General features: G+C 39.4%; 3 protein-coding genes and 1 pseudogene across 4 annotated transcripts; all 4 read left to right on the plus strand.

Moving 5' to 3' along the window:
• The first annotated feature begins 27,255 nt into the window (after window positions 1–27,255).
• LOC134372447 (uncharacterized) lies at window positions 27,256–93,757 on the plus strand. Its single transcript, XM_063089946.1, has 9 exons — window positions 27,256–27,456; window positions 28,784–28,910; window positions 34,297–35,764; window positions 50,828–50,909; window positions 83,115–83,195; window positions 83,401–84,022; window positions 90,913–91,322; window positions 92,637–92,802; window positions 92,891–93,757. Exons 1-9 carry the CDS (start codon window positions 27,424–27,426, stop codon window positions 93,643–93,645), a joined length of 3,744 nt encoding a protein of 1,247 aa, XP_062946016.1. The 5' UTR covers window positions 27,256–27,423; the 3' UTR covers window positions 93,646–93,757.
• LOC134373197 (large ribosomal subunit protein uL11m-like) lies at window positions 83,392–83,969 on the plus strand. The gene is given in 2 exon segments (XM_063090743.1): window positions 83,392–83,884; window positions 83,887–83,969. Coding segments are annotated over 2 exon segments (576 nt in total).
• A 29,524-nt stretch (window positions 93,758–123,281) lies between the features above and the next one.
• On the plus strand, window positions 123,282–124,287 carry LOC134372449 (vomeronasal type-1 receptor 1-like; annotated as a pseudogene).
• A 12,237-nt stretch (window positions 124,288–136,524) lies between these two features.
• Window positions 136,525–143,144, plus strand: LOC134371985 (zinc finger protein 551-like). 2 transcript variants are annotated; one of them, XM_063088976.1, is made up of 4 exons: window positions 136,525–136,750; window positions 137,382–137,420; window positions 140,009–140,132; window positions 141,273–143,144. In XM_063088976.1, the coding sequence occupies exons 1-4, from the start codon at window positions 136,718–136,720 to the stop codon at window positions 143,093–143,095; spliced, it is 2,019 nt and encodes a 672-aa protein (XP_062945046.1). In that variant the 5' UTR covers window positions 136,525–136,717; the 3' UTR covers window positions 143,096–143,144. The 2 variants fall into 2 exon arrangements, with proteins under 2 accessions (XP_062945046.1, XP_062945048.1); XM_063088978.1 differs by lacking the exon at window positions 137,382–137,420 and having other exon boundaries at window positions 136,654–136,750.
• The last annotated feature ends 1,035 nt before the right edge of the window (window positions 143,145–144,179 follow it).

A 144,179-nucleotide genomic window follows, 5' to 3' on the forward strand; every position in this document is an offset into this window, starting at 1 on the left:
ATTTATGTTAAAATTTTAACTTTTTTGTTAATATTATAATAATTTACCAAAATGAATAAAACACTTTTCAATATGGATCTTTTATTTAAAGGATAATCCAAGTTAAAAGTAATGTACACAATTGAAATAATTCAAAATTGAAAAAGGAGACAGAGAGCTACAGAAATTTATGATAAAGGAAAAACAAAAGAAAAAAGTTGAAAATTTATCCAAGCCTGACAATAATCATAATAAACTTAATGGTTTTATTTTCTTTTAAAATCATTAACATTTACTTTACTTGGATATATTTTAGTTTTCAGTGTACCAGTCTTTCACCTCCTTGATTAAAGTTATTCCTAAATATGTTTTAATGAAATTGTAGGTTGAGTTGTGTTCTTATAGACTCTTCTGAATTGTTGTTTGGTAGTGTATACTACTGATTTTCGAGTGTTGCTCTTGTATTTTGCACTCTGTTGAATTTGTTTATTAGCTCTAAGAGGTTCTTTTGCGTGTATATTCATATGATTTTCTACATATGAGATCATGTCATCTGTGAATAGACATATTTTTACTTCTTCATTTCCAATTTGAATCCCTTTTATTGCCTAATTGCTCTGACTAGAACTTTCAGTACAATACTGAATAAAAATGGCAGAGCAAGCATTCTTGTCATGCTCCTGATTTTAGGGGGAAAGCTTTCAGTATTTCACCACTGAACATAATATTACCTCTTGGATTGTCATAGACGCCCCTTCATTATGTTGTATAAGTCTCCTTTTGATTTTTTGAATGTTTTTATCATTCAGAAAGGGTGTTGGATTTTGTCAAATGCTTTTCCTGACTCAACTGAGATTACCACATGTGTTTTTTTTTTTTTCTTTTATTCTATTAATGTGGCATTTTACATTGATTTTCATATACTGAACTACCCTTACATTCCTGGGATAGAACACGCTTGTTCATAGTGTATATTTTTTCTAAGAAGTATTAGGCCTCACAATCAGCTTAACATGCTTAACATAAACACAGCCATGTTGCCTCCTCCCTCACCCTGTCCTCCTACCCCCTCCCTTTCCCTCAAGGCCAATGCGTTCTGATAAGCACATCAGGTACAAAACAGGATCTTGTAAAAACAAACAAACAAACAAACAAAAAGAGCCACCAAGCCATTAGTGCTCAGAATAGCTGCCCAACCCCTTCTCAGAGCTTAGGCTCATCCCCCTAATTCCCTCCTTCCCAAATTCAAACTCTATAAAGCCTCTGGTAGTCTGTACAGGGGCAGAACACTTCTTTCAGTTTCCACTCTGGGTTAACTGGAGTAAACTCCCTTGCTTAATAACATTTGGCTTGGAGTCCTTTATTCTGTTTGTCTCACTGACCTAACGAGAAGATGCTACATTTGATTTGATTGTATTTTATTGAATATTTCTGCATCTTTATTCATACGGGGCATTGGTTCATAGTGGTTTTTTTGTAATGTCTTTGTAAGGTTTTGGTATTGGGTTCGAAAGGAAAAATCCCCAGCCTGAGTACAAAAGAAACACACCACAAGACAGGGACGCAACCAAAGTGTATTAGGCAGGTAAAATAAACAAGCAAGCGGGCTGTCCTCTCGGAAATGGGAGCAGCAGCAGGGAGAGTCGGGGTGGGCCTTTTATACCCAGTGAGGCTGAGCTGGACTGTTCCTATTGGCTGAGAAGGAAGCAGAGGGAAGTGAGCAGGGCTCAAGCTGAGCTGGGATTTTTCTATAGGTGGAGAAATTCGCACACGGGGGAAGGGGACGTGGTGGTGAAGAAGGGGGAGGGGGTTTCTTGTGATTCTCGGAAAACGTGCTGTTCTAGGGACCTGAAACTCTCCACAGCCGTTTTGGGTGTTCCTCCTGTCTACCCACTGCCATCTTAGACATCGGATAAAACATAATTGCCTGATGGGGTTGATGCTGGCCTCATAGAAGTAGTTAGGAATTAGTACCTCCTGTTCAATTTTTTGGAAGATTTTAAGAAGGGCTGGCATTAATCCTTCTCTAAGAATTTGGTAGAATTCACAGAATTCACTAGTGAAAGCATCTGATCCAGGTTCTTTTTTTGGAGGCTTGACTTACTGGTTCAATCTCTTTTCTTGTTATAGATACATTCAGATTTACTACTTCTTCTTGAGTCAATTTTCAGTTTGTAAGTTTCTAAAAATTTGACCTAGTTATCTAATTTCCTCTAGGTTATCTAGTTTGTTTGCATATGATTTTTTATAGTATTCTCTTAGGATTTTTCTTTTTAATTTCTATAAGGCCAATAGTAACCTCCCACTTTGATTTTTGATTTTTGATTTTAGTAATTTCAGTCTTCTCTTTTTTTTCCTTGTCAATCTAGCTAAAGTTTTGTCAATTTTCTTGATCTTTTCAAACAATCAACTTTTTGTTTCATTGATATTTTTCTATTGTTTTTATTCTGTAGTTAATTTATATTTTCTCTAATATTTATTTCCTTCCTTGTGCTAACTTTGTGTTTAGCTTGTTTATTTTCTGGTTCTTTAAGGTGTAATGATAGGTGATTAATTTGAGATCTATCTTCTTTTAATGTAGGAATCTATAAGTATAAATTTCTTTTTCAGCGCTGCTTTTACAATGTCCCATAAGTTTTGGTATGTTGTGTTTCTCTTTTCATTTGCCTCAAAAAACAATGTTGTTTTATGCAGATGCCATTTCTCACTTCCTCATTTGAAATATATATTTTTAGAAATATCAGACTATCTGGAAAGGAGAACCAGTGACCAAATTCCACTTACTGCCATAAGAGTGACTGTCATGGTCATGGGTGGCAGGTGTGCAACGGGGCATCAGAAGCCTGATGTAAATATTTGTGGCTCCAGGCTCTCATGTCCTTTCCAGAGAAATGCTAATTATTTAATCTGTAACTGCAGAGTCAGTGCCTATACAAGGAATTGAGTTTGTCATGGAAAAACACTTATAAATTGTTTAAAGTGATAAAAGTTGTTAAGAATTAGGTATATATTGTATATCAGAAATTAATGTGGGGAAACATATTTATATAAAAAGTAAAACTTGAAGATCTCAGGGAAGTTTGAGCAGGAAACACTGAAGTTTGAATGTGAGAATGCAGCCGAGAACATGCCTATGCTGAAAACTTGTTCACACTGAGTGTTTTGTCTTCAAAATCTTATTATTTTTTATTCTCAAAAACACCAAGCTCTACCCACTTAAAGAAAAAGAATATTTATATAGAGTTGCCAGAATGGTAAAAATCAACAAGGAACCTGTAGTGTCATGTTTATTCACTGCTGTAATAAATGCTCAGTGAGCACTTAGTGAGTTTCAGACACTTTCATAGTTGGATGAGACACATCCAGAAACAGACCCCTGCCTTCACAAAGCTTACATCCTATTCAAGGAAGACACAGTAGGAAGCACAAGAGAAGAAATATTAAATTGTATAGTACACTAGAAGGTGGTAAGGACAATAGAAAGAAGGTGAGGTGGTTGCAAAGAAGGAGATGGGACAAAAAATGGCTCAAGAAATTTAACTTATGAGAAGTAGTTTTTCAAGTAAAAAAAAAAAACATGCATTTTTTATTATGCTGTTTTTTTAAAAAGTGGTTATGAAGAAACATGGTTCAACTAGTCAAAAAATGGTGGGATCCGGCTTGGGTAGCAGTAGAGGAATTTATCCAAATTAGAGGAGAGACATTAATTCCCATTTTTACATATGGATGCTCCTTGGGGTTAAGTTAAACAGTCTTAGGAGAGCACATGTATTAAAGTTAAGATTTCTATATTCTCTGTGTCATGAGAGGTCAGAATGGCTAGGAGTGAGCATAGGAAAAGCTATGAGGATAATAGAAACCATTTTTACAAAACTGTTTTGAAGCATGTCTGAGAGCCTTGACTATTTAAACACAGATCACCTGTAGAACACTGTTCACATCCTGGTTACAAAATTGCACTTTTCTACAGTGGCCCCAACTAAAACAAAAAATAAATAATATCAATAAGGAATAGCATTTACCTGCTTTGTAACAAAGGCCAGCCATGAATTTAGCAGTTCTGGGTGCATGTGGAACAACCATATGGTTTAATTCCATGGGAAAGAGTTTCCATAAGCAATAAAGAGTCTACCCAGTCACAAACAAACACACAATTATATAAATTTAGTACAAAATGTCACCTTTTATTGATTGTCATTGAATGAGAAGAAACAAAAGGCAGATGACATAGTAGAATCATGCCAGCTCCCTGCACTCACACGTAAGTCCTGACTGATCAGGAAGCCATCTGAGCAATGTGTGGCAGCACTCTCCAGAAGTGGTTGTGGACCTAGCAGTGTTCCAGGGTCTGGACCAGGTCTACCACTTTCAGTGAATGTCTGAACAGCTGGAGATCACATCTAGTGCTCCTGAAGGCTTTGATGTGGGTAATTCTCAGGCCCACCTGATTGCAATGAGGAAATTTTTTTCAAAGTCCAATTAATTTCTTCAGTCCCTCTTTTCCCTTTTTCTTGAGACCAAAGGACTGTGCTGGACCTCACTGGACTACCTTTTTAGCTCCAGACTATCAAGACCAGCACCTGTCATAAGAGATCTCCACCACGAATGCCAATCATGTGCCTATGCCATTTTGAGGATGGTTCTGTAGGTCTCATTGTCTGAAGTGCCCTCCTCTGGAAGATTTCTGATAAGCAGCTCATGGCAGAGCACCCTAGTGCTCCATAGATCAAATCTTCTCATTATATGTTCTCTTCCAAGTCATTACCAGGGTCTCCAGTAGTCCAGAGTCTCACACATTGTCTTTTTTCTACAGGAAACTAGAGGGGATTCTGGGCATTGTCCCAGAGAGGGAAAATTTCCATCCACAGATACAAGTGAACTGATACCCGGGAGACCCAAGAAAGTCCTGGACAGTTGGTTTCTGGAAACTGGGGTGAGACATGGACTGACATTGACTTAGGGAGTGCAATGTTAATATTAATCAAGTTTTCAGAGAAGGAAAATACATGAATCAGCAATTCCATATATTATTAATCATTCAGTCATTTGGCTCATTATTAAAGATGTATGCAGAAGAATTTTTAAGTGAAAAACTTAGAACAAATTAGAGGTACATCAAGGAAGGGGTCATTAAACACATTAGGCTTATTTGTACAATAAAACACATTATGGAGGTTATTATGATTCGTTTTTATGTATATTTGTAATAGAAACTTATTGGTAGGTTATACATTAAAAATAGATTACAGAATAGAATGAATAATTAAATTACATTTTTCGAAGCTGTGGTTGTAAATATAACGTAAATATAAACAAAAGTCTCTATTCTAATATACATCAATTTAGGCTTATCTCTGTGTATTACATGTTGGCGCTTAGAGTCTCCCTCTTTCACCTGCCATATCTCGGGGGAGAGTATGTACAGAACAGCCAAAGTCTGTAATGCTCACCTCACCTGTGAATTGCTGGAGTGGGTTCTATAGCTTACTATCCTTGTGAATCAATTTCTTCCCATGGGAGTAGATCGGAGAATCTACCATCTCTTCCATTATATGTGCAAGAAAATAAGAAGCAATCAGAGCACTCATCATCACCACAAGAAGTGGCAGAATACCCCAGCCCACTGGCAACTTATGGACCACGAATGCCCATACCACCACATGACCATGACTGTCCGCTGTTCATCAAATATGCAGGTCTTCAGCAGCTCCTTACGAAGTCACCCCTTACAGCATATTCCAGAATCAGGTATGCCTGCCGCTTGTCACGGAAGAACGTGTACAAGTACAGGATACTGGGGTGTTTGCAGAGGGGTAGGAAAAGTGTCAGGCTCATCTCTGAGGAACAGCACATGATGCTGTTATACATCGTGGGTCACAAATCAGACAAGTTGTGTTGGGATCAGAACAGACGTTGCCCAATCTGGCAGTAAGTTACAAATGAGGAACATTCACCAGGATTAGGGTGTGTAGTCCAGGGCAGGAGATTTACCTGGTTTAGTGGCCTTCCAAGGTGGAAGGGAAGCAATAGTTTGGAAGTGGTATTTTGGGGCAGGGGAGAGACGCTGGGTTGAGATGTTATCAATTAAGAAAGAATCAGGAAAAAAAGAATAAGGAACCTCTGCCTGAGACTCACCCAGACACTGTCTTTACTGCAGACGGGCCTTGACTTCAGTTTCACTCTGCAGCTGCTGCTCAAGTCCTTCCTTCTCTACCTGAGATCTAAAGAGAAACTTCAGAAAAACAAGGAAGTATTTTTTCTGGGGTCAAGCCACAAGTATATCCCCAAATTTCACTTACTCAAGTGGATGCCTAATTTCAAGCCACCAATTCTGAAGTCCTCCCTGGCAGGAGATGGAGAGCCTCAGTTCTGTAAGTCAGCATAGAGAGATTCAGCGATCCTGAGATCCTGAGTATTCGCCTTCCTTTTCCTCTGCATCCTTGGCTATACCTTCCCTTCTGAAGGGTCCAGCATGGGCATTCACACGAGACAATAGCTTTCAAACCCATGAAGCACACTACATTTCCCCCATCTGTCCCTTCTTCATTCCTTCCTAATTCACTCACAGTCCCACTGCCCTTCCTTTTTCAAATACAAAACTAGAGACACTCACACATACATGTTGCTGGCTTATTGGCAAGGAGGGGCTGTTTATAAATGTGACATCATCACAATCTATTCTCTTCAGCCCCACCTGTCACAATGACTCCAGTCCTTTCATGTCAACCTTCATTTTACTGATGTTTCATCTGTCCCAGTCACCTGTGGGCTGAACATTGACCAGATATATCACAGCCTTAGTTTAGGATGGCTCATAAGGATGAGAGATGATGGTAATTTGATTATTTTCTGGGTCCTCCTGGGACTCAGTGTTTAGGCCAAGCTGATCCTGCAGATGAGAAGGGTAAGGAAAAGCTCTTAGGGTCAGACTCTCACAACTCTTTCCTGCTTAGACACATGATGGGACAAGTCTTTCCCTGTTTCTTTAGTCACCCTTAGTTCCCTGAATCCACTAAGTGGTGGCTGTGGGGAAATATCAAGCAGTGCTTGGACAGTGCCTTTTATACTCCACGTCCTGATATCTCAGGGCTCCTTTGGCTGAGGGTCAGTTCCTGTCCATGTCCCATTGATTGAAATTCCTGAGCCTGTCACCACTCAGTGTTAAATAGAAGAGTTGGAAATGGGAGCCTTGTCAAGTAGAAGAAGGGGATTGGCCAGTGACATGGAAGAGGGTAAAAGCAGGGCTGGATCCTGTGGGTGTGCCCTGCAGGGCATGGCAGGTACAAAGAAACCAGAGCAAGGGGTAAGGCCAGAGAGGAATGGGGAAGAGACAAAAAAGGTCTGGGCAACCAGGAATTAAATAGGCCTTTGTCCTTTCTCTGGCAATTGGCCCTTTAAAAATCTGCTCTTGTTTGTCGGGAACAGTAACCCTGAGAGGAAAACCTTCCTTGATTCACTTACGCTATAGAAGATGTTAACTGAGGATCACAGTAATGCAGCAAATAGCAGAGAGTCTCACAATTGAGGTGTAAGCCAGGCAGGGGAGCACCCAGTCTTTACACCCCCAGTGTGACTCAGGGCAGTCCATGTTCCTGCCCTGGAGACTGTCTGGGGCCATCCCTCCATGAGCATCTCCCTCTAAGGCAGTATCCTGTCTATGGGTCCTTTTCTCCTGCCACATCCAGCAACCCCCAAACACTTCTCAGTAGTGATGAGTCCTGGTTTTTTGTCTTTGCAAGCAGGGCCACTGGAAGGAGGTATCTTGCAGTTGGATGGGTGTCATTATTGTTACAACTTTGATAAGCTCTTCCTACAACTGTCTGAGAACTAGTGCAGGATCTGCTCAAAATGTGACAATAAAAGTGATGGAATAGAGGATGGGATATTTAGGTAAGACTGATGGTTGAATTGAGGAAGAAACAAGATGAATATTTATAATCAGTTTTGTTACATCATAAGGCAGACACATTGCTAAAATGTGTGATGAACTATCAAATTATTCTCCAGCAACTTTTTCCCCATTTTTTTTAAATATGGGGAAACTTAGCAGTATCTAGTGCTGAGAACACATACAAATGAAAACTTCCAAAAGAAGTTGAAAGAAGAAAGACACTGAATTTATATGCTTTCTGTTAAAAGGGGAATAGTTTAGATTATCTTCTCACCTTCACTAGCATCACCTGCTCGGTGTACCATACACCTGTGATCCACATACAATGTGCAGACTCAAGGGCACCTCTTAGCTTTCTTGCTCTTTTAACTCTACAAACTTGTAGTTTCATTCCATGATGAATAATTGTTATACATTATCTAGTTAAACCTTTTCACTGATGGAATTAAATCTAAGAAAGCTTTTTTGTTTACTAATGCTCATGTAAGTTTGTTGGACCATCCTATCTGGAGCAGATTGCACACTTCCTCTAGTTTTTCCAATAAGAATGATATATCCAATGCAATGGTATCAAGACAATTCTGATATGATCTCAGCATTCTCTGGGTCTCAGACTAGCCACTGGTGGCAAATAGTAGGGGGATTCAGGTAATTCTGCAGTATATTCCAAACATAAAAGTGTATTCTAAATTAAGCCACTTTTAAGCGCAGGGGTCCTGATCCTCTGGGTGCAGCAGAATTCTTAAAAGGGGGCATTAAAAATGTCTGCCACAATATAGAAAATGCCTTCAGTCTGAGCAATGAATTCTGACTGTGATAAAGTCCAACATGGCTGGTGCAAGTTTTGGGGGAAAGGTGCTGCTGTATTTAGCTTGCCATAATCTACTGTGATGTGCCACCTGTCATTGACCCTTTTTACTGGCCACACAAGGTACTTGTAAGGCAATATCATTTCCATGTGCACCCCTGCATCCACTAGTTCCTTGAACAAGACAGTACTTTCTGTACTGCTTCATGGTAACCACTCAGCTAATTTGGAGGCGCTGGGTGGGTTCTAGATTGTGTGCTCATCCCACTGCAATGGTCCTCATCGGATTATTTACCCATGAGAGACATCCCTGAGAAATGACAAAACTATGACATATTTTTAAAACATACATTAGGCCACCCATATTCTCTGAGGATGAAGGGACCTCGACTTCCTTGCCTTCTTTGTGCTTGAAGATGGTAAGGTCTAGACATGGAGGTGGTACTGTACAAATTGGGCCAATGCCAGTTCAAATGGTACAAACCTCAGCCAGGAGCTTAAGGCCCTCTTGGTTTAACCTCCTGTCTGCCTACAGTAAATGAAGGGGATCTTGGCCAGGTATCTTCTCAGGCTATAGCCCAATTGTTAAGTCCTGTTGCATTCCTATTGCCCAATAATGAAACATAATTTCCCCATGGGTAGAAATCCATTTCCTATCTAGGGACTTCCTGGCATAATAACTACGTCCACATGATCTTATGGCTTGTACTGAAAATGTTAGGTGTTTTTTTTTTTCCTTCCCCTTCGTCTTTAGGGCATTTATTTTTTGGCTTTTTGCCAGTGTGCTCATCCTGGGGAGTTTAATGCCCAGTATCTGAATAGTTTTTCAGGGACTATCTCTGGAGTTAAAGAGGAGGTTTGGTTGTCTTTGATATCTCGGTGGTATCAACCAAATGATCCTGTAGTATGACTTGGGTGGCTATTTTATCATGTAGATAGATGCTCATGATCTTCATTATAAATCCTGGACAGTATGATCATGGGCCTGAGGGAAGTGATAACTTCCACTACCACCACCAAAAAATGCTGATAAAATGATAGGAATTCATTTCAAGTAGTCCACTGTTTCTTTATAGCTTTAAAATACCACTGCAACAAGTCCTAATTGGTCTTTTCATTCTGTTCCCTCACGTCCATGTCATTGGCCATAATTGTCATGTCCAAGGTGACATAAGTCATGTGGTTAAGCAACCAAGTAACTTTGGTTCTTTCTCATCTAGCAAGACTTTCTTGCTTTCTCATGTGCTCCTCAGATAAGCCATGCTTCTGAGCGTGTGTCTACTTTTTGCCCAGATCTATCTCTAATTTTCCTCTTTCATCTCTCTTCATGAGCAGATCTCAATAAATTTCTCAATGCTTGGCTGTTCTTCATCAACAGAGAGTTTTCTCTCTATAGTCATGACCGCTGCCTAGAGGGAAGTAATTTCACATTCTTAGTGCCATAGGGGAGTCAGCAGAAGCCATGGTATGTACACCTTCACTAGCTCTGTGGGACTGTCCCTTTTCTATTTCTAATTCTGTTCAGCAAAAGAGCTTTTCAAGGGTCTCAGGATCAATAGCCAAAAGCCATTGTACCTATTGTCACCTAACACTTCACTAACCAAGTCTGCTATCACCTGACAAATCTGTCTTTATGATGTTGCACTAAATGTGTCAGTATGTCAAGTGCTTCCTGAACAGAAGAGCAGTGACTAATACGATTATTACTGCAGGTCATAGGTCATCTTGCCACACTTGTATGGATTTGACAGGTAAGAAGACTGTGAGCCTCAGGATGAAGGCAGATTATTATTTACGCAGATAGCAAAACCAAGATAATTGTGGTGTTAGATGCCAGCATGCCTGGTCACACAGGATGGCACTGAACCAGAGAGTCAAATCACACTGGTGGTGTGTGCTGATCTGCCCCTGTGGAGCCAACTCTAAACTAGAAAATCTAAAAAAAAAGAAGAAAGAAAGAAAAGAAAGAAAAAGAAAAATGATTCTACGGCCTGGGAGTTGTGGCAAAAAGAGAAAAAAAAAACTAAAAGGAAATACCTGGCAGAGTAGCCTTCGGTAGAAGAGAAGTTGGAGGCTGTCTGAAAATAACTGCCTTCTCCAAGGTTATCAGAAGTAAGAATATGTAAGTGTTCCCGAGGAGCAGGTAGGTGTCAAGCTCCAGAGAGGTCTGGTGTGCATTTGACTTGGATCCTTTCTAAGATGGATACCTTGAGAGACAAGAGGACAAGAGGAGACACTGGAGATGGAAAATCTGCATATCTTTGTTGACAAGAGTAAGCAAAGAGGTGTTATGGAGAAAGTCCTGCAGGAGTATTTTGGTGGTTGCACAGTTATGTGTTAGTGATCTTTTAATTGGGATCTCTGTATGACAGGAGCTAACAGGAAGGATCTAAGGATAGTGTGTGAATATGGATAATGGTGGGACATAGTGACTACATCTTCCAGGTCTATATATTCTCTCTTAATAGTGATCAGTGTGAGGATTTACTTCTGGTTCCTTTTCCCATTTCCCCATCACAAAGATCACAGTCCATTACAAAAAGAAAGTGTAATTTTAACCTATCCAGAATCATACTAAGGGGTATTGCCCTGAAGTGTAATATTTTTAGGGCACTAAAAAAAAGGATAATTGCAAATATTAATACCATTAGGACTGGATGGTTAGCTCAGTTTGTTAGAGTGCAGCCTTGAACACCAAGATTGAAGGTTCAGATCCCCATACTGGCCAGCCACCAAAATATATATATATATATATATATAAATAAATTATATATATTTATATATAAAGAGAGAGAGAGAGATCATTAAAGCACACTTTCAAATAGGCACCCAATCCTTCCATCCATCCCACATGAACTTTCATGTAAAATGTAGTTTTTTTTTCCTTTGGAGACTGGCTGGTACTGGGATTGAACCCTGGACCTTGCTGTTATCAGCACCACGCTCTATCAACTGAGCTAATTGGCCAGCCCTGTAATTTTAGTTTTCAAGTTCCCTAATTAGTATATTTTAATCTTTGTAACACACTTGTTATTAATATTTTTTCTTTTTTCACTTTCATAATTTTTATTGAATATGTTAATAATCGTAATGATAAATCTAAAATATTTTTACACCAACAGGTTTATTATCACAAGAAAATTTTTTTTTTAAATTACATATTTAGTTGAAAGGAAGTATCATAGGGTGATTGGTTAAAGACTTTCAATGAAAATAACCTAACACATTTAAAGAAATGCGAGTGGGGAAAGAAAAAGAGAGATTCATTTTAAGGAATTAGCGCATGTGTTTGTAGAAGCTGGCAAGTCCAAAATCTGCAGAGCAGGCTGGCAGACTGAAAACCCAGGAAGAGTTGATATTGTAGTTTGAGTCTGAAAGCAGTCTGTTGGCAGAATTTCCTCTTCTTCAGGGCGGGGAAGCCTTTTTCTTAAGGCCTTCAGCTGATTGGATGAGGCCCACATTTTGGAGAGTAACTGACTTTTCTCTGAGTCTACTGATGAAAATGTTAATCTCATCTAAAAAATACCTTCCCAGCAACACACAATTGACCAAATATCTGGGTACTGTGGCCTAGACAAATTGACATATAAAATTAACCATTACAGTAGGTAAGCCTGCTTATTTACTCTTCAATCATTTATTTTTCCTTCTCCAGATTTTTTTTTGGGGGGGGGAGCGGCAAGTACATGGATCTGAACTCTTGACCTTGGTATTATAACATTGCACTCTAACCAACCGAGCTAACTGGCCAGCCTCCTTCAAATTTTTAATCAACAGTGCAAAAACCCTAATTTATTAGTCACTTTAAAGTTTGTATTGTATTTTTATATTCTGTCTATTTCTTTATTTTTATCCCATTAGTTTCCATTTATTTACATTTTTACCTTTTTCTGATTTTAGGTCTATATTTGTTTGTTTTCCAACTTTTTATGCTAAAGATTTGGCTCACAGATTTTCAAATTTTGTTCTACTTTAGTATGTCCATTCATGGCCAATTTTTTCTACATCTTATTGTGTTAGATGTAATATATGAGTTTAATAATATTATTTTAAATATATTTCAGTATCAATAATGTTATTTAACATCATAACATTATCTATAAATAATGATATTTTAAATGCTTACATTTTATATCAGTATGTAAAATTTTTCTAATTGCCTGGTTCCCTATGCAATGATCAATTCTATTGTATTAATGGAGACTTGTTTTGTGGCCTAATACATGGTTAATTTTCTTAAATATTCCTAACATCGTGGAGAAGATTTGTATTATATATTTAGGAGGGCAAGGTCAATAAACACATGCATCAGACCCAACATGCTAATTGTCTTTCTCACATTTATTTATATTATCAACTGACTCTAAATAGTTTACTCTAACAATATTAGCATCTCTTCTAATCTATGGGGCATGAAATATAACTAATGTAAATATAAATAATATAAACATTTACATATAAAGAGTATATGTTATATGTAGATAATATAATACTTTGCTGACAGGACAGAAAAATTTTGACACATATGTAAGATGCCCAAACTCTTGAAAAAGTTCCAAAAAGGGATCTGGAAGACATGGACATTTGTATTTGGAGGAAATTGAAAGAGCAGAGATGTGAGTATTGAGTCCCGGGTAACATCAGGCTAAATTCACTGAAGTCAGAGAAACCTCCATAGGTTTGAAATTCAAAATTTGAAATGACAGGCTGCCAATTCCTCTTTGTTTTATAGTCCCAGTCATGAAATAAACTTTTCCTTAATTACTCCTGCTCTCTTTGTAAAAAAGGAAAAATAGCCTCTAACCATGCCACTGGACACAGATTCTTTCAGCAGAGGAAAACAATCATCATCTCCACTAAGCTCTTCTGGAACCCAGAGTTAGGGATGTAAATATGCATAATAAAGTAAGTGCCCCTCGAATATATAGGAACTGCCCACAGTCTGGAATCTCAATATATATCTCATAACTCATTGAATTATGGGAAAAATTTTGCTTTCCCAATTTCCCAAATAGAGTCTGGGGTTCCCAAAGGGAAAATAGAGAGCAGATGAATTCTGGAGTCACAGTCACGAAGTGTTTTATCTACCAGGACCCTTCCATGCTGAGCGGGAACCCACAGCCACCACCTTTGCCATGATCCCCCAAGAAAGGGGAATCCAGGGCTCGGGGAGCCTCTCACCTCCAGGATCCCTCCACCCACCACGGTATGCTCACACCTCAGAAAAGATCCTCTTCACTGTGTGAATTCAGCCTGTGACAGATTCTATCCCTGAAAGAAAGAGACCATTTCCAGACAGAATCACTCACCCAAACTCTTGAAAGTCAGTCCCTTTTTTTTGCAGACTCTCTCTCAGCCTGAAATAAAGAAATTCACCTGTGTAGATATATATACGTCTGTGATGCCAGCTTCCAGAATGGGCTAAAGATACAATTTGTTTACAGGTAGAAAATAGGCAGTGACCTGGAGATGAAGGCTTGGGATTCTCCAATCTCATCTCCCCAATGGGCTGAGATTATCATGTCACAGGAGGCAGCGACAACAGTGTCTGCTTAGAAAGTCAAACGAGACCATCTCTGAAAAACACTTGCTTCCATCAGTAAGCATGAGAAACTTTTAACTGAGTAGTAAGCATCCTCAGAAGGACAGGCTGGAGATTTGAAAGGATTCTTCTCTCCTGGGCTGTCAGAAGGCAAAGAATGAGTCCAGAGCGAGGGAGTGAACACTTGAGTTCTGAGAAAGAGGGAACTGAGAGTAAAATGGGTGACTGCTATTGTCTTCCTGAGGAGTTTGTCTCCTAAAAATGTAATTGACAATTATTCCATAGAACCTTATAAAATGCACTTGCCAGAACAGAGAATGGGAAACTAAGCAGAGGATCAGCCATTTGATACTATCCAGTAGTTCCCAATCCTACCTTGAGTAAAGTGTCTTATAAGGTGACTACCTTTGCTGTGTTCTCAGCTGTGTCCTGGAGTAAAGGTGACTGCAGTGGGCTGCAGACTCCAGAGTGGGGGAAACCAAACAAAGTGTAATCGCAGTCTACAGTGGAAGCTAGCATTAACAGTACTGTTAATTTATTCATTTTTTTTCTCTCTTCCTTTAGACAGATACGTTCTCAATGCTGATAATATGCCAGTCTCTAAGCTGAGTGCTGGAATACTGTAGTTAACAAGCTGGACACAACCCTTTCTTTGAGGTGCCTTCTTAGAGGCGTGTTGGGAGAAGGCACGCAGTCTGGACTCAGATTTTCTAGGTCCCAATTGAACTCAACCTCTTCACTGACCTTTTGACTCGGGCAAGTGATTTTATCTCTCTGTGCTTTAGTTTCCTCAGCAGCAATACTGGGAAGTGATGGCGCCTCCATCCAAAGGCTGTGTGAGGTGAAATGACTCAACATGTCAGGAGCCGGTGAACAACACCTGGCACGTAGTGCTGCTGTTTTCCATTGAGACGCTGAATAGCACTGTGGTCAAGAGCTTGGGCTCTGTGGCTCAACTTGCCAGTTGAGTCTCAGCCCCACCTACTGGTGGCAAAGTGAACTGGAACTTATTCACCCTTGTGCCTAAGATTTTCCTCTGAAAAATGGAAAATATTAGTAACTGGCTTAAAGGGATTCTGAGAGTTTGTATTGATTTCTGGAAGTCATCATGTCAAAGGGATACATGCACACCCATGTGCCTGTCAGCTTTATTTACAATAGCCAAGATATGGAACCAACTTAAATGTCCATCAACGGACAACTGGGTAAGGAAAATGTGGTATATATACACAATGGAATACTACTCAGCCATAAAAAAAAAAAAAGAATGAAATTCCTGCCATTTGAGGCAACATGGATGATCTTGGAGAAATTTATGTTAAGCAAAATAAGCCAGACACAGAAAGAAAAATACCGCATGTCCTCACTCATAAGTGGGAACTGAGAAAGAGAAAGAGAGAGAGAGAGAGAGAGAGAGAGAGAGAGAAAGAAAGAAAGAAAGAAAAAGAAAGAAAAAGAAAGAAAGAAAGAAAGAAAGAAAGAAAGAAAGAAAGAAAGAAAGAAAGAAAGAAAGAAAGAAAGAAAGAAAGAAAGAAGAAAGAAAGAAAGTACTTTGGATTTGCAGAGGGAGAGAACATACCTAGGGTTGCTGGATGTGGTGGGGTACAGGGTGAGGGTGGTCGGGTGGGGAACATGGGGAACAATGATAATTTGCAATAATGGTCACGCTGATAGCATTGAACTGATCATCACACATGTTGGACACAGGTGGTGATGGACAGCTTTGTATGCCATGAATATGCATAGTCAATATAAATAAGTAAATAAAATTTTTGGTATATAAAGCATTTAGAACAATGCCTGCTCCATGATAGGCACCTGAAGGGTTAGCAGCATCATCGTTATTATTACTGAAGACAGACAATACTAAATCAATTAACTTAAAGTATAAGCAATAAAATATCACACAGAAAAAAGTACAATTCAGAGAATTAAATGGATTGCAGTGATGGAGAATGATGGGATGGGATGATGGAGGCTGAGGTGCAGAGGTCTCTCTGTAGAGGTGACATTGCCGTGAGGTCTGGGTGACAAGAAGTATGCACAGCAAGATGAGAGGAAAGTAGGCTTCTGGTCAAGATGGCAGAATAGACAGTCCCCAGCATCACTCTCCTCCACAAGTCAACCAATTTACAGCTATTAAAAAGCAACAACAGCCAACCTGGGGCCTCTAGAGCTCAGGGGAAGAGAATGAGAGATCCGGGGAGTTCATGAAGGCAGGAGAAGCCACAATGAGAGAAACTACTGCTCTGACCATTTCAAGCCCCAGCCGCTTCAAGGCTGGTGCTGGTGAGCAATGGAACAAGAGCTGGCAAAAGCCAATGCTATGCCCTGCGTGTGAAGTTGCTTGGAGACAGCAGGAGAGAGGAGGGCCTTGGTGGCCCCCAGGCCAGCAGGACCACTGACAGGGTTCCTGTGGACCCACATAGGAGCAAGGAGCCACAGACAACTGAAAAAAGGAGCCACTCAGAAGCTGGTGAGTCATCTCAAGGGACTGGTGGATGGCCTGTCCCATGGGAAGTATTTGAAGGCAGTGGGAGAGACAAGCCACCGGGGGGCACAGCATGGACAGCTAATCTGCCCTCCAATCAGCACAGGCCCACTCAGTGTAGACTGGTCAGGAATATAGAACTGCAGGGGGAGCAGTTTGCTGAAAAGGCTCAGGTCCAGCCCACAGTTTCCACACAACCCAGGTGTATCAGACCTCACAAGACCTGGAAGTACATATAAGGTCAACCATTAAAACCTGAGCTGCACAAAAAGTCTTCCCCAGGGAATCATCAGCAAAGCAGCAGTTTAGCTCAACCACAGGGCTCAAGAGATGGGGTTTCCTTAGGAAGTTCCCCCATTTTAGAAGTAAGCAAAGGACAACAAATTAGTTCCAGTGCAGAGTTTAAGTGGTGGGAATGACAAATAATCCAACACAGAACTGAAAGAAAAAAAAATACCCACAGATCAGAGACAAAGTTTGAAATTAACCAGTAAAGGTCTAACACCACCAAAGAACACCTATAAAACCTAGAAGGACCAGAAGCCCCCTGGGCTCCCAAGCTGGGGAGGTGGGAAATCTGTGGGCCTCAGCCACACCCTGCTCCATTACCACACTTAGCCCAGCAACAATCACTGAGCAACCACCGGAAACACCCCGGGCTCCCAAGCCAGGGTGGTGGGGGACCGAGGCCTTCAGCCATGCCCTCCAGACATCTGCATCCAGCCCAGCAAAGACGGAGCAGTGGCTGGAAGCCCCCTGGTCTCTCCTGCTGGAATGAGGGCGGTCTCATGGGCCTCGACCGTGCCTCCCTCCTTCCTCCTCCTCCCACTTTATTTCCCTTCCCCTTCCACTCTCCCCTTCCCCCCCAACTACTTCGCCACAACATCTTACAATGTAGAAAAATAATAATATTAATAATTTTTTTTTAAAAGATGAAGGGAAAGTATTCATAGAAAGAAGTTGCCATGTACAAGCTCTGAAGTAAGAATGCCTCTGGCGTGCTGGTTTAGACAACAGGAAAGTCAGAACCTAGTGAGTAGGAGGGGGAAGTGATGGAAGGCATGAGGTAGGCAGAGTCTAGGTCTTGTGGTCTTAGAAAGGCAGGAAAAGGAACGTGGCTTTTGTTCATCTGTGATGAAAATCGCTTGAAGGTTTTTTATTTTTCCTTTTTTTTGCATCTGGCCAGTACAGGGATCTGACCCCATGACCTTGGTGTTATAAGGCTGCCCTGAAGCCAAATGAGCTAACTTTGGAGGTTTTTAAGTCACTGACAATTTCGTTGCTATGTACGTTAAAAGGATTATTCTTGAGGGGAGGTATGATAGTTTTGGCAGAGGAAATATCAAATCTTTCCCTTTATCAAAATATCAGTGAGAGGAAAAAGAGCCATCAACATCTCCATAGTAAGGGACATGTTCCTCCCTGAGCCCCACACCATGCATGCTGGGGCCCAGCTACCAAGAGCCACAAGATACCAGGGAGGTGAGCAGCTGTGGAAGAAAGAAAAACAGAGATTCACACACCAAAGAGCTAGTTTTCTAAAAGTCAACAGCAAGTACTCACTCCCAAAGGGAACTGCCCTCCCTGGAGTAGGCATATCTGAGAACAACCAGCTAACCTGGGACAGGCTTAACACTGCAGAGTGAGTGCAAGTGACACTCAGGAACATCAGAGGTCCTGGGTTCTGGACATCAAGGATCTCAGAAATATTCAGCAGACAACTCCTCCACACAGAAGAAAAAAAATTGATGGGAGCAACATCCAAATTGAGCCGAGAAACACTGCTTGGATAAAGCAGAGAGGATATTCTTATTACAGTGGAAAAAAAAGAGAGGCGACACTAAGAAAGTTCTCGGAAGGTGGCTGCAAGAGAGTCCATATTTATGAAACGTTGTGGGAAAACCTGTAGAAGAACTACACAAGACAACCATTGGAAGGTTGTGGAAATAAAGTGATTAGTTAGAACGTGAAGGGGATTCCAGAGAGAAGGGAAGGGCACCAAAGAAAGAAAGTGATTTTAGTCCAATGTGGTGACTATAATCAATAACAATATATTGTATTCTTGAAAAATTCTGAGAGTATATTTTTAATGTTCTCACCACAAAATGATAACTTTGTGAGATAATGCATATGTTGGGCTGGCTGGTTAGCTCAATTGGTTAGAGTATGGTGCTTATAACACCGATGTTCAGGGTCTGATCCCTTTACTGGCCAGCCACCAAAAATAAATAAATAAATAAAATTATTGCCATATGTTAATTATCTGGTTTTAGCTGTTCCATGATGTGTATGTATTTCAAAACACATGTTGTACATGATTTTATCTGTTTGCGTAAAATAAATAAATAATATAAATTTTTAAAAAATGATGGCAGTGGAAATAGTAACAGATAGTATTATCAAGAACAATTGTCTGTGGAGACTAGAGAAATGTGGCTGTCATTGGATGGGATTTGAGGGGGTCATTGCATGGATTTTAAAGTCATTGCAGGGATTTTAAGGTGGTTGTTGGTTGGTTTGAATGAAAATGCTAGAGCAATGTGTGTTTATGCTGTTGGGAATTATCCAGTAGGGGTAAACCTGGATCTCAGGTCACTGTGACAGAAAATAAATGAAAAAATAATATTCTGTGTGGAGTGAGGAGGCATTAAGTCCTCAAACAAGGGAGTGATGATGCTTCACATGATGACGTTGGCTATTCTGCAGAAAGTGGATTCAACAATTGCAGAAATGTCAGCAGGGATGCCAGAAGTCTGTATTTATAGTCTGCAGGTAAAGTGGGTTGGTGGCTTCCATTACAGTGGCAGAGAATTGGGACATGGAGAGAATTGAGTAATTTGGGGAAATTTTAGTTGCCAAAGCATCAGATTTATCTAATTTCTCCATTTTTACTATGGCATTTGTTAACACTGAGTGTTGTTGTCACATCCTTCAGTGCCTTGAAGTGGAGCCTCACTCTGTCCTCTTAAATATTATTGCCCCTTCCCATTCTGTTTTGTACACTTTTCACAGAGTGAGAGATGAAGTAGGTGAAAACTGGTTTTTCCCCCTTCCTTGTCAAACCCCTCATTATGGTGCTCTTCATTTTAGAAGAGAGTCCAAAATCCACCAGGTTGCCTGCCATGACCAGCACGGCCTTGCTCCACAAACTCTCCAGTTGTCACTCCTGCCACTTCGTTCTACCTCTCCAAATTCCAGGCACAGCCAGATTTTGAAAATAAAATATTTCTTTCTAACATAAGGCACTCACATTTGATAAAAGGACACTACACAGAAATAAGAGTGCTGTAATTTTGTAGAAAGCATAGGGGATGTTTTCTTCTCAAAGCAAGCAAAGCAGCGCATGGAATGAAGTTGTGACTGCTGATGAACACAGGGCTGAATGAAAGGATAAAGCATCCAAAAAGATGTTAGCATTTCACCAATTCTTAACCTGGAATGTTAAAGACGACCAGACATATTATGATTATGAAATGAAATCAGGAGCAAAAGACAAAGATGCTCCCAAGATTTGGATATTTTGTGTGGCTTATGTCTCCTGGGAGAACCTTAGAGAGTGTCTAAAACTATGGACATATTGGACTTGCTGTTGGTTCCTGTATAGAAAAGTCATCCTGAAGCTACATGCCCCGATAAATACCCCCCAAAATATAACATCAATGGAAATGTACATGATGGCACGAAGTAACGCGATGTCCTTTAATAAGCTTCTGTCTATGCAATTTATAGCCTCAGAAATATTTGAAATGGAATATTTTTTCCAATTTTCACTTCTCAATTCATATGAGTCACATAGGAAAAAAATTTCTTATCCTATAATTATTTTTCTATTTAGCAAACTTGTTGAATTATCTTATTAATTTTGCAGTGTTTTATTTTTACATGTTGCATCAATTTTCTATGTATCGTGTTTGTATTTAACCATATCGACAGCCTAAATGTTCAGTTTGGCTTTCTTTTTCAGTTTGTGTTTTTAAAAATAAGAATTCTAACTTTGTAATTTTCGATACATATGCTAGAATCTCTAATCGTTGCTTAGTAATATTGGTGACAGTGATCTTAAATTGTATTCAAATGTTTTTAGAGTTTTGTTTTTAGAATCACACTTCCCCCTATTTGCCCCCCACCTTTTTAATTTTACTTTATTTTTCTTGCATTTATACAACATCATTTTTTTATTGGAGTAAAACACACATAACTTACAATTTATCACTAACTATTTTTAAAAGTGCAATTAAGTGGCACTAAGTACATTCACAATGTTATACAACAATCAGCACTCTGTATTTTCACAACTTTTTGGTCACACCAAAAGGAAACTCCACATCCCTTAAGCAATCACTCCCCATTTTCACCTGCCTCCAGCCTCTGGCAACCAGTAATCTACTTTCTGTCTCTACAAATTTGTCTAATCTGTATATTTCACATAAACGGTATTGTACGATATGTGGCCTTTTGCATCTGGCTTCTTTCACGTAACATGTTTTCAAGGTTCATCCATGTTGTAGCTTGTATCAAGACTTCATTCTTTTTAATCAGTGATCTTTATCACATTAAAATGCTGTTATTTCCTTACTCTTTTTTATGGTAATTCCATTAGAAATGGGTTGTGTATATTTTAAATCCATTTTGAGTATTTTTTAACATAATCTAATTTTTCTCATGTTATTTTTGAAATAGTATATCACTTGATGTGTATTCTGTTATGAAAACCCATGCATTTTGTGAATAAAGAACCCTAGGTTATATTTTATGTTTTGATGCACTGCGGATTCTATTTACTAATAATTTATTTAAAATATAAATCTATGTCATAAGGAATGATTATATTGGATATTATTGATCAGATTTTGCTCATAAAATTACCCTGAATTTATAAAATTAATTAGAACTCCTAGTGGCTTTAATATAAATAGAATTATATGCTCCTAGAGGTTGTTAAAATTTGGTTGTGTGATCAAGGGTTCTGATTCATTATGGATCTCTTACCACCATCTATGGTAATTTTTTATTACTTTTTTCCTTTTTCATTATAATACACGTTTGATAGTGTTTGTATTAGTAAAAAGTTATTTCTGTTAAGTTTGAAAGTGCATCCTTAGAGTATGCATAGAATGTTACATATTATGTGTTTCTTTAACAGGGATGATATTGGGATTTTGTCTTAATATTTCTTCATATAATTAATTTTTATATTATTTTTATTCATTTTCTTTCCTTGTTCATAGACTTTTATGATTACTTTAAAGTGATTACCAAGTTTCTTTGTTTGTTTGTTTTCCTCACTTGAATTGCTTACCATGACTTTTTTCCCTGAGTTTCTTTATGCTGAGGTCATTTCTTATTTCATTTTGTTGTTTTTGTGTTGAATCTTTTCTAAAGCACTAAGCCCAGGCGAGGTTGAAATTGGCAATTTCCTCTCTGAATTTTTAAGAGCATCAATTCTTTTTGGCTTTCCCTTAGAAAGATTAATGTCATGATATGGTTTTCTAGATTTTGCTTTCCCAACCGATACCCTGCAGTTATCTGGCATGTGTTCCCAGCTTCTAGTCCAATAAATAAAATGTCTGAATATACTCTGACAGTTTTCCTTTATAGGTAACATATACTTTCTGCTTGTATCTTTGCAATATTCTCTATTCATATTTAACATGAAGGAAATATACCAGGTAATCCCTATGCAAGATTTTCTCTCATCACTTGACCTGGAACTCAATAATCTTAATTTTTACTTTCCACCAGCTCTTCATATTTACCCTTTCAGAATTGATATAATGTTTATGTTATATCTACTAAAAATATTCTTCAGTTCTGTAAACTTCTCTTAATAACCCTTTTCTATATTATTTCATTGGATCTTAGGAACTCTATCTTGCATTTGGTATTCAAGCCTAATATCATGGGCCTCAACAGTGAACATTATCTTTCAATTCACCTAATGAAATGAACCACTCTTGAATATCATTAGATTTGTTTTCATTCATGTTTACTGTCTCTTTCGGATATTTAGTTTGCCTGATTGATTGATTGATTGCTTACATACAATACAAACACTTCATTTAACAGTTGCAGACCATCCCCATGGGCCAAGTGGTCCACCCAACATCCAGGACCCAGCAGCCAAGTTCAGTGCAGCCTCCGAGTGCTCTGACTCCAACAGGGTGAGCCACATTGCCCTCACACACGTTGTGAATGATGGAATGGCTTGTGTCATCCATAAATTCCATGTGCACCTGTGTGCACTGTCCCTGAGAGCCGGTCCTGCCCACCTTCATGACCCTGGCCAGCTTGATAGACTGCACACGGCTCCTGTCCATGATGGCACGGTGGCAGTCAGGAGGAGCAATTTGCCTGATGTTCATTTTGTCTGTTGTCACCTCTTTGAAGGGTTGTTATTCTTTTTGATTTGTGATGTTGAAGCTCTGGAATGATTTGTATGCATTTTTGCTTGGTTCACTTTCAGTCGTTAAATATGAGTCGAGTTTTCTGTTACTCTAATATTTTTCAATGTTCATATATATCCCAAAATTTTTTTTAATTGAAACATAATTGATTACACATAATGGTGAGTACAAGGTTGAATATCAGTACCTATGTATAATATGTGATGATCAAATCAGGATAATTAGTATATTAATCATTACAAAACATAATCATTCTTTGTAACCCTTTACCCCCTCACTAGTTCCCTCCCCCTCCCCCTTTCCCACCTCTAGTAACCACAGTTCTGTTCTCTCCTTCTGAGAGTTCAGCAAATTATTGCGATTGTTATACCTTTCTTTCATTCAATTTTTAAAATTTTTTTAGCCCCATTCCAAAAATTTACCATATAAACCTATTTTTTTGAATAAAGATATAAAGGTTACAATGGAATGTTAAAGAACAACAGTATATTTCAATTGTGATACTCCACAACTATTTCAGTTTTATTTCCAAAATACATGCACGGAGTGATTTTATGATGATAAAAGAGATTAGTTCACATTTGGAACAAAAAGTAAATTAAGATGACATTTATCGTTGTGTTATTACATAATGTTCTTTTTTTCTCTTTCTCTTTTTGATATTACATAATGTTCTGATGTAGACAATTGGATCACAAGGAGAGGTATAAATACTAAATAGAAGAAACCAGTTAAGCAGTATTTAGATAAAAAAATGTCTCCTAACTAAAAAAAAAAAATGCATATTTTTAGATTTAATAATGACTTTAATAAAAAGTAGGACTATATGGTTAACCTGAAGTAATTAATATCTTTTTTGGTGGCACAGTGCTTTGTATTATGCATAAATTAGTTAGTGAAATAAGACCTGACAGAAAGCCAGCTACTTGACGGTAAAGCTCCAGACTGAAGCAATAATAATGATAAATAAGAAAATCTCAGCTCTACAAACCACATATTATACATGTGTACTCAAACATATGCCAAAGCAATGTAGCATTAACTCTTCTTTCATGTACAGAAATGTAATAAAACGTAAAGGCTAATATATGGCATCGTTAGTGGATCAAACATCAGATCATCACCTAACTGAAACCCAAGTTGTTAGGCATCAATTGAAAGCCACACTGACTGAACACATTCAGACGCATTCACAAAACAGTGAATAAAGGAAGTGCTGCAGGAGCAGAAGTGCAGTGGGACCATACTTTGTCCTAGGTGCCATTTCAACAAAGAGATAGTGTTCAGTGATGTCTGATGATGTTGAAAGAAAAACTGGCATTAGGACATAGATTTTATCATCAATTAAACAAGAAGGAATTTAGAGTATGGATGGATACCTCAGTCTTTGTGAATGTGTATTACATAAATAAGCCAAAGATGGCCTCTGTGTATTGGTCCCTGTGGTGGTTACTTCTTCACTGTAGGCTGAGACCCTTTAGCTCAAAAGCCTACCAGAGCCAAACTCAAATTTTGAGTTTGGTATCACATTGTTTTAGAGATAGCTCAAGTAAGCAGATTCTATCTACTAAGGGCTTGCCCGCTTTGCTTACCTTTCCAAACTACACCCAGCACCTGCTGCCCCTTAATAAGATAGAGCACAACTTGTGGTTTTAAGACCCTCTACTACTACTACTCTTTGGAGATCTCAGACCCAGAGACTCCTTGCTGTGCTGGTAGGAGACATAGCCTAGACATATAAATCTCTTCTTTGAATCCCCTCTCTACTGGGCGTTCCCTTGCTTTCTTCTCCTTTTGGATGGCGGCCCCCTCACTATCTCCGGACTGCCTCACGTTCTGAGGGAATTCCCCTCTCATGCAAACCTTTTCAGGAGCTGCTCAATAAAGCTTGCTGTGTGTTAACTGCCTCTCGTGGTTGTATCTTTTTCCTTGATCAGCACTAAAATCCATTGAACCCACAACAGTGTGGAAGGGAACATCAGACTGTAAAGGTCTCTTTAGGTGACCTACAACATGGCTAACTGCACCAAGTCCTACACCTGTGAGCAAGGAACGGTTTGGAGAACTGAGGTGTGGATTTAGAGTGTGGAGAAGTGCACTAAACTCCTGCCTTGAGCTTCTTGAAAAGCTGATAGAAAAATGTCTATAGACCAAGAGATGTAAAACTTTGTATAAGGATAAAGAACTCAGGAATCAGCATGAGATGGCATTTCTGATTTGGTTACTTCCTTCTGATGGTATGTGAGATTCCTCTTAAATGCTGAAAATAGGTAAAAGTAAAACAATCTTTGAAGATGTTCAAAATTGTGTGGAATGTTAGGTTCCAAAGCAAGGATTTTTTTTTTCCTAGTGATTCTTCGATAGAAGGAAGTGGTAAGACCATCTGAGCAGACTGAGGACAGCAAGGAAGGGGACGAGCCAGGTGGAATGTAGGGTGGGGAACATGCAGACCATGGTAAGGCCACACCGATGGTGGCCAGGAAAGGAGCACAGGGGCTGCTCAGGAACCTAGGAGAAGAAGGAGACCATCGGTGCCCCCAGCAGAGGCGTTTCAGGAAGGATCTTCTAGGATGAGTTCTACTGTTCACTCCAAGGGCTGTGGTCCCCACCAGTCGCTCAGAAGGAGAAGTCCCCGCTTTGCTTCAGAGACAAGAAGCTGACTCCTGCTTTTTCACCGTCCCCACTGCCCCACAAGTCAGCACAAAGCCAGGTGGCCAGAGTCCCCGCTGTTCCCAGTACTGGCCTAGTCTCCACAACTCCCCAGGACCCATGCGGGACTCGGTCCACTCTCAGGAAGACCTTTCCAGTTCTCCGGGTCGGTACTCGCAGGTGGAGGGGTCTCCTTGCCGGGGTCGAGCCACTAGAGAAAGCTAGCCCTGAACTCCAGCAGGGACTTTCCCCTACTCCATCTCCCTCACACCTGCCTGGACAATCTCAGGACAGCCCATGAAGGCCGTACGTGGCAGGACTATGCTGCCCTTGCTGTGGTCTCGTAGACTCCGAGGACTCCACGGACACGGTGGCCAAGGATGACCCCAACCCATGCCCCCTAGAGAGATCTTTGTCCCGAGGTGGAGAGGGCACCCCTGACCTTCTGGCCTCTGCCCCGATGCTTCCAGACCCGGGTCTTACGTCCCAGGAGGTCAGGGAGTGGCCAGACCAGCGCGGAACCAGCACTGGGGACTCTCATTGAGTTTTCCGAGGCTTTGGAGAAGGGTACTGAGGGGCGATCAGTAGCCCTGAGCCAGACGCCACGGCATATGTAGACAGCACAATGCAATGCAGCCCCCAAAAGCAGGAGGCAGCTGTAGGTGCACAACTTGTTCATAGATAAATAGATAAGGAGATATCTATCAGTTGCAAAAAGGGCTGGTTGGTAAGCTCAGCTGGTTAGAGCACAGCTTTATAACTCCAAGGTCATGGGTTTCGATCTCTGTACCGATGAGCTGCGAGAGAAAGAGAAAGAGAGAGAGAGAGAGAGAGAGAGAGAGGTCTAAAATGAGGATGTAGCTTTAGGTCGTACACGATGTGTTAAGTGAGCAAAGCAAACAACAGGGGATACAGAGTAAAGCAATATCTTCCCCATCGTGGCTTCTGTCTGATTTCTTTTGTCCATGACAGAACCTACTGAAGCTCACAAAACTGACTGTGACACTTCAGGTGCCACGCATCGAAGAATAATAAGATAATGTTTATTCGCTTCCTGCTACCAGTAGATGTCTACTTGGACAGGCTTCATGGAGTTCGAAATAATGTCTAAATACTTAAGCGATCAGTTGCACTGGAGACTCTCCCCAGAAATCGGCCTGTGGCCCCTTTAAGAAGGAGCGCAGCCCCTGCCTCGCCCTGTCCTTCCGAAGAGCGCTGTCTTGCCCCGTGCTCCGAGCGCTGTCTTTCCCGGTGCTCCTCTGGGCTGCTGGGCATCTTCTCCCCCGGGTTCGGAGGCCAGGCGCCCTTCGCCTCTGCTCGTGCAGCTGGGGGAACTACAATACCCAGAAAGGCTTGCGTCGAGTGGCAGTGCGTTGATCCAATAAAAGTCCAGGGGGGCGGCCTTCCGTGCGGGCGTGTTCCTTGAATCGGGACTTCCGGCATCTTCGTGGCGGTCATTTTGGCTGCCCTTTGGTCTGTTCTCTATGTCGGCAGCTGAATGCGCCGTGTCAGGTCCGAAGTAACGGCCCGAGAAGGCGCGAAAAGTGGGTCTGAGGATCGGAGGCACAGCCGCCTGTGAGGCCGGCCAGGGGACGGCGGTGCCCGGGTCCCCTCCCCGGTCGCCATCCGATCCAGGTCCCGCTCCGCCCACACAGTCTGATGGCGGCGGCCGCGCCGAGGCACCCAGCTCAGGTAAACGCTGCGTCCTCCGGGCCTCACCCGCCTTCACCCCCACTTAAATCCTAAATCCCTAATCCCCAGTGAGAGTGTCCTCACGTCCTGCAGCCCAGGCTTCGGTGTTCAGGACAGTGAGGTGCTCTTGGGTGGGTTACTGTTTCTGACATCCAGTGTGGTGGGTGTGGAAAAGTGTGACAGGCAGAGGGACCTGCATGTGGAAAGGCTTGGAGGTGCGACTAAGCCAGGAGCATTCGGGAAACCTGGCGTCCACGTTGTTAACTGAGGGGAACAGAGTTGGAAATAGATTTGCACCTGTAGTGGCATACTGAGTTGTACCTTCATTCACAGGGCCATGAGGGCCACGCAGAGTTTTGAGCAAAAGAGAGACACGACCTGAGTTAGGGTTTGAAAAGCCCCCCCAAAGGCTGTTCAGTGGAAGAACAGACTAGAGAGTGATGAGGATATTGAGGCAGAGGGAGATGAAGGCTTTTTGCAAGTTACACAACTAGTAAGAAGCAGCAGTGAGGACTGAGGCACTGAGGTTAGACAGTCAACTGGATGTTATCTGGCTCTGTGACTGGGTAGGGGTAAAGGGAAAACCTATGTCCGTGGAGCAACGCCATGGTTACATCCCACTATGTCTGCCTCTTCCCACAAGTTCCCGTGGCTGCAGAAGTGCTTTTGGAACCTACACAGGTAAGTGGAGAGTGTCCCAGTCTCTCACTCCTCCCGGCCCCCATTCACATTTTCTCTGAATTTGTGGTGTTATGGGACTCTTCACCTGCCATTCTCTCAGCCCTTGGGTTTGGGAAGCCTGGACAAGAATTCCTGAGCTCAGGGTCCTGCATCCAGGCTGGGAGTTACATGGGGGGGTTCCCACTTAAGGCCACCATTGGAAAGAGGTGTGGATCACAGATACAGATAACAGCGTGTGAAACTGCATGGAGGTGAGGCTGGGCTGGTTCAGGGAACTGTAGATCTCCTTTCTTTCTGGTGGCAACAAACTCCAGGAGGTGGATAAGTAGGAGTCAGGCTTGGAATGACTGCCTGTAAAGTTAGGTCTCTATTGTGGAGGCAATGGTAGTATTGGATCAAAGTGGGAGATTATCTTGCCCAGCAGTTAAAAGGTTCCCTCTGGTTGCAAAGTGGAAAACAGACTGAATACAGTGACTCACGGGAACATAAGTAGAGAGCAGGCACAATTGCCGCCAGGGTCTGGTATCTTCTCTGAGTTGGGGAGCTTGGGAGGAGGATGAACATGGGGGTAGATATATGGGGACATGAACTATGGGGTCTTCCAGATTAAGACTGTTCATGGTTTCATCAGTCCCTGTCATTCCAGGGCAGTGTGACCTTTGAAGACGTGGCTGTGTACTTCTCCTGGGATGAGTGGGATCTCCTTGACGAGGCTCAGAGACACCTATACCTTGATGTGATGCTGGAGAACTTTGCACTTACATCCTCACCAAGTAAGGCCCTCATACCCACCCTGTGCCCTGGGCTATGCTCTGCCTTTCTTCTTTTCCTCAGGAGCAGCTCTGTCCTATTCACATTTGGACAATGGGCCATGCTTCCTTTCCCGGTTCCCTGGGTAGGTACTATTGACTGAGTGCATGCCTACTTCCCTCCCCTTATCACTCCAATACCTGCTGCCCCAAAGCCTCACGGGTAATAATTTGAGAGCTGTAGTCTTGCATTAAGCCTAGTAGGTCCCACCTGACTTGCCTTCTCCCTGTCTGGTGACTGACTAGGTCCATGGCACCCAAATTTTGCGCCCTTCCTGTATCTGACATTTATTTGTGCCTTACTATGCCATAAAATGTAGTGTCTGACATTGTCACTACTTATACAGACTGTTCTTGCAAGAACCTCCTCTGAGGTTGTTGTTGGGTATTTTTTATTATTATTATTTTTAATTGTGGTAAAAATATATAACATAAGATTTACCCTTTTAACCATTTTTGTTTATTCGTTTTGGCAGCTAGCCGGTACAGGAATCTGAACCCTTGACCTTGGTATTATAACACTGAGCTCTAACCAACTGAGCTAATCAGCCAGCCCTGCTTTTAACCGTATTTAAGTATAATCAGAACTTTGGATCCATGAGTTCCGCTTCTGTGGATTTAACCAACTGCAGATCAAAAATATTCAGGAAAAAAATGGATGGTTGCATCTGTACTGACCATGGACAGACTTTTTACTTTGTTATTATTCCTGAAACAATACAGTATAACAACTACTTACATATCATTTACATTGTATTGGTATTTTAAGTAATCGAGATAATTTAAAGTATATGGGCAGATGTGCATAGGTTATATGTAAATAGCACACCATTTTATATAAGGGACATGAGTATTTATGGATTTTTGGTATCCTCGGGGGTCTTGGAACCAATCCCCCATAGATACCAAGGGACAACTGTATACAGTTCAATGGCATTTAGTACATTCACGTTGTTGTGCAACCATCATCATCATCCTTCCGTAGAACTTTTTTGTCTTGCGCAACTTAAACTCTGCACCCATTAAACAGTAACTCCCCCCATCCCCTGGCAACAACCTTTCTATTTTTGTTTCTGTGAATTTGTCTATTCTGAGTACCTGATGAGGTGTTGGCTGGTTAGCTCAGTTGGTTAGAGCCCAGTGTTATAACACCAAGGTCAAGGGTTCGGATCCCTGTACTGGCCAGCTGCCAAATAAGTGGAATTAAGTAGTATTTGTTATCTTGTGTCTGGCTAATTTCACTTAGCATAATATCTTCAAAGTCCATCTAAGTTGTAGAATGTGTCACGATTTCCTTCTTTTTAAGGCTGAATAATATTTGGTTGTATGTACCATGTTTTGTTTATCCATTCATCCATTAATGGACACTTGGGTTGTTTGTACCTTTTGGCTATTGTGAATAATGCTTCTCTGAACGTGAATGTACAGATAACTTTTTGTGCTCTGCTTTCAATTCTTTTGGGTATATACTCTGAAGTGGAATTGCTGGATCATATGGTAATTCTATTTTTAATTTTTTAAGGAACCAGTACACTATTTTCATAGCAGCCGCGCCATTTTACATTCCCATCAGCATTGCACAAAGTTTTCAGTTTCTCCAAATCCTTGTCAACACTTGTTATTTTCTGGGTTTTTTTAGTAGCCATTCAAATGGGTGTGTGGTGATATCCCATTGTGCTTACGATTTGCATTTTCCTTATGATTAATGATGTTGAGCATCTTTTTCTTGTGGTAATTGGCCATTTGTATAACTTCTTTGGGTAAATGTCTATTCAGGTCTTTTGGTTATTTTTTAATCTGGCTGTTTGTTTTTATTGTTGAGTTTTTGAAGTTCTTTTTATTATCTGAATTTCTTTTGCGGGGGGTGCTGGCTGGTACATGATCTGGGTATTAATCTCTTATCAGACATGTGATTTGCAAATGTTCTCTCCCTTTCTCTGGGTTGCCTTTTTATTGTGTTGACAGTATACTTTGACCCTAGACGTTTCTTATGACCAACTCCAATTTGTCTGTTTTTCTTTTACTGGCTGTGCCTTTGATGTCATATCCAAGGAATTATTGACAAATCCAATGTCATGAAGCTTTTCTCTATTTTCTTCTAAGAACTTTATAATTTTAGTTCTTACATTTAGATCCTTGGTCCATTTTGAATTAATTTTTGTATATGGTGCAATTTATTCTTCTGCATGTGGACATCCAGTTTTCCTAGGATCGCGTGCTGAAGTCTGTCCTTTCTTCATTTTTTTCTCTATTTTATTTATCTTTGCTCTAATCTGTATTATTTCCTTTTTCTGATAGCTTTGGCTTTAATTTATTCTTCTTTTTGTAGTACCTTAAGTTGTAAATATGGGCTGTTGAATCAAGATTTTTTTTTTCTTTTTAACATAAGTGTTTATAGCTATAAATTTTCCCCTTAGTTTTTGCATACTGTCTTTTCATTTTTATTCATCCGTAAGTACTTTTTAATTTCCCTTGTGATTTCTTCTTTGCCCCACTGGTTGTTTAAGATTGCATGGTTTAATTTCTACAGACTTGTAAATGTTCCAGTTTTCTTCTGTTACTGATTTCCAAGTTCATCCCATTGTGGTTGGAGAAGATACTTTGTATGATGTCTGTCTTTTAAATCTACCAAGGCTGAGTTCCAGTCAAGATGGTCCTCAGCATTACTCTCTCCCACAAATCAACCAATTTACAACTATAGAAATGTAACAACAGCCAAGCTGGGGTAACTGGAGCTTAGGGGAGGAGGAGGAGGAGAGACCTATGGAGTTCATGAAGGTGGGAGAAACCATGATGAGAGAAAGAAAAAACTGCTCAGAACATTTCAGGCCACTTTAAGCCTAGAGCTGCTGAGCACATGGAGCAGGAGCCAGCAGAAACCATAGCTGTGCCCTTCGGATGGGCACTTCGAGGTAACAGGGGAGAAGAGGGCCTTGGCGGCCCCCAGGACAGCAAGACCACTAATAGGGTTCCCTTGGGCTCATGCAGGAGCGAGGAGCCAGAACAGCTAAAAACAAGGAGCCGTTCAGAGGCTGGTGAGTCATCACCAGGGACTTGTGCAGGGCCCGTCCCGTGGGAAGTGTTGGGAACATGGGTGGTGGGGGAGACGGGCACACCAGGAGAACACTGGGACACAGCAAGGACAGCCAATCCACCCCCCAATCAGTGCCGGGCCACCGACAGGAGATTGATTGGGAATGCAGAATTGGATGGGGTGCAGTTTGATGAAAAGACTCAAGCCCAGACCAGTGTTTCTACACAACCCAGGTGCACTGGGTCTCTGGAGAGCCGGAAGTACCTATAAGGTCAACCATTAAACCCTGAGGTGCACAAAAAGCCTTCCCTAGGGAAACAGCAGCAAAGCAGCAATTTAGCTCAACCACACAGCTCAAGTACTGGTTCCCACAGGAAGTTCCCCCATGTTAGAAGTAAGCAAAAGACAAAAAGTTCCGGCCCAGGCACAGCACCAGTGCCTAGGGGCCACCAGGGGACCTGAGGTATGGAGCTGGGGACCGGAACCCCTGCCCACACCCAGGCACACCACCAGCGCTTCAGGGCCCTGCCCATGGGCCCGGGGCAACGAGCTAGGGACCTGACTCCCCCCCCCCCACCCACAACCAAGCACACCACCAGCACCAAGGAGCATGCCAAAAACATCACTTCCATGTGGGTGGCCCATCACAGTAACCACAGCTGTCACAAAGTGACTAGACGTCACAACCACCATGCAGATGGTCCACCACCCACTGGAGTGCATTGACACAAGGAGAGTCACCAGCAGAGACCAAAGAAAAGAGGATGTCTCTCTCCACAAAGCCCATTCCAGAGTGACAGAAGCAGCATCTGCTCTATGTTAATACTGGGGGAACTGAACACACCTCTCAGCATCGGACAGATCATCTAGGCAACAAATCAGCAGAGTAACTGTTACTCTTTCAGAGGAAGAGAAGAAATCTAGGGTTATCAGTGGTGGGAGGAGGAAGGAAGAGGGAGATAGGGAGGGATTGGACAAGGGGAGTAAAGAATAAGTACAATTTGTAACAATATACATACTGGTAATATTGATTTGATCAACATATGTCAACATTGAATCCCCAAAATATGTATAATCAATTATGATTTAATAAAAATAAATAAATTTTTAAAAAAATCTAATGAGGCTTATTTACAGCCTAACATATGGTTTATTCTGGAGAATGTCACAGGTGCACTTAAGAAGAATGTGCATTCTGTTGTTGGGTAGAGTGTCTATGTTTCTTAGATCTAGTTTTATTTTGCTGTTTAGGTCTTCTATATTCTTATTTATCTTCTCTCTGGCTGTTCTATCCATTATTTAAAGTGGAATATTAGTGTCTCCAATTTTTATTTTAGAACTGTGTTTCTCCCTTCAATTCTGTCAATTTTTTGTTTGTGTGTTTTGATGGTCTATTATTGGGCACATAAATATTTAACATCCTAAAGTTATAATACTCTAATTTGAGTTTATACCAGCTTAACTTCCTGTGTCCTGTTGTATGCTAAGTTTTTCTGGACCAGTGTTAGCTACTTATGTGTCCTGTCTTTCCATTAGGACTTATATCATCCCGGTCTCATGTAGTTGTTTATTTGGGTCTAGGAAAAGAGTCATCAGTGCTTCAGATGATGTTCATGGCTTTAGCCTCAGTATGATGGGCTCAGAGAGGTCCTGAGCCAAGTGAATGGAAGCTGGGGGAGGGCATGACATTAGGGTATGTTCAGATCATACCAGGGACCTGTCCATTTTGGTGGCATTTCCAGAGGCACCTCACTTCTATCTTCTCTTTTTCATTTTTGACAGTTTACCAACTTGTCATTTCTACTACCTGTTATTTTTATTCTGACTTCCAGCACAGGGCTCATTTCTACCTCTCTGGTCTCCTTATCTCACCTGTTTCTCATACTGTCCTCTCTGTGTGTTTTCTAATATTGTTGCATCCTGAGGTATGCATATATCCTTTAATAGTCTCAACACCAGTTGCTTTGTCAGTCACATTTTCTAGGGCCTGGAAATACACTTCACAGCATTACATGTTACCAGCAGATATGATCCTGCTAAAAGCCATTGATAGAGGAATGAATTGTAGAACATGCCTCTAATCCTTTAACCACACCCCGTCCTTGAGTCTTGGGCCTGGTAAAGCCTACCCCATTCTGTGATTTTAGGAGCTTAGTAATGCACAGCAGTTGCTTTCTCAACCTGACCCCCAACTCTCTTTTCCTGAAAACAATCCCATGGACTGGTTCTTTGCAGTGTCAGATGTACATATGTGATTGTATTGCCCCCCTTGTAATAAACACAACAGGTACTTCACCATCACTTCTTTGCTTTTAGGTGGTTGGTTTGGAGTGGAGCATGCAGAGGCACCTTCTGAACAGAGCATTTCTGTAGGAGTGTCACAGGTCAGGACTTTGAAAGAAGGTTCATCTTCCCAGAATGTCTACCCCTGTGAAGTGTGTGGCCTGGTCTTAAAAGACATTTTACACTTGGCTGAGCACCAGGGATCACATCACAGGCAAAATCCATACACATGTGCAAAACAATTCTACTTCACAGCAGACCTTCAACAGCACCAGAGGCAGCACATTAAAGAGTTACCCTTCAGAAGTTATGTGGACAGAGCCTCATTTATAAAGAGCTGCACAGTCCATGTGTCGGAGAAGCCCTTTACCTGCAGAGAGGTTGGGAATGTCTTTCTGGCCAGCATAGGATTTCCCCACCAACAGGCCACTCATGTTGGGGAGAAGCCAAATAACAGTAACAAATGTAGGGTGGCGTTTCACAGTGGAAAAAGTCATCACATCTGGGGAGAATGCAAGAAAGCCTTCAGCCACACAGACATGCTTGTTCAGGACCAGAGAGTCCTCACTAGAGAAGGGCTTTTTGAGTGCAGCAAATGTGGGAAAGCCTGCACACGAAGATGTAATCTCATTCAGCACCAGAAAGTCCACAGTGAAGAAAGGCCTTACGAATGCAATGAATGTGGAAAATTTTTTACCTACTACTCCAGCTTCATTATACATCAGAGAGTTCACACTGGAGAAAGGCCTTACAAATGCAGTGAATGTGGGAAATCTTTTAGTCAGATCTACAGCCTAAATAGCCATAGGAAGGTTCACACTGGAGAAAGACCTTATGAGTGTGAGGAATGCAGGAAATCCTTTAGCCAAAGGTCTAACCTTATTCAGCATCGAAGAGTTCACACTGGAGAAAGGCCTTATGAGTGCAGTGAATGTGGGAAATCTTTCAGCCAAAACTTTAGCCTCATTTACCACCAGAGAGTTCACACTGGAGAAAGGCCTCATGAGTGCAGTGAATGTGGGAAGTCCTTTAGCCGAAGCTCCAGCCTCATTCACCACCGGAGACTTCACACTGGAGAAAGGCCATATGAGTGCAGTAAATGTGGGAAATCTTTTAAGCAAAGCTCCAGCTTCAGTTCACATCGGAAAGTCCACACAGGAGAAAGGCCTTATGTGTGTGGGGAATGTGGGAAATCCTTTAGCCATAGCTCTAACCTTAAGAACCACCAGAGAGTTCACACTGGAGAAAGGCCTATTGAGTGCAGTGAATGTGGGAAATCTTTTAGCTGCAAATCTAACCTCATTAAACACCTGAGGGTTCACACTGGAGAAAAGCCTTATGAGTGCAGCGAATGTGGGAAATCTTTTAGCCAAAGTTCCAGCCTTATTCAACATCGGAGAATTCACACTGGAAAAAGGCCTTATCAGTGCAGTGAATGTGGGAAATCCTTTGGCTGTAAATCTGTCTTTATTCAACACCAGAGAGTTCACACTGGAGAAAAGCCTTAGCTGTACAGAGAATATGCAATTTCTGTTTAGTGTAATAACACTGGAGGAGAACACCTTTGAGAGTCATCTACCTGAATTAAAGTCTCAATGTTGGAAGACAGACAATGGGGAGAGTCCCCTTAAATTCCAGGTAGGTGGAAATTTTGAGGAGCTGTGTTACACTTTCTTACCTGCCCAGAGCCCTTACAAGTTAGGCCACTGATGGTTTCTGAGGCAGAAGCCATTTCACCTCTACCACCTGCCATATCCACACAGTGTGCATCAGTCACCACCCCAGCATGTTCAGGGAAACTGACCTTTGTGCTTTCCATTTGCTGGAGGAAATCATGAGTAGTCTGAACCTTTAGGGGGTCCTCATTCCCTTGTCTCTCACAAATTAGGGAATAGACTTGACCTAATAAAACCTGAAACAAGAAAACAAGAAACAAGTTTTGTTGGCAGTTTTCTGAGAAAAGCTATCTTTTTCAGGAACATGTTGGTCCCCTGACACCATGGATTTTTTTTTCCAGCCTACAAGTCACCAACCTGGGAACTGCCTTACATAGTTTTGGTTTTTGTAATAATAAAGTCTTTATTGTTTAAGCTACCTTTAATCTTGGGGTTCTATTCGGTATATGAGGTGGTTTGAAAACAGAATTGGACCCTGCCATCATCACAGGTTAATCAGCACCTGGGGCGTGGGTGTGGGGTTCACATAATTTGTGTGCTCAGAGATGACAGTATGATGGAAGAATATAGCTCTCTTTCCAGTTTTGGCCCAATGTGGATTGTTGCCCAAGGCCTCCTAGGAAAGAATTCAGGGTTTTATGGTCCTAATTTGTGGATTGGATGCCAGGATTTTCTGTGGGCTCAGAGGACACCCTGATGTGGCAGGAAGTTGCGACAACCAGCAGTGCTTCTGGGAACAACATGAATTGGTTTTTGTTTGTTTGTTAATAGTGGATATCACATAATGCCCAGTACTGTTGAAGGCAGTGTCTAGTTCAGGTCCTGCAAAGGATTTGGGTTCCCTGATACCCATGATTCAGTAGGCTAATGTCACTGTAAGATTACAGGAGCCAGGGGAACCAAAATTGGTATGGAAACACTGGATTAGGGAGTGGAAGAGATTGCAGCAAACTAGATGGAATGCACTCCTTGTAAACTGTTCTAGTGATTGTGCGAGATCAATGTGTACAGATGTTCTCAGGGTCTCCAGAAATGTATCTTCTGTAGCTGAGGTCATTATCAGAAAAAATAAGCTAATGGTTTTGTGTATTCCAGTAGCCTTTCTAGGATGTTCACATAAAAACCATTGCTGCACAGGCCAGGAAAACAATCATAGAGAGAAGGGAGATCCCTTAATCCAGCAATGTGGCTTTGTGACCTAGCCATCCTAAGTAGAGATGAACTTTATGGCTCACCAATATTTACTGCCACAAAGGCAAGGTTGCCCCTTAAAAATCATCAGGAAAAAGAGGGAGTTAATGTAGGGTTACTGACCCATTAAACCATGATTATAATTATTTAAACGAACATATAGTTCACCCCTAATTTACTTCATGCCCTTTTCTAATCCCTTCCTCCCCTCCCTGTCCTTCCAGGCAACCACTGATTTGCCTTCATTTACCTATAATTAGTTTATTTTCTAGAATTTTATATGGTTTCATTCACAAAATATTTATTTTTTTCTGGTTTTACTCGTGATGCATAATTATTTTGAGGTTCTTTAATGATGCTTATATGACTCAATCATTCTTTTTATTGCTGAAAAGTATATTTTCTATGGGTGTGTGTGTGTGTGTGTGTGTATATATATATATATATATATTTTTTTTTTTTTTTTTTTTTTTTTTTTTTTTGGTGGCTGGCCAGTTCGGGGAACTGAACCATTGACCTTGGTGTGACAAGGCCATCCTCTAACCAACTGAGTTAACCGTCTATGGATATATTATTTGTTTATCCATTTATCTGTTTGTGAGCATTTAGGTTATTTCCGGTTTGGGGCTATTACAAATAAAGCTGCTACAAATGTGTACAACTCTTTATATTATTTCATTTCTCTCGTGTTAATAACTCAAAGTGAGACACAGGATACACGAATATTTAACTTACTAAGAACCTGCTGCATTATGATCTAAAATGGTTGTTTGCTTTAGCATACCCATTAGGAGTGTGTAAGAATTCCAGTTCTTCCACATCCTTGCCAAAACTTGGTATAGTCTATCTTTTAGAATTTACCCTCTAATAAGTGTGCAGTAGTTTCAGTTGCATTTCCCTAGGGCTTTATGATATTGAATTTTTTTATGTGTTTATTATATGTGTATATTTTCTCTGGCAAAATGTCCGTGCATATCTTTTGCCTGTTTTCTTTGTTATGAATTGTGCCTATTCTTTTCATTAACAAATAAACTGCTCATTTTTATTCCAGTTTTTTCCGTGTCATGCAAGTGTAAAGACCATATACACCACACACACTTTTAAGTTTAGTCTATATTATTCACATATTTTCTATCACATTAATGTTTGCCAGTTTCCCTAGTGTAAACCCTCCATCGTGGCCAATTTCAAACTATCATCATGGTGCCACTGAATATGGAGTTGGGAAGAGTCGCCAGAAACATACCATTCTATTTCCACCATAGTGATCCAGTAGCTGCAAATAACCTCCAGAACACAGGTGATAAAACATAGTAAAATTGGGAAGTGACAAGTTTTGAATATTTGTTTTTAAGACACTTTAATGCAGGTATAATTGACAACACATAAATTGTACATATTTAAATGAACACTAAATACATTCTTACACACCTGAAACCAAAAATTTTATTGAAAACAAATGAAAAGACAATGTATAATATTAGCAATAATTCAGTTAAATTATCGTTTTAGTCCATTTTCATGTTGCTATAACAGAACTACCTGAGACTGGGTAATTTATAAAGAACAGAGGTTTTATTTGGCTTACGATTCTGGGACAGCTTCATCTGGCACGGGCCTCAGACTGCTTCTACTCATGGCAGAAAGTGGGAGGCAGCCCGCGGGTACAAGCAGATTACATGTCGAGAGAGGAAGCAAGAGAGAAAGAGAGAGGAAGTGCCAGAGTCCTTTAAACAATCAGCTCTCGTGGGAACTAATAGAGCGAGAACTCACTCATTAATCCCTCCTCCCCCAGGGAGAGCATTAATCCATTCATGAGGGATCTGCCCCCATGACTCAATCAGTTTCCAACACTGCCACATTGGAGATCAAATTTTCACATGAAATTTGGAGGTGACAACACCTCCAAACTCCATCAGTTATTCAGTTAAATAATCAATTGTTCAGAAAACAAGCAGGCAAGATATTTGAAATACAATTCTTACAAAGAAAATCATAAACTTTGAAGATGTTTTTCTCACAGAGGATCAGAAAGAATGCATATTTTTTTTTTTTTTTTTTTTTTTTTAGAAAGAATGCATATTAACAATTGGGATGAAATTTGCTAACATTATATTTTGTAGTTAAAGCCTATTTTTATTATGAATCCTCTGGAAGTTTCTGTTTTCGTTCTTTTTGACAGAAAAGACATAAGTAATCCAACATAATACACAGCTTTGGGGGTCTATAAAGTGACTGGAGAATTTCAATAAATTTAAAAAACATTCAATAAGTCTGAAAAACTTTTGAATTACAATAAATTTGAAAAAAAGCATGTTTATAAAGTGTTGTTATGCTCCAGACATTCTCAATATTATCACCCACATCTAGCAGAGCAATTTTTAGCCTCTAATTTCTAAAGTTTTCAAGTGCATGTACATTAAGATTTATTAGAACTTACTGATAAAGAACTCAAACACACTTCATTTGACTATATTATACATTGAATACATTCTGTAATAACAAAAATAGCACTGATGTTTTGGGGGAGAAAATAGCTGCCTGTTTTCTCCTTTCCACACATCCAGGACTGGATCTTGAAGAGCACATTATACTATGATCACTCTCCACAGGCATCTGGTAGGGGCTAAAAGAGCACTGTGGAGTGAGTCAAGCAGCCAAGAGGCCAGGTAGAGGGACGTGAAAAGAGATACTGTGGTTGGTTTTTAAGTGAATCAGAATGACTCCAGAGGGATCCACAACCACAGACAAGTGTTTACTTCCAGACTTAAGCAGCTGGGGAAGAAAGCACTCATGGTTAAATTTATCTTCACGTATATTTGAATAAAAATTTCCAAGTAAATATAAGCACAAAAACTAAAGGAACATTTTTGAAAAGTCCTAGTAGGCAAAAGAAATAACAATTTAATCAGTAAAAAAAAAAGAAAGAAAAGGGCTGGAAATCATTTTGAAAACATATAAAGAATATATTTAACATCCAAATTATGTGGGTTCATTGACTTGAAGTGAGAAGTAACCAATTTTGTTTACATCTGAGACACAACAATAGTTATTTAAGAATCCTAGGAGGAATAGGATTTCATGGTAGATTGCTGCTACCTTTGTCACTTATTAAGGGCCCCATAGCGCACATAATTTAAATGAATGAGGCCATTTGGTATTCCACTGGCAAATACTTTGCTGTTATATGTGCTCTATTTAATGCTATTTCAACAGCCTCTCATTTACATTCACCTTTGAATGTACACAATACATGTTGCCCATGGGATACCTCAGGGCTTCGGCCATCACACAACCTCTACTGGCAATATTTTAATCGGTCTACAGCCATACCACCCTGAAAGCACCCCGTCTTGTCTGATAAATAGTGGGTATCCACAATATGTAAAGGGACTTTACAAATATAATAATATAAACAATACAATTTAAAAATAGGCAAAATAGGGGCTAGCCGGTTGCTCAGTTGGTTAGAGCACGGTGTTATAACACTAAAATTAAGGGTTGAAATCCTCACGCTGGTCAGCCGCCAGGAAAAAAAAAATAGGCAAAATAAATATTTGCACACATATTTCACTAAAGATGATATATGAATGGAAAATAAATTTAGCGTTATTAGTATTTAAGGAAATACAAATGAAAACCACGATGAGATACTACTGCCCACTCAATTTTTGGTAGGTAGCATTGATAGACTGACGATACCTAGGTGTTGAAGATATGAAAAAAACGAACTCTCATACATTGCTGATGGGAATGCAAATAGTAAAATAAATTTGGGAAACACTGTGGCAGTTATTAAAGTTAGTCATCCACTCATCATTTGACCCATCAGTATCATTTCTAATTGTAACCACAGAGAAATGGAAACCTGTGTCCATAGACAGTTGCATTTGCATGTTCCCAGCAATTTTATTCTTCAAAGCCAAAACCTGGAAAACAAAAACAAATGTCCATGCACAGTAAATTGGTAAGAAATTGTGTCATATTTTATAAATAGAATATTCCTCATCAATATAAAGGAATAAACTACTGATATGAGGAAAAAAGTATAGATGAATTTCAGTTATAATCTCCATATTATAATAAGGAGACAAACACAGAAGTCTGTATAGAGTATGATTTCTTAATATGAAAATCTAGAAATGGCAAAACTTGAGTGACAGGATCCAAATCAGTGATTCTTGAGTCTGGGCCTGGGAGGAAGAGGCTGACTGCAAAGGGTACAAGGATATGTGGGTGATGGAAACCTTCTCAGTTATGATTTTGGTGGGTGGTGGTTATACGCAGTTTATATTTGTCAGCACTCATCAAATTATACACTTGAAATTGGCAATTATCTTATTTATATTATACTTTATTAAATTTAAGTAAAATAATAGTACATACCAGAAATATTCACTGGTCAAGAGGTACAGTACTCCCAACTTATTCTCAAAATATTCAAATAAGCGTATGTATATTTGGAGAGAGAGAAAATAAAACATTTATCTGACTGAGATAGAAGTACTCTTACTTAATTTTATAAAAAATATCCACAAAATATTATAGTAAATATAATAACTTGTGGGCCATTATTAAAATATTTTCCTGAGATCAGGAACCAAAGGAAAATGGCCCTTCTCGGCACTTACAATGTAGTCAATTATCCTGGAGATCCTATCTCATACTGTCAGGCAAGACAATGAATATATAGTGAGTATAAAGGAAGAAATAAAGCTGATGTTCCTCACCACCTTAAAATATTTCCTCAAATGTCATCTTCATTGAGTCCTACTGCAAACACCTGATTTACTATTTTATTTTTGTTTGTTTGTCTTTTTCGTGACCGGCACTCAGCCAGTGAGTGCACCGGCCAGTCCTACATAGGATCCGAACCTGCGGTGGGAACGTCGCTGCGCTCCCAGCACCTCACTCTCCCGAGTGCGCCATGGGCTCGGCCCACCTGATTTACTGTTTCACTCCATCCTAAACCACTGTACTTACCCTCACCCATATCTTGCTCTTTGTCCTTTTCTATAGAATTCATCACCCTCTAATGCTATGTAACCTAGTAACACAGGTGCTTTGCTTACTTTGTTTCCATCAGCTAATTCTAAGTTCCACATAGGCTAATTTATTTTCAGATTTTGTATATTGATGAAGAAAGTGCCCAACCCACAGAAGCTATGCAATAAATATTTCTTGAAACACTGAACAAATATCACACACAGGTTTCCTTTTCATTTTTACTGCTCTGCAAACTAACTCTTCATTCACTATCCATCTTCAACTTAACTCTGTGCTGTAAGGGATGAAGAAAAGAAAAAACAGAAACAAAAAAAACCCCTAAATTTTGCTACCTAAACCTTCAAAGTGACTTAGCATCCATCAGAGCCATATGCTCACCTTCCTTCCCTTACTATTGGATTTCAAAATCCTCTGCTCACCTGCCCTAGAGATGAATTTTATTTTTATTTTTTCATATTCCCTACGTAAGGTCTTCCCTGGCTGATTCTGTCACTCCTACTGAAAGTCTTTATAATTCAGCATTGAAAGTCTCAGTAATAGATACAATTCACAATTGTTTTTCAGCAGTAATTTCCACTCTCCTTGCAGACACCATCATTACAATTACAGGTGAATTGATAAGCGCATTTCCCAGCAAGAAGATGACATCACGTAATCCCAAACCTTTATTTCAGGTTCAGATGCCCACTTTCTACACCCACACAAATGCCATAACTGCAGCCATTGCCCTGACACCAAATGCCAATTGAGTAACCCACTCTTCTGTTCAAATAAGTTTCAGGTCTATAGATGGAAAATATGTCAGGAAGTCCAGTATTAACTATTCTCTGTAAAACATTTCTTGGTTTGGAACACAAGTCTATGTTTACATACGTAGGAAGGACATTTGCTGAGGGAACTAGAGACACATCCCATCCTGCTCGCATGCTTCAAAGGTGCCTGTCACCTCTCATCTTTCCTCCCTGTTACAAAGCTTTCTGAAATCATCTCTCATTTGTCCCCTACTAAACACACAGAACTTCACAACATTTACTCATGATGATGAAGTCTCCGCAACTGAGCTAATACCTGGTGTCTGTACGACAAGTACTGGTATGTGTATTGCTTCTGTGAAAGAGCTGGTTGTGCAAAATGAGGTCTCTACGTTTTGTCATCAACAGAAGGCTCTTAACATTTCTCTCCCATTTAGATAAGTGAAAGTCTCATTCTTTCTCCCATTTATAGTAATTCAAATTATATTTACAGATAAATAAGAGGCAGGGAAGAGATTGTAGGTTTCAGCCAAAAGAAATATTCCTGGACCTTAACAATCCCAAGATATGTCACCCTGCCAACAGGTAATCATGTTTTTAAAAGTGCCTTAACATTCTCATTCTCATGTTATTATATTTCTCTATCCTCAAAATTCCTGAATTGCTTCTTTGTTCTCGTCTGTATCCTCCCTCCTTATCTAGTTTAATAAGTAGATTCTTCATCAAACAAGCAAAAAATCTCTGACCAGAGACCCTGATTGAAGGGCATTTCACCCCTCTCTCTCTCTATTTAGATCCTTTAGTCTTCTTCAGATGAGGATAAAATTGAGCCTTTATTGCCAGCTGGTTACTGCAATTCTTAAAAGGTTAGAGCGATCAATAACTACAGCAGTGTGGTGTTTGGCCTTTAAAGGAACTTTATTAATGCCCACACCATGTCTACTGACCTATCTTTCATTAAAATTCACTTTATGATTTTTCTTCCGAAGAATTCCCAGTTATTTATTCTCCTCTTGCTTCATTGATCTCTTTCTATATATTTAATTTAATGGGTTTTTTTTTTGTTTTTTTTTTGTTTTTTTTTTGTGGCTGGCCAGTACAGGGATCCTAACCCTAGACCTTGGTGTTACAGTACCGTGCTCTTACATTTTATTATACCAATGATGTCGTAACTTTTTAAAGTCTTAAGTATTATTGAACTATTTTTCTATGAATATTTCGAATGAATCCCTGTATGTATAAAGTCAAAGTGCATCTTCCCTCTGACTCACTACTCACCTCGTCCCTCCATATTCCCATCCCAGGAAAAGAACACCCTCCACATTTCCAGTCCAAGAAGGAACACTGCCTACAATTGGTGAAGAACCTAACAGACAGATTTCTATTCATTTGTGTATACTCTGCAAGATCTTTTTAAACTCACCTCTGTTTCACCTACTGCTGAATAAATTCTTTCTCCATATTCCCTTCATGTAACAAGCTGATCCGTGACCGTGGGCCACACAGGTTGATGTGGATGCTTAACAAGAGTGAGTTTTGTCCTCCCTAACTGCAATGCCATTTGCCCTCTTTATTTCAATTACATAAATGGTTTGCTGTAATAAGAAACACTGAAATATGATCATAGAAAGGAAAAGTCTTACTTTCTCTGACAGTTTTTTTATTGAAAGATAATCGATTATATATTTTTGTGGGGTACAGAATTGAATATCAATACATGTGTACAATATGTGGTGATCAAATCAAGATAATTAGTTTACTCATGTTTACAAAACATAATCTTTGTGACCCTTAACTAGTTTCTTGCTGACCCCTCCCCCCTGCCCCTTTCCCACCTCTAATAACCAGTTCTGTTCTTTTTTTTTTAAGTTGAATGTATTATTTTTATTTTCTTTTTTTCTTTCTCTCTCTTTCTTCCTTTCCTTTCCTTTCCTTAACTTTCCTTTCTTTTCCTTCCTTCTTTCTTTCTTTCCTTTCTTTGTACTAGCTCCCACTTATGAGTGAGGACATGTGGCATTTCTCTTTCTGTGCCTGGCTTATTTCACTTAAATAATTTTCTCTAAGTTTATCCATGTTGCTATGAATAGTAGAATTTCATTATTTTTTATGGCTGAGTAGTATTCCATTTACAAAAGTCTTACTTTTATAAAACCTAAATGAAGTGCTTCAAAACCAAAAATGATTCTTTTAAAATTCTGTTGAGGTAAAAGTGGTTGATAAAACTATACCGATATAAATCTAAATTTATGAGTACTCTGCAGTCAGATTTTCAACATCTTTAAGTGCTTAGATTTAAAGAACTACCAATTGTAAATCATTTTTAATTAATTACAGTTAGTGACAGGAAATGAAAGATATATAAAATGTCTTCCAGAAAAATTTAACCCATAATAAAATTTGGGCAAATTAATATTAGCTATAGTTAAAATCATTTCAATTTCATCTGCATTTGTGATGATTTGTGATACAAATATTTTACATTTATATTTTCTCTCAGGACTGTATCTTTGTACATATTGTAAACATTTTTTGTCTTTTATGTAACTTATTAGTATTGAACACCTATCAACACTGATAGGTGATTATTGGCAACATTCTCTTTTGCATTTCACATATTTAAATATCTTAATTTTTAATTTCTGATTATTTTTATTAATATTTCACTTTTATGAAAAATATGGCCCTTTGTCAATGTCATGCATAGTAATGACTTACCCTATGCTATGGGTCAAATGTATCTCCCAAAGGTTCATGTGTTAGAAACTTGATCTCAATTGTAACATTAAGAGGGTGGGAAATCCAATTATGGATTTGAAAGGTGGGGCCTTTGAGAGGTGTTTGGATCATGAGGACTGTCATGAATTGTCATGTGCATGGTTCTGATGGCCTTATAAGGAGAGTGAGTGAGACAGTTAGCTCTCACTTGCTCTTGCCGTTCTCACTATGGTTCCCTGAGCTGCCATGGGACTCTGTACAGAGCCCCCAACAAGAAGAAAGCCTTCACCAGATATGTTCCCTCGGCTTTGGACTGCTCAGCCTCCAAAACTGTGAGAAATAAATTTCATTTCTTTATAAATTACCCAGTTTCAGGTATTGTGTTATAAGCAACAGAAATGCACCCTATCCAAGATTATAAGAATATACAAATATTTTTAACTGTGAAATTTATTATTCTTGATTTTGGATCATGTATGTTATTTAAAGGTATGGCATGAGGTAAAAATTTACTACCTCTGTGTTTCAACTAATATATTTTATTACTAGGTAATAATTCTCCAAATTAAATTTAATTAAAAATTTAAAAAATAACATATATATATCTTGAAAAAGCTCCCTTTTCTATACCATTGAGCTAATTGTAGATTTGTATATCAGTAAAGAGATCTTGCTAATTGACTTTATGTTTTGGGGGGCAAATCCTCTTTATTGCATGTTTTTAATTTTTTTAATTTTATTAATTTTTAATAAAAATAGCTTGAAATCACTAGAAGAAATTTACAAAGATTAACACTTGATATTGTTTATATAAAATATTTATTGTATGAATTGAATTGTTTTCATATTCAATGTTTTCCTTACTCTACAGTGTGTCTCTACTCATTTCATTCTGATGTTAATATATTAAGCTAGTTCTTACTTTTCCCATCAATATCCTTTACAATTACCTAATAATAATATTGTTTTGAAAAATTTTAATTACATTTATGAAAGATAATTTTATTTATACTTTTAAAGAGAATATTGCTACAAGCCAGAAATGTGTTGCTTTCTGAATACTTATCTAGAATGCATTTTCATCCTTAACTATTTTACTAACTCTAACAATGTTTTATGTGATTCGATAGTGTTTCTCAAGTAAATGACAACTTCAGCTCTGGAGTTTGAACATTTAACATCTTTCTTTACAATAATTTCATCTCATAATTATTCCTGCCCCACTCCACTGATCACAACAGAAAATTAGTGAATCAATATGGTGGCAACCAGGACGATTGTCTTATTTCTGATCAGTTTTGAAATACTCCATAACTCTCCATTCATTCAGTACTAAACTGCCAGTTCATTTCTGAAAGAAAGAAAAGTTATACATGGGGAAGTCTTCCTTTAAAATATTGCTGTATTGGGCCGGCCCGTGGCTCACTCGGGAGAGTGCGGTGCTGATAACACCAGGGCCGTGGGTTCGGATCCTATATAGGGATGGCCGGTTAGCTCACTGGTTGAGCGTAGTGCTGACAACACCAAGTTAAGGGTTAAGATCCCCTTACCAGTCATCTTTTAAAAAAAATGTTGCTGTATTTACTTGTTTTATATTTTAGTTCGGATTTGTGCATCTTTATCCATGACTGAAAATTCTTTCATCACTGGCCATCCACAGGTTTCATCCAAAATATACTGGTTTTGTGTGCCAGACATTTTCATTAAAGCAAATTTTTCACATTCAAATATTGGTAGGAAAAATCCTGATTCTTCTGTTATTTTGAAAAATGTGATTAACTTATAACACATTTGAGTTTAGAAGAACTTGAGTGTTTGGCAAGTTTTACCTCCTCCAGTTTGCAAAGTGCCCATTTATCTGTCTTTTCTGGACACTGAATTCATTTGAATTTGTGACTCTCAATCTTGAGAAAACACTTTTAAATATATTTTAAGAACAACAGATCAAAATATTTAATATTAATATAAGAATAAAATATTTAATATTAATATAAGAATAAAATATTAACAATGAAAGACAAAGAATAAAAAAACATTTTGTTTCAGAACAAGAAACAACAATGGAACAAACTCACAAAATTTGTAATGGAAGAAAAAGTTTATTAAAATTGTTATAAGTGCTATATAATAGAAAATTCTAATATATATTAAAATAAAAATCAATTAATAAATCCTATAACATGCATAACAACCTTCAACAAGTGCCACCTGTCGGGCTGGATCACAGATCCCTCTACCCCATCCTGTGCAGGTCCTGAGTCAGGTAAGCGAAAGAAAAACCGAGTAGCTGCTGGCAACATGGACATGCTTTATTTTTAGACAAGCTCTGTGGACCAGCGGTTCAGAGCTGCTGCCCTCCATATCGAAGAGCACACAAAAAATGGCAACAAGCCAAAGGGTACACAGGCACACATGTACACTAATTCTACTCCCATGCAACTTGTTTACAAAGGATGTGCTGAATCATACCCAGCTGGATCTGGGTCTGGCAAGGGGCCCTCACTAAACTACTCCCATTTTCCTCACACTCCACCCCTTCGGGGTCCTTTGCTGTACAATCTACGTGTTCAGAATCTTCTGCAATGTTCCCTTAGCAAGGATGGCTGATCCTTGCATCCATATAATCTCTGTACATATTATATGTTCAATACTCCTTGAGGCTTGTCACTGTCGCTCTATCATTTCAACTTTTAGCCATGAAAACCCCACCCATACACATGTCCAGTTAGCAGTTGTCATTGGGATGATTTTCCACAGGAATCCTGCACCACACTGGTAGGAAACTCAGTGCATATTCAGCAGCCGAAACATTGGCACATTAATATATGTATGTGTCCAGTCGACTCTGGTGCCTGCAGCCACAATACTATGGGCGAAAAGACAAAATGGTCATTGGCACCAATACAGGGAGTTCTCGTCCCTCTAGCAGAATACACGCCAGCTTACCATCCTGAAAAGGTGCTGCAGCTCTATGCAATGGAGCTTCCACTGGAGAGGGCCTGCCCTTGCAGGGTCTTTCATTTAAGATCCTGTCAGCCATAACCATGTCCATCCCTTCAACAATGGGGGATTGGCAGACAACCTTAATCCCCTTTTCAAAAGACCATACATGGCCATAAGGCTACTCAATGCCTTCACAGTACTTACCTGGTCTGGGGCCCCACAGGGCCATACAAACATAAGACCAGCAATTCTCAGACTTTGGCAGTGGTCCCAAAAGATCCACCTGCCATCATGTCAGGGGCACTCTCACACAGGTTATCTGCCCATCAGGGGCCCACGTCTGCTCATCAGGAGTACATCTGCCTGACAGGGGCATTCTTTCTCCGGTTTATGCAGCACGTGGTGGGCCATCAACCACATGGTCTTGCAGCCAGCATGCTGCATTCTCCAATGTAGCCACCCAACTACATCAGCCACTGGAGCTCTCTCCAGCCATCTTACCTTAGCCAGGGCATCAGCTTCATCATTGCCTGGACTGGCTAAGGGGAAATGTCCTGTCACATGGAAAAGACTTACTTCTTTTCCATGCCCTAATTCCCATAACTCTTGCCACATGGCTTGTCCCCACAGGGGTCGGTGACCTACCAGCCACTGCTGATATTTACAAGTACATATCCAAAGGATAAGACCCTTATATACGGCCCACTCACATTGTTCCAAATGACCTAGCAGCATTGAAGCCACCTTAGTTAAATCTGCAAGGGAATCAGAGGTTAGTAAGACATCACCTGTGTAATGAGACATTGTAACCATGCTGGGTCTAGTCCACCTGGCTAGGTCCCCATCCACTAAGCCATGACAGATGGTTGGGCTATGTAGGTAGCCTTGGGGAAAGACTTAAAAAGTCCATTGCCTTCCTTCCCAGGTAAAGGCAAATTGATCTTGGCTATCAGCTGAGATCAGGATAGAGAAAAAAGCATTTGCAAGGTGTGGTACATATTGATAAGTTCTTAGCTGAGTCATCAGCTGATCCATCAAGTTGTGAACTGAAGGCATGGCCATGTGCAAAGGAGGCACTACTTTGTACAGTTCCAATAATCCACAGTCATTCCCCAAGTAGCATCAGGTTTTTTCACTGGCCATACCAGGGTGTTAAAAGGACTATGTGTGGGGCCGAGCCCGTGGCGCACTCGGGAGAGCGCGGCGCTGGGAGCGCAGCGACGCTCCCGCCGCGGGTTCGGATCCTATATAGGAATGGCCGGTGCACTCACTGGCTGAGTGCCGGTCACGAAAAAGACAAAAAAAAAAAAAAAAAAAGAAATATGAAACAGAGATAATGAAAAGAAAGTCTAAAAAAAAAAAAAAAAAATAAAAGGACTATGTGTGGGATGAATGATGCCAACTTTTTCTAGCTCCAATATAGTGGCACATATCTCCACACATCCTCCTGGCAAGCAATACTGTTTCACATTGACCACATGCCTCAGTGTGGGGAACACCTGTGGATCATGCTTGACATGTCCCCACAGCACAAGCTCTACTGTCCATACCCACAGCTGGAATTCTCCAGTTGTTGTTTGCAGGTGCAAACCATAAAGTACATCTACACCCAAGATGCACTCAGCTACTGGGGACACATACACAGTATATATGCAAGGGCACAATTGTCCAGTGCCTAGTGGCAAAAACACAGCTTTGACTTTAATAGTCTGTCCTCCATAGCCATCAACATTCACTGTGGGCCCTGGAAACTTACCAGGGTTGCCATATATCAGGCCACACTCTGCACCAGTATCCACTAATGCTAACACACACTGTACATTTGCCATCCACCCCTAGGTCCCACAATAGTAGGGGCCAAGCAGCTAGGGGTTCATTTTCTGATGCACAACAGATCATGCAAGGAGACACACAGGTTCTCCCAACTCACCCTCAGGGTCTCATCATCTTCAGCTTTAGGAACAGGGGTGACTTGTCGCTGTACTTCATTCTCCAGCATGTCTGCCTTTTGCTGTGCTGCCTCATGAAGTGCCCGATCCATATTGGCTTGCAGTACAGCAAACCACACCCAGCCCATCTAGCCAGCCATTCTCTGGGAGTCCTCATCTTTCACCATGGAGCTCATTACCCTGAGAGCTTCCTCTATGTTCTTGGGGGAACATCCACTTGGTCTCATGTTTCCAATGGAACCCAAGTCCACAGGAACACTGTCACCAGGTACCACATGCTTGAGGGCAGCCATATCTCCTCCCCCTCCCAAGGGGCTCCTGTCTCCCTTAGCTGCTCATCCTGCCGAAAGTACACCAATTGTCAGGCTGGATCAAAAACCCCTCTGCTGGGTCCTGTGCAGGTCCTGAGTCAGGTAAGTGAAAGAAAAACAGAGTAACTGCTGGCATCGTGGACATACTTTATTTTTAGAAGAGCTCTGTGGACTAGCAGTTCAGAGCCGCTGCCTTCTATATCGAAGAGCACACAAAAAAATGGCAACAAGCCAAAGGGCACATGGCACTCATGCACACTAACTCTACTCCCACGCAACTTGTTTACAAAGGATGTGCTGAATCATACTCAGCCAGACCTGAGGCGAGGGGGCCTGACTAAACTATTTCATTTTCCTCACACCAGCATATGGCCATTTTATTTCAACTATCCCTATACAGTTATCCTTTATGGATTATCTTACAGACAAGCCAAGATATATCATTACATCCAGAACCAAATGATCAGGAATTTACCTCCTAAGATGAAATGCTTTCATGATGATAACATGAATACATCATACTGATGTCAGAGGTAGGGTCCAGGGGGCCTGACAGTCAGCCTCAATCCACCCTGTCCTCTTACCAGGTTCCTGACTCAGCCACAGGAAAGAATTCAAGGGCAGAGTCATAGTAGAAAATGAGAACTAGTTTAATATAACATCAGATAAGAAATACAGGTTCCATAGAGAGAGTGCAGCATAGCTCCAGAGACTGAGCAGAGCCCACACCAAGTTTAACACAAAAGTAACTTCAATACAGACATCAAGTCTAGCATGAAAGCAAGAAAAACATACTTAAAGTTCAGTACAAAGTGCAAGCTGGCTTAAGAGAATTAGCAGCTGCTTGCTGAAAGTATGATACAAAGTAAACTATACACACCTCAGCCAGCAGAGTGTGAGTTGCCCCCAGGAAAGTGAGCAACAACCCTGCCTTCTGCTGGGATTTGGCTTTTACAGTTCTTTTATCCAATGAACATTCAGTTAAGAGGGTGGCTTCCATTTATGTAACATTTAGTCTTGTGCATGCTCAGTCAGTCCCTTCCTGGAGCATGTTCATTGGTCAGACTCTATCACATGTACCAGTCATATTCAAGAATGTTCTGTGCTCTCTACTGGGCATGCCTAGCCTCTAGATTTGCATAAGCAAGCCCCCTGTGGTCTCATTTTACCTTGGTGGTGGTAAAAATAGGTCTAACTGGCAACAATAACTCTTCCAGGGGAGAACTCAGAGGAGGGGATCTGAGACCTCAGGGAGTGTCTGGAAACCCAGAGGCATGTCCTAAAACCCAAGCCCAGACACCTCCTGTATCAATACCTATAAAAATAACAATTCAGTAATATCCTGTTGTTTATTAGTTTCAGCTGCCACTGATGATCATTTCCTAGATCTGTTACTATATTAGAGGAATTAAAATGTTAATGTTCCATTATTTCTACATTTTAACCTGGAATTAGTTTATGAAGAACTTTTCATCATCATTTGTATTAGTTCCCTATTACTGCTGTGAAATATTACCACTAATTTAGTAGCTTCAAGAAGTACAAATTTACCCTACAGTTCTCATGGTCAGAGATGATAAAACCACAATGTCAAGAGCATTACATTATTTCTGGAGGCTCTAGGGGAGAATAAATTTCATCACCTGCATTCTTTGGCTCATAACCCTTTCTTTCCTTATCAAGACCAGAAGTCAGTCAGCCAGTCTGTCTGTCTGTCTCTCTCTCTCTGACTTTAATATTCCTGCCTCCCTCTTTTAAGGACACTTCTATTACATTGAGCCCACCCTGATAATCAAGGACAATTTCCTCATCTTAAAATCCTTCTGCTAATCACACCTTCAAAATCCCTCTTTGCCATGTAACATATTCACAAGTTCCACGGACTAGAATGTGGACATCCTTGAGAAACCATTATTCTATATACCACATTATCTATTTAGCTACCTTGGAATACAGTCTTTATGATAAGACAGAAGAAATGATTAATGCCTTCTCTTTATGTATCAGTTTCCAGTATAATTTGTCAGATCCTTAACCAGTGTGAGCTTCTAAAGTGATCCTAGGCAAATGGGAAAGTTTCCTTGCATGCTGGTTTGACAAGATATTCCAGGGTCGTATTGAACACTTCCTACTGAAGACCTGGAATTAGCAGTTGGACATTTTTAAGACACTTACTTTCTTCTAGTTAGAAGTTGTATTTTGCAAACCATGCAGTCTAAATAATGGGAACGGTAATAACTTGGGAGATGGTCAAAGTATCTAGACACTAAGTAGTATATGTATATATTATATGCTTCAAATCAAATACAAATCAAGGTAATGCTGATGCTTCAGGTAAATTTCATATGAAAATTTTAACTTAAATTATTTGCCTATTTATTTCTCTTTGTTCTTCCTTTTGGTGAAAGTCTCGTTTCTCAATTACATTTAAATATTAATTTCAAAATATTAATATCAATAGTCTGAGCAACACAATGATAAGCAAACTTTTAAGATATTTATAGTATTTGTGCCTTGATATATTTTGGTAGAAAAATACAGTACAAATTTACTTTTTGTTACTTGAAGCTACTCCTGTGTATGCACAGGACACAGACTTACCACACGATCAATTTTATAAAATTTGTTTTAATTTTGCCTTTGAATTTTATAGATTGCTTAATTTCATTTTAATGTAATATTGTTAAATATTTTTTAAAAACGTGTATTTATCCAAACCTAAAAACTATGACACAAGATCAATTCAGATATTCCAGGTTCCATTTCTGTCTCTTAACCTGGTCAGTCTCTGCCCTGCTATGTCATTTTTTTTTTTTTTTTAGGTAATCCTAGTATAGTTTCATAAAGCAATTAAATGCGTGTGCATATTTTAAGGGGAGGAGATTATATTCACTCCCTTCACAATCATAAGAAGTATTGTAGAATACCAGACAGTTTACCCTCTCCTTCCCTGAATTGAATTTCATACTAGTGTGTAAAGATGTTCTTCACTCAGTTACACAGCTGTAAAAATTTACATTGTATGAATGGGCCATCATGTATTCAAGCAGCCACCTTTAGATGGACATTTATGCAGTTTGCAACATAGGACCTTAATTAATAACCTTTGAACCTATAAATACATATTTTTGACCAATTCATACTTCTAAATGGTTTTGGTGAAATGAAGACTGGTTTTACTCTTACTGTGTTGTCAACCAGTATCCTGAGGGGAGACAGTGGGAAATGAAGAAAGACATGATTTATTTTATGGGATCAGAAGGACTTTGCAGGCTGCTGACCTGTAAGGCATCTTAGCTTATTTTAGGTTCCTTTTTATAAGCCAGTGAAAATAACAAATCATATTGATTAAATCAATTATATCTGCTACCAAGCTCTTTATACAATAAAACATTTTCAGCTGCCACCACTCTTGAAAATTCATAGCTAACTACTTAGCAACAAAATAAGAACATAAGTTTCTCATTTACAAAGCTTCCAGGGTCCTGGGTTCAATCAAAGGTCAGACCTCAATGGGAGGGAGAAGGGGAAGTAGGCAAAAGAACAGCAAGGACTTTGTCAACGTGCTTATTCGGTACCCCACATTTTCCCCTTCTGTATTTTGGATGATGACGACACCAGGACCTCCCATCTGAAGCCATAATAGGTGGGTAATGGTACAGAGTCACAGTAATTGGTTGCTAAAATGGAGGCAGACTGAAAAGCACAAAAAGGCAAATACGGAAGCAATTTTAAATGCTGTTAACAAATACAATATCTACTGTACAATGTACAAGGGATGCAACTGAGACAGTTCATTGGTTACAGGAGATATTACAACAATTACCATGGGGTGTTATTTCAAATTTTCCCACAAGTAGCACATTGGGAGGAGCTACACAGGAGCATAAACCATAGGAAATCACAAGACTTTGAACGTGGTCTTTGATAAATACAGTAACAGCACTCAATGAAGCAAGCTATCTTCACAAACCTGGATGGGCTATACCCTAAATTGCATACTATATATTAGTCACCTGACCCCTGGGCATCACCCAGTCAGAGGGCAACAAGAATTCTAGGTTACAATGAGATCAGTCCCATAACGCCTTCTCATTATCTGAAGAAAACCCAACAGGGTGGTGCAATACAGGAGTGGGATAATAACATTCCAGCCAGGGGGGTATTTGACAAAAGGCTGTCCATGCTGATCTGCACAGGAAGACAGCCCGGGGGGGGGGGCTCCTTGAGCACCAGTTCTTTTATTTTTTTATCCCATCCAATCCATACATCATTACAGTCTGCATATGAACTCCTGGACGAGGTTTGAGTCCTTTTGAAGATGCTTCCATCCCGTGTGCCAATTTTCCTTGGATGTGGGTATGAAAACAACCAAACCTAGGCTTAGTGGTAAAACAAATGGGTAAAGCAGAAGAGTGAGCAGAGTAATTAACAGATCTATTGACTTCAGGAATTATAGATCCATCCTTCACATATCCCTCTTATTTATTTATTTAATTAAAAGAAAAAGCAAAAGTTATGAATCAAGATCTTACAGTTAAAGCATTTTGTTACAGGATAGGTCTATAATTGAAAAAGCCTCTAGCAAAGACATATATAATCCCGTTTGACTAGTAATCTAAACAGAAGTTAACAACAAGGCATGTGTTAACAGAAACAGAGAAACTCAACTGTCAGTGTTTTGTTTTTTATAGCTTTTAGCTTTTAAAATTAAATATGTATCAAACATATCACAAATGTGTTGACCCAAAGGCAAATTTAGGCAAAGGTTTAAATTAAATTTTGAAAACTTATTTATTGTATCAACAATTTTGGAAAATTAAAGTCATGTGAGCTTGAAAAGTATACTTATTTAATGAGCATGCATTAATTATAAGCCAATTTGGTACCATGCAGATGATACAAACACACATATAGACATGAACATGTAGACATCCTATACTTATGCACACATATATGTAGACATAAACAGACAGATAAAGGACTCACTAATATAAAAGGACAGATTTGAATTGTTTTCTTTTATTAAAAGATGTCAATTTATCTGTGAGGCCTCACCTTGTTTTAGAGAAAATAAGGTAACAAAACAGGTTGATTTTAGTTTAGTTTTTTGTGTCTTAAATAGGTCACTGAGCTTAAGGTTGAGCCAGAGAGCAAACAGAGATAAAGCTATAGAGTTTTGGGGTTTCAAGAGAAAAGCAGCAGACCCAAAAAGAAGGTCTGGTTGGTGCCAAGGCTTCATCTCTCAAAAAGCCCCAGAGTCCCTGGCAAAGAAGAGAAGTATATGCAGTTAAGAAAAGAATTACTTTGTCCAATTAAAAGTTCTTTCAGTCACTGACAAAGATTAAGTTTTATCCTCTTTTGGTGACACAAACATATCCTTGCTTTTTGTTAAGGTTTAGAGTAGGTCTCAGAGTGACTTGACATAGATTCCAAACTGTCTGGTTGGAAACCTTGATGAGACTTGTTGCATAATTAATCAACAACCAATTAGTTTTCACATTTCTCTGTCAAGTTTTCCTTACTTGGAATACTAAGGACCTTTTTATTTAATAACCATTAACAGTTTTACAAGCTACAGTTTGGTTACTTTACAGCTGGCTGCTTTCAGGAAACAGTGAAGTTGCATTGTATGTTGAGTCTCCCCCTTAGATAAGGAAGTTCCTATATTTCAAAAGTGATAGGAAAAACAAAACTTATGGGCTGTTTCAATATCCTGCAAAACTAAGATCAAATATTGACTATCTGAATATAAGTTAAAGGGATTGTCCTGTAATAAGAAAAAAGCATAGATAACAGCGTGAAGTTCAATGTGCTGTGCAGAGGAGGCTTGAACATATTTAGAAAAAAGTTGGTCATCAATAATTACTGTTGCTAGTCCAGTGCTGGAACCATCGGTAAACATGAAAGAAGCATTAGATAAAGGAATCGAAGAAGTATTCTTAGGAAAGATGATGGCAGTATGCTGGAAAATATTGTAACAGTTTATTCTGAGGGCAATGGACAGATATTTGACCAGTAAACTCTGCAAAGCCTTCTTGCCAAGCAGCGACAGAGCTCATTAACCATTGAAACTGCTGTGATGAAAAAGGAATAACAATATAATGAGGGTTAATTTCAAACAACTGTTGTAACTGATGCCGCTCTTTGATAATCAAAGCTGTAATAAATAGATAAGGAGTTAAAGTATGAGTCTGATGAGACGATAAAAAAAAAAAGCCACTCCAATAGGGCATGTTTTTGCCATATTAATGCAGTGGGGATAATAGGTGTGGGAAATAGGATAAGAAATATGGGTAAAGATGGGTTTACATGAAAAACCCGTGCTTTGTAAATGGCTTGTTCTTTCTGCAATGCATGGATTGCTGTAGGATTTAAATTTCTGGGAGAATTAGGTGATAAGTCACCCTTTAAGATGTCAAATAAAGGTTAAAGATCCACAGTTATAAGTTGAAGGGAAGGGCAAAGCCAGTTAATGTCTCCCAGTAATTTTTGGAAATCATTAAGTATCTTCAAAGAATCACACCTGATTTGAATTTTTTGTGGGAAGATGGTCTTATTGTCTATGATATGACCCAAATAGGAAAAGGGGTGTTGCATTTGGATTTTTTCTGGAGATAGAACCAAACCATATGTAGCTAATATCTTGGAAAGGGAATCAAATGTTGAAAGTAAACGCTGTTGATTTTCATGGGCAATTAGAATATTGTCCATATATTGGATGATATGTGCTTGAAGATACTGGTGTTGTAAAGACTCAAGAATATTAGAAATATATTTTTGACATAATGTAGGACTATTAGCCATACCTTGTGGCAATACTTTCCACTGATATCTTTTCATGGGGGCTTGAAAATTAAAAGAGGGTACACTAAAAGTGAACCATTCACAATCTGAAGGAGACTAGGGGAAGGAAAAGAAACAGTCCTTCATGTCCAGGACCATTAAATGAAATAAAGTCGGGATGGCTATAGGAGACAGAACGCCAGGCTGTAAAATGCCCAAGGGTTTCATAACTGCATAAATAGCTCAGAGGTCTTGCAAAAGTTTCCACAAGCCAGATTTTTTCTTAATGACAAAAATAGGGGTATTCCAAGGACTATCAAAGGGCTCAATATGCCCCTTTTGAAGTTGATCTTGAACCAAATTTTGACAAGCAAGCAATTTCTCCTGAGTAAGGGGCCACTGCTCCACCTATACAGGTGTATCTGAGATCCAAGAAATTGGATCAGTGGTAGCAGGAGATATCAAGGCCCCCATTATAAAGGGGGATAGGAATGGTGCAGAATTTCATTGGGACTCAATAGTAAAGCTCCCATTTGCTGTAAGACATCACATCCCTAAAAGCACATAGGGATGAAAAGTCCCAGAATGGCCTTCGTTGTCAGTCCAAGTGAGGAAAAAGCTGCTTTGCCAAGGTGCACTTGACTGGCCAATCCCTTGGAGCTCAGTCATGGCTGGCTGCAAAGGCCAAGAAGCAGGCCAGTAAGTTCGAGGCATGACAGAAATGTCAGCTCCCATACCTAATAACCCCTTAAAGAATTTTCCCCGGGCCAGCCCATGGCTCACTCGGGAGAGTGTGGTGCTGATAACACCAAGGCCATGGGTTCGGATCCCATATAGGGATGGCCGGTTAGCTCACTGGGTGAGCGTGGTGCTGACAACACCAAGTCAAGGGTTAAGATCCCCTTACCGGTCATCTTTATTAAAAAAAAAAAAAAAAAATTTCCCTGAACAGATAACACTAATACTGTGCGTCCTCTTCCTATTTGTTGTACCCAATAGGCTTTATCAGATGATCCAAATCCCTGCTCTCCCTGTGTGGTATTTTGAAGAACTTTACCTGTAATTAAAGAGGGACTAACACTAGTTGAGCTATTTTCATGTCAGGAGAGACAGTGATGATTCCTTGCCCTGCAGCAGCCATAAGTCAAATCTCTCTAGTATAATCAGAGTCGATGATTCCAGAAAACACCTGAAGACCTTTTACAGTAAGGCTGCTCCTTCAGAGTTTTAAAAGGGAGCGGTTGATACTCCTGTACTGCTTGTGGCTCAGCATTTAAAGATGCAGTAACAGGATATACGTCTGTATCCCTGCAAACCATCTTCCTCTTTCTCCTGTGCCATTAGGAGAGCCTTCTGTAAAGGAGACATTTGAGATGCACAGCATAGGATAGGGTATGTATGTCTGAGGTGCCACAGGGTCATGGAAGACAGAGAGGATACCTTTGAAGACCATTTATGATTTTGATAGCAGGACTTCACCAGATGGTCAAAAAGCCAACAAAAGGTCAGAGGACTCAATGGCCAAAGGTGGGGGTGAAGGCAATGGATCGGCAGGGGGTGATTCTGCCTCACTATTTATTTCCTCTTTATCTTCTATTTCTTCAGTTCATTCCCCAATCAAAAGCTTTTCAATATCATCAGTGGGGGAAGAAATTATATCAGGAACTTCAATAGGTTTAAAGACAGTTTAGATCACATGGGTTTGAGAAGCCTCATGGCCAGGATGTAAACAGTCTCTGATCAAATTCCATAAAGAAAAAGTGTCAAGAGGGACCTTAGAAGGACCCACAACATAATAATGTTCTCAGAACCATCTCCCAACATGTTCCCAATTTTCAATATTGACTGTCCCTTCTTCAGGAAGCCTGGGGCAGACTTCTTGAATATAATGTAAAAATTTTTCTAATTGAACAATAGAGACCTTGCAGCCCCAGGAGATATAGATCCAGCTCTTTACTCCCTCCTTGTCCCATTAGTTTTACTCCTGTCTATCTGACTATATGCCTTCATCCCCAAACAGAATTGGTGCACACCCTAAAACATGACGGTTTCCTCACCTATTTCCAAGAAGTTTCTCCATACTCAGGTCCCTGTTCAGGCACCACTTTGTTGTTGACAAGTACCCCCAAGGGGAGACAGTGGGAAATGAAGAAAGACGTGATTTATTTTATGGGATCAGTAGGACCTTGCAGGCTGCTGACCTGTAAGGCATCTTAGCTTATTTTAGGTTCCTTTTTATAAACCAGTGAAAATAACAAATTGTATTGATTAAATCAATTATATCTGCTACCAAGCTATTTATAGAACAAAACATTTTCAGCTGCCATGGTGCTTGAAGATTCATAGCTAACTACTTATCAACAGAATAAGAACATAAGTTTCTCATTTACAAAGCTTCCAGGGTCCTGGGTTCAATCAAAGGTCAGACCTCAAAGGGAGGGAGAAGGGGGAAGTAGGCACAGAACAGCAAGGACTTTGTCAACTTGCTTATTCAGTACCCCACATTACTGGAGCTCATCAGCTACAGGCAAGTGATCAATAAACATTTTTTGTTTGTCTTAGAGCCAACAATTACTCTTGTTGGATTTCATAATGAAAGAACTCACATGTCTACAAAATTGTTTCCATACAAAAGACAGAAATTAAAACGGTGTCTTTAACAGCTTTTGGTTCTACTTTCTTTTTCCACTAAGTAACACTACAAATAACAACAAAAACCACTTAGGCTTATTCAATAAAATGCAAATACAAACAAATCCAATTTGCAGATACTTGGTAACAGGTTATCAATCAAGCCTTATACCTAGGTACCAGGGCAGAAATACATTTTCAAAGTGGATATTAATTAATTCATTCACCAAATATGTATTGAGCATCTGTTAGATATACACTCTGTTTTAGTTGATAGGAATATGACAGTGAATAAAACAAATACTGCTCATGGAGATTACATTCTCATGTGGTGGATCAATATATAAAACTTGATGTTGAATCTTTTACTTTTGATGTTTTGCTGTCAATAAGCAGTAAAGCATTATTGATTATATATATAATATTTACTCTATTACAGTATTTGAATTTTAAGGACTGACAGTGGTCCATGAGATGCTATATAAGAAAAGCATAAGAAAAGCAATTAAATGTGTGTGCATATATGTGTGTAGGGGGGAGTGGTATATTTACTTCTTGTGCTTTAAGTCCTGTAGAAAATCCTGACTCAGGGCTGGCCCATGGCTCACTTGGGAGAGTGTGGTGCTGATAACACCAAGGCCATGGGTTTGGATCCCTATGTAGGGATGGCCAGTAGGCTCACTTGGGAGAACGTGGTGCTGACAACAACAGGTCAAGGGCAAAGATCCCCATACTGGGCATCTTTTTTTTTTTTTGACAGGTAAGGGGATTGCAACCCTCAGATTGGTGTCGTCTGCCCCACGCTCAGCCAGTGAGTGCACTGGCCATCCCTATATAGGATCCGAACCTGTGGCCTCAGCACTAACAGTGCTGCACTCTCCTGAGTGAGCCATGGGGCCGGCCCCCGGGCATCTTTTAAAAGAAAAAAAAGAAAATCCTGACTCAATTCAGCATAAGTATTATTTACAACAAACTACAAATTTTCACTTACAAACTGTACTACTTGAGTCTCAAATAATACCAGCTATATACTTCTCAGATACTGTCTATTAAGATCAGCAAGTTAAGCCTGTAAGAGACTCCTGTTCTTCAACATAGTGGTTTAGTTGTCTGTCCTTTGTAGGAAAACTAAGTACATAAAAAGGGGGCGGGGGGTTTTTTTTTTTTTTTTTACATATTTTCCAAATACATTTGAAAGCTGTATAAACAAAAGTATAACTTATCTTTCTGATGAATTCTAACAAGATTCTTATACAGCGATTAAAATCATAAGCAATAAATTAAATGATAGAAGTACCCACAGAGCCTAATATAATCTAGTTACAACCCCCAAATAACTGATTTTTGATAGACAATAACTCTAAAAGATAAACATTTTCTGGATAAAGCATTTAAAAAACCAAACAATAAAATAACAACATAAAAGAACCTGTATAATAAATATAAATATGTGATGAAAATATGTGACACTGAAGTTTTATATAAGGTAAATTTGGAAGAAAAAATTTAGGAGAAAAAAATTTTTAAAGTTTAAAATTTTTCCTCTTTGTAAATGTTTAGGGGGTACAGTTTGTTCTTTCCATACATTCATATGTTGTTTAATGATCTGATCAGAATAGTTAGCATATCAGTCACCTAAACATTTATCATTTCCTTGTGGTTATAACATTCAAGATCCTCTTTCTGGCTATCTTGAAATATACAATACAATATTATCAGCTATTGTCACCTTACAGCACCAGAACCTATTCTTCCTATCTAACTGTAACCTTATACCATTCTACCAACCTTTCCCCAGCCCCCCACCTTCCCTACTCCCTTTCCCTGCCTCTAGTAACCACTATTCTACTTTCAGTCTCTCTCTTTTTAGTTTATTTTTCTTAATTGGCCCATGATAATTGTATAGATTTATGGAATAAAATATATTGGGGCACATTCATACAGTGTGCAGTGATCAGGGTGCTTAGTATATCCGTCACCTCAAACATTTGTCATTTCTTTGTATTAGGAACATTCAACATCATCTTGGCTAGCTATTCAAAGATACACAATACTTATCTGTAGTTTCTCTGTATTACTATAGAACTCTAGATTCCTAATCTCTAGAGTTCTAGATCTCTAGAGATCTCTCTAATATTTTGTATTCACTGACCAACATTCCTCTTTCCCCCACTTCCCCTTCACCCCACCAGTCACTAGTAACCAATATTCTTCGCTCTACTTCTATGAGATTAACTTTTTTAGCCTCTACATATGAGTGAGAACATGTGGTATTTATCTCTCTGTGCCTGGCTTATTTCACTTAACATAATTTTCTCCAAGATCATCCATGTTGCTGCAAATGGCAGAATTTTATTCTTTTTTATGGCTCAGTAGTATTCCATTGTGTATATATATCCATTTTCTTTATCCTGTCATCTATGGAAAGACATTTATTTTTATTTATTTATTTATTATTATGTTTTAAAGATGACCGGTAAGGGGATCTTTTTTTTTTTTTTTTTTTTTTTTTTTTTTTTTTTTTTTTTTGTCGTTTTTTCGTGACCGGCACTCAGCCAGTGAGTGCACCGGTCAGTCCTATATAGGATCCGAACCCGCGGCGGGAGCGTCGCCGCGCTGCCAGCGCAGCACTCTACCAAGTGCGCCACGGGCTCGGCCCTCGGTAAGGGGATCTTAACCCTTGACTTGGTGTTGTGAGCACCACGCTCAGCCAGTGAGCGAACCGGCCATCCGTATATGGGATCCGAACCCGGGGCCTTGGTGTTATCAGCACCACACTCTCCCGAGTGAGCCACGGGCCAGCCCTATGGAAAGACATTTAGGTTGGCTCCAACTCTCAGCCATTGTGAACAGAGCTGCAATGAATATGGAAGTGCAGGTAGATTGCTGGATTATATGGTAATTCTCTCTGTAGCTGTTTGAGAAATCTCCATACTGGTTTCCATAGTGACTATACTAACTTACATTCCCACCAACCCAACAATGTATAAGAGTTCCCCTTTCTATGCATTCTCACCAGCATTTGTTATTTTCTGTCTGTTTGATAATAGCTATTCTAACTGGGATGTGATGACATCTCATTGTGGTTTTGATCTGCATTTCTCTGATGATTAGTGATGTTGAGCATTTTTTCATATGCCTGTTGTCTATTTGTATGTCTTCTTTCAAAAAAAAATCTATTCCATTCCTTTGCCCATTTTTTAATATAATTATCTTTTTTTTCAACCTTTGAGTTGAATTCTTTGCATATTCTGAATATTAATCCCTTGTCTGATGCATAGTTTGCAAATATGTTCCCTCACTCTGCAGGTTATCTTTTCATTCTGTTGATTGTTTCCTTTGCTGTGCAATAAGCTTTTTAGCTTGTTATAGTCCCATTTGTTAATTTTTGCTTTTGTTCCCTATGCTTCTGAAGTATAATTCAAAAAGTCTTTGCCCAGATCTATGTATTGAACTGTTTCCCCTAGGTTTTCTTCTAGAAGTTTTCTAGTTTGGGGCCTTACATTTAAGTTTTTAATCAATTTTTAGTTGATTTGGGTATATGGAGAGAAATAAGGGTCTAGTTTCATTCTTCTGCCAATTTTTCCAGCACCATTCATTATAGAGACTGTCTTTCCCCAATATATATTCTTGAATCCTTTATCAAAAATCAGTTGGCTGTACGTATATGGATTCATTTCTGAATCCTCTATTCTGTTCCATTGTTCTATGTATCTGTATCTGTGCCACTACCATTTTGTTTTGATTACTACCTCTATGTAGTATATTTTGAAGTCAAGGAGTGTGATATCCTCTTCTTTGTTCTTTTTTCTCAGGATTGCTTTGGCTATTTGAGCTTCTTTTTACATGTAAATTTTTGAATTATTTTTTCTATTTTGGTAAAGTATGTCATTTGTAGTTTGCTGAGGATTGCATTGAATCTATAGATTGCTTTGGGTAGTATGGTCATTTTGATGATATTGATTCTTCCAATCAATGAATGTGGGATATATTTCAAATTTTTACGTCATCTTTAATTTCTTTAATCAGTGTTTATAGTTTTCATTGTAGAGATCTTTCACCTCTTTGCTTAAATTTATTCCTAGGTATATTTTGTTGTTGTTGTTGTTGCTATTGTAAATAGGATAATTTTCTTGATTTCTTTTTCTGCTAGTTTGTTTTTGGGGCATAGAAATGCTACTGAGTTTTGTATGTTGATTTTTATCTTGCAATTTTACTGAATTTGTTTATTAGGTCTAAGAGTTCTTTGGTAGAGTCTTTAGGTTTCTCTCTATATAAAATCATGTCATTTGCAAACAGGGACAATTTGACTTTCTCCTTTCCAGTTTGGATGACCTTTGTATCTTTCTGTTGCCTAATTGCTCTGGCTAGGACTTCCAGTACTCTGTTGAATAGAAGTGGTGAGATTGGGTGTCCTATTGTTCTAGTTCTTAGGGAGAAAGCTTTCAACTTTTCCCTGTTCGGTATAATGTTAGCTGTGAGTTTGTCATATGTAGCCTTTATTATATTAAGATATTTTCCTTCTGTACCTAATTTGTTGAGAGTCTTTATCATGAAAACATGTTGAATATTACCAAATGCTTTTTGTGCATCTATTGAGATGATCATATGGTTTTTTCTCTCATTCTGTTGATGTTATGTATTATGTTTATTAATTTGCATATGTTGAACTGCTTTTGCATCCCTGGGATAAATCCCACTTGATCGTGTTCTATAATCTTTTACATGTGCTGTAGGATTCGGTTTGCTAGTGTTTTAGTGAAGATTTTTTGCATCTGTGTCATTAGGGATATTGGCCTGTAGTTTTGTGTTTTTGTTGTCATTGTTGTTGTTGTGTCCTTGCCTGGTTTTGATATCAGAGTAATGCTGGCCTTATAGTACGTGTTTGGAAGAATTCCATCCACTTCAATTTTTTTGAAATAATTTAAGAAGTATTGGCATTAGTTCTTTAAATGTTTGGTAGAATTCATTAGTAAAGCCTTCTGTTTATGGGCTTTTCTTTGTTTGGAGACTTTTTATTACTGACTCTATCTCATTACTTGTTTTTTGTTGTTGTTCTTGTTGTTGTTGTTGTTTTAAAAAGATGACCGGCAAGGGGATCTTAACCCTTTAATTCGTGGTGTCAGCCCCACACTCTCCCAAGTGAGTGAACCGGCCATCCCTATATAGGGATCCGAACCCATGGCCTTGGTGTTATCAGCACAGCAATCTCCCAAGTGAGCCACGGGCTGGCCCTCTATCTCATTACTTGTCATTGGTCTATTTAGGTTTTCTATTTCTTCTTGTTTCAGTCTTGTTAGAGCATCTGTGTCCAGGAATTCATCTATCTACCCTAGGTTTTCATGTTTATTGGTGTACAGTTGCTCAAAATAGTTTCTGACAAACCTTTGGATTTTGGTCCTATCTGCTGTAATGTCTCCATTTGAATTTCTAATTTTATTTATTTGAGTCTTTTCTCTTTTTTTATTGGTTAGTGTGGCTGTTTTGTCAATTTTGTTTATCTTTTCAAAGAACCAGCTTTTTATTTGTTTGATTTTTTGTATGGTATTTTTAGTGTCAATTTCATTTATTTCTGCTCTAATGTTTATTCTTTTCTTCTACTTATTTTGCATTTAGTTTGTTCCTGCTTTTCTAGTTTCTTGAGGTAAATTGTTAGGCTGTATAATTGAAATCTTTCTTTTTTGCTTTTTTTTATGTAGGCGTTTATTGTTATAAACTTTCCTCTTAATACTGCCTTAGCTATATTCCATAGGTTTTGATATGTTGTATTTCTGTCTTCATTAGTTCCAAGAATTTTTTTTATTTCTTTCTTAATCTGTTCTTTGACCCATTGGTCATTCAAGAGCATGTGTTTAATGTCCCTGTATTTGTGTAGTTTCACAAGTTCCTCCTGTTATTGATATCTAGTTTTATTTCATTATGTTCAGAAAAAATTACTTGATTTGATTTTAATTTTCTTGAACCTGCTGAGTCTTATTTTTTGGCCTAACATATGGTCAGTCCTAAAGAATGTTCCATGTGCTGATGAAGACAATGTGTATTCTGTGGCTGTTGGATGAAATTCTCTGTATGTTAGATCCATCTGGTCTATGGTGCCATTTAAATTTGATGTTTCCTTGTTGATTTTCTTAATGATCTGTCCAATGCTGAGAGTTGGTTGTTAAAGTCCACAACTATTACTGTGTTGGTATCTATGTCTCCCTTTAGATCTGATAATATTTGCTTTATGTATCTAGGTTCTCCAGTGCTGGGTGCACATATATTTGTAATTGTTACACCCTCTTGCCATATTGATCCCTTTATCATTATATAATGTCCTTCTTTATATCTTAGTACAGAGTTTGTTTTAAGGTTTGTTTTATCTGACATAAGTATAGCTACTCCAGCTTCCTTTTGTTTTGCATTTGCATGAATACCTTTTTCCATCTCTTCAATTTCAGTCTGTTTGTCTCTGAAGGCAAGATGTGTTTCTCGTAGGCCATATATGGATGTCATTTTCTTATCCATTCAGTCTATGTCTTTTTTTTTTTTTTTTTTTTTTACTTTTTTGGCAGCTGACCAGGACAGGACAGGGATCAAACCCTAAATCTTGGTGTTATCAGCACCACATTCTATCTAACCAACTGAGCTAAATAGCCTGCCCCAGTCTATGTCTTTTAATTGGAGCATTTAATCCATTTACATTCAAGGTTATTATTGATATGTGAGGTCTTATTCCTGTCATTTTGTTGGTTATTTTCCAATTGTTTTGTGTATCCTTTGTTCCTTTCCTCCTCTCTTAGTGTTTATCTTTGTAGTTTGGTGTTTTTCTGTATTGATAAGTTTTGATTCCTTCCACTTTCTAATTTGTATATCTACTCTACCAGTAAGTTTTATATTTGGTGGATGTTCATAATGATTGTTATTGTTCTTTCTCTTCTAGAAGTAGAACGTCTCCAAGTGTTTCTTGTAAGGCTGGTCTGCTGGTGATGAATTCCCATCATTTTTCCATGTCTGAGAAAGGCTTTATTTCTCCTTCATTTCTGAAGAATAGCTTTGCTGGGTATCATATTCTTGGCTGTCAGTTTTTCTTTTAACACTTTAAATATTTCATCCTATTGTCTCTTGGCCTTGTAGGGTTTCTGCTGAGAAGTCTGCTATTAGTCTAGGGTATTGCCTTATAAGTGACTTGACATTTTTCTCTTACTGTTTTTATTTTGTTGTTGTTGTTGTGTTTGTTTGTTTGTTTTGGTGGAGGTTTTGTTGTTTTGTTTTTTGTTTCTTTGTTTTTTGGTGGCTGGCTAGCACAGGATTCCAAATCCATGATCCTGGTGTTATCTTGCTGTTTTTAGAATTCTTTTTTTGTCTTTAACTTTGGATAGTTTGACTATAATGTGTCTTGGAGATGACCTATTTGGGTTGACTCTATCTGGGGACCTATAAGCTTCCTGGATTTGGATATTCACATATTTCCCCAAATTAAGGAATTTTTCAGCTATTATTTCTTTAAATAGGTTTTCAATTTCTTTTTTTGTTTACTTCTCCTTCTGAATTGCCCATAATTCGAATAATTGTTCACTTGGTAGTATCTCACAGACCTTGTAAATTCTGTTCATCATTTTTATTTTTTGTTGTTGTTGTCTTCCTGTGATATTTCAAAACTGCTGTCTTGAAGATCAGAAATTCTTCTTCTGCTTGATCTAGTCTGTTCTTGAGATTCTCAGATGTATTTTTTAATTCACTCAATAAGTCCACTTCCAAGATTTCTGCTTTATTTCTTTTAATGATGTCTGTCTCTTTGTTAAATTTCTCATTCAGATCATGAATTGTTTTCTGATTTTGTTGAACTGTTTGTCTGTATTCTTTTGTATCTCAATGAGTTTCCTTAAGACCATTAATTTCAATTCCTTTTCCAGCAATTCAGCAATTTCCAATTTTCCAGGATCAGTTACCAGAGTATTATTTTGGGTTTTTTTGGTGGCATCATGTTACCTTGTTTTATCATGTTTCATGTTTCCTTGTGTTGATATCTGTGCATCTGGTGGAACAGTCACCCATTTAAGTTTTGTAGAGAGGCTTGGGTGAGACACTTTCAACTACAAATGCACCCTAGAGTGTTGATTGGGTAGAGTGCAAAGGCTTTGTTCAGAATGGATGTAGCAGTGTAGACTCTGTCATTTCTTCAGCTGTAATACACTTTCTCTGTGTCTGCAAGTGACTCAGTGACCTATGCATTAGAGGTTTGTGACAGTGGTGACACAGCTTTGCAGGGAGAGGTATTGCTGGGTTTGTTCATAGGCTGGGGTATGCACATTCACCCTGTGAGTTAGTCATCTCAGGATCTGGCTCACTGGGGATGCAGTTGCTGGATGCATTCTCAGTCTGGGGATGTGGGTGTATGGTGTGTCAGTGTCTCCAAGACTGGTTTGGCAGTGCCAAGGTCACCATGCTGCTTTTCTGACCAGGGGTCGGCCCACCAAAGGTACTTCAGCCAAGCTGTTTCTCACTCTGATGTATGTGCATGTAATGTTTCAAAGATGAGGTGGGTCTTTCAGAGGCCTGATGGCTTAGCTGTTTCTCTGAGCCAAGGATGTGGGTGTGCTTTGGCTCAGCTAGCTGAATGTGGGTCTGCCAGTGGTCCTTCTGCTGTGCTAGTTGTGAGGTTGTGCTTTCCTCTTCAGTTCAGGAGCTGGACTGCCAAGGGCAGAGCTACTAAGCCTCTTCTCAGGAAGTGGGTGAGGCCACTAGGCAGGCCTATGGTGAGGGGGCCTGGCCAATCACTTTCCAGTTGGTGGGCAGGGCTGCTAGGCAGGCCTGCAGTGAAGTGACCTATCTAGATGCTTCTGGGTTGTGGGTGGGGCCAGTAGGCAAGCCTACAGTGAAGTGGCCTGTCTGCCAACTTCTGGGAAGTGGGCAGGGCCACTAGTCAGGCCTGCAGTGAGAGGGCCAGTGCAGCCACTTCTGTGACTATTGGCCAGACTGCTAGGCAAGACTGTTTAGGACAGAGATGCCTGGCCACTTTTCTGGGAGGGGTGGATACACTTTATTTCCACCAGCCTGAGGGCATATTCTTTAGGGTAGAAACCCCTGAGATGTTGTTCCTGGTTGGGGACTCAAGCACACACAACTCAGTCAGCTGGTATGGCTGGGGGGTAGGGTGAGGAACAGAGGTTGCTCCATCTGAGGAGAGTCTGCCTGTCTGATCACTGGCGGGGGACATGGGGGTACATCAGCTCAGTAGGGCTAGGGTTGGCTTCCCAGATTGCAGAACTAGAGTCACAACCACTGTGAGCTCAGACTTCAAGCCACCAGGATAAGGGCATTGTAGTCTCTCATGTGAGTGTGCTGGGACAAGGCTAGGGAAGCACTGTGGCTACCGACCCCACCCAGGGCAGTGTGTGTTCCCAGCAACAGCTCTGGTTTCAAGATATAACCATCCTGCAGTGGCTTGGGTCATAAGGGTGGGATGTGGGAAGTGCACAGTTTCTGCTAGTGTTATAGAGTGATGAAGTGTTATATTCTAGGCTGCTCCCTGCAGTTTACTCTGGGTTTGTCCTGCCAAAGTATTTGTGGACCTTTGTGGTGAGGATGGGGGTTGGTGTTGGTCCTCTGCCTACCTTTCAGTACAAGGAAAAATTCTTCCTGCACTAATCACTGTGTTGGAGATGTGGTGGCCGAGGCCATATGCCTCTCACTCTTCTCTATGCCATCATCCTCAATTTAAAAGAATTTAGAAGGAAAAAAATAACCTATAGCTCTCATTTCAAAAAGGAAGGATAACCCAAAAAAGCTTAAGAAAAGTAAGTTTTAAGTTTGCTTATATTAAGTTTGGGCTAAGGTTTAAATTTTAAAGGCACCTTTGGCCTGAGCTTGGTTAACCTGGTATGATGTAATTCACAAAAAAAATTGAGTTATTCATTAGTACTTACTACATAACCATCCCTATAGTACACTATCAGTTCATGTGTCTTCTTTACATACAAATGTTAATTAAAAAATACACTCACAATCCAATCAATACTTTACTATGCAGTGATTGGTTTCCACTTTGTATCTATTGCCTCTTCACCCCGATATTATTCCTTTTGCATACATCTTAGCACAATTAGTTTTTTTAAGAAAACCTATAGCTGAGAAATAAAATTCAAAGGTGGATTTTATCATGTTTTTAAACATGATAAAATTAGAAGGTTATTTGCAGATTTAAATAATCTGTGCTGCCACTGTTGCCCCTAATACCAAATAAAACATTCACAATATTGTAAACCCAGTGATATGAATATGAGGAATTCAAGAATCAGTACGAGTTATTTAAAGCTAAAGATAAAAGATTTTTTTTTAAAATCTAAATTTTACTAAAATAAAAAATAACAGAACTTCAGGTTAAGAATTCTTACATTAACATAAAACTGTTAAATGAACTTGGGAAACTAGTGTAGACTACCAGTCCTTCTTCCATGAGAAAAAATGTTTGTGCTTGTATTTCATATGATTACCTGGAAAATGGTATAAATTTCCTTTAAGCATAATTAGAGCCATCAGTTACAAGTAGAGAAAAAAAATGTAAAGTCCACTTGATTGGAAGTCACAAGTAGCCTTAATGTATCTGAAAAATCCCACCACCTTTGGGGTGTAGAAAGTAAGGGAAAGATGAAACAATAAATACATGTAATGGCTGAATTCTGGCAGACACTATAGAACTTGCCAAGAATTTTAACCTCTGTTGTAAGAATAATGACAAGCCAGTTATGACATTTATTTATTTTGGGTGGCTGGTCAGTACCAGGATGGAACCCTAGACCTTGGTGTTATTAGTAGCATGCTCTAGCAACTGAGCTAACTGGCTAGCCCTTAGCTTTAAATAGATGGAAAATATCAGCAGCTCTGCTTATTATAAATTATTTAGCAATGTTCAATAAAATGATTATGGATTTAATAACTTACATATTTACAAATTTTAATTTTAGTTTAATTTTTTAAATAGTATTAATTAGTCTTAAAAGATAAATCACTCTTATTTTTGTAGGGTTAAGTCTGTTTATTAACATTCTTGTGTACGTGTACACGTTTGTGTTCAGCCACTGCCAATTATTGGCAAAATTTTTGAAATAGCTCAAATGGCATTTTATTTTCTTTCCTATTGTTTAATACAGTGAAAAGGTTGCTTTTCCTCCTAATTATCTGATTATCTCTTTGTCATTTAAAGCTTTTTATGTTTTCTTTAAGGTTTTTAATATGCCTATATTTTCTGTGATAGATCAAATGTTTTACACAAGTGTTTTGTGAGTTATTTATATAACACCCTTGATTTAATTTTATTTCCTGGAAATATACAATATTTAATTTTTTTGCGCCAAAATTATGAATTTAAATGATGTCCTTAATCCAGAGCCCTCACATAATTTTTGGTTTATATATCCCAATGGTTCTCAAAATCATGCATACATCAGAATCACATGGAATATTTATTAAACCTAGATTGCTAGGATGTACCTCTAGAGTTTCTGACTCAGTTGGTCTGAGTTAGGACCCAATAATGTGCATTTCTAATAAGTTTCCAGGGGATGCTGACACTCCAGGTTCAGGTATTACCTTTTGCGGACCACTGATCTATCTCATTTTTATTAAAGTTCACATAATCTGTAAATATTTCTTGTGCCCACATTTATGCTGTATTGTGAGAGGGTCTTTCCATTTCATTGACTCAATTATTCCAAGAGTTGTAACCTGGAAAGGACTAGGTATAGCTCACATCAAACCAATATTAAAACTTTTTAGTTAACAAACAAAACACCAACTAATAGTTGTAAACTGTAGTTTTTGGTAATTTTCTAATGCAATTCCTACTTCAATAATTATCAGTCAATAATTATACTGTATCTTAATCTGGGTAATTAAAAATGTTAATGGCAAACATAATGTATGTTTAAAACTACCAAGTATGGATTGATCACTTTGAAAATTTCACCGGGCTATACATTATTTTATATGAAATTGTCGAATTTCCTTGGGAATCTCTATAGTGCTGTTATTCTGTTAAAATCAGATTACAAAGACTTAGCCCATGTTTTTCATGAATTAGGTTTTAACAGTCCTAATGACATTTTAAAAAAATGGTGGGAGCTAAAAATTAATATATAAATTCACACACACATACACACACACACACACACCAAAAAAAAAAAAAACCCGGGGGAAGGGGGGAGAAGATATAACAACCACAATTACTTGAAGTTGATACGACAAGCAAACAGAAAGGACATTGTTGGGGGGGAGGGAGGAGAGGGAGGAGGGAGGGAGGTTTTGGTAAGGGGCAACAATAATCAACCACAATGTATATCGACAAAATAAAATTTTTAAAAAATAAATAAATAAATAAATAAATAAAAATCAAGTGTGTCCTAAAGAGATGTGTCAGGGACCCAGCAGCCCAAGATACACTTTCAAATTCCTCAAATTCTGGGACTTACTATTAGCAAAATATTTGTTTAAGATGGAAAATAATGATTACATTTAGTAAATTAAGTAGGTTTAGTAACATATAAAAATTCCTGCTGGATTTAATCTTTGTCTTTTTCTTTTCTTTCTTTCTTTTTTTTCTTTCCTATATATAAGGCTGGATAAAGATTTACTTTTTCTAACTTGAATATTATTATTATTTATTACTGCCTTCCAGATGGGTCTGTGTGAGGGAAAAATGACTTGTAATACTGAATATTTGTACTCATCTCTTAAAATAGCATCTTGGGGCCAGCCTGTGGCTCACTTGGGAGAGCATGGTGCTGACAACACGAAGTCAAGGGATAAGATCCCCTTACCGGTCATCTTTAAAAAAAATAATAATTAATAAATAAATAAATAAATATAAGAAAATAAAATAGCATCTAATCTGGATATTTTTAAATCTTATTTTAAAGGTTATTACTGTTCAATTATTTAAAAGTATCACTTCTTCCTAGTCTTGTACTTGCTGGTATTATTAAAAATCTGAGCTAAATCTTATCATTTTTCATTTTTAGGGGGCCAGTTTATTTCTAACTGTAATCATTTAGGAATTTCTTTGTCCTTGAGCTTTTTATTTTATAATAATGTTCACTTAGGCATAGGTTTTCTTTTTGAAATGTTTTCTCCCCTCTACAATATTCCCATCCTTTCTTGACTTTTGTTATCTAGATATCACCTCTCTACTTTTATACCTCCTATCCCTTTTCTTTTGTTTTCTATATTCTGTCACTTTACCCTTTTCCACTGCCTTCAAATAGAAATTGAAGGAATTCTCCTTCTCCAGGTATTCTGGCTTTCTTGTTCACTATTATCTGTATTTATCTGGATATTTATTCCATCTATTCTAGTTTTTATACAATTTTTATACAAAAATAATGTTTTTATTTTTATTGTTGTTCCTACACTATGTTATATTCTCTTCAGCAATTGAATTATTTTGCTTATTTGTATTAGTCCATTTTGTGTTGCTATAACAGAATACCTGAGACTGGGTATTCTCTTATAAAGAACAAAGGTTTATTTGGCTTATGATTCAGAGATGGGCCTCAGGCTGCTTCTACTCATGGTGGATGGAGACAGGCAGCTGGCAGGTAAAAGCAGATCACATGGCGAGAGGAAGCAAGAGAGAGCAGAGAGAGAAAAAGACAGACTCTCCTCTTCTTTTAAAGCCCTCAGGACCACGCCCCTGACCACCATTTTTAATCCATTCCCTACTGCACGGTCCTACAATCCAATCACCTCTTCAAGGCTCCACACTTCAATTACCATAATAGGATTTCCCACCCTCTATGCAATCACAGTGGAGGCTAAGTTTCTAATACATAAAACTTGGGGGACACAAGCTTCAGGGAGTTTGGGGGGGACATAATTCAATCCACTACATTACTTTATGTCAATTTTTATTCATTATTAGTATTCTTTACTCGTGGTAGGTATAGCAAAAGTTGTTACCTGTCTTTTCCCAGTGGTTGTGCTGAACTCCACATGATTAGCCCCAGTCAGCAAAACCAGCTGGTAGTAAAACCCATTTTCTGTAGTTAGCACTCCCTCTGATGAAAGACTCATGTTTAAATGCTCAATGAGAAGATGGTTATAAATTATATTCCAGAAACAAATAACAGGAAAATATAATTTTTAAAAGCTAGCATTCACAATAGCAACACAACTAAGTAGTACAACCAAGAATTCCTTTTGTAAAAAAAAAAAAAAAAAAGTGCAAGAATTCTATGAAGTTTTAAAAACAGAAAAATCCATATAAGTATGAACATAGCACATTTTCTCAGATAGAATGATTTAAAATTAAAACTATGAATAATATTCCTGTATTTATGTAAACTAAATAAAATCACAATTAATATTTGATCTAGAATTTTAAGGATTTTATACTTTTGCTGTAAAATTTATACAAAACAATGAGTTTCCAAGTAAACTAAACAATCTTTAAAAAAGAGAAACAGGCGGGGCCCGTGGCTCCCAGAGAGGATGGACCAAGCTTGGTGCTCACCGGGCCTTCCCCAGGCTGGAGAGCACTCCTGAGAGCCATTGCCCGCCAGGCACGAGGAGCCACTTCATGGGTGGCTACGGCAGTGGAGGAGGATGCTCGGGTTGACTTTCATACACTCAAAAACAGTGAATGAAAAGTACAGCTTGGGGTGTCATTCCTGAAGGGAGGAGTCTTTCTCCTGGAGAGAAGTCCTCAAGCCTGCTGAGGCCCAGGATCTGTGTGAAGTGGACTAAGGATTAAGTAGGATGTCAACTGAGACAGAACTTCAAGTAGCTGTGAAAACCAGTGCCAAGGGGCCGGCCTGTGGCTCACTTGGGAGAGTGTGGTGCTGACAACACCGAGTCAAGGGTTAAGATCCCCTTACCGGTCATCTTTAAAAAAAAAAAAAAAAAAAAAAAACAGTGCCAAGAAAGACTCTAGAATGAAAGGCTTCCAGTCAAGATGGCAGTCCAGCGTCGCTCTCTCCCACAAATCAATCAATTTACAACTATTAAAAAGCAACGACAGCTAAGCTGGGGCTGCTTGAGCTCAGGGGAAGAGGGGGAGAGAACTACGGAGTTCATGAAGGCAGGAGAAGCCATGATGAGAGAAAGAAAGGGCAACTCCCACCATTTCAAGCCCCAGCCACTTTAAGGCTGGAGCTGGTGAGCACACAGGGAAAAAGTTGGCAAAAACCACAGCTGTACCCTTCTCATGAAGTTGCTTGGAGGTCGCAGGGGAGAAGAGGGCCTTGCTGGTCCCCAGGCCAGCAAGACCACTAACAGGTTTCCTGTGGACCCATATAGGAGCTAGGAGACACAGAAAACTGAAAAAAGGAGCCACTCAAAGACCAGTGAGTCATTGCAAGAGACCAGCAGATGGCCCTCCCATGGGAAGTGTTTGGAGTGTGGGTGGTGGGGGAGACAGGTCCACCAGGGTAACACCGGGGCACAGCATTGACAGCTGATTTGCCCTGGAGTCAGCACAAGACCACTCAGTGTAGACTGATTGGGAATACAGAATGGCAGGGAGTGCAGTTTGCTGAAAAGACTCAGGCCCAGACCAGAATTTCCACACAACCCAGATGTACAGGTGTACTGAACCTCATGTGACCCAGAAGTGCTTACAAGGTCAACAATTAAAACCTGAGCTGCACAAAAGGCCTTCCCCAGGGAATCAGCCACAAAGCATCAATTTAGCTCAGCCACCGGTCTCAAGTGCTGGTCCCCACAGGAAGTTCCCCCATGTTAGAAGTAAGCAAAGGAACAAATTAGTTCCAGTGCAGAGTTTAAGTGGTGGGAACAATGAATAATCCAAAACAGAACTGAAAGTTAAGCAAAATACCCACAGATCAGAGACAAAGTTTGATATTAATTAGTAAAGGTCTAACACCACCAAAGAACACTGATAAAATCTAGAAGGACCTGAAGCCCCCTGGGGAGGAGAGGGCAGTGGGCCTCAGCCATGCCCCCCTGATGACCACACCTAGCCCAGCAACAACCACTGAGCCACTGCAGGAAGCACCCTGGGTTCCTGAGCTGGGGTGGTGGGGGGCTGAGGGCTTCAGCCACACACCCCCTGACATCTGGATCCACCCCAGCAATGACTGAGCTACTACTGGAAGCCGCCTGGTTTCCCCTGCCAGAATGAGGAGGGTGCCACAGGCCTCAACCATGCTCCCCCTCCTTTCTCCTCCTCCCACCGAATTTCCCTCCCCCACCCCCCAAATTGCTCCACAACAATATCTTAGGATGTAAGAAAATAATGATATTAATAAACAAATAAATTTTTTAAATGAAAAATAAATAAATAAAAAAGAGTAACAAAATGTAGTGACTTGCTCCACCAGACATTAGAAAACACCAAAAGACACATAACAGCAAAACAAAACCAAAGCAAAACTTTATTAGCTATGTAAATATTAGGGAAAATATATTTTGAGGCAAAATTTGTACTGGAAAATATACATTGACTATATAATGAGAAATGTATGGAAAGGATTAAAAAATTAAACATTAAATGCATCTCGTCTTAGTCTGTGTTCTGCTGCTATAATAGAATACCACAGACTGAATAACTCATAAAGAAGTTTATTTGGCTCAGGGTTCTGGAGGCTGGGAAGTCTAAAAGCACAGGGCCAGCAACAGGCATGGGTAAGCCCACGGTGGAAGGGCAGAAGGCAGAAGGGCAAGTGGGCACAGGTGACAGAAAAAGAAGGCCAACCCCCTGCAATAATGTCATTATTCCCTTCATGAGTGTAGAGCCCTCATGATCTAATCATCTCTTAATGGCTCCACCTGTTAATACTGTTATAATGGTAATTAAGTTTCTAACACATGAACTTTGGGGGGACATATTCAAACCACAGCACACCTAATTATGCAGTTTTACTATATAAAATAAAAAATAACTATAAGATTAAGAGAAAAAGACAAACAGATCTCCACAGGGATTACACACAAAGTGTAGGTTTGAGAATATTTGAATAATTCTAGTAACAAACTTGAGCAATTAAACATATTTGAGAAAATGCATTGAGTAATTGATGAGTGCTGTCTCCATTCTAGTACATAAAAACACTTATAGGGCTATGAGGCAAGAAACAAAATAATTAGGATAATATGCACCATACTCTCTGATCATCTTTTAGTTGTATTACAAAGCAAAAGTTAAAATAAAAATATATATCCTCAATCTCCAAAGAGGAAACTAAGAAGACTACAAGGTGTTTGTACCATCTGACGACAGCGTGAGTCCATCTGGCCTTTAAAAAAGGTAGATTAGCAGGGGCTTCTCATGTGTTCAGGACACACCCCTGGGCCCAGGCAAAATCTGGAATACAGTGCCTTAACCAACCAGGAGGAAGCCAGATCTACAAGTTTGTTCCAAATAGCCAATGTGTGCTGCCATTTGGGACAATCCAATAATTTACTGGGGTGACCATTCAGTAGCAAACCAATCAGAAGCCTGAAGCCATAAAGTATAATTACATCATTTGAGGGACAACAAATCCATGTTATGAGTATTGTTTGGTTGGCTGTCCTTGGTATGGTTTGTATGTTCTCAATACAAAAGAGTTTTATTACTGAAATGCCTAAATGATGGAGTCAACCACATAAAGTCATCCCAAATCTGCGTAAACCCATGTGATTGTCTCATAGTTTTGTTGTATGACGTTACTTGCTGTGAGAATGAGATGGCAGAAGCAAGTGTAGCATTTTGGGAAAAAGGGAAGCCATGTCCTTTGCTTTGTAAAGTGTCATTTATACTTGATATATGCTGTTTCTAGTAATATCAGAAGTATCAAGTGTACCTTGACTTTTCCTCTCTTTGAGTATCCAGCCAGTCAATATCCTGTAAGGATGATATCTACCATGACAAATCTGAAGAATTTGACAGTGGCATTGGTCCACTTATTCAACAGAACAATAAGTTGCACCCTCAGGCAAAAGAGTGTGCCCATTGTAGAAACAACTTGCGTTGAAGAGTGTTAGTGGGCTGGATAGTGAAAAATAACAAAAGAAGAATTGGGGACATTGTACAGCTTAAAGTAGCAGTAAGTTTTGATTTGGCATAGATCTGATTAAAACGTAATCCAAAAAATGAAACTCACAATTTGACAAAGGCCTGAGACTAGAAGAATTCCCCAGAGTAAAAGTCCAAATGTTTCAGCAATATTGATTATGGAGTTGTCATCAGGCCAGATCCAGAGTCTTGGTTAAAGCTGCCCACACAGATGCTGTTTTCTTCTCATCCTGGCTGGAAGAGCAAGGCATCAGGCTATGAGTTAGCTTCACTTAAATAGGAGGAGGTCCACTTAAGTGGATTTGCCTTTTTAAAATTGGAAAGATGCAGGGCCAGCCCTGTGGCTCACTCGGGAGAGTGCGGCGCTGGTGGAGCTGAGGCCGCGGGTTCAGATCCTATATAGGGATGGCCCTGCGCTCACTGGCTGAGCGTGGCGCAGAACACACCATGCCGAGGGTTGTGATCCCCTTACCAGTCAGAAGAAAAAAAAAAAAAAAAAAAGAAACATGCAACTATGAGCCAATGCCTTTAAGCTTAGGTGCACAGGGATTGGTTAACAATACCTGATATAGTCCCTTTCAACGTGGCTGGAGGGAAACTTATTTGACGACTTTTTCAATAAAGTCTCTGGGTTAGGAAAATAAAAGAAAATGTATATCACTTGAAAATTTAAAATCACACTTATGAAGGTAAAATATTAACATGTAAATACAAAAGCATATAAATAAATAATCACTAAAATCCAAATTTCTATGATGCAACTAAAGCCTACGATCCTAAACTTTCTCAGGTCATAGCAGTCTTAATGTCCCAGTAAATTTTTTGGTCATCTCTAGATTAAAAGAAATCCTGATAGTTCCATTTATTAAGTGGTATGTTTCAAATAATTTCATCAAGCATTTATGTCCTAACTTCTTAGCATTTGATGAATAAAATGACACCTAAAAATTGAGGGAAAAAATTCTATTCTTGGAAGTCACAATTACTTAGTAATGAGAAGTGTGTACCTCTTGGGTACTGCACAACTTCTCAAATTTCGCCATCAAATTGGACGGTACCACCCTTGTGTTGCCTTCTATACCATGGTGCTTCCTGGACAAACTCTGACTTCCCAAATTCAGAGTGGTGTGGTCTCCAGCCAAATACAGGGCCTGGGTAATCAAGCCATGGGGCTCCCATCCCTTAAAGGTGTGCAAGTTTGGAAATAGAAATAAATTCAAAATATCTTACACAAAATCTTTCATTATAGTCTTAGAATAGTGTGTTGTTCTATCGTTGTGTTGTTTTATTTACTATTCTTATGATTATTTATGTGAATTTTATGAGATAAAGATATAAATTCATTTTTCTATATAGACGGATACTGACTCAAATTACTATTATTAAGTAGTCCATCTTATTTATAAATGAGTCTGTCTTATTCATATCCACATGTCCATTTGTCCTATCCTGAGCTGAAGCTATACTGTATACCTCAGGTGGTTTTTACATTTTGCATATTGAAATATGTCACTTATACAGAAAAGCATACCTAAGACCCAGGTAATATATATACCACACCATTGTAACTACCACTGTGTTTGGGGAGGGGGTTATTTTTTTTTAATTTATACACATTTATGGGGTACTGAGTTGACTATCAGTATTTGTGTACAATATATGATGATCAAATCAATATTATTAGCATGTTCATCATTACAAATCATTACTACTTTCTGTGTCCCTTACTCCATTACTTCCTATCCCCCTCCCCTCTTCCTTTCCCACTTCTAGTAACTATAAATCTATACTCTCCTGAAAGTTTAATGTTTTATTGTGGTCTGTCTTTCTTTCTTTGTTTCTTAGCTCCCACTTTTGATTGAGGATATGTGGTATTTCTCTTTCTGTGCCTGGATTATTTCACTTAACATAATTTTCTCCAAGATCATCCATATTGTTGCAAATGGCAGAACTTCATTCTTTCTTATTGCTGAGTAGTATTCCATTGTGTATATATACCACATCTGGACTATTGTAAATAGAGCTATGGTGAACATGGGAGTGCAGGTATCCCTTCAACATGATTCTCAGTCCTTTGGGTATATATCCAGCAGTGGTATTGCTGGATAATACTGTAGTTCTATCTATAGCTGTTTGAGAAACCTCCGTACTATTCTCCATAATGGCTGTACTAATTTACAGTCCCATCGACAGTGCAGAAGAGTTCCCTTTTCTCCACATCCTCACCGGTATTTGTGATCCTCTGAGGACAGTGTTTCTCAATTCATTTTATTTCACAATCACCCGGGCAACTTGGTATCAATACAAATGCTCAGGCTCTGTCCTACATCCATTAGCCAAGGCTTCTGTGTTCTTTTTTATGCAGTGATCTTGATGCACCCCAAGTTTGAGAATAGATGCTCAAGAAGGAAATGTAAAAATTAAGGAAATATCCAGTGTAAGACAACCCTGTGAGATCTGACAATCTTGCTAAGAAGGAAAATAATCATGAGGGAAGAGTCAGCTGCCATTTAGCTAAAAGCTGTCAATCAGCTGCCTGAAAAGAATGAAAACTGCATGGACCTAACAGCTTGTTAAACTCGTCAAATCTATACCTATTGACTCTTTTTAATTTGGTTATTGTGTGAAAATAAATTAATCCAAATAAAATATATGTATATGATGAGTGTCATCTCATAATGATTATTACCATGAAAGAATTAGAAGCTCCATGGATAAATGTCTCTGTGTTAGAAATAAATTAAGATATAAGCTTGTTTACATGATAAAATCACTTAGAGTTATAAAAAAAATCATAAATGTAATTCTGAAGCAAAATGAGAGCACATTCTTATATATATCAGATATGTTTACAAAGTCGAAGTCAGAGCTTATGTACACTGCTATTTCAGTGTTGATGGATGACCTAATTTTATGTGCCCACGTGAAGGAAACTATCAAAAATGAAGAGATCCGTGCTAATTTGGTGTACTTTTTGTTGGAGTATTTTTTTTTCAAATGTAAAAATGAGTTGTTTATTATCATGCTATCATTATAATATAGTGATTATCATGCTATCATTATAATATAGTGATTATCATTATCAATATAATATATATTATCATATAATATCATTATAATATAATAAAGACACCTTGTGGTGTCTTTCATATTGAAATGTCATTTAGAAAACTGCTTATATTGTGTTTGTGTTGAGTGCTGGTTTCTTCTGTAACCCTTTTGCTATTACATGTTTATTTTGCTAAAGAGTTGAGACAGTTCAGAGACAAAATCACACAGAAGAGAACATAGTGTCTCATACTGGCTGGGTACTAAACAGGGGGACAGGCACACCCAAAACTAGGTTCCACTTCCTGTCATTCTAAAACTCCTCTCAATCTACAAAATCTAATTTATATCCACACAATTAATCAAAATTTCTGACACCCTTTGTTAATCATTTAATGGAAAAGATGCCTGAAACTGCCTGATAAATTTCACATAAGCCTATGTAAGATTTAGATGCAAATGTGGCCTGTTGTGCATTGGGTTCTGTAGAAAAAAAACCTAACACAAGATTCGAATGCATGTGACTGATTGAGGGAAGGCTTTCAGGAAAAAACAAGTGATATCACATGTGAGCACACACATACACATGCACACGCTATCTTGTAGAAATTTGGGGATTACCATTCCCATATTTCCACAAAACTCATGGCAATGTTGAATAAGCATTTCATTCCGCCCTATCCCCAGCCGTACTTTCACATACCAGCTACTTACTGAATCAGTGAAAACTTGCTGCGTTGTAGAGTAAGCATTCAGAATCATCAGCTATGAGCTCAATCAAACATGTTTCATGCTTGTTGCAGCAATCAATACCATCGTTTTCCCACTGCTGTTTCCCCTGGTTGAAAACACTCCTTATGTAGTGTGCCTTTTTGATGTTACTCCCATCACAACCTTCTCCACATACAACTCTAAGATAAGGAATGGTCAAGAGGTGCAGGATCCAATAAATCATCCAAATAATTCAGTCACTGCACTCTCAGATAAAAGTCCTCCATCACTGCAGATCTTTAATTTAAATGCTTCTAGACATTGGATTATGGCATTACACCCATACCTCCTGTATATAAAAGCAGTCTCAGAAAGTTCATGGAAGGACTTCTGTTATCTTTTAATTGAATTTTTCCATGAACTTTTTGAAGTGCTCTCTCATACACCCTCTGCTTTCACCTGATCTATCATTCCTGTCCTGTCTTCTTCTACTTTACTTTCTTGACTCAATATTTTATTGTAACTCATATCAGTGAGGCAAGGCAAGAAAAGTCCTGAATGCAACACTCTGCACCCAGCAGACTCTCAATGCTAGCTGCAGCCGATATGATTTATATTGTTTAGAGAGATCTTTTCCCTGGCTTCATCCTCGTGATGTTCTAAGAGAGAAATGGAGCTTCTCAGAATCCCTCGGACCCCTGCATTTTCTGAATGGACTGAGTCCCATGGAGGAGCTTTTGCAAGAGTCAGGAAACTTAAGTGTCTATTCTGGCTGCACCTCTTTCCCAAGGCTGTGACCTTGAGCAAGAATCCTTGCTGCTGTTTGCCTCCATGTCTTCAGGTCTAGGATGGGAATATTAACATTTCCTTCCCCTGGACTGAGGGGCTTGGAGAGGGTGTGTGTGTGATGTGTGTCTCCCTATGCCCAGCACAGACTATGAAGCATTACTGTGGACATTGTTGGGAGGGAGGGACGCCTTTCTTCCTGCAATGATTTACGGTCTCACACCAAGAAAATCCAGCACTGGATTCTCACTGTCTTCAAGCCTGTATCCAGCTGAGGATTCCAGGAAAAGGAAGAGTCTGTGGGCAGACACATAGTAGGAGCATTATTTTTGGAATTGCTCCTCCTCTGCTAGAATGAAGAGGAATCTTCGACTGAAGACGAGATCACTGGAATCATCTTTGCAGTTGTCATCTGTTCATTGCAAGGGGATCTGGTTTGCCACTTCCAGCAGTGAATCTCTGATGTTCTGGGCACTGTTGGAAGGCACCTTTTTTCCATCAAAACTTTGCTTCATATCCAAATAAGAATCAAATATAAAGGACCCTTGACCTCTGGCCCAAGATGGCAGCACCCAGCACCCAGCACTCTTGCTGATGCCCTGAGGTGGACGAAGGCTGGGATTCTCCATCATGTTGAAGCTAAGCCGGGCCACTCAGGTCCAGAGGAAGCCCAAGGCTGATGGCCTGATCTGGATGATAGTGCAAGCAGGCCAGGCCATGTCTGGGCCCCGACTTGGCCCCATCCTTGGTCAACAAGGCATTTCCATCAACCAGTTTTGCAAGGAGTTCAATGAGAAGACAAAGGACATCAAAGAAGGTATTCCTCTGCCCACTAAAACTTTTGTGAAGCCTGACAGGACATTTAAAATCAAGATTGGACAATACACTGTATCCAACTTCCTGAAGGCAGCTGCAGGGATTGATAAGGGGGCCCAGCAGACAGGGACAGGGGTGGCAGGCCAGGTGATCTTGAAGCATGTGTGTGAGATCGTCCACATCAAAGCTCAGGGTGACAACTTTGCCCTGCAGAGCATACCCCTGTCCTCTGTCGTCTACTCCGTCATCAGCTCTGCCCATTTCTCAGGCATTTGCCTGGTGAAGAACCTCAGTTCAGAAGAGCTGGAAGTTTCTAGAGATAGCGAGACTCGCTCCTGGCTGCTCAGAAAGAGGCAGATTTGGCAACCCAGGCAGAAGCTGCCAAGCAGTGACCCCTGCCCATTATACTGCATGATTTTGAAAGAAGCAGCTGGGAAAGGGGCCAGTTGGAAAGACTGTGCCAAAGGGGAGGAAAGGAGGTCACATCAACCCGATTATGAGTTCCCCGACTTTAAATTACATATTTTACACATATTACACATATGGCTGTATCAATGGATCAAGCCTGAATAAACATATTTTGTCACCCTCCTATCCCCGCAAAAAGAGAGAATCAATATAAGACAATAGAAATAAGGCACAATGCCTCAGTGTGTTAGTTTGCTAGAGCTGCTGTAACAAAGTTCCACAACTGGGTGACTTAAACAACAGAAATGTGTTTTCTCACAGTTCTGGAGGCTAGTATCTGAGATCAAAGTGTCAGCAGAGTTGGTTCCTTCTGAAGGCTATGAGAATATATTCTATGCCTCTCCCCCAGTTTTGGGTGGTTTGTGAGTTGCCTTTGGTATTCCATGATTTGTAAAGGCATCACCTTAATCCCCTTTTTAGAAATCCCATCTTTTCAGAACACTCGTTACACTGGAGTAAGGGCCCACCCTACTGCAGTATGATCTCATCTTAACTAACTACATCTGCAATGACCTTATTTCCAAATAAGGTCACATTCTAAGGTACTGGGAGTTAGTACCTGAACCTATGAACTTGGGGGACACAATTCAACCCATAACAGTCATCTCACGAAATACAGGTGAAAACAAATTGCTGAAAGAGCTTTTCAGAACGGTGAACCAAACTGATCTTAATCTCATCATGTTTAGAAATACCTCTAATCCTAAAGACAAGAACATTTGAAAGGAAATGGATGTAAAAAGCCATGGAAGACAGATCATGCCCAGAACTCCTTTGACAAATATATTTATGATAGGAAAAATCATGTTAATTTCACAAATCATGGTTCAGAATGAAGGCTCACTCCTTTGTTCTGTAAGCAAAGTTTAATTCCCAGGGATATGGAGTATTAATATACATTAAATGCACTGGAAAATTCCCTTAGATTACGAAGAACATAAATGGATGAAACTCCCTGGAGAAACGGACCAATGCATAGCAGTGTAAAGAGAGGATTCAAGGCATAATTCCCAATGTGGGGAAGTCATGCAGACATCTCATCAAATACAGGACTAAGAGATTCTAAGCAGATAATAATCAACCGGAGTGTCATGGAGAGATAAGGAACTCTGTACCCAACAGTAATAAGGAGACAATCTAAGCCCCAAGAGGGTGCACACCTGATGGAGCAGAAGCTGCAATCATCTCGTTGACCCACCCTAGGATTTTCTTATCTCCACAGAAGCCTCAGCCTGTACAAGGGTGGGAGGCAGGGAGATTAGTGCAGGGGAAAGAGCCCAGCTTCCACCACATCGGGGAACCTGCTCAAACCAGGGGCCTCTCAATGGCTGGCCTGTGGCTCACTTGGGAGAGTGTGGTGCTGACAACACCAAGCCAAGGATTAAGATCCCCTTACCAGTAAAAAACAAACAAACAAACAAAAAAAAAAAAAAAATCATGTGCTTTCTCAACATGAAATATGAACCTATCTCTCCCTTCCTGCTGAAACTATCCTAATGTCAGCCCCTGTTGTCTCTTTGTTGTCCCCCTCATCTGAGGTCCTGGAGCCCCCTCTGTCTCACTAGCGTGGGATTGGCACAGGGAGGAGAACATTAGCCTTGTTCTCTGCTACCCTTGCAGTCCATAATCTCTGAAAACTAAAAATGTTTTAGCAAGTTTGTAACAAAAATCGCTTATGACAAAACTTGACAAGAATTTATGTGTGGCTAATGTTAATCTTTCTATTCACACTTAGTGTAAATGCTTTTCTATTTCATTTCAGAAATATTAATGTGTTTGTTTATGGTCTACGGCCCCAGATCCAGGGGTGGTATATAATATCATATTGGAGACCTGGAGCTGTGGCTGGATAAAGATTTCATCAGTGATTCAATCAACAGGAAAGTTGTATCCAATCACATCTTTAAATGAGTCACCGATCCTGTACCTATAAAAGGGAAGAGCCCTGAGAAGTCACATCAGGTTAACCCAGTGCAGAAAGGCAGTCACACTTCAGCTCAGCGTTCAGCCCAGCGTTCAGCCCAGGATTACCCGGATTGAAGTTCAACCGAGAAGGAGGTAAGTTTCCAGAACAGAGAGAAAACATCCAATTTTGTGTGTTTGAGTGTGCATAACTGTGGATGTAGGCATAGCTATGGGGGGAAAGTCCTAGCTACAAAGACATGGGGGTTTCTCGGAAATGGGGTATGTTAACTCTTAGCTCCCATGACAATTTTGGGAGCTGTGTGTCTTTAGAGATAAGAGCCTCCAAAGGTCAAGGATTCAGATTCAGATCCCCATAATGGGCAGCCCCAAAATAAATAAATACATAAATAAAGAGAGGTAAGAGCCCCATGACAGATATAGTATATAGGAACCTGGCAGGTAACATGCCTGGATCAAACAGCTTGTAAATGCCAGACTCCAGATTAGAATCCCAGCAGTCTGGTTTTGAATTCCCAGGTTTTAGCAATAGTGCTCCATCACCTTGTCTGTGTGGGATTGAGTGCATGTCTCCAAGTGTGAACATGTGGTCTGTGTGTTGTGTGGAAGCCAGGGAGGTAGTCCAAGTTCCAGATGAAAGAAAAGACATAGGTTCTTCTACAGAAAAAAAGAAAAGAAAGAGGCCAGAATACCACAACACCTAAGATGGAGCTGGAGGAGCTTACAGCTGGCCCTGGGAGGACTTATTGCTTTTCCCTGGGGGAAAGGGAGAGCCGTTGAGGGAGTAAATTGGATGGAGTGTGATGTGAGCAGATTAACGTTTTGTAAATGTTGACTGGCTGAAGGAAAGGCAAGAATGCGTTCTATTTTTTCCTGTGAGGTTTTACCTGAATCATCTTTGCCTCATTAATTGATGAGATCAGAGTGGCTAGTTTGATCAGACCAGGTGAAGTTGACACACAAAGCATAAGATGACATCAACTAACATAAATGAATTAGGTCTTTGTGTTCATATGTCACTCCCACCAAACACCCCCATTCTCTTATTTTATGGCATGAAATTTGCTTTTTTAAAAACTACAAATCTTTGAAATGTTAACCGTTTACAAAATGAAAAAAAGGACACAAGTAGAGCAATGATACAGAAAAGGGATTTAATTTTTTATCCATTGTGCATTCCAAATGATCTGCCCACTGTTGCCCACGTAACATTATTTGCAATCAGAGATTAATTTTGAGCAATGCAAATGCAATTTTATCTCTGCTGAATCCTACATTCCAGTGAGAAAAGACAGGAATTAAAATTAGATAAACATAAACTTGTAACTTTAATAAAATCAGCGAAGCAAGGGACAGATGTTGTTCACAAGGAAGGGTAACCTAATGGACAAAAAGAAAATAGTAAATGGGATGAGGGAATTTTCCCTAAGGAGTGTATTATTTAACTGTCACAACAGTGGGTGTAGTTGGTGTAGACGCCTTGCAGATGTCTGTGCCTGATGTAGAAGTAAGTCCTTCTTTATCCAGAGTTTTGCTTTTTGAGGTTTGAATTACCCACAGTCAACTGCGGTCTGAAAATATTAAATGGAAAGTTCCAGAAATGAACAATTCGCAAGTTTTAAGTTGAAGACTGTTCTGAGTAGAAATATTGTGCAGTCTCACTGTGTCCCTCCTGGGATGTGAATCATCCCTTTGTCCAGAGTATCCACACCCTATTCGCTACCTGCAGGTCGGTCACTTAGTAGCCGTCTCAGTTACCAGATCAACTGCTGTGGTATTGCAGTGCTTGCATTCAAGTAACTCTTATTTTACTTAATAATGGCCCCCAAAGTGTAAGAGTAGTGATGCTGGCTATTCGGATATGCCAAAGAGAAGCTGTAAAGTGCTTCTTTAAGTGCAAAGGTGAAAGTTCTCTACTTAATAAGGAAAGAAAAACAATCATATGATGAGGTTGCTAAGATCTATGGTAAGAATGAATCCTCTATTTGTGAAATTGTGAGGAAGCAAAAAGAAATTTGTGCTGGTTTTGCTGTCACACCTCGAACTGCAAAAGTTATGGTCACAGTGTGTGAGAAGTATTTAGTTAAGATTTAAAAAGCATTAAATTTGTGGGTGGAAGACAAACAGAAATGTGTTTTAATTTGACGGCAGTTGGGTCGGTACTATCCATGGTTTCAGGCATCCACTGTGTGGGGCGGGTCTTGGAACATTTCCCCTGAGGACAAAAGGGGGCTATTGTAGTTTTCAGCCAAGAGGTACATGTCATTTATATGGATTATGGCCTGTCCCTTCTATATCATCCACTTTTTTTCTCTACTTTTTCTCTTTTTTTCCCCAGTTTTATTGGGGTATAATTGACAAACAAGAATTGCATAAATATAAGGTGTACAACGTGACATTTTGATATACATATACACATTTAATATTTTAAGTGAGTATTTTTATTGAAGCCTAATGCATATACAGGTAAATACAAAATTAGTAAGTATATAGCTTGGTGAATAGCCAACACTGCTATGTAACTACCTCCCAGATTTAAAAAAAAATAGAATGCAGTAGTATTTCCTTATCCACAGTTTTGCTTTCCCTACCTCATTTTCAGTTACGCAGTCTGAAAATATTAAGATGTTTTGAGAGAGAAAGAACACATTCACATAATGTTTATTACAGTATATTGTTATAATTATTCTATTATATGAGTTATTGCCATTAATATCTTACTGTGCCTAATTTATAAATTAAACTTTAAAATAGGTATCTATGTATAGGCAAAAATATAGTATAAATAGGGATCAGTACTATTTATGGTTTCAGGAATCCACTGGAAATCTTGGAACATATTTCCTTCGTATAAATGAGACTGCTGTATTGCCAGCTAAAACTTGAAATCTAGTTTCCTAGGAATTGCCATTAGTTCATATTGAGACAGGGGCCTTCTATGAAGCCCTCCATACAACCACTCCAGTCTCTTCTATTGCTCCAAAAATAACTTTTTTTTTTCTTTAAAAGATGATCGGTAAGGGGATCTTAACCCTTGACTTGGTGTTGTCAGCACCACGCTCTGCCAAGTGAGCTAACCGGCTATTCCTATATAGGGATCCGAACCCTTGGCCTTGGTGTTACCAGCACCGCACTCTCCCAAGCGAGCCATGGGCCAGCCCCAAAAATAACTTTTATAGGGATTAGCAAAATGTATTGCTAATTGATTAATCCCTATAATTCCATTTATAGGGATTAGCAAAATGTATTGTTTAGTGTCTGGGTTATTTCAGTCTACATTATGATTTGGGATTAATCCAGGTTGTTCTGGGAAGCAGTTGTTCATTTATTTTCATTACTGTCAAATACCTCTTTATATGAATAAATCACAATCTATCCCATATAATATTACATATTTAGATTGAAGTTTAGGACTATTATAAATTATAATGATACCAACATTTTTGTATGTCTTTGAGGTAGGTTTGCAACTTGAAACCAGGCACCAGCTGAAGTCAGGCTCCTACCATCCCACAGAAACTGGGAAATAGGGGCCCTGTCTTCCTTAATGATTACATTTCAAAACAATAGCTCCTGGGTCTTTGAGAAAAACATTCCTGGCTTGTAAAACTGGCAAAAGGTTTATTTAGCTTTTTAAAAAGTTTTACATACATAACAGATGGGCAGAAAAAGAATTCACCATCACAAGTTTTCTAAAATAAATGCTCTAAGAAAAGGGAAGGGGTTAAGAGTCTCTTTTCCTTTTTGAAGGAAGGAGAATTTAAATTTATTTTTAATTTTTAGTTTGTTTTTGCCCTTAGAATCAGCTTGTCAATTTTCACGCACAAGGAAAAAAAAAAACCTGGATTTGTATTGCTGGATTCTTTCTGTTGATTTCATCAAATGTATATAGGAATTTGGAGTTAATTGACTTTTTTAAAAAATAACACTGAGTCTTCCAATTCATGGGCATGGCTTCTCTCTCAATATATTTATTAATACTTTGTAATTATCTGTGTAGAGGTTCTGCATATCTTTTTTTAGATTTGTTCTTAGATATTGATGTTTAATGCTAATGAAAGTAAAAAAAGATTTTTTTTTTCAAAAAATCTTAATTGTTTGTGATAACACAGTAATATAAGATAGTTTACTTTGGTATATTGACCTTGTGTTGGGTATCTTGTTAAATTCACTTGGGCTAATATTTTTTGATAAACAAAATTAGTATTTCTATAAATAATGTCATTTGATATTTTTCCCCCTAATTTCACTGGTTAGTGAACAGTCCGATATTTCATAGAGATGTTAGAGGACATCTACCTCTCAAGCTCAAGTGGAAAACTAGAAGAATAATTTTTGCCGTAGTTATTTTGTAAAAACTTTCTCACATCAAGGATGTTTCCTTATATTCCTGTTTTATTAAATGCCTATTTTAGGAATTAGTACTGATTTTTATTAAACATTTTTAATATATCTATTGAGATAATTATACCATGTTTTCTACATTGTATTAATGTAGTAAATAGAACTGAATTTTTAACCAACATTTTGCATTTTGAAAATGAGCACCACTTGTTTGTGCTCTACTGTTCCCCTTGTATGTGAGTGAATTTGATTTGCAAATATTTGCTTTGGGTAATTTTAAGGTACTTGTAAGTCTTTGTTATCAGAGAAGTGCTGATCTCATTAACTAAAATGGGTAGTGTTTCCTCTTTTTCTTTTTCTCTGGGAGAGTTTGTATGAAATTAGAGTTATTTCTTTTTTTAACATCTGGTAGAATTCATCCATGAATCCACCTGGGCCTGAAATTTTGATGGATTTGTCCTTAATTATGCCAACAGTGCAATTAATTACATATCTTTTCATTTTTTTTTTTTCAGTCTTTAAGCATCTACCAATTGTTGAAACAGATCCCCAGAGACACAGACAATAGAGACTGAATTGTCAAAGTCGAATCTCTCTGAGAACTATCACTAAGAATGGCTTTAGATCTCAGAATCTCATTCCAATGTGAACCATCCAGAAATGATCTGGAGTCAGAAAATCTGGAGTTTAAACCAACCCAGGGAACTGCTGTCCAGAGGGAAGAGGGGATCTCTGAGTGCTCAAGCACTCAGCTCAACTCATTTCAAAACAGCAATAACTCATTTGCAAAGCAGGAACTGCAAAGACTCCATGAATTTTTTCACTCATGGCTGCAGCCAGAAAAGCACAGCAAAGACGAAATTATTTCTCAATTGATCCTAGAGCAGTTTATTATTAGTGGGCACTGCAGTGACAGGTCCACTTTGAAAGAGAAATGGGAATCAAATGGCAGAAACCTGGAGAAATTAATGGAAGAATTGACTGATGATTGTATGAAGCCACCTGTCTTCGTAAGTAAAGGGTCTGACCTTTGGGGTGAGGGACAGAGGGGAATAAGAAATAAGTATTGTCAGCTGGAGTGGTCTGGAAGTAGAGAAAAGAGAGTTATTATACACCCATTTATCAGATTACATTCTCCCACCACTCTTACTCACCGAGAGAATCTTTACTGTCCTGTGGTAGCAAGAACAAAACAGAAAGGTATATATCTTTATTCTGTAGAACATGCACAAGCCAAACACATGGATTATTTGAGTTAATTAATTTCAGTCAGTATAGTGGCGGAGAGACTCTGCGAAATTGACAATTGAGCAGAGACCTCAGGGATGAGAAAGAAATGCCTTGACAAGAGCTGGTTCTTCCCTCAGGAAGCCTTATTGTAAGTTTATAAAGCAAGAAAGACATACTAAACAAGACATTACAGTGGATCCCCGTTTTTGGATACAATATTTGCAGAATTGCTAAAATATATTTGTAACCTCAAAACCAATACCTGAGGCATGTTCTCAATCCTTTACAGATAATGCACAAAAAGGTGAAAATTTTGAGTTACCTGATGTGCACATTCCCAGATAAGGTTGGACAAGACCATACTCTAGCTTCTTGTTTTAACTCTAACATCATAAATAAGTATCCTTTTCACAGTTATTTAGTGCCACATTTTCACATTTTTTGTGCTTTTTGTTGATAAATTTATTGTTTAAAATGGAACCCAAGTACAAGGATACTTCAAAAAGTTCAAAGAAAAATTGAATTAAAATATAATCAAGTCCTTGTATGAACTTTTTTTTTTTGCTTTCTTGTTTTCCATGAACTTTTTGAAGACCCGTCATATACTGCTGAAATGCTACCTAGTGTTCCTAAGCACAAGAAAGCTTTTATGTATTTTATGGAGGTAATACATGCATTTGGAAAAGCTTCGTTCAGGCATGAGTAACAGTGCTGTTGACTGGGAGTTCAGTGTTTACTAATCAAGAACATATACTAAATAAGGTCTTTAAATAGATACACATTAAAAAAAAAAAAGGTTATGTATTAATCAGTTGATGAAAATATTGTGGACAGAGGCTCCCAAGAAACTAACTCTGTATTTTTCTTAGGTGCAATGATTCAGTATTTGCATATTCAGTGTCTATAGTTACTTTATAGAACATAACGGCTCATAAATAACAAAAATAACACCATCAGAGATAAGAGCAAGACAAGGAGATGTGGTAGCCCACAGCTGAGGGAAACTTGTGAAAGCCTGTTGAGGACAGTTTTCCCAGAAAGGTTTCTGTCACCTAACAGATTCAAATACAACACTGATCTGGCTTTGTTTACAGGTCCATGTCCACATGCAGGGACAGGAAGCCCTTTTTTCTGAGAATATGCCATTAAAAGAAGTCATTGTTCATCTTACAAAACAGTTGTCAGCAGGAACCCCAACCGGAGAGAACATTAAGACACCCTTCCAGACTCCCCAAGATACTGCCCAAGAAACAGGACAAGGTAAGTCAGATGAATCTGCACACCACAAGGGTGTTCTATGTGGACCCATTCTTGGGCACAACTTCACTGACTGACTTTATTTTCACAGGAGATGAAGATAAAGAAGATAGCCACATTTCTCTGAAAATTTGTCAAGTAAATTACGGTGTTAATAGTCAAGGAAATCAAGTATCTTCCCTTCATACTCTCCAGCAAGGGAACTGCCCTGGGCCTGCAGAGGAAGGTGTTTCTTATGAGAACCCTCACAATACCAGCAGAGCAGGACTGGGCACCTCCAGGTCCCAGGAAGGGTCCCTTCAAGGACCCACTTATCACGATGTCCCTAAGGAGGTAAAATCAAGGTTTCTCTTAGAGCCAGACCAGATTTCCCCTGAGCCTGTACCTACCCACCAGAGCATTAAGAGAAACTCCTCATGTGAGGGGGAACGAGAAAGAGTCAACAGAGCCCCCAAATTTTACAAATGTGGGGAATGTCCCAAGATCTTTAGATATCCGTCTCATTTATTAGCCCACCGGAGAAGACACAGGAATGAGAGGCCATTTGTCTGTGCTGAGTGCCACAAAGGCTTCTTCCAGGCATCAGACCTCCACGTGCATCAGATGATTCACAGAAGAGAGAAGCCTTTCACGTGCAGCCTGTGTGGAAGGTGCTTCAGCCACAAAACCAACCTGCAGGCTCATGAGAGGATCCACACAGGAGAGAAGCCCTATATGTGTTCCTTTTGCCAGAGAAGCTACCGCCAGTCATCCACCTACCACCGCCACCTGAGGATTCACCAGAAAGTGACCCGCAAGTGTCTCCCCTCCACACCAGAAGATTCCTCTGCTACTGCCCTGATGTAATGTGTGTAACTATATATGGGTGTGTGTATATTTCTGTAATACTTGCCTATTGAGAATATACCATGTAATTTCCTGATTAAGCTTGCCATTTATTGTCTCACTTCACTAAAACACAAGGCTAAGGAGGGCATAAAATGTGTCAGTTTTGTTCACTAAAGTATTCCAAGTGCCTAGAAAAGTGGCAGACCCATTTCATATGTCCAATAAATAAATTATTCAATCTTTAATGTGGATGTTTATTCCTTAAAATCCAGGAATGTGCCCCATATGAGAAGACAGTGAGTTTCAACCACGAGGACGTAAACATCAGCTCACAGTAGTCCAGGGAGGCTTTCCCTGCTCGCTGCCCGTCCTCCCACCACGCCCTTTTTCTTTGCAGCCACAGGCACCTGAAAACATAGGGAGCAGAGGTGGAAATCTGGAAGGAGGCCTTAGACAATAAAAGGGAACCTTTATATGTAAATATTATGGCTTTTTAAAATTCACTGGAAATGTTAATAGCTAAACTAGAGCTGAATACGACAGGTGACTGAAAGACGCAGATGCAATTTTGTTGACAAATAGATACCAGGAAAGTCAAATGTTTTCCATTCGTTTCTTCCAAAGACGGCGGGTAAGGAGGGGAAGAGGAACTTATTTCCAGAACCAGTTTGAAAGGGTAGTTTGGAGAAAAAGAATTCTGTGCAGAGCTAAGGTAAAAGTGCATATTCTGGTCGATTTGGGGGGATGCATGTGTGACCCGGTTTCCACCAGGAAATTAGGGTGCAATACCACTGAGAAACTAGAGGGCGACATGTAGGAACAGCCTAAATCATAGGAGGGGGAGATTCTACAGTGTAAATTGTGATGTTCGAGGATTCCCCCGCGGCAGCCTCAGGACAGAGCACTATGGGGCTGCGTGTAATAGCCCGGTGAGTGGGTGGGGAAGCCCGTTTATCCACCCATCCTCTTTCCCGGACTGTCTCTAGGTGTTTTGGTATTGTGAACATTCTTGCACATGCTTCTTGGTATACACAACGAAAATTTTTTCTTTGAAAAGATTTGTATGAGGCGGGAGGAAAATTTTTCAAAGTGGTTTGTTGTTCTGATTACAGCACCATCAAGCACCATCAGCAACGTTAAAAAAACAAACAAAAAACCCCCAAAACCTGAATGTCATGACTTCTCCACTCGGCCTGGGATCGCTCTGATTTTAATACCCAGCCCTTGGGTACAGTTTATTGGAGTCAGAGGGTTAAAAAAGGGGGGGGGGGGGTAATAAAGCTCTCTCCTCGCCCCCTGCATAGCCAACATGCTTGGATTCTGCAGGTTTAATACACATTTGACCTTTCTCCCTGACACACCAACCAGCTGCTAGTCTGACTTGACTTGGCGTTTTACAGGACCTGAAAGCAGAAATAGACAAAATGAGCGCCTGGCCTCCACCTTCTTCCCGATACCAGTGACCATATCCAGAGTTTACTATACAAAAGCTTCCCACCCGGGAGCGCTTCTCTGACTCTGTCGGATGGCATTTTCTGGGTCTATCTTCACACCTGGCTCCCAATAAACTTTACAAAATTAAAAAAAATAATAAAAGCTTCGCGCCGAACTCATGTATATAAGCGTTTGTACAGGTTCCTACGGGGGATTGAGGGTTAAATTCCCAGGACAAACATATTGGAACAAAGGCTTCTGGGACTTGTAGTCCGTTTCTCAGCGCGCGTTGCTCTCTGGGAGCTGGAGCCAGCTCTGCGCAGGCGCGGATGGTACCTCTTGAAGGGCGGGATAGCCGGGACAAAAACAAGGGAGGTGGGCAGGAGCAGGCAAAAGTCAAAAGCTGGGCTGGATGTGTGGGCAGCGAGGATGAGAGGGCCTCGGGACCGGGGCCGCGGTCTCCTGAGGCGTTCCCATGGCTCCTGGGACTTGTAGTCCTCGGCATCCTACCACTCGTTGCTCTCTGAGGGCTGTAGTCGTTGGTGAGCTCTGCGCAGACGCACTGGTTTCCACGTGGAATCTCCTGTCTAACGTCTCTGCTGGAGAGGTTGGAAGCTGACGCCCACGCACGCACGCAGGCCTTTGAAGTTTCCGCTCATACAGTCAGAAGAGGGGCTTCTGTGCAGGGTGGAATCAAGAAGATCACTGGATTTATCTTTGCAATCTCCATCTGTTTATCCTGAGTGGAGCTGGTTTACCCCTTACAGTGGCAAATTAATTTTTATCTTTAAGATGTTTGCTTATATTTGAAAAGTGAATCCATTAAAATACTCAAAAATGATTATGTGCAGGAGTCTCTTAGGGTTGTTAAAAATCTGAAGCACAATAAAAGTTTTAAAGAGTTTCTTTGAAGACTGGCCAGTCCCCCCCAGTTAGTTCACTTGGTTAGAGTGTGGTGCTGATAACACCAAAGTCAAGGGCTCAGATTCTGGCACTGGCCAGCCACTAAAAAAAAAGTTTATGGAGTGAAAAGCGATTTATGAATTGGGGAACACCATTCCAACAGAGCGTTAGTGTTCCAATGACAAGATAGCAGAGACATTTATTGGCAAAATGCAAAAGTAAAATTTTTTTAAAAAATGATTCCTTTGCATTTACATACTTGTCTTTTTATGGGCACCTTATTGAAAAGTTCCTAGTCAGATAATCATGTGTTGGCTGTTTATGACTGACTGGAGTTTTAAGTCTTATTTCTGTTTAACATAAGCAGAACATTTACCAGAAATGACCCAAGATAAGTTTTGCTTATGTTTGCAGTTTAAGCTAGATTGAGGCTATTCTAAGGCCTAACTGGTTTTGTTTGCTCAGGGATTTTTCAGGCCTGGTCTCCATTTTTATTTTACCTTAACAGGATGTAAGTGCAAAATGGCTCCGGGTTACTTTCTAGCATGTGACCCTGTTTACACTCACCGTAGCCTTGGTCACCATAAGAGCTTTCTTATTTATTCAGTTGTAACCTATATGGCTCCCTTACTTCATCCCAGGCTGGCTCCAGTGTCCTTTCCTGATAGTCCTTTCCTGGTTGCCCCATGTAAAGTCACCTCAATCTCTATGATGTCACTCTATTTTTTATGTCGTCAGAACACTTACGAATATCTGACATGATTTTGCTCATTTATTTAGCAAGTTTGGCCTTGTTGATGAATCTGTCTCCAACTCTGAAATATGAGCTCCTACTCATGTTCTGTTCCTTCCAAGGGCTTCTGTTAGACTTAGAAAAAAACTCCAAACCCCCTACTGTGTTCTGAAAGGCCCTATACCATTGATTATGACTGACCACCTCTGTGACCTTCCTTGCGATATTTCCTTGATCACTGCCCTTCAGCCAAGCTCCCCTGAAAATGCCAAGCTTTTTCCCATTCCCTGGCCTTTTCCCTTGCAGTTCCCTCTTCCTGGAACACAACACTCTACCCAGATCTCTGCAGAATCGCCAGACATACTCATATCTTGGACACTGCATTGTTATTCTCCACCTCCTAGAAAGATGTCCACGAAGCCTGTATCCTTATCTTTTTCTTTTTTTATTTTTTTGTGGCTCGCTGGTACAGGGATCCAAACACTTGGCCTTGGTGTTCTAAGACCACACTCTAGCCAACTGAGCTATCTGGCTAGCCCCTATCCTTATCTTTTTCATATCTCTAAGGTTATGCTCTTAGAGAGACTTTCCCCAAACAACCTATCATAAATTTCTACTACTGATGTTTTCTATTTTGAAATAATCTTCAGATCAAGTTCCAGACCTTGCCAGATTTAGAAGATGTGAGATCTACCCAATGCTCAATGAAATAAGTTAAATTTTAATAAAAATCTTACTGAGAAGAAAAAAGTATCAATTCACTCTATATGCCTAGTGTAACTTTATTTAAAAATCTTAAATAATCAATATGAGAGATGAAATTTAATCACCAGACTCACTCATAAATATGGATCCCAAATCCTATTTGCTAATAAAATTAGCAATGCAAAAAGATGTCATATGTCTTTTAGTTTATCACAGAATGTGATGGATTTTTATTAGAAAGTACATTAATATAATCTATCATAGTATTGAATTACAAGAGATATTATCTTATTAATAAAAGAAAAATATGTAAGCAAAATATAAATCCATTTATGTTAACAGAAAACACTATACCATGTATAGAAATAAAGACTAAGTTATGTACACTAAAATAAATTTGGGGCCGGCCCATGGCTCACTTGGGAGAGTGTGGTGCTGATAACACCAAGGCCAAGGGTTCGGATCCCTATATAGGGATGGCCGGTTAGCTCACTTGGGAGAGCGTGGTGCTGACAACACCAAGTCAAGGGCAAAGATCCTCTTACTGGTCATCTTTTTTTAAAAAGAATTAAAAATAAAAAAAAACATAAATAAATTTGAATTATAAAAATGTCAAGAGTTTTCCCTTTGATTTAGTAAACAGATAATCTGACATGACTGCTTTAATTCAACATTTTACTCAAGTTTCTAGCTTGTGCCATAGGACAGGAAAAATGTAGTGCAGTAAAACAAATCTATAATTTCTCAGAGATTATATAATAATCTACATAAAAAAATAAATATAATGAATAAAACTAGGAATTTTATAACATTCTAACAAATTGTCCAAATGAGGTGAATGGGCAAAACCAAATTTTATTTCTGCAAGTGAGAAACAGAATGGCAAAAGTATCATTTTAGAAGTATTCACTTCAAACAAAATCAAAATTTTTTTAAAAAACAAAAAAATGAATTAAAGAAGTATTTCCTTTGTACACAAAAAAATACTGCTACTCCAGGTAAACCTAACCAAAGTGAGTGTGGCAGAGACAGCAAATTGTCTACTAAAATGGATTATCCCCTTCCTGGGCCTGTAGCTGTCCAGATTAACTAAACTCCCATCTCCCCTTGGAGCTGGGCCAAGTGATTATACTGTGTATGGAATGAGATAACACGTGATATCCACCACTGCCCAACCCTGAGCCTTGAGGCATAAGCTTTCCTTCTGCAAATTTTCAATTGAAGATGGAGAGAACATGAAAATATAAAATACCCTAGTGAGTATGAACTATTGTGTGGAGATGCTCACACTCTGATAATTTAGAACAGTAGGATGCATCATGAAAAAGTAAGGATGTAAACATGGAAATTTTAATAGGTTGGTGAGAAAAGGAATGATCCTGTTATCATATTCACTTGGATCTAAATTTCTTGATGTGCCAGTCTTGTTCTATGCTGGAAATAGAATTAACCATGGCCAGCTCTGACTGGAGACAGCAGAGGAATGTCTGACATTATACACTGGGTATGATTCTCGGGAACAGAGATCTAACCTTTGCCATTCTCTACTATTCTGTGTTTTCTTTGATTTTGTGTTTGTCTATTTGGCACCCATTAGTCACAGGGCCAAACTAACAGCCGAAGTTGTTTACATCTCCCCTGTGATACGGCTTTCGTGGTTGTGCAAAAATGATATTGTAAATCCTCCAATCAGTCTCAAGTTTGTACCTCCAACAAACTTCTTTGTCTAAATCTCACACATCAAATAAGTATTTCTCTTGGCCTAAATCACCCAGGGCCAGGTACCTTACAACTAGAGACCACCCCTATAGCTCAGAGCCTGCCAACATCACTCAAACTATCCAATCCTAAACTGTTTCCCCTTGGCCTGCCTTGCCTTTCCCACAGAAAACACAATAAAACCTGTGACATATACTTTCCCCTTAGTTCTGCTTCTGCCTCCTGGCCAAATCGGGTGCTTCCCCATGTGGCCATATGTAGCGTGGCATGCCCCCTGCCTCCTCTCAGGAAATGTAAGTAATAAGAATAGTCTTTCAAAGGCATTGGCATTGACCTCTTCATATTGTCACCCAGTCACCTTTATAATTTTTTTTTACTTTATTGATTTATTATTTTTTTTTACATTCAAAGATGTTGTTGCAGAGCAGTGGGAGGGGGCAGGTGGGAGTGGGGTAGGGAAATGAAGGTGGATGTGGTGGGGGTGGGGCTGGCCCATGGCCAGCTCTTTCACTGGCCTGGTTGCAAGGTGCAAGGAGTGGACAGAGGGAATTCAGGGCATGGCTGAGGCCGGGGGACTCCTCCCACTCCAGCTTGGGAGCCTGAGGAGGTTTCCAGTGGTGGCATGAAGATGGGTTTGTTTGTTTTTTTAATTCAATACTGTAAATATTTTACTCCACTCTCTTCTTGATTACATCATTTCTGACAAGAATTCTGCTCTAATTCTCATGCTTGCTCCTCTGTAGGTAAAATGCCTCCCCACCCCTATCTTCTTTCAGGAATCTCTTTTTGGCTTTGGCTTTCTGCAGTTAAATAAATAAGATGTGCCTAGATGTAGGTCTTTAATATTTACCATGATTCCTATTCTCTGAGATTTCTGGATCCGTGGTTTGGTGTCTATTATTAACTTTGAATTGTTCTCCAGTCCCAGGACAAAAATTAAACGTACTTAGAGGAATAACAAAAATAGAGCATCCAGTGACCTAAAAGTGGAATGTCTAGTATCCAATAAAAAATCACCAGACAAGTTAAAAATGACAGGAACTTATAACCCATTTAAGGGGAAAAAAAATCAATAGAAACAGACTCCAAATGACACAAATGTTAGAATTAGAAAATGGCATTAATACACCATTTATATTTTATATTTTTAAGAAAGTAGATAAAGCATAAGTATGTTAAAGAGAGACATGGAAGATGGAAAAAAAAAAACCTTACATTGAACTTCTAAAATGCAAAGTCCTTAGATATAGGCGTGCTTATGTATTGATCTCACAATATCTCTTCTGAGCCTCCTTCTGGCTGCTTCATGAGATCTATGTCTTCACATTTTTTTCTGCCTTTCTCCATCTAATTCTTTTCCTAACTTAATTCCATCCCAACCTTACCTCTTCCCTCCCTTTCCCTTTTCTTCCTTCCCTCTTGTCTTTTGTCTTTACTCCGCCCTAGGCACTGTGGCCCCATCACTGTTGTAGAGCAGAACAAAAACTGCCAAAACATAGGCCTCCACATCCAGGTAAGCACCACTCTCTTTCCTCCATGTGTCTGCACCTCTCTGCCCCCTTCTATTCTATAAATAGCTCAGACGCAGGAAGTCAGCTCAGGCATTAGCCAAAGATTCTAGGGACCTAGACTTTGTGTCCAAGAGGATTGTCTAAGAGACTGGATCATAGGGCCAGCCCGTGGCTCACTTGGGAGAGTGCGATGCTGATAACACCAAGGCCAAGGGTTCGGATCCCTATATAGGGATGGCTGGTCGGCTCACTACAGAGAGCGTGGTGCTGACAACATCAGGTCAAGGCCTAAGATCACCCCTTACTGGTGATCTTTTTTTTTTTTTAAAAAAAGAGAAACCAGGCCAGCCCGTGGCTCACTCGGGAGAGTGTGGTGCTGATAACACCAAGGCCACGGGTTCGGATCCTATATAGGGATGGCCGGTTTGTTCACTGGCTGAGTGTGGTGCTGACAACACCAAGCCAAGGGTTAAGATCCCCTTACCGGTCATCTTTTAAAAAAAAAAAAAGAGAGAAACTGGATCATCATCTCTGGAGAATGCCTACACTTCCCTGTCCTGCTACATGGTGACCCACTTCATTAGCCCTAACAGTGGGCAGTCCGGGAGGTCTCTGGGAAAACCCATGTGGTCTACCACATCCCTCAGCCTTTCTTCCAGACCAGCAGCAGTTCAGGGTAAGTTTTGTGGATTGACCTGTTCTTGGCTGCTGAGGAGCGCTAGCTCATCATCCCTCCAAGGTATGTTAGACTTCTCAGATACCTGGGCAACCTGGTCTTTAGCCCTGAAGGATGCCTGTTAAAGGTATTGCCTGTGTTTAAATCCATGGGATCTCCTCACAACCTGGAGATAAATACATCTTTGATGACTCATAGGTGGTGTGAGGAAATCAGCCAGAGTGCCTAGGTAGCAAAGTCTTCACACAGAAATACCTGCCAAGGGCTTCAGAGCAAAACAGGAGGGTGGGAGGTCTATGAGCTTTTCAGGAAGGGTCATCCCACTTTCGGCCAGTTTCCTAAGGGACTGTTCTTGCAGATTAGTAGCCACTGTTTGGGCTATTTGCAATTTACCCACAGTGATGGGGCGGAGACATGAGGTATACTGCAAGAGCAGCTGGGTAGGAGGACCCAAGGGGCAGGGATGTGTGAGGGACACAGTGGAGACTTCATTTCTTTGGGGTCTCACACAATGTTCAAAATTGTGTTGCAGTGAGTGTCAGATGAGTTTTCAGGCACAGAGTGGAGGTGGGCACCCTGATGCCAGGTATAGGAAGAAGACAGACAGGACAGGGGTGGTGTGTTGGGGAAGGACAAATTGCATATGGTGGTGGGAGCCAGTGATGCATTTGGGGTGATACGATGTCCTCACTAGGGATGCCCAGGTATTGTGATGCCGTCCATGGGAATAGCATGACAGGAAGGAAGAAAGTTTTCTGGGAACACCTTGCACACCCATGGGAGAGTGGTGGGAGAGCCCCATATGGAGATGCCAGTATCCCAGTGTGGTTACTTGATGGCCTGGGGCTCAGAAGACCTGGGCAGTAGAGGTGACTGGGAGTCCCAAGCAGTTACCATAGTGGGGAAATAACAAGACAAGCTTCCCCAGAGCAATGTAGGTTAAACCATTCCTGGCTCAGTACCTTGACAGCTGTGTGTCCTTGTGGAAGTTACTCACCCTCTTTGAGCTGCAGATCCCACCTTTGAAAAGCAGAAATAATAGTCCCTGCATTCTGCACAGTTTGGAGTTTATTAAAATTAGATAATCCTGAAGAGATCTCGTCAAGATTAGTTCCCTGTGAAAAGATGAGTTTGGGCCATCAGCATAGGTGGAAGGGGCTGTGTGTCTGCAGAGAGCCCTAAGGGACTGAGAAGGACTCTAAGCCACGTCAGAGGTGGCCCCAGCAGAAGGCCTTCTACTAACCCAGGGAGAGGGCAAGGAGGAGACGGGGAGACAGTAGGCCTGGCTCCCTGTAACTCTGGGCACAGAGGTCTGGGACTGAATCCCAGACTCTCACCTGTTGCTGCAGAGCACAGGCCAGGGACACTACCTCTTTAGGCATCAGTTTCCTTTTGTGCAAAATAGAGATAAAGGGGGTACCTGATCCACAGGACTCTTCAAGGAAGTAAAGAGCTGGTGGACACAGGGCTCCCTGCACAGCTGCTATAGTTTGGGTCATGATCACTCCGGTAGGCAAGTTTGTGGGGTAGCATCCTGAGGTGGGAGTGAGGGGGTGTGAGTGGGAATTAACTAGGGGAGGGGCTTGGGTATTCACAGCTCAAGTCTGTCTAGGAGAAAGTCATTTTGGGCCTCCACTCCAAGATCACTTCCCACCTCTTTGATTTTTGTCAGACATCCCCAACTTGGTGGACATGTAGGGGCCTCATGGCCAGGGATGTCACAGTGCCACCACAAGGTCCCTGGTAAGGAGAGGTTGCTCCTCATCCGGAGAGTCAGCCCATTCCCTGCAGGGTGGTTGCTCCAGCGGCCATCCATGCCCTGGGACTTCAGGCCTCCCCGCTGTAGTGATATCCCCGGGCCAGGATCCTCTTTCTCTCGGATCCCTCCCTCCCCAGGTGTGTGTAAAAAAGAAACGGAGCTTCTCAGAATTCTCCGATTCAGTGCTGCTTCCATGGACCATCCCACAAGGAGGAAAGGGCTTCAAAGTATTGAGGTCTCAGTATAGATCCTGTCCTGGTCCTTCATGGGCTGTGACTTTGAGCAAGTCCCCTGGCTGCCCTTGGCCTCCATTTCTTCAAGTCTAAAATGAGAACGTTAATTCTTCCCTTGGGTCGAGGGGACTAGAGAGATCACATGTGTGATGTGTGTCTCTCAGAGCCCAGGTGGTCCCCTCAGTTCCCTCCCCCCACCAGGTGTGATAAAGTCAGCTCCCATCCTTTGCCCATATCCCCAGAAATATGTTTAGCGGTGCCTTCAGTGGATTTAACAGCAACAATTACTGGAAATAATTCACTTCATAGTCACTGTGGATTCACCGTGGTGATGGAGGACTGTGGGGGTTACCATAGACCCTGGACCGGAGAGACCTGTGTTCAAATCCCATCTCTGCAGTGTGGATGGTAGACTCTGGGTGACTTGCTAGAGCTGCCAAAGCCTAAGCCTCAAGTGCCTGAGTGTGACATGGAGGTGAATGTGGGGTTACCTCCAGGGCTGTGGGAGGATCAATAAATGTTGCAGAAACACGAGGGGCATTTCCATAAAGCAGGCATTCCCAAGTCTGCTTTATGAGTATTTTCTCTTTGCTCTCACAGCAACCTGGAGAAGCAGGAACTACTGTCACACTGCTAGAGAAATCCAGAATCAGAGAAATGAAGTAAATTCCCCAAGGTAACACAGCAGGCAAGTTTTGGATTCGAAAGGGTGGATTCAAACATCCAGAGATTAGCACCAGAGCTGGGAACATTTAAACCCAAGATTAAAACACATTTGAAAGAAAAAAAAAAAATAGAAAAAAAAGAAAGTAAATAAATAAATAAAACACACCTGAATGTGACGCCCTCAGCCCCAGGCAGGCACATAGCAAGGTCCAGAGGGGTTCAGCTGCTGCTGCTGCTGCTGCTGCTGACACTGCTATCAGGGTTGGAACTCTTATTGTGGTCATTTTTTCTCATTCCTTACAGGATTGCCATTGGTTGTGTCATCTCCAACAGCTTCCCCCATGGGAGGCTTTTCTCTCAGCCACAATTACAATATGTCCAAAGGCTGAGTGACTCTGATCCCATCTAACACCACAAGACCAACACCACTACCTTTTTATGACTTTCTATATGTTGGTGACCTTCAAAGATGTGACCTTGACCTTTACCAGGAAGGAGTGGAGACAGCTGGACCTAGCACAAAGAACCCCGTACCCAAAGGTGATGCTGAAGACATGAAAGCTCCTGGTCTCACCAGATTATGAGTAACCTGTAACCCCTGGGGGATCCCAGCTTCCCTCTTGATTCTTGGCTGGCCAAGGTCACAGGGGCCTCCTTCCTTCCTCCCCACATCCCCTGAAGTTCTCTGGCCCATCTCCCCCTGCCTGGTCTCCTTGTGTCTGCAGCAGGGATTGGTGGGGTAGATACAAGCTTCTAAACACAAACGCTCACCCCAGTGCCCAGCACACTCTGGCCTGAGCCTGAGGTTCTTATTTTGGATTCTACAGAAAGAAAGCTGATTGGGCCAGCCTGGTTGGGTCAAGTGTCCTCACAGCCCAGTTAGCAGGGATGGTGGGTGGTGGGCTATTCTCTTACAAGGGGTGAGTCAGGCAGACACCCCAGATAATGTTGGCCATGAATGCTCTCCAGATATCTATCTTTTATAAATGTATCTCTCTTTCTCTCTCTCTTTTTTTCTTTTTCAGTTGCGGTCTGGTACAGAGATTAAACCCTGGACCTTGGTGTTATCAGCACCTCACTCTAACTGAGCTAACCGGCCCTGGAAGATACCTTCCTAAACAACACAGTCTTAGTAAAAAGACCTCTGGTATCTAGATGACCATCACTTGTTTCCTGAGGCCTGGGCCATAATCCTCCATTGGTCCAGGAGATGATTTTAGAGGGTGCTGCACAAGAAGGTTGCCAAATGGCACGGGTGGACACCCTGAAAAAGCCATTCTTTCACCTTCTCTGGCATGGTGATTGTTATCAAGAGAAATCTCAGTTCATTGCAGAGCCTTTCATGCCCCTCCACCTGCGGCCAATTTCCCCCTTCTACAGAAGAATCAGCCTCCAAGTCACAGCCCTGAGCAGGCCCCATGAGCTCTCTGGTACCTAAAATCATAATTTCGATTTCATTGTTGTGTTTTGTGGTAATCTTCCATTTGCAGCAAGTGAAATTGGTTTTGCCATTTACCAGAGAAATACAAGATTCTCTCTAGAATAAAACTATTTAAGAATAATAGAAATTATTACTATTGGATTTGTTCAAAGAAAAGCCAGTAGTAACAATGGTTACTGCTAACCTGCCCTGAGTACAAACCACATGTTGGGCTTGTCGTAGGCACTGTTCATGTTCCCTCCCCAGTACTCTTGGCATCCCCAGCCTCGTCCAAGTAAGGAGCATAGGACCACTGCACCGAGTCCTTCATAACGTTCAACTTACTCAATTTAGAAGATGTGCCTTTGTCTTGAGATCCCCATCTTCTGCTTCCTTTCATGACAAAAAGTTCTTTCTTTTGTGAAACGTTGGTGAGAGTAGATGATACTTCGTGTCTGTGAAATGTCTTTATTGGAACAAATTATAATGCGGATTTTATAATTTGAAATTTTTTAGGGGTTTGTCATAATCCTTTGGGAATTACCAAGTCATTCCTTTCTACAGCCCCCTCTTACCCAATGAAATAATACTCCAGACTACCTCCTGCTCCTCTACAGGGCCCAAGGATGCTGGCCCCACACAGAGGCTGTGAGCCGTCTCTCCTTAGTGTTGTGCTCTGGAGCTAGACCGCATGGTGTCAAATCTTACCTCTGTGGCTTATGAGCTACTTGGCCCTCGGTGAGTGACTGAACCTCTCTGGGCCTCAGTTTTCTCTTTGGTAAAATGGGTAACATGGTATCTGCTTCACAGGATCGTTGGGAAAGTGTCCCGGTTTATGAATGAAAAGGGCACAGAACAGAGTCTGTTACTCCCTCATTGTGTTCAGGGAAGTGGTTACGATTCCTGCTGCCACCACCACCCTCATCATCATTATCAACATGCCTGGACTCAGCACCTCCTGAATCTTGCATAAATTATTTTCTCCTATAAATCTCAATTTTCTTATAGGAAAAACTAGGAGACTCGGTTTCTCAGGCTGTCATGCAGGTTAAATGAGAAAATGCCTGTGAAACGACCACATTTTTCCGCACCACTTAATTCTGTTTTTCTTTGATTTTTATGAATAAGCCCTTTATTCACATGATTTTAGATTCTCAATGCTCACTTTTTCTAGACTCCATTCTACTTATTTTCTTTATGTTCTCTGTGGCGTGGTGATAATCTCATGCTTGTCTGGCCTTCCCTGGTGGGTCCTAATTCTTTCTTCTTATTGTGGTTTCTCAGGTTTTTAATCCTATGGAGAGGAACATTTCCAAGTCCCCCTCAGTAGTCTTCTAGGAGTTAAATCATAGGTAAAATAAATAAATAAAACACAGCTAAGATATATTCATGATAAACTCAGAAAAACAATCAGGAAGAAAGAATCTCATTGTTTAATTTAACAAAGGTTTGTATAAAGTTTTGCTGCAAAATAAATTACCAGGGTTTTTAACAAGCAGACCAGGATGTGCACATGCACGCTTATGTTGGTTTCAGAGTTAGTAGCCCAGATTTCTTCCCTCAAGACTGTCATTGGATGGGTATTTTGAAATTCCTTCTTTGGGATCATCTTCGAGTCTAGATTTCAAGCCACCTGAGATAATCAAGGTTACATTAGAATAAAACTTTTATTATAGAACAAAACATAAACCTAATTCCTTATTCACTTTAAGACTCCCACAGAAACTTTTAAGTAACTGCATACATACTTTATATGGCTATTGTGAGCATGTATCTTTTGAGGGTATACTGTATGCAAATCTGTGCTTTACATATAAGGTAAGATATTTTTCACTACCAAGAACAAATTTTCCCCTTCTCAGAGATGATATCACCCCCTTTGACATTACAAGCATTAGACTCATGTAGAGTTTTATGTGTTTTACTAAAGAGCACAGTAGTATAACTGTCACTCAAAGTCAAACACAATTTTTTTTTGTTTTTTTAGCTGCTCTCCCTTTCCTCTCACTAATCCCACTTAAAGATTTCCCTGTCCTGATTCTGACAAGCTTTCTCTTGATTTTTTCATAGTTTTACCACCTGCTCACATGACGTTGATGATATGTAGCATAGTTTGCTAGTCTCTGAATTCTCCAAAAATGGAATCACACTGTTTAAATTTTTCTGTGACTACATTCTTTTACTTGCAATGGTTGGTTTCATTCATCTTTGTTAATGCAGTGGTGGTCAACTCATTTTCTCTGCTCTTTAGTATATTGTGGGTTGACTATGCTAGAATTTGTCTCTTCTGTTTTTTCCGTAGAAGTTATGCATCTGTCCTCTGCACAGCTTGAGGAGGTGGGAGAAGCTCTGCACATCCTCCCCTCGTGTTTTTGAGATCTTGACATGGTGAGAGCAGGTCTATCTCTCACCTCCAAGCTTGTGTGCTCCCAGGGATGAAGAGTCTTCCTGCCTCTGGGACCTCTGCCTAGACTGTCTTCTTTACCCTTTTCCAGAGGAAATACCACATAAGGGACTCTAGCTGCTCCACGCTCTCAGCAAAGATTGATGAGTGCTACAGTTTTGATGTCTCCTCCAATACTCATGTTGAAATTTAACTTTCACTGTGATGGTATTAGAGGTGGGGCATTTAAGAGGTGATTAGGCGATCATGGCTCTACCGTCATGAATGAATTAAGGCTATAATAACGGAGTAGGTTAATTATCACAAGAGTGAGTTGTTATAAAAGAGAGTTTGGCCTCCTTGGCTTCAAATGTTTCATCTCTCTTGCCATGTGATGTCTTCTGTCACTTTATGACACAACAAGAAATCCCTCACCAAATGTGGCCTCCTTAATCTTGGATTTCCCAACCTCCAGAACTGTAAGAAATAAATCCCTGTGCTTTATAAATAACCCAGTCTATGGCATTCTGTTATAGCTGCAGAAAACAGACTAAGACGAAGGGCAAACATAACAAAAAGGTAGATATGGGATGAACTGGGTTCCTCTGCTGTGAGCTGCTTGTGGGAAAATATCCTGCAAGAGCACCTCACGCAGAAGTTTCCACTAAAGGGCATGCTCGCACTTGGGCTTTGCAAGGGGAACTATTCTGTGGTTAATGCTGCACCTGTGGGGGCATCAGAGCAAGTCTAATAATATCCTCTTTGCATCTGGAGTGGTTTTGGGGAATAGGGATAACACTCACCGGAGAAATTAATCATGTTTTTTAAGATTGCATTCCATCATCAAGTGAACAAGAAATTTCCTCCACCAAAGCTTTGCTGAATCTAGAGTCTGATCTTAGGACGCTTAGGTAAGAGCTCTCGGAGCAGCAGCCCTTGGCCTGGGCCATGAGCAGCCCTGGGTTCAGGCTCACTACAGAATGTGCAGCCCTTGGGCTCACATGGTTTCCTGAACTCTGTTTGCCCCTGGACTCACGTGTGGTGCAGGGAGCTGTCCTGGCTCTGCTGTCTCATCTTTCTGTTAGGTCCTTTCTTTCAGGATGATCATTAGTAAAGGCTGGAGCACTTTGGGTTTTTTTTTGTTTTTTTTTTTAAAGATGACCGGTAAGGGGATCTCAACCCTTGGCTTGGTGCCATCAGCACCACGCTCAGCCAGTGAGCCGACCGGCCATCCCTATATGGGATCCGAACCCGTGGCCTTGGTGTTGTCAGCACCACACTCTCCCGAGTGAGCCACGCACCGGCCCAAGGCTGGAGCACTTTGTACCAACTAATCTTGTGTGTGTGTGTGTGTGTGTGTGTGTGTCCCTAGGTAAAACAATTGCTAGATGAGGAAGCTTTTACCAATGAGGTGTTGAAGATGGTTGCCAAGCTTGGAGCCCATGATTGGTGACCCTTGATCCCCTTGGGAACACTAGTATTTATATTTCTCAGCTAAACACACTAAACATGGCTCATATTTCTTAGCTGAATTCTTTGCTCTTCCAGCTGAGAAAGGTTTTAAGCCCCTTTAAAGGTTAAATCTCTCTACAGTTTTTTTTTTTATTCTCTACATACAACCAGCAAAAGTCAGCTTTCTTCCAGTCAGCAAATACCACTAAGTGAAATAAATTCCCAACAGGAAATGCACCCATCCTGTTTAGAGACAGAATTAATATATCAAATAACTTGACTCTGTCAATTTGAGGATTTACCTCCTCAAATTTGAGGATTTACTGATTCAGCTTATACAATATTTCTTAGTCAAATTTCTTTTTTAGAAGGAAAAAAACCACAATTGTCTTCCTATCTTTTCCTAGGATGAGGTTTTCATGATGGATCCTATAGATTCTCAGCACAGAAATGCTCCCACCTTGTACCCACGAGCACAGCAGTATACTATCTCTATTTTTTAAAAAAGACTAACAATTATATAGCACACAGTGGGTGCCATGTGCTAACAATATCTAGTATGCTTTATGATTCTCTAGAAGTAAATGCATAAATTAAAGTTTATAATCTGTGCAGGATATAAAATCTTGAGAACAGCACAGCAAAACCTTCTACAAAACCATCAGGTTTATTTAGGGGAAAGTTCTCCTCTCAGAGGGAAATCTGTTAATCAGCTGCCTGATTAGAATGTAAATTGAATGAACTGCAGGCTTGTTAACCTCACAACTTCTGCACATCAAATTCTCAACCACTAGGTCTTTACAGTCTCAACAATACATCCCAGGAAAATGATCCAGATTTTTTAAAAAATGATATGTAAGTGCAGATGAATTATCATTTTAGTATTATTTTAGTGTGAGATAATGGAAACCTCCTTAAATGTCTGGCTAACTTAAAAACTAAGTGAGATATAATATAATTTGTATCCATGCCTAGGAGAATTCACTGCTATCAAAATTCATGACTATAATAACTGAATCAAGTGGAAGAGTGTTTGATTGTTTATAAGGTTAGATCAAATAAAATTACAGATATTTAACACTATTTGGCCTATATAAATACCCTTTTCATACGGTTCGATCTAAAATAAATTATTTGAACACTGAGAACAACAAATGCTGGTGAGGATGTGGGCAAAAGGGAACTCTTCACTGTTGGTTGGACTGTAAAGTAGCACAGCCACTATGGAAAATAGTATGGAGGTTTCTCAAACAACTACAGATAGAGCTACCATATGATCCAGCAATCCCACTTCTGGGTATATATCCAAAGGAATGGAAATCATCATGTCGAAGGGATACCCGCACTCCTACATTCATCGTAGCTCTATTTACAATAGCCAAGATATGGAACCAACCTAAGTGTCCGCTGACGGATGACAGGATAAAGAAAATGTGTTATATATACACCATGGAATACTACTCAGCAATAAAAAGGAATGAAATTCTGCCATTTGCAGCAACATCGATGAGTCTGGAGAAAATTATGTTAAGTGAAATAAGCCAGATAAAGAAACAGAAATACCACATGTCCTCACTCATAACTGGCTGCTAGGAAGGAAAGGAGAGAGGGAGGGAAGGAAGGAAGAAGGAAGGAATGAAGGAAAGAAAGAAAAAGACCACAGCAATACACTGAACTTTCAGAAGGAGAGAACAAACCTAAGGATGCTGGAGATGGAGGGGAGAGAGTGAGGGGGTTTGGGAAGTGATAGGTCAGGCAAAGGGCATAAAGAAATATCATGATTTGTAAGAATGAATATACTAATAATAAATCTAAAATTTTAAATAAAATAAATTATGTGAACAGCACTGAATGCTACTGTCCTATGTCTATAGTATACACTATAACTTCACTTCAGTGGATAAACATGATGCAATTTTATGTCAGATTGTGAACCAAGGCACAGAGGGAACTAGCAAAAATGAAGAGCTCTGTTCAGTTAATTTTATTTTTATTTATTTATTTTTTTTTAATTTTAAAAGATGAATGGTAAGGGGATCTTAACCCTTGCCTTGGTGTTGTCAGCACCACGCTCATCCAAGTGAGCCACGGGCTGGCTCTCAGTTAACTTTATTTTTAATTTTTTTCTTTGAAAAATTATTTGCTACTTTTACAGTTGTTATTTGCCATTTAAACATGCCTCTATTACTTAAACGATATTGGGAAAATATTACCGTTCTTATTTCTATTCAGATATTATAGTAATTGAGAGTATTTTCCCTACTCCAATCATTTTGGTATTCCAAAAAAAAAAAAAAAGAAGACTATATTTCTTAAAGTTTGGGATTTACTATGAACACAAGGTCAGAAGGCAGAGAACACAATGTCTTATGATGATGGGGACATGAGGAGTAAAGTAGATCCCTTCAAAAAGTAATGACAGGAAAGTATATCACTTCATTCTCACCTTCCTGTAAAGCTAAGGAGTCAAGGGTGTCTAGGAGGCACTTGAGCAGGTTCTCCTGGTTCCCTTTGCACATTATCCTGGGGAATCCCCATGACACCACGTGAAAGAACTCAATGTCAACCTGTACAATGCTGGAGGGTTTTTTAATGCTTTAATGCAAATGTAGGTCCATGCAATATCATCTTCTGCCACACTGATGCTAGTCCCTTATGTTCAATTTTAATACCACCATTACACCTTTGAGAATTCTGCCCCATCAATGGAATTGTTAAATCGAGTTTCAGTTGGTTGATATTTCAACCAAACTATCACTGTGATCTTGCAGGTTACTTTCCTGTGTCCCTGATCTTTACCCTGATTTTCAGATACACAGTGCTTTCCTAAAGTTCTCAGCTTGCCTTCCACTGGGAATTTATTTTATTTTATTCGTATTATATTTCTCAGGGAATTTCTCTCTGAGATATTTCTCTAACTTTTGTTTGTATCTTTGTCATTCCATTTTAATAGCTGTAATATGCACCATCCACAAATGTATTGCAGTGATAATCTCAACTCCCCATGCAGACAATCATTTCAATTACAGTTGAAATGATAATCACTCCCCAGCAAGGAGATGAGATCATCGTGTCAGAAACCTTTATTTCACCAAATAGATGCTCTGTTTTCACACCTGCATGGATACTGCCTCTACACCCACTGTCCTGAAAGTGAATGCCAATCGGGTAAGTAGTCACATTTTCCAGATAGTGATCAGATTTTTAGAATTTATCTCAGGAAATCCGGTAATAACTATTCCCCCAAAATATTTCTGCTTTGGGGGGTTGAAATATATACATAAGTAAATGTAATTATAAAGATAAATATGTTCATACAGACACTCAAGCCCATACAATCAGGACAGATGTTTTTCATGGGAACCAGATGCATATCCCCACACTTGTCCACCTGCTTCAGGGTTATCTGATATCTCTTCCCTCACCTCATGATTACAGCCCTCTCTGAATTTGCCCCTCACTTGTCGCTAAACCAACACACTGAACCTCACAACATTCACTCTAAACACACTGAACCTCTATAGCGTTCACTTTAAAGCTGCAGGCGTGTCAAAAGCAATTAGGTAATAAAAGTGTTCTCCCAGCATCTGAATCGACAGCTGGTGTCTGAATGATAGTTGAGGGTATTTTTTTTAAAGCCCGTTGTGCTAAATAGCATATCCAAAAATATGTCTATAGATCTCTGCCACCATTAGAAGTGTGTTCACATTTATCCACTATTCAGAGAATTGAAGAGTTAATTTTGTCATGTTTGGTCCAGATGAAAGGAATCATCCAGGACTTTAACAGTCTCAGGAAATAAAAGTTATCCTGACATGTAATCAGATGTTTAAAGCAAGTGGCTATCGTATTTTCATCTATTAATCTGTTACTGTATCTGTCCTCCAAAGTGGTTCTTTTTCAAGAAAGAAAATTAAAATAATAGAAAATGATGTTCTGACTGGATACTCTGTTTTTTGTTTTTTTTTTTTCTTTTTTAAAAGATGACTGGTAAGGGGATCTTAACCCTTGACTTGGTGTTGTCTGCCCCGCGCTCAGCCAGTGAGCAACCGGCCATCCCTATATGGGATCCGAACCCGTGGCCTTGGTGTTATCAGCACCACACTCTCCCGAGTGAGCCACGGGCCGGCCCAAGGATACTCTGTTTATTGGACAGACTCACCTCTCTCCTCACCTCTCTCCGTCTAAAGGAGGAAACACTTCATTTAGACTCTCCCTAGGTCTCCATGTAACCACTAAGATGCAGAGAAATTATGTCTTCATTGCCCTGTGAATTTCGACAGTTCATAAAGAGCTAGAGTGATCGATTTTCAGATTCTCAGGTTCCAGTTTTGTGCTCTCTGATTCATACAAACTTTATTAATTCCCACACCATGTCTACGGACTTCTCTGTCTTTATTCATTTGGTGATTTCTTTTCCAACTTCTTTCTTTGGTTTTTATTGTAGCATAGTTTATTGTACATATCTGTGGAGTACAGAGTTGAATATCAATACCTGTGTGCAATATGCAATGTTCAAATCAGCATAATTAGTACATTCAACATTATACAATGTAATTGTTTTTCATGGCACTTTACCAGTTCCTCCCTTACAACCCCTTCCCCCTTTCCCACCTCTGGTAATCTCAGTTCTGTTGTCTCCTTTCGAAAGTTTGACATACTGTGACTGTTGTATCTTCTTTTCTTTTCTTTTTAAAAAAAAATTTTTTTAAGCTCCCGCTTATGAGAGGACATGTAGTATTTCTCTTTCTGTGTCTGGCTTACTCACTTAACATATTTTCTCTAAGTTCATCCATGTTGCTGCAAATGACAGGATTTCATTCTTTTATGGCATTGTGTATATACCACATTTTCCTGATCCAGTCATCCCACATGGACATTTAGATTGGTTCCAACTCTTGGCTACTTTTAATAGATCTGTGATAAAAGTGGGGGTGCAGGTATCCCTTAGACATGATGATTTTCCCTTCCTTCAGGTATATACCCAGCAGTGGAATTGCTGGATCACAGGGCAGTTCTATTTATAGTTGTTTGAGGAAGGCCCATACCGTTTTCCGTAATGGCTGCACCAATTTACAATCCTACCACCAGTGTAGGAGGATTCCCCTTTCTCCGCATCCTCACTGGCATTTGTTATTTGCTGTCTTTTTGATAATAGCCAGTCTAACTGGGGTGAGATGATATGTCACTGTGGTTTTGATTTGCATTTCCCTGATGCTGAGTGACGTTGAGCATTTTTTCATGCATCTGTTGCCTATTCAGCTCTTTTGCCCATTTTTTAATCCAGTTATTTGTTTTTTTACTATTAAATTGTTTGAATTCCTTGTATATGCTGAATATTAATCCTCTGTCAGATGCATAGTTTGCGAATATTTTCTCCCACTCTGTATGCGGCCACCTTCCAACTTATTTCTACTCTTTCCCTTTCCCCTTCTCCTGTTTTGCTTCACTGTTCTCCTTCTAATGTATGTTTTATTCCACTCATGATTTCCTAAATTTCTCATTTCATTCTTACATGGGGTTATGAAAGATCTCATTTTCAATATGAAAGTGTTGAACAAATCCCTACATATATAAATTTAACGTTTGGTTCCCTCTGACACAGTCACCCACTCCTCTCCCCCAACCTCCCAAACCAAAGGAGTGGACACAAATTCCTGAGGACCTTTCAGACACATTTTTGCCTTCATTTACAAATATTTAGTAAAATCTCCATTAAGTCAACTTTACCTGACTTATTTATTGAGTTAATTTATTGTCTCCCTTTGTTTTAAAAATCTTGCTAGTCAGTGTACATGGTATGTGAAAGATTATTGCTAGTAAATGTGTTCTGCCACATCCAAAATTCTGTTCCTAGGGGTATTTCCCTAGGGGGAGAGGCTCTTTATTTCAGTTATTTATTATATGAGGGGTTTTCAAAAGTTCATGGAAAAATCCTTATTATCTTTCAATTCTATTTTTCCACGAATTTTTTCCATGAATTTTTGAAGTGCCTTCATAGTAATATAGTAAAACCAACTGAAATATAAGTGCATAAAAAAAAAAAAAGATACCCAATGTTTGATTTCAATTAATCCCAAACTTAATATCCTGGAAAAGCATTCAGTTCTCAACAATGCTACTGAATTAAAAATGGGCAATAAAACAAAATTAAGTAATTTTATCATATGTATTTTTATGTATGGTGCTGTTTGAATTATTTTCCAAACATTTAAAAATTTTCTGGCCCCTTTTTAGTACTCTAACTTTGTAAATTATTTATTATACTTTTTTTTAGATGAAAATGTTGATGCACAATGTCTTTCAGAGGAAAACAACCCTTAGCAGAATTTCAGCAAGTGAATATATTATATTTGAAACATATAGTGTCATTTTCAATTTAGTTAGCTTTTTGATCATTTCTTAGAAGTATTTTATAGATTCATGATTCTTTTTCCTCCATAAATTGCCATTCACATGCATTGCGAGCCTTCTTTGCTCTTTTACCAATGTGATTAGTGACAGCACTGAGATTAGCACAGTTTGTCATCTCACATATCTTTTTACAGATTTATTTTTAATTTGTCTGGTCATATTCCACCTTTCAATGAATATTTGCTTTTATGAATTTGCATATGCAAAATAAAATTGTATGTTTTCCTGTTTTGTTCACTCTTAGTAATGATTTTTCCAGTCCAAAATTATGGAAATGTACTCTAATTAAAGTTTATCACGGAGATTTGCCATTCTTCGTGTTTGAATACTTACTTGCTATCTCTAGGACAAGAGCTAAACATGTGTTTATTTGATGTTTATTTTTAGTTCTAAGATGCAAGCTAAAATTTTCTCTTAATGCTTTTAACAAAATCTCCAAATATCTTTTTAAGATTCTTTTCCCCAACTAATTAACTGACTTTTATCAGATATCAGTTCCTAGGAATTATATGATATCTACTTCTAAACCTGTTTTGTTCTGAAGCTCCCTGTTTTGTTCCATTGACCTATTTCTTTACTAGTAACAACCTATGATTAATAAAGTTTACATGTGGGAGGGCAGATTTTCTTCATTGCACTTAGTTTTATTTTTCAAAATTTCTGTACTTCTGCAAGTACTAGATGAACTTTAGAAATCTGAGCATTTTAATTAAAATTTCATTAAATGAAATACTTATAATTGTAAATTGCATTTTTTGCAATGTAAGACTTTCCATCAGTCTTTCAGTCTGTACTCACTATTATTTCCAATGGGCCTAATAATTTTAATAGATTTAAAAAATTTATTTCAAAGAGGAATAAAAATGAAAAAAAAATTCAATTCAATATCTTCCTTATATTTCTTACTTGTCATGTTGTTTTGCAAAATTTTACTTGTGTTCACTGACATGTCCTTCACAGTTGTAAAGAAAACATTGTTTATGCACAAGAAATCTGGTGAGATGTGACTGTTTGTCTTGCATAGAAGGATATTCTAAAGTACGTTATTAGATGTAGTAAATACTGTGTGGTTCCAGATTGCATCTCGGGTGTACATCAATTCCTCCTCTTGATTATGGAAATTTTTTTTTCTCATTTCCAAAGAATAGATCTCATAGCTGTTCTTACTGCCTCGTCTGTTTAGTGGCTTCCAGCATATTAGTCTTATTCCTGGTAAAATTGAGAATATTCTCATGATTCACTTCTAATACTGAACAATCAGTGAGTGCATTTCTGGGAGAAAGAAAATTTTTTCATGAGTAGTATCCCTTAAAATACTGTTGAATTTGAGTTAGTTTATTTTGTATCTTTACATTGTTATCAATCATCTCCAAACTATACCTCTGTTGGTTGAGTCTGTGTGTGCACAATTTTCTTAATAATTTATTTTTCTATTGGTGAAAACTGGGAGGCTTCATGTAACAATCTAAATGCAGTTCTCCTTGCGAAAAATAATTTGGTAGCACGTGTTAAAAATAGGTTTAGCTTTACAGTAGTTACATGCTAAGCAGATTTTGCCTTCTCCAATTTTCAAAGGGCCCACAGGGCTTACTTGTCACTGACTTGGCCTCTCTCAGGATGATGAAGTTATTTGAATTACTGATTCGTACTACTTTGAAAAAACAATAATCAAAAAAAGAAGAATTTATTTTTTAAGTTGATTGTTACGGAGATCTCAACCCTTGACTTGGTGTTGTCAGCGCCACGCTCTCCCAAGTGAGCCACGGGCTGGCCCTTAAGAAGAAGAATTTTTAACGAAGAAATATTGGAGAATAAAAAGGTAAGCCAAGAGAAAATCTTTATGTATGACGTCCTAGAAAAAAATTGTAATGTTGCAACAAGAAGCAGAAGCAAAGAAGCCTGTGGTAGCATTTGCAACTTCAGAAAGAATCATCAGCTTATGGCCATTGTGTCTCATCCAGAGGACCACTGACATTGTACCTTTGGGTTATTTTGCAACAAATGTGGTTCATGTCATAATTCAGAATGTATCTAAAAAACATTATGGAGAAAATTAGCATGTTTTTATCACACCTCAAAAATAATAACCCTAATTTCTAATTAAATATACAATCAGGGCTCAAATTTTCTCATTATTTTCAAAATAATTTTTTTACAGCTAGCGTGTTTGAATCAAGATACAAACATTGAACCTATATATTAGTTAGGTGTTTTGATTGTAAGCTCCCTTTGGCTCTTTCAAGGTCCTTGATAAAGAGAATGGATTATTTTTCTAGAAAAATGTACAACATTATATTGGCTTGTCACATCCTATTGACGTTCTTTAATATGTCCCTCTCTATGTGCAGTAAATATATCATTAGTGCTAGAAGCTTGATTGAATTTGGGTTGTTTATTGTCAAGGATACTTTATAGGAAGTGCAGTGTCCTTTTTATTGTCTCCTTCTAGGTATGCCATTAAGTGACTTTACGCTATATTATCACCTCCCCATTATCAATTTCCCACTGGCCTTTTATTTTTTATCTTGCTGTGACTGATGATCATTAGCTAGAACTTTTACTTCAAATAGAGGATGAAAAATGTTGAGATTCAAAATCAATCACTATTTATTCATTTATTCGAGGGAATTTGTTTATCATGAAATCTTCTCCCTCACCATCTGTCTTGGCTACCCTAAGACACACTGTTCAGAAAAGCCAGGAAAACTCATTGACGATTTCTTCTTTATTAATCAATTTTCTAAACAATGACTTGGTTCTCTCACATCTTCTTTTTTTTTTTTTTTTTTTTAAAGATGACCGGTAAGGGGATCTTAACCCTTGACTTGGTGTTGTGAGCACCACGCTCAGACAGTGAGCGAACCGGCCATCCGTATATGGGATCCGAACCCGGGGCCTTGGTGTTATCAGCACCACACTCTCCCGAGTGAGCCACGGGCCGGCCCCCGCATCCTGAATTTTTTATTTGGAAAGAAGTCTTAGGGACATCTTGGATATTCCCTGTCCCAGACACAGGCATGCCATTTATTTTCAAGATGCTATGTTTTATTGTATGGATTTTTGTGTTTATGTTCATCAAAGATATTGGACTGTAGTTTTCTTTTTTGTTGTATGTTTCTCTGGTTTTGGTATCAGGGTGGTGCTGGCCTTACAGAATGAGTTTGGGAGAAACTATTCCAATTTTTTTGGAATAGTTTGAAGAGAATTAGTATTAATTCCTTTTTAAAGGTCTAGTAGAAATCAGCAGTGAAGCCATCCAGTCCTAGGCTTTTCTTTGTTGGGAGACTGCTGATTATTTCTTCAATCTCGTTGCTTATTTTGGTCTGTTCAAGTTTTCTATTTCTTCTTGATTCAGTCTTAGTAGTATGTGTGTATCCAGAAATTTATCCGTTTCCTCCAGGTTTTCAAATATGTTGGCATATAGTTGTTTATAATAGTCTCTAATGATTTTTTATATTTCCGTGGTATCAGTTGAAATGTCTCCTTTTTCATTTCTGATTTTTGTTATTTGGGTCTTCTCTCTTCTTTTTTTAGTTAGCCATGCTAATGGTTTGTCTATTTTGTTTATCTTCTCAAAGAAACCAACTTTTTCTTTCATTGATCTTTTGTATCATTTTTGGGGTCTCTATTTCATTCAGTTCTGCTCTGATCTTAATTATTTTTTTCTATCTACTAATTTTGGGGTTGGGTAGCATTAGGTTATTTATTTGAAATCTTTCTATTCTTTTCATATAAGTGTTTATTGCAATAAACTTCCCTCTTAGTTCTGCTTTTGCAGTATCCCACAGGTTTTGGTATGAGGTGTCTTTATTTTCAAGGATTTTTTTGATGTCCTGTTTAATTTCCTCTTGTACCATAGGTCATTCAGGAGCATGTTGTTTAATTTCTATGTATTTGCATAGTTTCCAGAGTTTCGCTTATTATTGATTTCTAGTTTTAGCTTGTTGTGGTCTAATTAAAAAATGGACAAAGGAGCTGAATAGGCACTTCTCAAAGTAAGGTATACAAATAGAGCCAACAGACACATGACAAAATGCTCAACATCACTCAGCATCAGGCAAATGCAAATCAACACTATAGTGAGATATCATCTAACCCCCATTAGACTGGCCGTTAACCAAAAGACAGAGAATAATAAATGCTGACAAGGATGTAGCAAAAGGAGAACCCTCCTACACTGTTGGTGAGACTGTAAATTAGTGCAGCCACTATGGAAAATAATATGGAGGTTCCTCAAACAACTACAGATAGAACTGCCCTATAATCCAGCAATCCCACTGCTGGGTATATACCCAAAGGAATGGAAATCATCGTGTCAAAAGTATACCTGCACTCCCATGTTTATTGCAGCTCTATTTACAATACCCAAGAGTTGGAGACAACCTAAATAACCAGCACTGGACAACTGTGTAAGGAAAATGTGGTATATGTACACAACAGAATACTACTCTTCCATAAAAAAGAATGAAATTCTGTCATCTGTAGCAACATGGATGAACTTAGAGAAAATCATGCTAAGTGAAATATGCCAGGCACAGAAAGCGAAACACTGCATGTCCTCACTCATAAGTAAGAGCAAAGGAAGGAAGGAAGGAAGGAAGGAAGGAAGGAAGGAAGGAAGGAAGGAAGGAAGGAAGGAAGGAAGGAAGGAAGGAAGGAAGGAAGGAAGGAAGGAAGGAAGGAAGGAAGGAAGGAAGGAAGGAAGGAAAAAGAGAGAGAGAGAAAGAACAATACAGTAATGTATCGAACTTTCAAAAAGGGAGAATAGAACTGAGGCCAACAGAGGTGGGAAAGGGGGAGAAGGAGAGAAGTTTGCAAGAAATTGGTAAAGGGCCACAAAAATAATGATTACATTGTATAATGTTGAATATACTAATTATTCTGATTTGAGCATCACATACTGCACACAGGTATTGATATTCAATGCCGTACCTCACAGCTATGTACAATCAATTATGTTTCAATAAGAAAAGAAAAGAAAAATGGCATTTGAAGACCATAATCTGGGGGTAAGAAGTGGTCACTGTGAAGGAGTTGCTCACGGTATCTAAATCTTCTCAATAGTAAGAGTTAAGAAATACATATATATGTTTAAATACTACATCAATTAATACTCTTAAATTTTTTGGAATTTAGAGTTTTTATTTAAATTCTTTAACTTTATATTTGTATTCATTTTGTCTTATATGGAAAGCCTATTTACCAATTACATTAATAGACTTATTTATCCATTTCACAAAATTAATAATAATGGATTTTGCCTAAATATAATTATAAACAACAGTTTAAGATTCCTGTACAGGTGATTTTGCTTTAATGTATCCCCCTGGGTTTTTAAGTCACTTCCAATTTTTCATGTCTGTACAGATAGATCATGTAGCTGATCAGGCCCCTCTTGAAAAATGTAACTTCAAATATAATGAATTTTAAAATTTCATTTTGGCTTAATGTTTTTAAGTTTTCTACTGTGAATTAATTGTAGAGTCACAGGGAGTTGCAAAAAATAGTACAGAGGTCCCACGAGCTCTTCATCCAGTTGCCCCCAGTGATAATACATCACCATAGTACAATATCAGAACCAGTACATTGACAGTGGTAAATCCATGGCTTTATTCAGATTTCACCAGTTTTAAATTCACTTCTTTGAGTGTGTGTGTTCAATTCTATGTCATTTTACCATGTGTGTAGATTCATGTGACCACTGCTACAATTAAGATACAGCCTCATCACAAGAATCCCTGTGCTACTTACCCATTTATACCAACAGAGTCTCCCAGAGAAATAAAGATTTGTGTTTAAACAAAACCTGTAAACAAATATTCATAGTAGCTTTATTTATAATAATAAAAAAACTAGAAACTACTGAGATGTCCTTCAATGGGTAGATGGTTAAGCAAACTAAAATTTGCATTTGGTACATGCATACCATGGAAATACTACTCAACAATAAACAGATGAACTATTGGTACAAGCAACAACTTGAATGAATTGCCATGATAGTTTGCTGAGTGGAAAAAATTTAATTACACAAAATCACCTACTATAAGATTCTTATAACATGTTACATAACATTCTTGAATTGACAAAATTGTAGAACAAATTAATGGTCATCAGAGGTCAGGGGAAGTGTGAATGGGGGATATATGAGAAACACTAGGACTCCTTATGGTAATAGAACAATTTTGTATTTTGGCTGTACCAGTATCAATATTCTGGTTGCAATATTGTACTATAGTTTTGCAAGATGTTACCACTGGGTAAATTTGGATAAAGTTACACAGAGAATGTCTTACAAAATCTGTAATTCTATCAAACATTTTTTAAATTAAAAATAATTTAGAAAAATATTTGTTAAAACTATTTTTAAAAGAGTGAGAACACCAAATGCTGGCAAGAATATGGAAAAACCTCCACTTATACATAGCTGGTGGGAATGTAAACTGTAAACGAAATCAAGACTAAATCTCAATATCTCTTTAAAATGTCTAGCTTCCATAGCTTTCTTTTACCCTGTATACTCTCTGCCTCTATGTTGAGTATATAATTCAGTACATGAGCATATAACTCCTCTCTTTTCATAGAAAAAATTAGGCATACTATAAAAGGGTACTTGAAAAAAAGTTTGTGGAAAGATTTGTATTATCTATTAATTCTATTTTTCCACAAACTTTTTTTTTAATTCAATTTTATTTATATTTATTTTTGTGGGGTGTTAAACATATTTTTATGCATGTGTTGTTTCAATACATGCATATACTGCACAATTATTCACTTAGGGTAGACAGCATAATTTTGTCACCATTAGTTCACCCCTAATCTCCTCTCACCCCCACCCCTCCCAGCCTCTGGTAACCATTATTCTACTCCCTACTTTTTTTTTTTTTAAACACACAAAGATTAACATCTTTATTGCAAAAAGAACTCTTAAAAATGAATTAGAAAACTCTAAGCAGCAATTTTGTGAAGGACATGACTACATAAGTCACACACCCCAGAGAAACACACGTGGTTAATAAACGCATTCCAGGATCTGGTTACGGGCAGGTGTGGGGCTAGGGCTCATGACCCGTCTCAGGACCCCCAGGCAGGCGTTAGGCTGCTCCATTACAGGCCTGGATGTGCAGGGCCAGGGGCAAGGCTGAGACTCCTGGCCCACGTCTCTCAGGAACCCTGGGTGTCAGACTGGCTGCAGTTGCTGGCCAGCAGCAACTCCACAAACCCTTTAAAGTACCTTTGTAGGTACTATTTTGCATTTGCTTTTTTTGCTTAAGAATGTATCATGGAGAAAATTCTATAACAGAATACAGAGCTTGGGCTGGCTGGTTAGCTGACTTGGGAGAGCATGGTGCTGGTAACACCAAGGTCAAGGATATAACCCCCCTTACCAGCCAACCACCAAAACAAACAAACAAAAAGAATGCAGAGTTCTCCCCACACTTGCCTGTACATATGTAGAGGACTCTATTGTGTAGCTGGAGGATAATTTACTCACTTAGTCCCCGGTAGATGACATTGAGATGTTTCCAAAACTTGCCAAAACTGGTCTTGAGTGAAATGCCTTTGCACAAAGAAGCACGTTTTCTTAATGTCCATTATAATAAGAAAATAACTATTATGCTACATACTGAAAATTGCTCAGCACAGTAATGGTAATATGTTTGTGTATTTATTTTTCCACTGATTCCTCTGACTTCAATGAAATTCAACATCTCTTCGGTATGGATAGGATGGGTTCTGAAACACTGGAAATGGGGATTATCTTTCTCACTCAGACTGGAATTGGAATCCTGGGAAATTCTTTTCTCCTTTGCCTTTATATCTTTATTTTACTCACTGAACATAAGTTGAGACACATTGACCTGATTCTCAAGCAATTGGTCTTAGCCAACTTGTTGGTTCTTTTTTCTAAAGGGGTTCCTCAGACAATGGCAGCTTTTGGATTAAAATATTTCCTGAATGATGCTGGATGCAAAGTTGTCTTCTATTTTCAAAGAGTGGCCACAGGGGTTTCCTTTAGTACTGTCTGCCTCTTCAATGGCTTCCAGGTCATTAAGCTCAACTCCAGTGTTTGTAGGAGGCTGGAACTCAAGATGAGATCCCTAAAGTTCATTGGGCTTCTGCTGTTGCCTCTGCTGGATCTTACATCTCGTGATAAATGCTTTTGTTCCTATAATAGTGAACGGTCCATTGAATAGCAAAAATCTTAGCGTGAAAAAAAATTATGGACACTGTTCCTGGAACATGAGAATTCGTTTTAGCATCTTAAATATAATCATATATTTTTCCCCTGAAATTATGAGTTTGGGCTTCATGATCTGGGCAAGCATCTTCATGGTCCTTATCCTGCTTAGACACAAAAGAAGAGTCTGCCACGTTCACGGCCACAGGCTTTCCCCCAGACCTTCCCATGAGGCCAGAGCCACACACATCATCCTGGTCCTAGTGAGCTCCTTCGTTTCCCTTTACACATTCTCTACGATCTCAACTATTAGCATGACTTTGTTTGCAAATCCCCGCCAATGGATGGTGAATAGCTTTGTTGTCGTGACATCCTGTTTTCCAACGTTCAGCCCCTTTGTGCTTATCAGCAGTTACACCCGAGTCTCTCAGTTCTGCTTTGCCCAGTGTGCAAAAAAATCATTTTTTTCCTAATTTGGTTACAGTGTTATGAATCTGTCATTTTTTTTTTTTTTTTTTTTTTTTTGTGACCGTAACCCTTGGCGTGGTGTCGTGCGCACCGCGCTCAGCCAGTGAGTGCAGTGGCCATCCCTATATAGGATCCGAACCCGCGGCCTTGGCGCTCCCAGCGCCGCACTCTCCCAAGTGAGCCACGGGGTCGGCCCTGAATCTGTCTTCTTTAAGTCATTCAATCCTTTATTTCATAATTCGATAATACTTAAAAGACCATTGTGTGTCAAATACTCTGCAGGAATTTGTGATACCATGTTGAAGGAGGGCAGTATGTAGGTCTAAAATTGCACATTGTGCAATAATCTTACAAAGATTACTCAATCTAACTGCGTTATGTTCTTTAGTGAAGAAGTTCAGAAAATCTTGTAATAATGTAACAGAGGAAATTTTCTGAGGTTGAAGATATCAGGAAAGTCTCTTATTTTTCTATGAATAGTCCTTAAAAATTACGGGAATCTTATGGCTCCTATGAATATTCTCTAAAGATGTTAACACATTTTTTGAAACATAGTTGGGTTCAACTGCATATGGCAGAGGGAAAATGACCTGAAAAGACCTCCTGTTAGGAAAGTATGTGCAGCCTCAAGGACTGGACAATGTGTGTCTGGAGTGCAGAGAGAGAGATGGAGAGAGTAGCTTGGGAGGAAGCTGGATAGGAAGATGTCGCTAATTCTAGGTAAGCATGTGAGACAGGCCAAGAAATTTAAGCTTTAAGAAAAATGACGGCCAATGAATGGTTTTAATTATTTGGGTGAAACTGTTATCACATCTTATTAAAATGAACTTATAAACATTTATTTAAATTAATTTATTTTAGAGGTGATTGGATTGTAGGACCATGCAGTAAAAATAAATAAATAAATTTATTTTAATTAAAATTATTTTAACTTTATCATCATACTTTAAGTAAAGTTGTCAACTATTAATTAATCCTAAAAGAAAATGCATTACTCATTTTTAGCAATCAGCATTATATAGCTTATTTACAAAACATTCTTCACAGCTCTTTTCAACTAAGTGAAAATTTTCAAAAGGGCTTAACCACTGTAGAGGAAAAGCTGCTTTAAAAAGTAAATTAATTAATTAGTTCATTAAATAAAATAAAATAAATCTATTTTCTCTAGTAAATTGATGCTATTCTTGTTTATACTGATCTTAATTTAACATATTATTATCTGAAATTCCCAAGTACTTTATGCAAGTTCTCTGTATTTTATCTGTATTTAACCTGCAATTATGTAACACATTTATTGAAATGCTTATAATATGTGTGTATATATTTAATATAATAGGTTTATAATATGTATATATAATATATAAATATATATATATATAAAACACATAATATGTGTGTGTGTGTCTATATATATGAGGATACTTCAAAAAGTTCATGGAAATATTTATATTATCTTTCCATGCTATTTTTCCATGAATTTTTTGAAATATATATATAAATAATGGGACGTTAAACTTGCTTGAGTTCAGAATCATCACAATACTTGTTCACTGTTTCTATCTCATAATAAAAATTTATACATTTTATAAATATTTCTTTATTTTTATGTAACAGTTTTTGAGGGGGCTTTTATGCTACATTAATTTTCACTAGATTTGAAATCAATAGAGCAATGTGTATCTTCCAAATCAAAATTTCAAGGTAGAAACAAATATCTGCATTAAATATCAAGCTGATAGGATATAGATATTGACTTGTCTCTCCCTGTGGACTGTTTTTTCACTTTTAAAATCTAAACTTTTTAAAGTCTGTGCTAATGTTGCAGCCAGGATTTCTCCTCATGTATCAACTGTCTTGCTGCCAAAATCTCCAGAATCTTAGCAGGGACTTGAACAGATATTTGTCCACCTTGTTCATAGCAGCATGCAAGAGCCAAAAGGTGGAAACAACCCAAATATTCATGGAAGGATGAAGGAATAAATAAAATGTAATATATACATACAATGTAATATTATTCATCCTTAAAAAGAAATGAAATTTGGACACATGCTACAACATGGATGAACTTTGAACACATTACGCTAAGTGAAAAAAGCCAGACACTAAAGGACAAATATTGCATGATTCCATTTATTGTGCAGGACTTAGAAGAAGCAAATCCATAGAGGAGGTTCCAAGGACTGGGAGGAGAGGAAAATAGGGAGTTATTGTTTAAGGCATATGGATTTTTACTTTGGGAAGATGAAAACATTCAAGAAGTGTATAGTGGTGATGGTTGCACAACATTGTGAATGTACTTAATGCCACTGAATTGTACACTTAAAAATGCTTAAAATGGTACATTTCATGTTATGTATATTTCGCCACAATAGAAAAGGGAACAAAGCAATTCTAATGTCTTAACTCCGGTGAACAACTTTTTTGTTCTTGACAAACTAAAATGTACCTGAAGGATCCCATTACATAGTATTTTTTTAACCAAGAATTAAATTATGTAACCATATCTTTATGAGTCATAACTTATCAGGCGTATACTCTCGACCACAAATGGCTATAAACTCTAATTTCCGGTGGGATTTCTGCTGGGGAGGTGGGGAAGCAGGGAAAGCCAAACACAAATGACTATATACTGCATGATTCTACTTATATAAGATGCAAAAATAGACAAAACTGAGTTAGAAGGGAGGATGCTAGAAGTCAAAATATATTATTTAAGAGACAGAATGCTCAAAGTCAGGGTAGTGGGATCCCCTTAGGGGATTACAGGGGGGCAGGGGGCTGGAAAAGATGCTGGGATTCTGATCCTGTTCTGTTTCTGGATTTAGGTGCTGGTCACAGAGATTTGTTAACCTGGGGCAAAATCTTTTTATTTTGTTTTGTTTTTAACAGCTATACAATTATGATATGTGCACTTTGCTGAATATCATCGGTGAAATAAAACTTACCTGAAGAGTTCATGCTAACAGTCCTCACATGGCCACTTAGTAGGAAAATGCAGCCCTTCCACTTCTTCCCACTGTGTTTGTTGCTCTTATGCAACTGTGGAAGGAGTATCCCCCTGCCTCTTCAACTTCTGCTCAGTGTTTTCTTTTTTCTTTCTTTTTTTTTTTTCTTTACCATTTTTAAAACTTCATTTATTTTTTTAAACTTAATTTGTTTTTAATTGACAAGTAAAAATTGTATATATTTATGGTGTACATCATGATGGTTATGTATACATCGAGAAATGGCTAAATCAAGCTACTTATCATGTGCAGTACCTCTCAAAGTTATTTTCTTGTGGTGCAAACACTTCATATCTACCCTCTTAGCAATTTTCAAGTATACAATATATTGTTGTTAACTGCACATATGCTCTCTGATTTATAATGGTTTGACATGATTTTTCAATTTTATGATGAGTTTATTCGTACATAGCCCCATTGTGAGCCAAAGAGCATCTTAAGACAGTTTGAGTTATAATTTTTCAACTTTATGTTGGGTTTATCAAGTTTTTCAATGCATTGTTAACTTATAATATTTTTATAAGATGTAACCCCATCATTAAGCTGAGGAGCATCATAGTCACCATGATATACAATAGATCTGTTGAAGGTATTCCTTCCATCTAATTGAAATTGTGTGTCCTTTGACAAACATCTCCCAATCTCCTTAGTCCCCAGTCACTGGTAACCACCATTTTAGTCTCTGTTTCTATGAATTCAACTTTTTTTATAAACAAAAATGTACCTAAATATTCCACATATGAGTGAGACCATACAGTATTTGACTTTCTGTGCCTGGCTTATTTCACTTAACATAATGTTCTCCAGCCTGTCCATGTAGTCACCAATGATGGAATTTTCTTCTTTTGTAAGGCTGAATAGTATTCCATTGTGTTTATACCATGTTTTAAAAAATCCATTCATCCATTGATGAACATTTAGGTTGATACCATATCTTGGCTAGTGTGACTAATGCTGCAATGAACATGGGAGTGCAGATATCTTTTTGATGTACTGACTTCATATCCTTTGCATATAAATCTAGTAGTAGGATTGTTAAATCATATGGTAGTTCCATTTTTAATTTTTTGAGGAAACTCCATACTATTTTTTATAACCAGAATTCCCTTCCTACCCTCCTACAGAAGACAGGATATGTGAGGAACTTTGTACATATGTCTCAGAATGATTAACAGAAAAAAATAAAATGAGAAGTTGAATCTGCAGTGCACTGTGGTGCTCTGATATGAGTTTCCAGAGATAAATCAGCTGTCTTTGTTTATTTCCTGTTGTTATCACAGAATAGAGACTGAGTAATTTATAAAGAAAAAAAGTTTACTTGGCTCATGGTTCTGGAGGCTGGGAAGTCCAAAGGCACGGTGGCAGCTTCTGAGGAGGGCTTTTGTACTGCATCATAACATGGTAGAAAAGTGGTAGAGCAAGTGAACTCATGTAAAAGAGACAAGAGTGAGCTGAGCATACTTTTATAATAACCCACTCTCTTAGGAAGTAACTCACCCCAACAATAATGGCATTAATCCATTCATGAGGGCCCCCTCTTAATGATGTTACAGTGGCAATTAAGTTTCCAACACATGAACTTTTGAGGGACATATTCAAACTATAACATCAGCCCTTCAACTGTGCTTCAATGGTAGATATGTACACCCTGAGTATTCATGTGGGAGTTTTTCTGATGGTTGCTCATTCTGCAGTCTCTTGGGCAGACTGAGGGATCCTAATAATGTTTTTCATCTTTATTCATTCCTTTGTTAACTTCATTCAGTATTATGACCAAAACACCTCTGAAATATAAAGCTTTATTTCATACCCCTCTCCCATAATTATAATTACATGTTGAAATTCTACCTCATTTGTCTAATAGACATCTAAAATAGAATATGTTCAAAGTTAAGTCCTGATAGTTCCTCCAAACCTCCTCTATCACCAGTGGAGTTCTAGAAATTCTAGAGCTTAAAAGTACAATAAATGAAATCCTAAAACTTCAGTAAAGGAAGTTAAATGTTGGTTTACTCAGGCAGAAGAAAGAATCAGTGAACTTGAAGACAGGACAATTAAAATGATCAAGTCTGTAGAAAAGAAAGAAAAACCATTAAATAAAAGTGAAGAGAGCCTGAGGGACCTGTGGGACACCATCAGTGACAACATATGCATCATAGAATTCTTAGAAGGAGGAGACACAGATATAGGTGCAGAGAGGTTATTTGAAGAAATAATAGCCAAAAACTTCCCAATTTTGATGAAAGACATGAATATAAACATCCAAAAATTTTAATGTGCTCTGAGTAGAATAAACTCAAAGACACCTACACCAGGACACATTATAATCACACTATGTAAAGCCAAAGACAAAGAGAGAATATATATATATATATAAAGATGACTGGTAAGGGAATCTTAACTCTTGACTTGGTGTTGTCAGTACTATGTTCTCCCAAGTGAGCTAACTGGCCATCCCTATATAGGGATCCGAACCCATGGCCTTGGTGTTATCAGCACTACACTCTCCCAAGTGAGCCATGGGCCAGCCCCAAAGACAGAATCTTGAAAGGAGAAAGAGAGAAGTGACTCACCACATAAAAGAGATTCTCGAGAAGATAATTAGTAGATTTATCCATAGACTTTGGAGGCCAGATGTAGTGGGTTTACTTATTCAAAGTGCTAAAAGAAAAATACTGTCAACCAAGAATTCTATTACATAAAACCATGCTTCAAAAGTGAGGGACAAATAAAAACATTACTACATAAACAAAAGCTGAGGTACATTGTTACCACTACACCTGCCTTGCAAGAAATGCTGAAGGGAGCCTTGAAGGTTGAAATGAAAGGAAACGAGACAGTAACTGAAATCCATATGAAGAAATAAAGATTATAGTAAAGGTAAATATGGTACATGGACAATTATAAAAGCTAGTACTATTGTAGCAATAGTTTGTAACTCCACTTTTTATTTTCTATAAGATTTCATATACTAATATATTTTTTAAAATAATTGTTAGTCTAATAGCTAGTATTATTTTAACTTTTGTGTGCAACTTCACTTTTTTGTTTTTTACATAATTTAAGAGACTAGTGCATAAAAAAGACATAATTATTAGTTTATTTTTTTGGACATTTATAAAGATGTCATTTTGTGACATTAATAACTGAAATGTGTGGGGACAGACTTGTTGGATGCATAATTATATATGTTATTGAAGTCAAGCTAGTAGAAATTCAAATTAGAGTGTTATAACTTTAGGATAGTTAATGTAATCCCCAAGGTTACCATACATAAATTAGTTATAGAATATACACAAAAGGAAATGTAAAGGGATTTAACACATCTCACTTCAAAAGTCAACAGAACATTTAAGAAGTCAGTAACACAGTAAATGAGGGACAAAAAAGCTATGTCATATAGAAAACAAATAGCAAAATAACAGAAATAAGTCATTCCTTATCAGTAATTACTTAACTGTAAATGGATTAAACTCTCCAATCAAAAGACAGAGATTGGCAGAATGGATATAAAAACACGATCCAACTATATACTGTCCACAAGAGACTCAAGTTAGACACAAAGATGAAATTAGATTGAAAGTGAAAGGATGGAAAAGATATTCTATGCAAATAATAACCAAAAGAGAGCAGGGGTGGTTATGCCAATATAAGACAAAATAGACTTTAAATCAAAAAAGGTTACAAAAGACATAAAAGGACATTATATATTAATAAAACTTTCAACACGGTGAGGAGATATAACAATTATAAATACTTAAATGCTTAATAACAGATGATGAAAGTATATAAAGCAAAACTTGACAGACTTCAAGGGAGAAAAAAGACAGTTCTACTATATAATTGTATATGTCAATATCCCACTCTTAATAATGACTAGAACAACCACACAGAAGATGAATAAGGAAATGAAGGACTTAACACAATAAACCAACTAAATCTAACACATACAGAATAAGTCTACCCAACAACAACAGAATACATATTCTTCTCAAGTGCACATGGGACATTTTCCAAGATAGACCATTTCTTAGGTAACAAATTAAGTCTCAATAGGTTTAAAGAGATAGATATCCTAGAAAGTATCCTGTCTGACCACATGGGATGAAGTTAGAAACCAAAAATAGAAGAAAAATTGGAAAACTCACAAATTTGTAGAAATTAAACAACACACTCTTAAACAACCACTGGATCAAAAAAATAACAGAAGTGAGAAAATACTTAGAAATAAATGAAAACAAAAATATAGTATACCAAAACTTATGGGATGCAGTAAAAGCAGTGTTAAAGGGGAAATTCATAAGTATCCACATTAAAAAACAAGATAGGTCTCAAATCAACAACTTAACTTTACAACTTAGGGAACTAGAAAAAGAAGAACAACTAAACCCAAAGATAGCAGAAAAAAGGAAATAATAATAATTAGAAAGTAAATAAATGAAATAGAGAAGAGAAAATTAGTGAAACCAAAAGCTGGTTCTTTGAAAAGATCAACAGAATTGATAAACCGTTAGCTAGATTGATTAAGAAAAAAGAGACAGAGAGGACTTAAATCATTAAAATCAGAAATGGAAGTGTGGGTACAATTACTGATTCTGCAGGGAAAAAAAGCATGTGAGAGTACTATGAACAATAATATACCACTGAATTTGATAGCCTAGATGAACCAAAAAAATTTCTAGAAACACAAAGCCTATCATGAGGGAATCATGAAGAAACAGAAAATCTGAATAGATCTAAAACTAGAAAAAAGACTGAATCATTTTGATTACTATCAGAGACCTCCTGACAAAATAAGGCACTGGTATTGATGGCATCATTGGTGAATTCTGCCAATCATTTAAGGAAAAATTAACACCAATTCTTCTCAATCTTTTCCAAAAATTGAAGAGGGGGGACTACTTCCTAACTCACTATATGAGGCCCCCATTGCCATTATACCCAAGCAAGACAAAGACAATACAAGAAAAGAAAACTATATACAAATATCCTTTATGAACATTATGCAAAAATCTTCACTAAAATACTAGCAAATCAAATTCAGCAGCATAGTAACATAGTAACATAGTAACATAGTAACATAGTAACATAAGAAAGTGGGATGCATTTCTGGAATGCAAGAATGCTTTGACATTGGAAAATCAATCAATGTAATACAACACACTAACAGAAAGAAGGACAAAACTACACGATAATCTGAACCTATACAGAAAAAGCATTTGACAAAATTCAACACCCTTTCATGATTAAAAACACTCAACAAACTAGAAATAGAGGAACTACCTCAACATAGAAAAGCCATATATGAAAAACCCACAGCAAACATCATACTCTGTTGTAAAAGACTGAAAGCTTTTTCTTAAGACTGGGAACACAGCAAGGATACCCACTCTTGCCACTTCTATTTCACATGTACTGGAAGTCCTATTCAGAGCCATTAGGCAAGAAAAAGAAATAATGAGACATCTAAATTAAAAAGGAAGAAGTAAAATGATCTTTGTTCTTAGATGATATGATCTTATATGTAGAAATTCCTAAATATTCCCCCCAAATCTATTAGAACTGATAAACAAATTCAGTAAAATAGCAGAATACAAAGTCAACATGGAAAAATAAGTTGCCTTTCTGTACACTAACAATGAAAAATCTAAAAAGGAAGTAAGAAAACAATTTTATTTACAATAGCATCAGAAAGAATAAAATACTGAGGAATGAGTCTAACCTAAGAGGTGAAAGACTTGTACATTGAAAACTACCAAACACTGTTCAAAGAAATTGGAAAAGGCATAAATAAAGGGAAAGATATCCCATGTTCAATGACTACAACTTAATATTGTTAAGATGTCAACACTACCAAAGGTGACCTAGAATTCAATGCAATCCCTATGAAAATTCCAATGACATTTTGCTGAAATAGAAAAATCTGTTCTGAATTTCACATGAAATCTCAAGGATCCCAGAATAGCAAAAATAATCTTTAAAAAAAGAGCAAAGTTCGAGGGCTCACATTTCCTGATTTCAAAACTTACTATAAAAGCTACTCTAATCAAAACAGTGTGGTACTGGCATAAAGACATACAGTCCAACGTAACAGAACAGAGAGCCCAGAAATATACCCTCACATATGTGCTCAAATGATCTTCAACAAGGGTGTCAAGACCATTCAATGGGGAAAGGACACTTTCTTTTCAACAACTGGAAAGACTGGATATAAACATGCTAAAATTAATTCAAAAGGATTAAAGACCTAAATATTCATACAAAAATTGTAAAACTCTTAGAAGAAAATATACAGCAAAAGTTTCATGAGCTTGAATTTGGCTATGATTTCTTGGATATCACATCAAATGCACGTGCAATAAAGAAAAAATAGACCAATTTAACTTTATAAAATTTTAAAACTTTAGTTCATCAAAAGACTCTATAACCAGAATGAAAAGCCTACCTACAAAATAGAAAAAAATTTTTACAAATAGTATATCAGATAAGGAATTAATATCTGGAAGATATAGAGTATTTCTAAAACTCAACAACAAAAACAAACAACCTAATTAAAAATAATGAAAGGTCTTGAATAGAAATTTCTCCAAAGAATATATAAGAATGTCCAATAAGCACATGAAAAGTGCTCAACATTAGTAATCATTAGGGAAATTAAAATCATAACCACAATGTGATTATCACCTTGTACCCATTAGGATGGTTGGTATTAAAAGACAAACACACACATATACCCAGAAAATAACAAGTTTTGACAAAGATGTGGAAAAATTGAAATCCTTGTGAACTGTTAATGGGAATGTAAAATGGGACCACCACTGTGGAAAACAGTATGGCGCTCCTCAAAAAAATTAAAAATAAAATTACCCTATCATTCAACAATTCCACTTCTGGGTATATACCCCAAAGAAATGAAAACAGTCCATCCCAGACAGCCTACAAAAAAAAAAAAAAAAAAGAGAGAGAGAGAGAGAATAGAAAAGAATTGAAAGCAGAGTCACAAAGAGACATTTGTACACTCATGTTCATAGCAGTATTATTTGCATTTCTAACAAGTTCCAAGTGACACTGATGATGAAAGTCCGAAGGATCAAAATCCCAAAATCAGGGTTTTATGAAAGGGAGCCTGCCTGGTTCCCACACCCATTCCATCACAATGTAGATTTGCAGGATCCAAGAATCAAATCTAAGGTTTACAAACCACATTCCATGAATATCTCTGCAGTTAGCAAATCAGGTAAATGGCCTGCTAGGCTGGAGTCCCACATCCTCTTCAGAATTCTGCTGAAGAATTCTATGAGTGCTCCACCCACTGAGGATGCCTAGCTATCTGCTTCTTCTGCCTGTAAGTAATTCAAAATATACACTTGGTTCATTCCTCACCTCCTTCAAGTGTTTGCTCAATGGCCCTCTTAACTAAATAGGCTTGTCTTACTGCACTCTGTTACATGAAGTCCCATCTCCCTACTTCTCAGCACACTCACCTCCCTCCTTTTCACTATGCCTACCACATTCCAACATATTATATAATACAGTATTTCTTTTTTTTATGACTCCTCTCTGTCTTCCTTGAAGAGGATGTAAGTCCCCTGAGGGCATGGGTCTTTTCTCTCTTGTGTGCCAATATCTCCCATGTAACTACAATAGTCCTAAAACTGAGTATTTGCTCACTGAACTTTTGTTAAAGCAATGAATAAATATAAAACCTCAGCTTCCTTGTTTATTTTTAACATCGTGGCTATTTTAAATATCATCTTTAACTCTGCCTGCAAGCTGGTATTAATATTTTCAAGAGTAAAAGCCAATCACATTTTGGAGACAAAACCTTCAGAGGAACCATTATAAATGGCATATGTTCAGTTTAATTCTATCTCTTCTCAAACTTCTCAAAGTGTCTCCTGCTAAAACTTCTCTCAAGTCTTAACGTTTTTCACCCTCCATTGATGTTTTTCCAGATCTATTTCTATCAGCATCTTTTAAAAACTACATAACTATTATTAATAGCTTTTTGTAATTTGCATTTCACAATTGTTTTATGAGATAATATCAATTTCTCCATGCAGAACAGTACTTGTAGTCACAGGCAAAACGACAATCACTTCCCAACAATGAGATGAGATGTTGGGGTTCAAATGCACCCCTGTGCACGTGTCAAACTGGGAACATTGCAGCTACTCTCTTATACCAAAACAAAATTTTATAAGTTGCCCTCCATTTGAGATAGATGTCAAATTCCTGAAGGAATTGAATAATATCTTTGGATATTGAGTAAGAAATATTAAATGAATAAACAGTGTTGCTTAATGAGTTGAATACATGCCTGAGTACACAGGCAAGAGAGATGTTCTCTGTAGGAACCAGAGGCAGTCATGCCCCCCTGTCCTGTGAGCCACCTAAACGTCCCTCCTTATCTTCCACGTCATGGCCCTGACTAGCCTCTTTTTTGTCTTGTACCTGACTGAACATACAGGGAGTTACAAAATTGACTCTAACTTCTGACTACATGAATTTATTTTATTTTATTTATTTTTTTTTTTATAAAAGATGACTGGTAAGGGGATCTTAACCCTTGACTTGGTGTTGTCAGCACCGCGCTCAGCCAGTGAGCAAATCGGCCATCCCTATATGGGATCCGAACCCAGGGCCTTGGTGTTATCAGCACCGCACTCTCCCGAACGAGCCACGGGCCGGTCCTGACTACATGAATTTAAATAGCAATAAAAAATGTTTATTACGTTCCAGCTAAGAGTGGGCGTATTTTGTCCATTCTATGGAATGATAAGTGCATTTGGACCTGTACCAGCTGAGGGGATCTGAAATATTTTTAGCCTTTGGGAGCATGCAGACTTTCACGGAATTTGAAATAATGTCTCTAAAAACTTAAGTGACCAGTTAGTTGCAGACAACATTCCCTAGATATCTGGGAACTGCCCCTTTCAGAAGGGGTAAGTACCTCCCTCTCTCCCGGAGGCTTAAGTCGCCATTTCCCAGAGCCTTGTACAGTGCTTCATAACCTAAGCTCACAAGAGGCCAAGAGCACCTCCACACTGACCCTGCCGGTGGAGCTGTGGAAACTACATTACCCAAAGGGCAATGCGCTAAACAGCCAATGAAAGACCAGAATAAGGGCATTTCGCGCATGCGCATCCCGTCAAGGCGGGACTTCCGGCGTCCTTCTCGGTGGCGGTCATTTTGGCTTCTCTGTAGTCTGTTTCCCCGGTCAGAGGCTCCAGAGCGCTGGATCGGGGGCGGAGGTGACCGTGCCGAGGAGGAGCGAGAGGAGCTGTTGTCTCTGCTGCACAGAGGGGGGCCCGAGTCTCAGCGACGCCGTCTGGAGTGACCTCCGCCAGGGCCGGGATAGGGACCGCACCGCCCGGGTCCCCGCCTCGGTCGTCAGCAGCTCCCGGCCCCGCCACGCCCTCAGAGTCCGATGGAGGCGGCCGCGCTGAGGGACCCGGCTCAGGTAAATGCTGAGTCTCTGAACCCTCACCCTCCCTCACCCCAATCCAAATCTTATTAACTCTAGTGAGTGACGCCTGCTCACGTCCCTGCAGCACAAGCCCCAGCGTCCAAGACAGTGTGGTGCTCGTGGGCGGGGCTCCTGTTCTGACAGCCAGTGTGATGAGGTGTGGGAGAGTGTGACAGGCGGAGGGCGGGGTGGGGGGACTGCACATACAAAGGGTTTGGAGGTGTGATTGAGCCGAGAGGATTCGGGAAACTCGGGCCGTCTTGTGTCTTCAGGACAGTGTGAGGCAGAGTTGCACCTGACGAATTTGACCTTTCTCAGGATACCGGGAGCCATAAAGGGCTGTGAACAGAGAGGGACACGGCCTGAGACAGGGTCTAAAAGTTTCCAAAAGTTGCTCAGAGGAAGAACAGACTGGAAGAGAGATGATAGTAGTTAAGCACAAGAAGTTTGAGTCCTTGTCCAAGATCTCACAGCTGGTAAGAGTCAGCATTGAGGACTGAAGCACAGAGATAATGCAGCCACCCTAGACCACCTGGCTCCAGGGGTGGGCAGGGTCATTGGACGGCCTGAGCCTGTGGAACCTGGCTGTGGTTGCCTGACTCTTATGTCCTCCCTGTTTCTTCAGATTCCTGTGACTGCAGAATCGCTTGTGGAGCCTAAACTGGTGAGTGGAGTATGTCACTAGTCCTCACCGCATCTGTATTGTCTCTGGATTAGTCGTATCCTTGGACTGTTCTCCTGCCATTCTTCCAGCCTTGGGTCTGGGGACCTTGAATATATATAAAGCCCAGGGTCCTATAAAGTTGTTGGCAACCAATGTAGTTTAGAAGGTTGTCCCATGCATATTTACCAGTATGTGCAGAGGCTTGGAGGGGAGGCTGAGCTGGTTCGTAGTTTCCTTTCTTTCTCATGGGAACTGGGAGCAATGCAGCAGGAGTCAGGTCTGGAATGGCTCCCTGAAAAGTTGAGTGTTTATTCTGTATGTGATAGTAACAATGGGAGGTTTGGAGTGGAGGAGGAGGTGATCTGACCCGGGTCTCATCAGGCTGTCTGGCAGTGGCATAAGAAACAGACTGTGGGGTGAGGGAGGTGGTGGGGAGACCAGGAAAGAGGCTGCTGGGATAGCCCAGGTGAATGTGATAGTAGCTGGGCCACTGTGGTGGCTATGGAAATGGGAGAAGTGGTTGGACTCTGGATCTGTTTTTTAAACAGGGCTTCCTGAATTTTCTAATGTTGAGGGTGAGAGAGAAGTATGAGTCAGGCACCAGGGATGACTCAAAGATTTGATTTTGGCAGCTGGAAGGATGGAAGCTCCATCAACTGAGATGGGGAGGTCCATAGTAGGAGTAATTTTTATTGGGGGATATCAGTTTTATTTTTGGTCTGTTAAGAGTATAAGAATTTTCAGAGAACAGTTCGTGAGCAGCTGGAACCATAGTTCTGGAACTGTGAGGAGGGATTCAGGGTGGAGACTTCTCCAAAAGATAGTGGGCAGTGTGTGGACTGTGGCGGAGCTGTGGATCACATTTAGTAGAGAGGAAGCTGGTTGTGACGGTAATGTTAATAGTTGCCCAGGAAGGGGAGGGAGAGTTGAGGACTCAGTCTTCTGTGTGAGCCCCTGGTTGTGGGAAGTGGGTGACACACCACAGGCTATGGAGAGCAGTGTTCATGGGGAGCGTGGGAGAGACAGTATGATCTGACATGTGGTTAAGGCTTTTCAGGGATATGCAGACATGAGATGGATCTGGGGGCATAGGAGTAATTCAGACAAGATGACTTGGGCTGGTGTTTATTCACCAATCTACAGACTCACCAGGATTTTGTTCTAACTGTTGGTCGTTCCTAGGGTTCTTCAGTCAGGCTGTCAGATTAACCTAGGGGCCTAAGTGGCCATCGATGAGGCTCACTGAACCTGGGTAGAGAGCCACTGGGGTTGGACCTTGAATGAGAGTTAGAGAGAGGAAGGCTGTGACTGGTGAAGAGACAGCAAGTGTAGCCCAGAAGTGGAAGAGTGCCATGGGTATCTCAGATCCACGAGTGGTTCTTGGTGGTAAGGTTGAAGTAAGGAACTGACTCAGGTAGAGATGCTTTCATGGCACAGCTCAAGGCTCCCTCCTGCACTGCAGACAAGAAGAGGTCTGGTGGTACTGAATCCTGTTTGAATTAGCCACCCACTCTCTGGACCCCATGTGCTGAATAACCAATGGGGAGACAAAGGAGCTACTCCTGGTATGGAGCAGGGAGGGGGTGGTGGCTGTGGGAGTGCAGCCATGTGAGAGAGGTGTGGTGGAAGGAGTGATGTGCATGTGGAGAGGGAGTGTGAACTGATGGCCCCAGGCCCTGGCATTGAGGACAAAAGGGTGAAGAGTTATTCCATGTTTGGTTGTATGTGAGAGAAAGGATCTGGGGGACCCCAAGTGAATTTCCAGAAAACAGAAGTTTGGCGTTATGTATATGCCAGGTCCAGAGCTTAGGTGGCACTTATCTGTCCACCTGCCTGCTGCAGCTGTGGGTGGACATGGTAATCAATGGGACCATGAGGAGAGAGTGAGCATCAGTGGCACCAGGGCAGGTATCTCGGCTGATGTGGGGAGATAGGGAATAGGGTTAGCAGGGGATGGATTTGGGGGTGTGTGGATGAGGATGAACTTGGAATTCTAGGAGAGAAGCTGATCATGGAGTGAACTGTTTTCATCATGGCAGGGCTGTGTGACCTTTGAGGTTGCAGTTGTGGGAATGCAGCTGTATGTGTGAGAGACGTGTGGTTCAAAGAGTGATGTGCATGAGAAGAGGGAGTGTGAACTGTTGGCCCTGTGGGTGAATTAGTATCACAAGGATAAAGGGTGAGCCCATGGTTTTTATGTCTTGGAGGGATGATCTAGGTGACCTCAGGGGTGTTGCCTGACAAGACCAACGTCTGGTCACCTACACCCTCTCTATTGCCACTTCTCATCCTAACCAGTATTTGTGACATCCAACACATTGAAAAGAGGCAGTATGACCTATACGCCAGGCCCAGAAGTTAGATATTGTCTACCTTTTCACGTGCTTATTGTTGCCATGGAAGGACACAGTATCAATAGAATTGTGGGAGAGAGTGGGCATCAGTGGCACCTGGGCCGGGTATCTCCTCCAAGATGGGGAGGTGAGCAATAGGGTGAGCAGGGAATTGATGTGGGGGGTAAGGGGATGATGAACTTGGGGTCCTAGGAGAGAAGCTGATCATAGAATGAATTATCCCCATTATGTCAGGGTATGACCTTTGAGGACGTGGCCATTTACTTCTCCCAGGAGGAGTGGGAGCTCCTTGATGAGGCGCAGAGGCTCCTGTACTGCAATGTGATGCTGGAGAACTTTACACTTGTAGCATCCCTGGGTAAGGCACTCGTATTCCTCCCAGTGTCCTGAGTGGTCTCTGCCTTCCTTTTTTTTATCTCAGAGTTACCTCTGTCTCAGGAGTCTTCCTGTCAGCCTAATGGATCTCATCTTCCTTGCTTTCTCCCTGTTAAGGTGATTGTGTCCAGATCCATAGTACATTGTGCCTCAATTTCTGTCCCCTTCCTCTAGCTTCCATTTCCTTATGGCCACCTGTGCCAGGAATTGCAGGCATTGTCATGGTCACATGACCCATGGGATGTTCTTACAAGACCTTCCTTCGAGTGTTTTTCATAGTATTTTCTTTCCTATATGCTATTGTATGCCAAGTTGTCTTAGCCAGTACTGGTCACTCACCTGTCCTCTCTTTCCTTAAGACTTACATCATTCATGTCCCATGTAGTTGCACAGTGAGGGATGCAGGGAGAACACTAGTAGCTTCACAGGGTAGACATTTCAGGATGGTCTCAGAGGAGGCCTGGCCCTGGTAAGTGGCAGCTGGGGAAGGGCATGACATCTAAGTTGTCCAGGAACCTGCACTGTGTCTAACAGCATTTTGGTACAAGTGTCATTAGCCATACCTCATTTCCACTCCTCCTATACTTGACACTTTGCCAACTTGTCACTTCATCTGTGACTTCTGGCTCCCGGCTACCTCTACTTTTGTGGCCATTATGCACAACTTGTTCCTCTCCATTACTCACTTAGCAACGTTCTCCAGCTGTGACTCACTGTGTTGTGAGATGTGCACACATTGCCAGATAGTCTTAGATCACAGCTGCTCATTTCCAATTGGATTATCCTGGGACTGGGCACTAGCAACCTTCTGCACTATACACATATGTCACCAGTAGAGAAGGTCCTGCTGAAGGCTGTTGGCAGAGAAGTGAGTTGGGTACTCTGCTTCTCCTCATGTGCTGAACCTATCTTTGTCCTTTGTCTAGTGAGGTATTCTGTAATGTGTAATCGTCAAAGGCCCAGTATGTCAAAGCAGCCCCTTCCTCAATCTGTCCCCCAGTTCTCTTGTTCTCAGAATAATCCCATGGACTCATAACTTGTTTTATCTCACACATCTTTGTGATAGGTCTTTCCTCTCTCACCAAAGTCAACATGCATTTCATCAGCATTTCTCTGATTTTAGATTATTGCCATGGAATGGAAGATGAGGAGGTAACTTCCAAGCACAGTGTATCTGTAGAAGAAGTGTCACAGGTCAGAACTTCTAAGGCAGGTTCATTCACCCAGAAGAGTCACCTCTGTGAGGTGTGTGTCCCAGTCTTGAAAGACATTTTACACCAGGCTGAGCACCAAACAGCATACCCTGTGCAAAAATCATACTCGGGTAGCACAGGTATGAGAAGCTTCTGTTTCAGTGCAAACCCTCAGCAGTACCAGAAGCATTACAGTGGAGAAAAGCCATGGAAAAGGGATGTGGAAAGGGCCTTGTTTGTGACAAGCTGCAGATTCCATGTGTCAACAAATCTCTTCACCTATGGAGAGGATAGGGAGGACTTCCCAGGCACCATGGACCTTCTCCAGCATCAGGCCACTCCCAACAGTGAGCCACACAGTAGCAGCAGCAAGTCTGGGCAGGCATTTTGCAGTGGAAAAAGTCGGTACAAGAGGGGTGAATGCAGAAAAGCTTCAAGCCACAAACCCATACTTGTTCAGCATCAGAGTGTCTGCTCTGGAGAAGGGCTTTATGAGTGTAGCAAATGTGAGAAAGCTTTCACTTGCAAGTACACATTTGTTCAGCACCAGCAAATTCACACTGGACAAAGGACATATGAGTGTAGTGAATGTGGGAAACCTTTTAGCAAAAAGTACCATCTTATTGTACATAAGAGCATTCACACTGGAGAAAGGCCTTGTGAGTGCAGTGAATGTGGAAAAGCCTTTATCCACAAATCCAAACTCCTTCACCACCAGAGACATCATGCTGGAGGAATGCATTATAAGTGTGGTGAATGTCAGAAATCCTTTAACTACAAATCAAATCTCATTGAACACCAGAGAGTTCACACTGGAGAAAGGCCTTATGAGTGCAGTGAGTGTGGAAAATTCTTTAGACAAAGCTCTAGCCTCTTTCGACACCAGAGAGTTCACACTGGAGAAAAGCCTTATCAGTGCTGCGAATGTGGGAAATCCTTTAGACAAATCTTCAATCTAATTCGACACAGGAGAGTTCACACTGGAGAAATGCCTTATCAGTGCAGTGATTGTGGGAAAGCCTTTAGCTGCAAATCCGAACTCATTCAACACCAGAGAATTCACAGTGGAGAAAGACCCTACAAGTGCAGTGAATGTGGAAAATCCTTTAGACAATTCTCTAACCTCATTCGACACCGTAGTGTTCACACTGGTGATAGGCCTTACAAGTGCAATGAATGCGAGAAATCCTTTAGCCGCAAATTTATTCTCATTCAACATCAGAGAGTTCACACTGGAGAAAGGCCTTATGAGTGCAGTGAATGTGGGAAATCTTTTACCCGCAAATCTGATCTCATTCAACACCGGAGAATTCATACTGGCACAAGACCTTATGAATGCAGTGAATGTGGGAAATCTTTTAGACAACGCTCTGGACTCATTCAACACCAGAGAGTTCATACTGGAGAAAGGCCTTATGAGTGTAATGAATGTGGAAAATCTTTTAGCCAAAGTGCTAGCCTCATTCAACACTACAGAGTTCACACTGGAGAAAAGCCTTATGGATGTAGTGAATGTGGAAAATCCTTTAGCCAAAGCTCCAGCCTCATTCAACACCAGAGAAGTCACACTGGAGAAAGACCTTATGAGTGCAGTGAGTGTGGGAAACCCTTTACCCACAAATCTGACCTCATTCAGCACCAAAGAGTTCACACTGGAGAAAGGCCTTTTGAATGCAGTGAATGTGGGAAATCCTTTAGCCGCAAATCTAACCTCATCCGACACTGGAGAGTTCACACTGAAGAAAGACCTTAAATGTGCAGGGAATGTGCTATGTCTTTATTCAGTATAACAACACTAAGGGAGACAGGGAGTCACCTACCTAAATTTACACTTCATTCATTGAACATCCACAACAATGGGGGATTCTTCTTAAGTTTCAGGTATGTGGGAAGCTTTAAAGAGATTCATTCAATGTTTATTTATTTATAATGTTTCCCTTTCTTTTTTTCTCTTTATTGCAATTTTTAATATGCCCAGGGCATAGCTTGATTTATGTCTGAAGCCCTTTCACCTCTACCACCTGGCAGGCCACCCTGTGCATGATAAGCAAGCCTGTATACTTTCTCATTTGCTTGGGGAAATTATGAATAGTCCAAGCCTTTAGGGTGTCCTAATTTCCTTCTCTCTGACTTTAGGGCATGGACCTGACCCAGTTTTGGTCCAGAGGACTTGACCTGAGTTGTGCTTTCAGCTTGCTAAGAAGGATTACCATTTCCAGGGACATTGTTGGTTTCACATCTTGCTTGTGATGAATTTTTCCAGGTTTTATAATTCACCAACTGTATTAGCCTGTTTCTGTTGCTTATAACAAAATACATGAAACTGGGTGATTTAAAATAAAATGAGTTTCTTTAAAAGAAACTTTTGCTTCTTTAAAGTTTAAGTTTAAAAGAAATGAAAATCTTACACTTTCAGACACTAGGAAGTCCAAAATCCAGGGAACACATCTGGTGAAGACCTCCTTTGGTGGTGACTTCGGTGACTGCAGAGTGTCACATTGCAAAAATGGTGGAGCAGAGAAAGCAGAGCAGAGAGAGCAACCTCCTCATTCACTCTCTTTTTAAAGCCTTCGGAACCATGCCCTTGACTACCATTATTAATCCATTCACTACAGCACGTTCCTACAATCCAATCACCTCTTCAAGGCTCCACCTTTCAATTACCGTAATAGGATTTCCCACCCTCTTAATAGTCACAGTAGAGCTAAGTTCCCAATACATAAAACTTGGGGGACACAGTTCAAGCTTCAGTCAGTTTTGGGGGGACATAATTCAATCCCCTACACCAACCCAGGAACTGCTTGCTGCACATTGCTCTGGTTTATGATCTTTTTTTT

Source organism: Cynocephalus volans, chromosome 3 (assembly GCF_027409185.1).
Source record: "Cynocephalus volans isolate mCynVol1 chromosome 3, mCynVol1.pri, whole genome shotgun sequence".
Classification (NCBI taxonomy): domain Eukaryota; kingdom Metazoa; phylum Chordata; class Mammalia; order Dermoptera; family Cynocephalidae; genus Cynocephalus; species Cynocephalus volans.

Bases quoted from the DNA above. Each gene is read 5' to 3' on its own strand.
- LOC134372447 (XM_063089946.1), top strand. From the start codon at position 27,424: ATGGCGGCGGCCGCGCCGAGGCACCCAGCTCAG. The intron at 35,765-50,827 runs GCCTTAGCTGTA...TGTCTCCCTTAG, and splicing joins AGAGTTCACACTGGAGAAAA to CTGCTCATCCTGCCGAAAGT. The intron at 84,023-90,912 runs GTTGGAAAGACT...AATCTCTCTGAG, and splicing joins AGCAGCTGGGAAAGGGGCCA to AACTATCACTAAGAATGGCT.
- LOC134371985 (XM_063088976.1), top strand. From the start codon at position 136,718: ATGGAGGCGGCCGCGCTGAGGGACCCGGCTCAG. The intron at 136,751-137,381 runs GTAAATGCTGAG...CTGTTTCTTCAG, and splicing joins CGCTGAGGGACCCGGCTCAG to ATTCCTGTGACTGCAGAATC. The intron at 140,133-141,272 runs GTAAGGCACTCG...CTCTGATTTTAG, and splicing joins TACACTTGTAGCATCCCTGG to ATTATTGCCATGGAATGGAA.